General features: G+C 41.8%; 6 protein-coding genes and 1 long non-coding RNA gene across 7 annotated transcripts; 1 reads left to right on the forward strand and 6 right to left on the reverse strand.

The window, feature by feature from the left end:
- Nucleotides 1-17,957: 17,957 nt before the first annotated feature.
- LOC134290534 (uncharacterized) lies at nucleotides 17,958-20,615 on the reverse strand. Its single transcript, XM_062857692.1, has one exon. It carries the CDS (start codon nucleotides 20,613-20,615, stop codon nucleotides 17,958-17,960), a length of 2,658 nt encoding a protein of 885 aa, XP_062713676.1.
- A 104-nt stretch (nucleotides 20,616-20,719) lies between these two features.
- LOC134290535 (uncharacterized) lies at nucleotides 20,720-23,312 on the reverse strand. Its single transcript, XM_062857693.1, has 2 exons — nucleotides 20,818-23,312; nucleotides 20,720-20,762 (listed from the first exon to the last, which is right to left on the reverse strand). The coding sequence occupies exons 1-2, from the start codon at nucleotides 23,310-23,312 to the stop codon at nucleotides 20,720-20,722; spliced, it is 2,538 nt and encodes an 845-aa protein (XP_062713677.1).
- Nucleotides 23,313-30,529: 7,217 nt separating this feature from the next.
- LOC109404499 (mitochondrial outer membrane protein SLC25A46) lies at nucleotides 30,530-32,777 on the reverse strand. The gene is made up of 6 exons (XM_019677393.3): nucleotides 32,594-32,777; nucleotides 32,359-32,528; nucleotides 32,020-32,302; nucleotides 31,467-31,523; nucleotides 31,181-31,396; nucleotides 30,530-31,120 (listed from the first exon to the last, which is right to left on the reverse strand). The coding sequence occupies exons 1-6, from the start codon at nucleotides 32,629-32,631 to the stop codon at nucleotides 30,583-30,585; spliced, it is 1,302 nt and encodes a 433-aa protein (XP_019532938.1). The 5' UTR covers nucleotides 32,632-32,777; the 3' UTR covers nucleotides 30,530-30,582.
- Nucleotides 32,778-33,145: 368 nt separating this feature from the next.
- LOC109404483 (probable small nuclear ribonucleoprotein G) lies at nucleotides 33,146-61,082 on the forward strand. Its single transcript, XM_019677371.3, has 3 exons — nucleotides 33,146-33,336; nucleotides 33,427-33,574; nucleotides 60,932-61,082. Exons 1-3 carry the CDS (start codon nucleotides 33,305-33,307, stop codon nucleotides 60,980-60,982), a joined length of 231 nt encoding a protein of 76 aa, XP_019532916.1. The 5' UTR covers nucleotides 33,146-33,304; the 3' UTR covers nucleotides 60,983-61,082.
- On the reverse strand, nucleotides 54,483-60,925 carry LOC134291140 (uncharacterized). The gene is made up of 2 exons (XR_009998929.1): nucleotides 57,008-60,925; nucleotides 54,483-56,714 (listed from the first exon to the last, which is right to left on the reverse strand). It is a non-coding gene; the product is annotated as an uncharacterized LOC134291140 (long non-coding RNA).
- LOC115261495 (zinc finger protein 423) lies at nucleotides 61,072-75,440 on the reverse strand. The gene is made up of 12 exons (XM_062857694.1): nucleotides 75,189-75,440; nucleotides 74,777-75,120; nucleotides 74,177-74,633; nucleotides 73,731-74,111; nucleotides 71,806-72,315; nucleotides 71,498-71,712; nucleotides 66,279-66,444; nucleotides 65,870-66,213; nucleotides 62,951-63,407; nucleotides 62,502-62,885; nucleotides 61,462-61,864; nucleotides 61,072-61,380 (listed from the first exon to the last, which is right to left on the reverse strand). The coding sequence occupies exons 1-11, from the start codon at nucleotides 75,321-75,323 to the stop codon at nucleotides 61,490-61,492; spliced, it is 3,768 nt and encodes a 1,255-aa protein (XP_062713678.1). The 5' UTR covers nucleotides 75,324-75,440; the 3' UTR covers nucleotides 61,072-61,380; nucleotides 61,462-61,489.
- A 7,559-nt stretch (nucleotides 75,441-82,999) lies between these two features.
- LOC109404496 (uncharacterized) lies at nucleotides 83,000-92,762 on the reverse strand. The gene is made up of 4 exons (XM_019677389.3): nucleotides 92,030-92,762; nucleotides 91,738-91,974; nucleotides 84,095-84,352; nucleotides 83,000-83,778 (listed from the first exon to the last, which is right to left on the reverse strand). The coding sequence occupies exons 1-4, from the start codon at nucleotides 92,670-92,672 to the stop codon at nucleotides 83,120-83,122; spliced, it is 1,797 nt and encodes a 598-aa protein (XP_019532934.3). The 5' UTR covers nucleotides 92,673-92,762; the 3' UTR covers nucleotides 83,000-83,119.
- Between the last annotated feature and the right edge of the window lie 51,417 nt (nucleotides 92,763-144,179).

The raw sequence follows: 144,179 nt of genomic DNA on the forward strand, positions 1-144,179 counted from the left end.
GACGACTCTACATAGGGTAACGGAGGCCCCATCGACCAAAAATCCATCCGGGATTCACGCGGAGGTTTCGGAACGACTCCCCCAGGGGAATTTCCATTTCCAAGCAAGTTCCGTGGTGAAACGGATCCTTCAGCGGCTACCTGGTCATTTGATGACGAAGCTGGACGGTCCTCGTTTAAAATCGATAAATGCTCATCCGGACGGAATCGAACATTACGGAATGGCAACAGATTTCCTTCAGCGGACATTCTGCCTAACGAAGCCTGCTGCATTTCCATCTGCAAGTTTCCCGGAGCTGGAAAACGGCTATCCAAGGAATACCGATTTCCGGACATAAACGGATTCAACACCCTCTCTGGCTCACGGCGCTGCTCTTCAGTCTCATCTGCACCAGAATCGCCCCCGACAGCTCCACCTTCTCGAAGGCCTTCAGAGTCAGCAAGTGGTGAGATCACTGGTGTCCTTTGTCCTGTAACTGTAGCAGCCGAATTTCTAACTTCCGTATTCACTTCCAGAACAGGCGGAGCTCCTTCCGCAGAAACAGCTCCCAGCCGGGTCAAATCGAGTTGGAAATAGCGTCCAGCCATCCCGAAAACGAATTTCATCAGAGCCTGTCGGGTTTGCTCTCCCGACGTGGTAGTCGCGTGGCACCTACGGAGACGACGGTAGTGGTGGATCAGCCTAGATCGGCACCCGATTGGTCTACCCGACAACAAGGCGTCTTCAATCTCCTTCACGGCCGCCGCAACGGTCACATATTCGTCGTTGATGGTATTCGACGTCGGATAATCCTGCTGCTCTTCCCGACGGATCAGGTAGCGAAGCACCCGGCGGTTATCAGCACTACTACCGACGGCCGAATTCCGTAGTTTTAACTCATAAACAACTTCTTCTTCACTCAAATCATCAGCATTCATATAATAATTATCCATTTTGATCAAATTCACTCTTTATTCAATTCAATCACTTCAATTCACTTATTAAAAACTATTGAAAAGATAAACTTTGTTGGAATTCACTATTCTCAAACTCAAAAAGATTTTGACAGTTGTAAGAATATACTAATTTACTATTAAAAAACCGCGATATTCAAAAATGTAACCGAAAAATACCGATTTCAAACAAAAATGACCGAATTCATATAACCGAACCGAAATTCAACAATTTGTAAAACTAAACCGATAGACGATTGCCTTTGCAATCCAAAAAAATAAAATTTGTTATTCTAAGCTCAATTCAGATCCAAAAACCAATTAAATTCAAAAATATTCTAATAAATTTTCCAATTGCCAACTTCCAAAGATTCTAATCAGCAATGCCAAGCTTTTAAAGCCAGGCCCCACGTTGGGCGCCAAAATGTAACGTTCCGTCCCGTTACGCTTAGCAAACGGCTTAAGCGCCACCTTCCGAACAGAAGGACCGTTTACTCTTCTAAATTACCCGGCATGAAACCTCCCTCTCAGGGCAGGTTGTAAAGTTCATAAGAACGCAAGTTTCACTTTTCAACCCAAACGTCTCCGACCAACTAACCAGAACCTAATTCAAATTTTGTCAAAAACTTACCGAAACCGAAAAAAACACTCATAAATTAGCCAATGGGGGAAATGCTTATCAATAAAAGAACCCAAAACCAATCTTAAACCTAGAATAATAACAACTTGTGACGTATTTAAAACAAATGGAGTACCCTAACTAATCTAGAAGTAAGTTTATTAAAAAATGCAATTCAAACGACGTTAATTCTACAAAACAACTGAAATTTAAATTTATCGAGTTCCAACAATTGCCTTATTTAAATTTATTCAAATCCAAATTCAAGAAAACCTAATCCTAACTGTGACGTCACGTGATCTGATTGTATCGTTCGGATATCCAAATTGCGCTAGAAAAAACTATCTCTTCAGGCAGATCTGACCTTGACTATCGATCCCTCGTCGGTTTTCCCACGCAGAAAAATACTCCCAGCAGTTGGTTCGACTTACTCACCAGAAACAGGCCAAACTTACGTCAGCGACCGGTAAACCACCCGTTGACTCGTGCGTCGGCGTCGGTTACGGGGTAGATGCGTCCCCTCGCAGTGGAGTGATGAGCTTCCTATTGGACTTGAGCTCACGCCGTACGACTTATTGGCGGACGAGTCGTCACTCAAACGTCACCGGAATGGTAGCTAATGTTGCACGTCGGTGGATAGTCAGGTTGGTTACGCGTCAACTCACAGCCTGCTGATGATGGTTGGTGGTAGTCTTCGCTGCGTCTGTGGGATGATTTTCACCCCAGACTAGCCGCCCACGTTGGGCAAGGAGGGCCTGTTCAACGTGGATCTTCACTAAATTTGATCACTTTTCCTATTAATTAGGCTTACCTGAATTTAGAATTAGCCGAAACACTCTACAAATCAGGCACAGTCTCAACAAGACTTTGTCTCACTCGACAAATTCAAATAATCTGCACAAAGACACAAATTTCACAATAAATTTCATTAAAAGACTAAAAACTCCCGAAACTTACTTCGAGTTTAGTTCAAATCAGCTCAGCAAAACCAAAAATTTGTTTAAAAATCTCAAACTGATCTTTTTAATCACTCCGACAACTTGCGATGTTAACTGTTCGAAGCACTCCACTATTCTGAACGAACAATCGCGAGCTAGATTTAAACTTGGTTGGGCTAGTTTAAATGATTACAATTCCCACCTATTGTTCCTTTTGTTTTAGTTGGCTGATTTAGGAGTTTTCTTATGCAACTACGGCGCATTTAGTTGGAGTATCGAGAGCAGTTCTGGTTAATTCTCTACGACGCAATAGATTTGAAATGTGGCAATTAACGTGATTCTTTACTTAAGTTATAGATGGCGTATCGCCAGGTTTGCGTCCTTGCTAAGCTTAATAATGCTGTCAGTTTAGTTAAATTCATAACGAACACTAGTATCACATATACATGAAACGTATCAATGGAACGAAAAACACAAATAGGGTTCTAAACGACGTTACAACTTATTAGAAAATCATACCGCATTTGGTGCTCCCGCATTTGATCTTTGCGTTTTGAGTGAACGCAGCAATAATACTAGCCGCATGGCCACCCACCCAAGTAACCATTACAACCATATTTCGCCTTCTTGGGCTTTTAGGGCTATTACTCGGCCAATATAGAGCACTTCTGTTCTGCGACAGCACTACATTAACACGCAAGGCGAATAATAGTGCCTAGTGGTTACTTGGGCACAATGCCAAAAAAAGGCAATTCACCGTACGGACGACGAACTTGGCCTTATAACTTTTTACAAACTCATTCGTTATCTGTGATTGACGACGGAAGATAATGTGGGACAACACTTTATAGGCACCTTTTCCAAGACACTACACCGTCTTCAACCACTGAACGAACTTAAAACCCCAATAAAACTACTAAAAGTCAATTTAACAAACAGCGTAAACAACCAGTAAACCAGTGATGGATTTCTTATTTGACGAAAAGTTTCCCTGACTGGAACGAGAATTGAACCCTCACACCGGGGTCCGCACAATACTGACACCGTTAGTCATACGGCCACGAAGCCAACACTTTTGGAATAGCCTTTCTTGTAGATAGGATCCATTGCTCGTTCCATTCATACCTTGTTACTGCTAATGATGTCCTCTACACACGTCTGTACATCGGGTGTCCTAAACTACCTCAAAATAAAGAGAACGCTGTCGAGATGTTGCAGAAGATCGTGGAAACGCTGTTCTCACACCGCGATACAAGATCATGGGTCCCCGTTCCCTATGGCTAAACCGGCCATAGCGAGGTTGCCCTGATAACGAACGACGAACTCATTGCAATAGCTAAGTTGCTTATGTTGAACAAGGCTTCAGGTCCAGACGGTTTCCCGAGCCATCAAGACGGCCATCGAGGCTAGCCCTGACTTGTTCAGAATGGCTATGCAGATGTGCCTAGACAGAGGCGAATATCCGGAGGGGTGAAGAAGGCAAAGATTGGTTCTACTGCCCAATCCCGCGAAGCCACCGGGAAGCGACCCATCGGCATAAGTCCTATCTGCCTTCTAGACACCGCCGGAAAACTGTTGGAACGGATCATTCTGCCGAGACTGATGCTGTATACCGAGAAACCCGATGACACCGAGGAAGGCGAGAGGAGCTACAAGGCCACTGCGGGAGTACCTCAGGTGTCCATTCTAGGCCCGGTACTATGGAACGCAGCGTGTGATGTGATGACGTATTGAGGCTCAACATAACATCCGGCGTGAAGCTGGTCGGCTTTGCCGATGATATTACCCTCGTGGTCGAATACGGCGAGTCGATAGAGTCAGTGTAACTGACAGCAACGCACGCAATTAGCGCTGTGGAGGACTGGATGAGGTAGAGACAGTTGGCACTCGCGCACCACAAAACGGAGGTGGTGGTGGTAAATAACCGCAAGCCCGAACAACAGGCAGTGGTCAGTCTATTATCCATTGTCAAAGATAATGTCCAATAGCTCGGCAATAGTGTCGAGTAAGCGTAAGCTGCTCGCTACAGTAGCGGTCTCCAGGCAGTGGTCACTACATGCGGTTGCAGGATCAACTCTAAATGCTCAATGAAGCAATTGGGGGTCATGATCGACGATAAGCTTTAATTCGGAAGCCACCTAAGAATATGCCTGCAAAAGGGCATTGTCAAGGATAATGTCGAATAGCTCGGCAATAGTCTCGAGTAAGCGTAAGCTGCTCGCTACAGTAGCGGTCTCCTAATGACTTCGCTGCATGATCGAATGCGCTAGTGCTCAATCGAAACGTGAAGCGACTCGAGAGTACCCACAGGCTGATGTGCCTTAAGGTGGTCAGCGCATACCACACTGTCTCAAAGCACGCGGTATGTGTGCTAGCGGGCTTGATGCCTATAGCAGTAGTGGTGGCAGAGGATGAAGAGTGCTTCAAGCGACGCGGCATAAGAGGCGCGAGGCTGATCGCTAGACCATCGTCTATGCTGAAGTGGCAGAGGGAATAGGATTCCTCCATCAAGGGATCAAGGGATGGACACACAGGCTGATACCGAGCGCTTCTGAATGGACGAACAAGGCCCCATGGCGAGGTGAATTTTCACTTGACACAATTTCTAGCGGTTAAGGATAATCACCGTGGACCTTTACTATTGTTTGGTTCGATTGGCTTTTATCGTTGTTCTTTTAACGCGTTTCGGCTTACTACGCTTCAGCATTGACGTAGCTAACTTTTTCTTGTTTCTCACTCACTCTCCTAATCAAACACGAGAATGAGCGGGATGCAGGAGGAGGCCTGTGCCCCATCTTTCATCCTAACAATTTCCATCAGGCTTGGGTGATATCTGCACAGATTCGGCCATGCAGGCTCCTCCGCATGTCCGGAATGCGCAGACTGCCATGAGACTGCGGACCATTTGCTTTTTGAATGCCCACGCTTCGTAGATCAAAGGTCGAGTAGGCCGGAGATATACGGTTGAAATATCAATCCGGAAAACATAGTTAAAAGAATGTGTACGGGGGCAGATAAGAGGCATTCCGTTACTTTCACGGTCTCCCGAATCATACTTGAACTACAGAAAAATGGAGGGTCGACCAACAGCAGTTGGTCCCCTTTCCTATCCGGGAGCTTGAGTTCAACGGGTAGTCTACAATACCTTCTAGCCAGGCCTCAAGCTTCAAGGGAAGGTAGGACAACTTAACTACCGCTTACCACTAGAGAGGTCTCATGCACGTCCCCTTCCCTTCTCGAAGTCATCCCTAATGGGCGTACCGCGAAGGTAAGGAAAAGAGAAAATGAGGTTTTAGTGGGTCGATCCCCACATATCCCAAGGAACCACCTTTTGGGTATCTGATTAGCAGATTTTCTCATTCTATATAAAAAAAAACTAACTCAACTCTTGGTTTTATTTAAACATGGTCGGCTTCATCTGCTTAGAGGACACGAACTAAATGGTGGCACAAAGGGATAATTTGTGGTGGTCGATAGCTAAGAATTGGTGCGTCCTTTACCAGAACAAAAAGCTGAAAGATTTATCTCCATGGCTATCGTGGTAGAACGGCTGATATCGGGCAGTTCCTGCCGGCTCGTTGTTCCGTTGCAATTATTTCCTTGACTTTAAGCACGAACTGGTGTCCGTTTTGGCAATAGGAGAAGATCTTGCATCAAAAATTGGCTCTTGCAATGATGAAGTAAGGTCACCGATTTCACGTGGCTATACGGCTCGGCCTTGAAGCTTCAGCATCCGTAAAAGACGCCCAGGTTGGACTTCTGCACAATACGGGCTCTGGCAGAGTAAGGGATGAGTTCACTGCTCCCGCGGTTCCGACATTAGTGCCTGTGAGCCACATTTCGTACGAGGCTACACGTTACTAATCTCTATTTTGGATGGTACACAAATAGCTCCTGGCTTGGGTTCGAATCAAAAGGACCCCGGGCGATTATGAAGACCAATCCAATACTAACTGCTGAAGAAGATGCATACTTGGGAATTGCACATGGCAATCCTCATATTTGGTGGTTGTCAGACACTGAACTAGGGTGACATTGGGTATTGTCGGCAGGTTTGTTCTCTTCGTCATGGGGGGTTTTTGTCAGTCAAACTGCCTGAAACTTGGCCATATAATTCAGCTTAGTTGGGAAGGATTTTAGGCCAACTCCTAGTTCAATAGGTTTCGAAAAACCCCCCAAGACGAAGAGAACAAAACGGCCCAGAATAGGTAATTTCCCCTAAATCCCGCTTCTTAATTATTTCCTCTTCTATCTTCCATAACTCTTGACTTTGTAACGTAGTCGATGGTGGATCAACAAGTACTGCACGGAAGTTGACTCTCATATTTCAGTTTATTTTTAAAAAACTTCCCTTGTTACACCTATGTCTTCATGCTGGAGAAAGCGAAAGCGAATCAATACCCTGGAGATGCTCCACCGTCGTGTTGTAGGTATAGATGGGTAGCTATAGCGAAAGCAATGACCATCTCCTTCCCCCGCCGCGGCCATGTGTGGTGGCCGGTTGGACTTGTGTTCCTGTGCTCGTCGTACGGAAATGGAAAATATTTTTAATAAAAATAAATAAAACGAAGGGTGAGACCCGTTAGAGCACGGCGGTGGCGCGGCGGCCGGTATGAGGATGAACGGCCCACAGCATGTGAGAAAAACTTCCCCGAGAAAGCAGCCCTCATCTGAAGCCGGATAGCGGCTCGGCCCGTTAGTATGCTGTACCCGGTTTCTGTAATCTATGGACATTACTTGCACACGCCAATTTCCCTGTAGGATACTTTCGATTGGATAAGCAGCATTTAAAGTTATGAGTTTGATGTTCAGCAATGCTAATATGGCAATTTAAAAAAAAAGATAGAAACATAGTTTGGAGCTGGAATATTTCACTGAGCAATGATGAAGGAATCGTTTGCTAGATACCTGCATCATTTACATACCCATTTCGGTGAAAATAAGATTTTTACGTGTTTGGAAGTCTTGTTTAAAAATGCATGTTTGTGCAAAAATGAAAACTAATAAAATCAAAGAATACCCTAATGCAGGGGAACCTCGATCATTTTATTTATGTTATAGCAATAATTGTGTACAAGCAGAAGTTTCACGTTTTGAATTAGTAAAACATGCCCTGTTTGAATTCTTATTTGCTTATAAGGACAAACGTCTTACCGCATTAACAGTGCATCAGCACTCCAGACGCTCAAACCTCAAGAAGCAAGCTTTAAACAACAGTGCATTTCATTATTCTATTCTTGCTCACTTGTTCATTTCATTTATTTAGTTCAACATCAAATTCATGATAACACTGAATCAAGAATTAGCTGCCATAATACTCGATTTACAGCTGCAGCTCTCCAACGTCGGTCACGCCAATAGAGTTAATAAACTATAGAGGACGAATGTCGCTGGCGTCGCTGCCGAAACGTCTCTTACTGGCGGAGATAGGCCGGGCTATAAGTGTCAAAGCGAAAAAGTATACAGTTTGACAGATAGATACCCGACATGTTTCCGAACGAGAACAAAGGGAACATCAGCGACATTCGTCCTCTAGGGGACTTGATCCATTTTTCTTAATTTTCCTGAAACTTTGAGAAAAAACACAAAACTAGATTCGATTTCCGTACAAAATGGCAGGTAAACATCTATTGCAAGTTTATACACAACAGAAGGCCTTTAAATTATTGTTAAAGTTTTCAAAACTGTGTTTTTATCGAGGCATGTCTTATGATGTATTTTTCAAAAATGGGTGACACTTGATCCCCCTTCGAGCACATGGTTTATTTAAAAAGAAAATAATTCCAGAGTCTTCCTATTCATTTTCTTTTTGTGTTTTCTTGTGTTTCCGATGAATATGGAGTGCTTGAAATTGTAAGATTTCCTTAAATTTTTAATGATATGCCGGATTTTAAAAATGGGGACACTTGATCCCCCTTTTCTTGGTTTGTACTCTAGTTACAATTATCTGACACATTTTATCGTTGAATAGACTAGAATTCCGAGTAAATAGAGGCTTCCGAATAGAATTTGATTTTTCACATGTATAATGTGTGTCCCAAGTAACATTTTCAGTTTTATTAAACTCTAGAAGATTATCATAAACCTACCTCAATAAAACTCTTGTCAAGGCAACATTATCCGCATTGCTTCTACCATAACCTCAGGAAGATTAAAATCGTGCTAGTTGGCCCATCCTGGTGAAGGTTTTGAAGTGTATTCAGCAAAAGTAATCCAGCATTTGTAGTAACTATCTCTAGAGTACTCTACCTAGGTAAATGCTATCCCCACTAATAATGACATTCATCGTAACTATTCTGCATTCATAAATTATATTTCGTCTTGATAAATTTATCATGGAAGAAAAACAAAACTGACAGAGAAATGATGCAAATAATACGTTTCAAATTTGCAAATTTTGCACGGTGATTATTTATAGTATTAAGCCACCAAACCAATTGCCGGATGAAATTTCATGTGGAATATGCTATAAAAGATGCGAAAAAATAAGCGCCCCCTTCGAAACCGTTAATATAACATACAAATGTCACCTTAAAATATGATTAAAAATCATCATCGAGGAAGAATAATTCAACAATCCAATATGTCGGCGCTGAAAATATCTATTTTTCTGTCATTTCCACTTTGCTTTCATAAAAGCATCATTTAACGCAAAATGCCTTGTGATTGCATTTGTAATGACAACCTGCATGCTAAATGGTTACGATAAAAGCTGATCTAAAGCCGTTTCGTTATTTTTTTACTTATATGAAGACTGAACAGCAACCTGTTAAAAATTTGACAGCTGGAATGTGATGTTTACATTTGACCCATCCATTCGAGTGAAATTATTTCATTGTAACTTTTTAAAAAGATTTTATGTATTCTTATCAAAGTGGTTATAAAGTTCAGCAGTTACCTTCGAACGATGGCTTTTTACCATCGGCAACTGAGTGGTAAGTAATCGAGTATTTAGACACGAGCGTGAGAGATGTTTGTGCAGTTGAAAATCGAAGTTCTTGACAGGAGAAAATCGAATTTTCTCTCAAACCGTGCGTCGGGCAAAGTGCGCTAGATAGAGGGCCAGATCCGCTACCCAGTGCAATACGTCCGACGTTAGGTTTCACGTATTGGAAGCTTGATTGTCGCGTTTGGGGAAACTTCGGTTTTCAACCGCGACTACAATTTTTTGGTTCGATACATTGATTCTTGCTGGCCACGGCAAGATTGCCTATACGGAATGTGGATTATGGGGCTAAAAGCAATGATGGCGCTCGGTCAACAGGCAGCCGCTGATCAGCTGGTTAAATGCCGTTTGATCTCATATAAAACCATTTGGCTTACTCGCGTCTTTTATAATAACAAAGTACATTTATAGAATAATATATCACAACATTCATAAGTCCATGTGTATAGTTTTAAATGAACGGTTCTCAAGAGGAACAGAATGCTATGTTAAACCTATTTTAAAAACCATGTCATAATTGGTTTTAAATTTTGGCTACAGAAGGTTGTGAAAACAATTAAAAGTTATTTTTTTTATCTGTGGTTATTTTGTATATTTAAATGCTTTCTGTAGACAACGCGGCATGTTTGGTGCTATAATAAAACCTTTATAAATTACCACGAAAGCTGAAAGGTTGTCAATTTGTTACTTGGGGTGTAATCCTCGAGGGATCAAGTCTCCCCATGTCACTGTTGTCTATACTAAGCTGAATTAATTAAAATATGTTAACAACAGCCTTATTTGGATAAATAAGTTTGAAAGTATTTCATTTAAACTATGTGCTGTGAAATTTTGACACCATTTGGTTCAATTTTCACAAAGTTATTGAGATTTTCGGAATCGCCTAAAAGATTTCTGAAGAACTGAAAACAAATCATCAGCCATTAAAAAATAATGAAATGTACAATCGAAACCACTTGTAGCCAAAACATAGTCGTTTGTCCAGGAGTGGTTTTGGAAAAAATATGCTAGAAGAAAACTGTTTTTGATTCCAAGAAAATATAGGGGGAACAAGTCTCCCCAGGGATCAAGTCTCCTCGGTCTCCCCTATAGTTTTTTAACTCTATTGTCACGCCCAATGCTCGCCAGATCACGCTCCACCTGGTCCGCCTATCGTGCTCTCTGCGCTCCACGCCTTCTTGTGCCAACCGTATCAGTAGCAAACACTATCTTTGGAATGTTGTTGCCCAGATTTTTTGCAGCAAGCCCTGCTCACCGTATCCGTCCAGCTTTAGCCACTTTCAGGATGTCGGGTTCACCGTAGAGTGAAGCGAGCTCGTGGTTCATCCTTTTCTGCCACTGTTGAGCCCGGCTCGTCGCATAACACCTTCCAGGACGATGTTGAATAGTAGGCTGGAAGGCCTTCACCTTGTCGTAGTCCCCGTCGAGGTTTGAATAAACTGGATAGTTCACTGCGGTCGATACTGTCGTGGTGCGTTGGGATCTGGTATTCACGGCATTTCTGGAGACCGTTGATGAAACCGGCTTGGTAACTTCCTACGAACTCATTTACTTTAGGTGAAAGACGACGGAAGATGATCTGGGATAGCACTTTGTAGGTGGCATTCAAAATGGCGATCGCTCGAAAGTTACTTACCTTACCTTACCTTACCGATCAGGCTAAGGCCGGGGTGGCCTCTACTGTACATAGTAGCCGTCTCCATTCCACTCGATCCATGGCTGTTTGTCTCCAGTTCCGCGCTCTGCGTAGGGTCCGCAGATCGTCCTCCACTTGGTCGACCCACCTAGCTCGCTGCGCTCCACGTCTTCTTGTACCGGTCGGATGACTCTCAAGAACCATTTTAGTCGGGTTGCTATCCGACATCCTGATGACGTGACCCGTCCACCGTAGCCTACCGATTTTCGCGGTTTGGACGATGGTTGGTTCTCTCAGCAGCTGATGCAGCTCGTGGTTCATTCGCCTTCTCCAAGTCCCGTCTACCATCTGCACTCCGCCGTAAATGGTACGCAACACCTTCCGTTTTAAAACTTCAAGGGCGCGTTGGTTCTCTGCACGTAGGGTCCATGTTTCGTGACCATAGAGGACTACCGGTCTAATCAGCGTTTTGTAGATGGTTAACTTCTTGTTACGGCGAACTTTATTCGATGATAGAGATCTGCGGAGTCCAAAGTAAGCACGATTTCCTGTCACAATGCGCCTCTGAATTTGTCTGCTGGTGTCGTTGTCGGCGGTCACCAGTGAGCCCAAGTTCACGAATTTTTCATCCGCCTCGATTTCATCACCGTCGATATAAATTCGGGGTGGCGGACGCGGTGATTCCTCCCTGGAGCCCTTTGCCATCATGTACTTTGTCTTCGACACATTAATGACTAATCCGATTCGCCTGGCTTCACTCTTTAGTCGGATGTATGTTTCCGCCATCGTCTTAAATTTACGAACTATAATATCCATATCATCAGCGAAACCAAGCAGCTGAACGGACTTCGTGAAAATCGTCCCACTCGTGTTTATTCCCGCTCTCCTAATTACACCTTCTAACGCAATGTTGAACAGCAAGCACGAAAGACAATAACCTTGCTGTAAACCTCTGCGAGATTCCAAGGGACTCGAGAGTGTCCCTGTTACTCGAACAACGCACATCACTCGATCCATCGTCGCCTTGGTTATTCGTATCAGTTTATCCGGGAATCCGTATTCGTGCATAATCTGCCATAGCTGTTTTCGATCGATTGTATCATACGCCGATTTGAAATTCATAAACATGTGATGTTCGCATCGCTTGAAAGTGTTCTCACACATTAACCTTTCGCCTTTCTTGTGGATGGGACAGATTATCCCTTTCTTCCACTCCTCCGGTAGCTGTTCGGTTTCCCAGCTCTTGACTACTAACTGGTGCAGACAGGTGGCCAACTCTGGCGGGCCCATTTTAATGAGTTCTGCTGCGATACCCTCCTTACCAGCCGCTTTGTTGTTTTTGAGCTTGTGGATGGCATCCTTAACTTCTCTCAGCGTTGGAGTTGGTTCGTTCCCGTTCTCTTAAGCACCAACATAGTCATTTCCTCCGCTGCCTTGATCTCCCGTGTCTACATTATCTTCGCCATTCAGGTGCGATCAACGAATATACGCCACAATGTTGATGTCGAAATATTCAACTTTCCAAACTTCCAAGCTCTATTATGTGCGTTACTACGTGTGCTTAACTTTATTATCTATAGCAGTTGAATAATGATGTTTTTCCGCAAATTATGGTCAGCAAATATTAGAGCAGAGCATGAACATTAAGTTCCGCTAAGCTCAAATTCCCTTGTGTTGATGAAGTGATGGTGATAAATTAGGAATGGTTACGGATGAAATTTTAGTATCATCAACGTTATTGAAACGTTAATATAACATGTTTTACCATCGAGTAAAAATTTGGGTTGAATGATGTTTCACGATACATGTCATTAGAAACGAAAACGATAATACTCCTAACATGTGTTTTTCAAGTATTTTAAACGTAAAATTAACTTCCAAAAATGATGATGGCATCATGCATAAGTTTGTTGTCGCTATACTTAGTTAGAACATATTTTCAACTAAAGATGTTTTTATTCTCGCTTATAATCCATTTATAATACATCTTTTTTGAATCCATTTTTAAAAGATGTTTTCTGTGTTACTTGGGGTGCTCGTCGAAGTGATGTTTCCACCTTTCGATCACCTCACGTTTGTTCGTCAGCAAGCTTCCGTCCTTATCCCTGCAGATTTCGGCTTGCGGCACGAAGCATTTGCGGTATGCGTTGAGCTTTTGGTAGAACTTACGTGTTTCTTGTGAACGACACAGCAATTCCATTTCCTCGCGCTCCGCTTCTTCCAGGCGGCGCTTTTTCTTCCGGAAGAGACGGGTCTGCTGCTTCCGTTTCTGTCTACAGGGTGCGGCAGGAAAAAATGCGAAAAGTTCAAGGCACTATTACACGCTAAATATGGGACATATATGACTATTTTTTCATGACAGTGTATCAGTCAATATCTATATTCTAGCACTGAAAAATAAAAATTAACATATTTGATTTTTAACATGTGATAATGTAGGCCTAATAAGCGGATATCAATAAACTGCGCGCCCAATGGTCATTAAACAAAATGACTATAACAGTAATGAAAGTAGCTTTAATTAGATGAAAAACCAGACCACACTGATCCAAAGCCATGTAGTTTCACATACCAGATGAAATAAGTACATATATTTGATGATATTGTAGAGAAAATCAAAAAATTTGTTTTATCAGATGCGAAATTTAGCGACCTGTGCGATTTTCTGCGGTTTGAAAATTCTGGTTGTCTTCATCTTCAGGCGCCGCCCTGTAAAGGTTAGTGACCAAAAAGGAAAATGTTTTAATTACCTTTTCAGAAAACTAGCCTATTATAGATCATGGAACGTTGAAACATAGATTGGTTAATGTCAAATGGACGAAAATGAGGTTTGAAGTTGAAAAACACTTTCGCATTTTTTCCTGCCGCATACTGTATATCACTCCACATTCTGTCGGGTTCCATGCTGCAGCATTACCGCTCGCGCTGTGTCCTCCTCCAGAACCGCTCTGCACTCCTCGTCGAGCCAATCGTTTCGTCGACTACGTTCTACGTACACGATAGTGCTCTCGGTTGCGTTGTTGATGACTGCTTTGACTATACTCCAGCAGTCCTCTAGAGGGGCCACATCGAGCACACCCTCATCCGGCAACGCTGCCTCGAGATTCTGCGCGTATGCGGTGGCGACATCCGGTTGATTCAGTCGCTTCAGGCGGCCGGTACTCTACATTTTTAATAACGGAGTTTTGGGCGCAGTTTAACCATCACCAGGTAGTGATCAGAGTCGATATTAGCACCGCGATAGGTCCTTTCGATAATGTCGGAGAAGTGTCGTCCATCAATCAGAACATGGTCGATCTGCGATTCCGTTTGTTGTGGTGATCTCCAGGTGTAACGATACGGGAGCCGGTGCTGGAAGAAGGTGCTATATGAATGGCCATGTTCTTGGAGGCGGCGAAATCGATGAAGCGTAGGCCATTTTCGTTCGTCAGCTGGTGGGCACTGAACTTTCCAATCGTCGGTCTGAATTCCTCCTCCTGACCTACCTGAGCGTTTAAATCTCATATGATGATCTTGACTGCGTGGCTTGGGCAGCGGTCGTACTTGCGTTCGAGCTGCGCGTAAAATGCGTCTTTGCGTCATCATCAATGCTTCCGGAGTGAGTGCTGTGCACGTTTATTAAGCTGATGTTGAAGAATCGGCCCTTGATCCTCAACCTGCATATTCTTTCGTCGATCGGCCACCAACCGATCACGCGCCTCTGCATGTCGCCCTTCACTATAAAAGCTGTTCCCAGCTCACGTGTGTTGCCGCAACTGTGGTAGATGGTATGATTGATTACCTCTAAACGTTCGCACCATGGATCCTGTCCAACACACCCCTTCACTATAAAAGCTGTTCCCAGCTCACGTGTGTTGCCGCAATTGTGGTAGATGGTATGATTACCTCTAAACGTTCGCACCATGGATCCTGTCCAACACACCTCCTGCAGCGCTACGATTCCGACCCCACGGTTCTTTAGTAGATCGGAGAGTATGCGGGTGCTACCGATGAAGTTGAGAGATCTGCAGTTCCACGTACCGAGCTTCCAATCGCAAGTCCCTTTTCGTTGCCACTGGTATCTGTTCGCATTCTTCTCTTGTTGATTTTTCGGTGCTAGCCTTTTTGAGGCTGGCTCGCAGAACTGGACACCAACCCACTAACCCAGGGAGCTGGGCTTACCTTCTCGGCAGCTACGAGTTCTGCATTTGCATTTCCTCCAACTACAGTGCTAAATAGCTAGGCTCAAGCGCCAGTCTTCACCAAGGGTGGTACTTTTAATGGGTGCCCAGGAGATACTATTTTACCTGAGTTTCCACTTGCTCACTTGTAATAAGCTTAAATAAGAAGATCAGGTGCGTTGATTTTGTTTACAAAGAGATTTATGCACTTGAAACCGTGAGTAGGTGCCAAAGTCAGCCATTGTGTCGGCCATTTTGGGATTCTAACAAGTCTGTCCTTTCTAATATACAGATCTATTGACCTCATTTAATTGATTGACTGTTATATCATAGTTATAATTGAGGGCCCAGAATCAAAGGGATGTAAGTGACCATTTTGTCCATTTTGAGCTGAGCATATCATAAAATTATTCAGATTTCAAGATTTCTGGAACTTTTTTAAGATTGTTTCTACGATGGATTGTTTCTACGAATTCCTCGCTGTCCTCCATCCTCGGTTCCACATTTGCCACATTGTTCTGCACCCGGTCCGCCCACCCTACACGCTGCCCTCCAGGCCTTGAAGTGCCAACCGGATGTCTTATTATCCAGCATTCTCACAACATGCCTTGCCCATTGTATCCTTTCAGTTTTTGTCACCTTCCGGATGCTAGGTTTCGCCGTACATAGCCAAATTATATTGTTCACCCATCGTGTGTATTTTTTATTTTTTTAAACGCACTGTGACATTCAAAGTTTGTGGATTCGTACTTCTTTCCTGTGATCATATAGAGTTTCAGAAGAATAGACTTTTCGAGTGTAACCGCATCATGACAGCCAGCCATGTCGAACCAGTTACATAGGTCACATGAACATTTATGAATCGTTATTTTTTCACGTCTCTCATAAGTCCGTCGTCTCGCCAAGTACCTACCGTATATGTAATGTTTTACGAATGTTGGCTGCTGCACATTCCACTCAGAAATATTTTTGCTTTATCTTCGTTTTATGAGATTGTTATTATCCATTACACAATTATATTGAGTATTTGCCAAATGGTTGTCCACTTACTGTAACACACATTCCTATAGTGTCGGGTATCATTGATAGTGGTGTCGGAGAATGGCGGTTGACTTTGATAGCCGTATAAGAAAAAAGGGTCAACCTCTATCCGTGGTGAAATAAATTCTTGTCCATAAACATGTTCTACTCATGCTGATAGGTCATAACGTATCCTCAAGGAATGTAGATACCTGCTTCTGTCTAACGCTACGTTCAGCTCATTTTGGCAATCAGGTATCAGAAGGCCGGCTCCAGAGGCACGTTATCCTCCATTTGGGACATTTGTGCCATCGCCATACATATGAGCCTATTTCATCATTTACCTGAGGGAGAATGGGACAAGGGATGGGAATTGGGAAAGGGAAAGGTGATGAAATAGGAAGGGGTGCCCTAGAAGAGGGAATGAGCGCATAAGCGCAACGAGAGCTCATAGCTCATACTACAACGGGGTTAATCAGTGCCCTGAAAAGGACACTGTAAGACGCGTAAGCGTAAAAAGAGCCTATAGCTCATTGGAGGTAGCTTGCGACGTCATGCGACTTTCAATATGACATAGAAAGGCACGTCATCAAAAGCATCCTCAATATTCAAGAAATCACCCAAGCAAAAACTACGTTTGAGCGAGTGCTTTCTTGAAAACGTATACAACTTTATGTAAAAAAGTCACTGTGGACATCCCAAATTGGGAGACATGTGAGTTCACATGAACAGGCATGTTAGCCAGACGAACATCACAGATGTGATAATCGGCAATGCGTTTCGAGCATTTCAGAAAGAACGACGTAACCAGATAAATCTGGAACTTATTCGTTCTTTTTACAACACACGCACCCTTTCGGGATAAAACTACAGAGTAATTTCATGCCATGAAAATACCCAATAGAAAACTACAAGAGTTCAAAACATGTTTGAAAAACTCAAATCCCTCTGGAGAAAAATAGGATAAAGCCCCATTTGCTCCAGGAGATTTGAAGTAAGCAGAGCTTTTTAGTGCTCACTAAATCGATTCTATAGCTACAATCCTCGGGGTAGAAGCTAAAGATTCGTAGCTATACAAAAGACTGGTTGTTGCGGCGTGTTGCAGTGGACTGTAAAACTGCTTTTCTTCTCCAGGCTGCCTTGATTGCAGCGCGCCCGCCGGTCTCACCGATTCCCCAAGTGGATTCGGTGTATGGAAACTGCCATGCAGCGACCGACGGACCAGCGGCGAATTCCATAGGGTGGGAAAACTATCTCCAAATAACTCTAGCCCTGAAAAGGACTCAACCGGACACGCAGGCGATTGGCGGACCAAGGGAATTTCCGGCTCAGAGACAAACGACACACACACTGGTTTTGATTTAGTTCATTTTAATTTCCTAATTACACTATGTACATAACTTTTACTATGGCCGTCATCGGCCCACACTTTTCCTTTGCCGGGCTCGGCTCGCCGGCTTGGCTTCTCTTTTGCTTCGGTTGCTGCGATCCAATCACTTCGAGATGCGTATTGAAACTGATGTTCACCAAGTAGCGCTTCTTCTGCTCTCGTCCTCGACGGCCGTCGTCGACGACGACGATGGTTTTTTCCTCCTTCTCAGCGTGGCGATTGGCTCCTTTTTGGGGGGTTTCCTTCATGCGAAGATTGCGTGCTGCTACCTCGATTTGCTTGCGCTTCCTTCACGTGAAAGATACGTGCTCCTTCTTCAGTTCGCAGCGTTGCGGACTGAACATGCTGCCACCCGGGAAAAGAGAGACACTGGTGGCTCCTTGGAATCTTCGTCCTGATGTGTTGAACGTACTGGTTCTTCTTCGAGGATGGGCAGGGGTGCCAACTTGTGGATTGGCCGCTTGAAAACGCTGGTGCCCACACGAACGTCGACGACACGAGTGAGATCATCGGGACCTGGATAGGTTTTGACGATTCTACCCATTTTCCACTGTTGAGGTGGTACGTTATCTTCCTTCAACAGGACGATCATGTTAGGGACTACATTGACGTGCTTCTTCGTCCACTTCGAACGACATTGAAGCTCTAACAAATATTCTTTCGACCAGCGTTGCCGAAAATGCTGTCGAAGAAGCTGAATGTGCTGCCATTTTGACAGGCGGTTGATGGGGATGTCATCAAGACTAGGCTCAGGGATAGCAGTTAAAGGTCTATTGATCATTAAATGGCCAGGGGTTAAAACGGTTGGGTCATTGGGGTCAGAGGAATGTGCAAAAAGAGGTCTAAAGTTTAGAATAGCCTCGATTTGACACAGCAAGGTCGCAAATTCCATTATTGTCAGAGAGGCGGACTGATAGACTTTCTTCAGAACAGACTTCACGCTTTTAACACCCGCCTCCCATAGCCCGCCAAAGTGAGGCGCATTTGGGGGAATCGTGGTCCACTTAATCTCCTTGACTTGACAGAACTGTGATAGCTTACCGTTGGTTAGGTCGGACTTGAAGAGCTCGTACAACTCACGAAGCTCTGATCGCGCGCCGATGAAATTCGTTCCGTTGTCGCTATACACTTCCTCGGGTACTCCTCTTCTGGATACGAATCTTTGTAATGCTGCCAAAAACGCTTCAGTGGATAGGTTCTCCACCACTTCCAAGTGCATTGCCTTCGAAACCATACAGACAAATACGCATATGTAGCCTTTTACTGGAGCTGCTTTCCTGGTGGTTTGCTTTATGTAGATAGGTCCAGCGAAGTCTACTCCAACTTTCAAAAACGTTGGTGCAGCGGTGATGCGATACGATGGTAAGTCTCCCATGAACTGCTCAGCAAGCTTCGGGCTTGATTTGAAGCAAGTGATGCAACTTCTCGTCACCTTTCGTACCGTCGATCTGGCGTTCAGTATCCAGTAGCGCTCTCTTAGGGCTGTGATCACGCTACTCGGACCAGCATGCAGGTTTTCTCTATGTACCGCTGCGATGAGTCTTCTCGTTACGGGATGCTTGTCCGGAACGATCCATTGATGCTTTACCTCGTATGCTAGTTTGCTGTGACGAATTCTACCTCCAACTCGTAGTAATCCGTCGTCCAAGAAAGGATTCAGATTGCCGATTCTCTTGCATGGCTCCCCCGCTTGCAGGCGATCGATTTCATCCTGAAGTTCGCTCCTCTGGATCGCTTGGATGATCCGCTTGTTTGCCTCCTTCAGTTCAGAAATCGTGGGCGTCGTTGCAGTGCTTCGTTCACCAATCTTACGGCAGTTTTTGATGAACCTTAAAACGTAGGCGATGATCCTTTGTGTCTTCCGAAATGACTCAAACTTTGTCAATATCGGAAGCTCCTCGTATACAGTTGCCACGTTGACAGATACTGCCGCCTTCAGTTCAGGAATCTCTCCATCTTCCAGAGCTGCAGGAACCACTTCGTCATATGCTGCACTGCACAGGAAAAACGGTCCATTCCACCATAGGTTGCTCGTCGCGAGCGCTTTCGCTGGCATGCCTCGGGATACAATATCTGCTGGGTTGTCTGCAGAGCGAACGTACTTCCAAACATGTTCACTTTCGCTTGTAATCTCGGCTACACGATTCCTCACGAATACTTGCAGGCAGTCCAACGGCTTGTTTAGCCACGCAATAACCACCTGGCTGTCGGACCAGAGAGTAACCGAGATGTGCTCCAATTCCATCGCCTCAACCACTTTCTTAACCAATCGATGCAGGAGTAGAGCTGCCATCAGCTCCTTGCGCGGGATGGACATAGGCGTTAGGGAACAGACTTTTGACTTGCTTGTAACTAAGCTCGAACTCGCAGTACCATCGGAATGCACCGACCGAAGGTACACGCATGCTCCGTAGGCTGTATTTGACGCGTCTGCAAATCCATGGATTTCGATCCTTGCCGCTTCCTCCAAAATTACCCGCCGAGGAACTCGGAAGTCCTCTGCAAGTGGCAGCGCGTTCAAAAAATATCTCCAGTCGTCGAGTAGCTCTTCATCCAGCCGATCGTCCCAATCCATTTTGTTCTTCCACAGCTTCTGCATCAAAACCTTTGCGAGAACGATTACTGGTGACAACAAGCCGAGGGGATCGAAAAGCCTTGCTATAACTGACAGAACTTGCCGTTTTGTCGGTGCTGGATTGTTGCAGTCAGATTGTGCCCGGAGCAGAAAATCATCTCCGACCGGATCCCACATAACCCCAAGGGTCTTAATTACCTTATTGGCACTAGATTCTTCAATCTTCACCAGTTTATCACGATCCTCCTCAGGAATAGAGTCCAGGAGTCGTTCATCGTTTGCAGCCCACTTGTGTAGATGAAAACCTCCGCGTTGCAGTAGCGAAATCAACTCTCGTTGGAGGTCTCTCACTTCTACCAAATTGTTTCCACCAAAAAGTACGTTGTCCACGTAGAACATCTTCTTCACCAACTCCGCTGCCAAAGGATATTCTGCTTCCTCGTCGATTGCCAGTTGATACAGCGCACGAATGGCCAGAAATGGTGCTGCAGCTGTACCGTACGTCACAGTTTGAAGCTCCAAGACTCGCAGTGGCTCGTTGGGCTTCTTCCTGTAGAAAATGCGTTGTAGCGGAGTATGACACTTGTCCTTCAACACTTGCCGATACATCTTAGCGATGTCAGCGCTTAGCACATACCGATACATGCGAAACTTCAAAATGATCGTCAGCAAATCAGGTTGAATTGTAGGGCCAACCATCATCACGTCATTCAATGCCATTCCACCAACCTTTGCCGATGCATCAAACACGACGCGACACTTGGTAGTCGTATTCGACGGCTTGAGTACCGCGTGGTGCGGTAGATACCATCTCTGCAAACCAACAGGATCTTCCGCTTCATGCACTTCCTTGCAATGTCCAAGCTGCTCGTATTCATCCATGAATTCGTCGTACTGCTTCTTAATGTCCGGGTTCTTCTGCAATTTTGCCTCCAGTGCGTAGAATCTCCTCAGCGCCATTGGTCTCGAATCTCCAAGCTGGCTGATTGATTCCCGAAGTGGAAACTGTACTACGTATCGACCATCTTCATTTCGACGAACCGTAGACTGGAAATGCTGCTCACACTGTTCAGCTTCAGTCTTCACGCACTGCTCACTGGAAACACTTTCCACTTCCCAAAACTTTTGCATCAGTTCGTTCAAAGAGTCACTTGATGGTGTCGCCACATTAGAGTTCACAATTGTTCCACAAAAAGCACTAGCATATTTTCCACCAATCAACCAGCCAAATTGCGAATCTCGGAGCGTAGGCAGATCTTCTGATAGCTTCAGACGACCGGCCTTGAGTATATCGTCGTACCATTCCATTCCAATCAGCAAATCCACTTGTCCTGGTCGGAAGAACGTAGGGTCTGCCAACTGGATTCCAGCGGGGATGTTCCATGTAGCAGCGTCAACCTCAAAGGTGGGCAGGTTTCCTGTTACCTTCGGCGAGACCAAGCAATCCAACTCCATCTTGAAACCATTCTGCATCGAACAAACCTCCACCCTCGCACGTTGTCGAACGCTGGATCTGACGCTGTTGATTCCGGTGATGGGAATGTCGATTTCTTCTCGATCCACTTGCAGCTTTTCCAACATCGCCTCCGAGATGAAGTTGACCTGGGACCCACTATCCAAAAGAGCGCGACATGATTGCGGGTTCCCATGCTTGTCCAAAACGTTGACCATTGCAGTTAGCAACAGCACTTGCGAAATTGGCTTCTCGACCACATTCGAAGCCACGGTGTTAGGTGTACTGCTACCCGGAACATTTGCGTTGTCTGGCTGCGCCGCTTGCTTTGGAATCTGCTGCTGATCTGTCCCACTGGAATTGCTGGAACTTGAATTTTGCACTGAACCACCTTCTGTATGGATCAGCGTATGATGCTTCCGTTTGCACTTCGAACACGTCTTGTTCGATTTACATTCTCCGCTTCGGTGACCACGTCGCAAGCAATTGAAGCACACCTGTTTATCACGCACCATCTTCAATCGATTTTCCGCCGACAATCCGTTGAACGTAGAGCACTTGAACGCCAGATGGTCTCCTGCACAGAACTCACAGCTGCTTGATGACACCACGTTCACCTTCACGTTCGACGACTGCTTGCCGGACACGAGTCCTTTGACTGCACCACGCGCGGATTGTTTGACCTTACTATCACTAGTGGACTTTTGACAACGTTCAAGTACGGAAATGCGACCTTTCAGAAATTTGACAGTGTCCTCATATTCAGGCAACTCCCCATGGGCGACCGAGGATTCCCACAACTTCTTTGTCTCATCGTCCAACGCATTGGATAGGATGTGCGTTACGATTGTATCTGATACCCCAGTAAAATCTAGACCCAAATGTTTCAAATTTTCGACATGACCAACACATGAATCGACCAACTCTCTCAACTCAGAGTGGCTTTCTTGCGACATTTTCCTCATATTGAGTAGCCCAGAGATGTGATGATCAACCATTCGTCGCTTGTCTTCAAACCTTTCTGCTAAAATTTCCCATGCATGGTCATAATTGCCATCAGCGATGGTTTTTGCATCAATTATGCCAGCTGCGTCCCCAATTAGAGCCTTTTCCAAATGGTAGAGCTTAATCCGTGGCGGATCATTCGATCTGTCGACCACGTCCCTAAACATGACTTTGAATTTTTCCCACTGCTCGTATTTGCCATCGAAATGCGGAATGGCACGAGGAAGCGACGGTTGAACCACAATCGGTTGTTGGTTACGATTCGTTTGACTCAGCATCTCGATCCATGTTTCGAGAGCGAGGGAAATGTCGTCGTACAATGTTTCAAATTCAACGTACTTACAGTCTTGATCCTGTCTCTTACTCGGTGGGCAGACCGCCATGATGCGTTCATGGTAGTCCGAAAACTCCTTGTAGGCAGCTTCCACTTTCTTCTGGTGCACCTTGACCTGCGGCAGCGTGATCTCCTCCTCTACGATGTGATCCATCATGTGCTTCACGCGTGTCAGCTTCGCCTTTGCTGAGCCACGCATGTGCACCAGCGCGTCGAACTCTTCCACTGCGTCGTCGTTGCTGGCGGCGGCGGAATTGCTACCACCACCTTCCATATTTTTCACGGGTGTGCGCTTCGGCGGCATGATTCTTAATTAATCACTTGCACTTGCACTTTAGTCCAATGTCCAATAGCAGTTAATCACTTCACTCATTCGATTGTCCAGCCTTCGCTTTGCTTCACTTTTTCCAACTTTTGTGCGGTGTGTGTTTTTGTCTCCAAGCCAGCCACTCCACTCAATCACGCCCAGTCGCGATGCGTTCCAGCCAGCAGCGATGATGAACCAAACCATCCGGTTCGATCGGACCAAAACATGTTGCGGCGTGTTGCAGTGGACTGTAAAACTGCTTTTCTTCTCCAGGCTGCCTTGATTGCAGCGCGCCCGCCGGTCTCACCGATTCCCCAAGTGGATTCGGTGTATGGAAACTGCCATGCAGCGACCGACGGACCAGCGGCGAACTCCATAGGGTGGGAAAACTATCTCCAAATAACTCTAGCCCTGAAAAGGACTCAACCGGACACGCAGGCGACTGGCGGACCAAGGGAATTTCCGGCTCAGAGACAAACGACACACACACACTGGTTTTTACTCTAATTCATTTTAATTTCCTAATTACACTATGTACATAACTTTTACTATGGCCGTCATCGGCCCACACTTTTCCTTTGCCGGGCTCGGCTCGCCGGCTTGGCTTCTCTTTTGCTTCGGTTGCTGCGATCCAATCACTTCGAGATGCGTATTGAAACTGATGTTCACCAAGTAGCGCTTCTTCTGCTCTCGTCCTCGACGGCCGTCGTCGACGACGACGATGGTTTTTTCCTCCTTCTCAGCGTGGCGATTGGCTCCTTTTTGGGGGGTTTCCTTCATGCGAAGATTGCGTGCTGCTACCTCGATTTGCTTGCGCTTCCTTCACGTGAAAGATACGTGCTCCTTCTTCAGTTCGCAGCGTTGCGGACTGAACACTGGTTTATCCGAAGATATTTAGAACTTGAACAGGTCCGAGTTCCATTCAGGAATACCTCTTGAGGTCCGCACAGACCGCAGAGGACAAGCTTCTTTCAAAGCAGTAGCTATGGTATACCACAATGAAGGGCGTTGTAATAACAAAACCATAATGAAACTCTCTTGGAGTAGCAATGGAAGCGAGTTATCCATAAAATGTGATCGCAACCAGTTATTACAGGTTCCCTAGCATGTTGAGCAGGGACGCCTGAATACGCAAAGTTTGCGTAGGAACACTCCAAAGTGCAAAAAGGTCAAATGGAGAGTCCTTATTTGACACATGCCAATCAGTCAACTCATGACAAATTCTGCTCATGCAGAGTTGGGTTAGGTGCAATTCTATGTTAAGTTAGCCATGAACTGTACTACCTAAGTATTCCATCAAACTGAAGCATCTCAAATCAATGTTTAAGCTACTTCAGATGCCAAATATCAGCGAAAAGATGCTGAAAACAAGAGCTTGCTTGAAGGCATCCATAAGAAAAGGTTGAAACATACTGTTAACGTTATTCTAAAATAGAGCATGCTCGAGGCACGACAGTTCATCTATAATGAAAAAAGCAAAGCTGGGTTCACAAGGTAACCTAAACAGAAGTTACCCTACGAAAATGAACACTTGGGCTACATACGCTTTTTACGCTGAAAATTGATCTGAGGTTTCCTTGCCGTAGCCACTACCCAAACTAGACAGGATTACACTCTTCACAATCACAGCACAAAAAGGAAACATCAACGACGAACCAAATCAATTGAAAAACGCCAATGGCGAAAACGCATTAAGCGAACCCATATAGGCAGTAATGTAAGCTAATTAACAACATTTGAATAACCCCGCCCTTATTTAGCCTCAAATTTGAGACTTAAGAAGGGCAACTGATTATCTCGGAGAAACACAAGGTCCACTGCACCATTGCTCCGGTTAGCGCAGTAAGGGCGTAATACTGTGGGGGACGCCCTAATTCTCCACAGGCTCCGTTTGTGGTTAGGTTTTTATTAGACCCCCCTAACCATTCATTCTTTGGCACGGTAAGCATAAAGCCGCATAACACCATGAATTAGGGGTCACCTGTTTAGTGGATTCTTACCACTGGATCAGGCGGTCCGTAGTGTTATTCTTAGCCAATTGAGACAACCGCTACCGACACTACACAGCTATCTAGGCTGATCGGGAAAAGAAGTTAACATTGATGGTCAACTTCCAAACGAACCCGAAGAGCCGGTAATTATTACAGTCTAGGTTGTATGAAATGATTATTATCGAAATAAAATGTCACTTCATGATAGCCAGTACACTTGTAATAATATAAGCAAAATATAGCGCATTTAGTTCACCATTTGCCTTTTCGCACTCTTGAAAACTAGTGCGATAGTCCGCACTAGTTTCCAAGAGTGCGAAAAGGCAAATAAAAGTGCGCGATTGCATCCAATCGACTCGGTGTCTTCAGAGCACTTATTCAACAGAGGTAATAAACTATAGAGGAAGAATGTCGCTGGCGTCGCTGCCGAAACATCTCTTGCTGGCGGAGATAGGCTGGGCTATAAGTGTCAAAGCGAAAAAGTATGCAGTTTGACAGATAGATACCCGACATGTTTGCGAGCGAGAACAAAGGGAACAGCAGCGACATTCGTCCTCTATAGTTTATTAACTCTATTACTTATTCAGCATAGGTACATCGAAGAACTAGTGCGCCGAAGACATCAATTTGATTTGATGCAATCGCGCAGTTTTATTTATGTTTTCGCACTTATGAAGACACAGTGCGCAGTCCAGTGGTGAACTAAATGCGGTATATCATATTTCAAAACATAAAAAATGAAGGACCACTGTGCAAATTAATGCTGAATCTGAATTGGAATTGCGTAAACACGTCACAATTTTGAGATAGAGTGTATTTGATAGATGCTGAGGACAACAAATACCGAAAAGTCACTAATACGCAGTGACGGATTTAGGAGGGGGCCAGAGGCCATGCTGAATTTGTTAGTTTTTTTCTGTCTAGAGTGTTTGAAAATATTTCGAAGAATTTTCTATAGAGTTCTTGGAAGAATTGGCTTCTTTAGCGGTATCCGGATTATTTTATAATCGGATTTTCCACTTAAAAATTAGTCGAAATCCAAAATTTCATAATGTTTGGAGTGTGGGAACTATTTTTAAAATGCATTCAAAGTTTTTATGGGATTTTTTTTTGTTCGGGTCGAACTGTCATTTTATCGATTGAACTGTCATTCTATCCACGAAAATAAAAACTGTTTTGTTATTTTAACCGCAGATTATAACCATCAAAACAAAGCTATTCGGAATCCAATAAAATCACGTTATACTCATAAAAATGAGCTCTATCGATTAGGCTATAGAAAATTGCAATATTTTATTCACTAAACAACCCAATTAAAAGAAATTTTTTTCGACATTTAAAAGTTTTTTTTAACTCTTGACTTTGATTTTACTTATGAGTTACTCAAATCGGGGAACACCGAAATCGTTGAAACATTTTGTCAAAGGAAATCATACATGAATATAAGGCGTATTTTGAAGAGTTTCAGTTCGAATGTTTTGAGTAGAGAAATTTGCTTACTGAAATAATGGTGATGAATTGATGAACTGATAATGAATGATGATGAATTTTATCAGGAATTGCGGAGGTATCGGTATGAAAATTTGACTCAGAATTCTTAAGAACCCATACTTTAAGGTAAAAGAATAAGAAATAAATCGATTTTGTGCTCGACCTCAACATAGGGTATTGTACCATTTGGGCAGGTGTATGTACCTATTTTAGGCACTTGCCGCTATAACTAAGGCAATTTCAAACCGATTGATTTGAATTTTCGTACAGAGTTAGATACTGTACGTGACTAATTCTATACAAAATTTCAAATCAATCGGTTTGAAATTGACTTCGTTATAGTGCCAAATGCCCAAAGTAGGTACAACTGCCCAAATGGTACAAGACCCTATGTGTATAGAGATCCAAGCAGTACAAGCGTAGTGCAAACTTGAAACGCGATTATCTCGGAATTATGTTTTCCAAAAACGTCGATGCGATGACTACGATTGCAAAAACAATAACTGTTCTCTACCGATTTCAACCATTTTTTTTTTTTGAGTGTTCGATATCCATGTGTCGTGTCCTTGGCCGATCAACATTTTTCGAAAAAAAAACAGTACAAGTATCAGTGTTATGATTTTTTTTCATACATTTTTTTCATGAAAAAAGTGATTTTTTGGAACAAATTGTCCTCGTTTGAAAACTAAAAACATTTTTTAATATTCTGGTCGTTCAAGGACACCACAAGGACCTCTAGTAACGGTTTTCTTTTGGGTTTGTGCTTTCAGTAGAGCCGTTAGACTGTAATTATAGTCACGGCAAACCTCTTTGAAGAAAACACGTTTGACAGAAAATATTATAACTTTGGTAATTAGAACTATTTTTTTCCTTTTCTCAAGTTGATTTTACACAATACATATTGTACTATGTATGACGTAAAACAAGAATTTGAAAAAAAAAAAGGTTGCATATTTTTACAAAAGTTCAAACTTTTCTTTAGTTTCACCAAATATATTATATAAATTAATATAGTATATTTGGTTTCACGCAGCCCAACATATAGGGTGACAATGGGTATTATCGGCAGGTTTGTTCTCTTCGTCATGGGGGGTTTTTGTCAGCCAAATTGCCTGAAACTTGGCCATATAATTCAGCTAAGTTGGGAAGGATTTGAGACTAACTTTGAATTCAATAGGTTTAAAAAAACCCAAAGACTTGCCCCGCGACCCATCTTGCCCCGCCCCACCCTACATATCTAACTCGTTGCAAAATTCGTTTTTTTTCCAGCACTCTTCGAATTTATCCAACGAGGCTTGCCGATGTGGTGTACACATTTGCGAACGTGCGAATTGCCGAACACTCCGTTTAACGAACACGATGTGATCATCGGTCGGGTGGTCGGTTTATGATGCTATAGCTGCAAATAAAGCGAGGCAGATCAGTCTCAGTTAGAACTTCAACAAGGGTGCTACCTTATTATCTAGAAGTGAACGTTCCCCAAACATCCGAATTAATCCCCCTGGGAAAACATAAAAGCCGAGTCGTACGCGAACGTACGACTCGTGCTGAAAAAATCAACTTTTTGCAACTCGTTACAGAAATATCTATCTTGATTGGACAAAAAGGTCACTTACAACTGTAATGTCAGGAATATTGTAAACGGGGACATTCTTTCACGCGCATGATAAAGGGACCGAGTATGTCCGTAGTCAAATCTAAACTGATCCTTTATTTCTATTATTACCGTCATCTTCACTCAACTCAGCTTGAGAACCTTTTCAGAGGGTTCGGCACTTTTACCGAGTGGACTAGCCACTACAACAACAAGCAAAGACTTCTCAGTTGTTTATTTGATTCGGTAAATTTGCGGCACGAGAACCAAAAATTTACGTTTCTTGAACAAAATAGTAAACTATCCTCCAAAATATAAGACACTCATGAAATAGATTAAAATCTTATTTTAGTTAGATGACCACGTTTACTTAACCCTTTGAAGACGGATGGGTATATATGCAGCCAAGCAAATCGACCATCACAAACGTGTTCTAGACCAGCGAGGTTGGATCCAGAAAGGTAAAAATTCCGTCTCCAAAGGGGTAAAAATGGTACATTTTGCCTCACTTTCTCCTACCTCACTACACTGAAATAAATTTTGTTGTGGAAACTACCGATTCCATAGTAAAATAATAACCGTACCTATGATTCTCAACCGACAACAAAATCTGTGAAGTTAACGGAAGTATGATTGAAGTTACAATGCACTGCAGTAAATTTGACTGAAAGCGTAGTCACCTCAACAACACAACATTGTCAATTTTTCCTGGACGCGCATCTTACAACACATTATGGTTAAAAATACATTGCCCTGCTGTTGAATTAAGATTATTTTTGGTATTTTTAACTCCTCTGCTAAATTGACAGTGTTTAGTGGAATTAACTGAAAATTGTTGTTGGTTGAGAATCATAGGTACGGTTATTAATTTTACCATGAATCGGTAGTTTCTACGACAAAATTTATTTCAGTGTAAGATCAATTTCACCTCACTCGTTATCTCTAAAGTGTCTCGAGTATTTAGTTATCTCCACACCCGATTTCAGTACCAAAACGGGAGGGGCGAAAACTGAAACACGCAATACAAATATGCCTACAAATAGAACGGGACAAGGGATTTCGCCAGGGGTGAAAATTGGAAACATGTGCTTTAATTTTCGCCACCTATTAAAAAAGCTCAAAATTGATAAGTTGTATAAGACTTGGAGACTGGAATTATTCATAAACCTCGTAGACTTTGAGGGGGAGGGGGGGGGGGTCTTACCGAAGTCTACGCTCCATACAAATTTCAAAATTTTAGTATGGACGAAAGTCTACGAGGGGGGAGGGGGGTGGGTGGTCTGAGATGACCAAAATTTGGTCTACGTTGTTTATGAGCAGCCCCTAGTTTTTACAGCATTTTTGAACTCGGTAAGCTTATAATCATTTTTAGTGTAGAATCATGCCCTAAGTTCAAAAATGTGGAGGAAAAAATTACTGTAGAGCGCAATTTTTTTCGACTTTCCATACAAGGCTGTCGATTTGAAATCGATTTTTGTTCTATTTTTATGCAGAACTGCTCCCTTTATATATCTCTGTTTTTCGTAATAAATGCTCCGATTGAGCTGGAATTTTTGCTGTAGCTAGGTAACATCTAATACTTCAAATGTACCTACTAAACTAATATAATCAGGGACGAATTTTGCCAGAAACAGAGTTGAGTTCTGACTTCACAATCACGTTTGAAAGTCAATGGCAAAATCACATTGGAGTGCTGAGTATATCAAAATCATGTTGGAAAACACGTTTACATTTCAAACAAACATCAAATTTCATATTTTTGAACTTTGGAAAAGAGCACCGCACAGCAATTCATTTCCAAAAAGTGCACCGCGACACAAAATGTCTGGAAACCCCTGGTCTATGACCTCTACATTTGGTCAAATTTTCACAAAACTGACACCCGGCCCAAATATATATAACTGACGAAAGGAAAGCTATTCAATCGAAAGTACTGCCGTATGTACCATAGTTGTCCCATATTATATGGTAAACCCTATTAACATATGGGACAACACAACTATGCTGCACACGGTGGAGTAGAGAGTTGAAAAGACATGAGAACTTGCATTGCTGGCCGCCCCGAGAAGACCGTTGCGAGATCATGAAAGGGTAGTATGGTGATATTTGCAATAAATATACGTAGTAACATTTTGGTATCGTGGATAAGGAAACAACTTTAATAATCCCGTGTGTCGCTATTGATTTTGACTTAAGACAGTTCTTCGCTAAGCGAACTGATCCCACTGATGCTTCTAGACATACTGGCCGAGCCGCCGGAGTTTTTCGCATCCAGATTATAGTATTCGGCTACCTTCGGCGGAGGTTTGTTGGACATGATTTCCGAGATTTGTGTGATGATCCACTTACCCAACCTTATCACAGCAACGTGAGCCGCAAACTGGAGGAGCATTGCTCCAAAGCCTTTGTACAGACCGGACACACCCTCGGTGGCAATTGTTTGGCGGTAGCAGTCAACAACGCCTTCGTAACTGGTCAGGATCGGAACCACCGAATAACCGGAATCCAAATTGTCGATGATAGTTCGGGTACCTTGCAGCTGAATTCGGTGCAGGATCGTTTCAAACGGGTAGAAAATGATCTCGGTGGTCATGAGCGAAATCATCGTTGAGTACACTTCGATGACCTGACTTTGAGCGGTGAAGTCACGAGTACGGGCACCTCGCTTTTCCTCGAAGAACGTCACCCGGCGACACATGATCCGCGTAGAAATTCCTCTCACAAACAACCTGTAGGTCGGGAATTTTATCACGAAAACGCTTCTCACTAGCGAATGAAATGATACTTACTGGCAAATATATTTGGATATTCCTAGCGATATGCTGGGTCCGACCAGCGCCCATATTGGTAGCATTCGTCCCTTCTGGGGTACGCTCCACGAAACCAAGCGGCTGGCACCTTCGCGGAACACATCGAAGATTCCGGGTTTCTCACTGGCGATGTCACTTTGAACCGTTTCCACCAAGGACGCCGAGTAGAATGGAACAATTGTGGCTAAGCTTATGCTGCATGGAGCGGGAAAAGCAAATGTTTTATAAAATGGACTTATCAAATCAACAAAATCTAATTGCTTACCATTTAAGTAATAAATGTTGACCAAACTGCTTCAGCGTAGTTTTTGAATTTACTTCCCTAGAATGCAAAACAAAAAAAAAACATTCGTGGATGATTTAAACATGATTTTAGGTCCACGGCGCTCATTAGGTCCACAACTATATTTTGAGTAGCTAATATACGCATTTGAATATGAACTAAACTTGAGAATAGAGTGCCGTAGAATTCGAAGTTGTTACTCATCAATCCATTGAATATTCCTTGGCGGGAGGGATTACGTTTGCTATAAATAGCGCGGAAGTGTCATAAAATGTACAATTTTATTCGTGTTTATGTAAGCGTAGAGAGAAAACTATCCGGTCTCCAGTCGCAATTAAACGTAACGTAACAGAAAACTTGAAATTTATATGTTTGGAGAATTTTGAATGTGCTTTATCTCTTCTATCCGCTTATTGGGTAAAAACTACTAATGTTGCACGTAGTTACTCTTTATGGATTCCGTGTTATTAAAACGAGAATGAATCAAAGAACAAATAACATAAAAAGTTACGATTTCAACCTAGATAATACTCACTTTGGCCACGGAGTAAATTTGGAAACGACATCCTCTACAGCCAAGGTCAGTCCCCGCACCAGAAGCACACTCCCTATTCCCTTCCACAGAGTGGTGACTCCTTGCCGCTGATGGAGATGCACTATGACCGGCACCAGCGTCAGTGGGACAATGTGGTACTTCTTCGAATTGTGATGCACCTGACACTGGCGCCGAAGCACCATGAACGGATGGCACAGCAGATTCTCCGTAATCAGGCTAATCAGGTTAACGCTGGCACCCAGATACTTTCTGAGCGAAATTTCTGAAATGTAAGAGCTGATGTAAATGCACTGACATGATATGAAACTGTTGGCTTACCATCATCCGGGCTCTCGTAGAGCGGCTGCACATTTTTGTGCTTTTGCAGCGGAAGCGTCAAGTCTCGCTCAGAGTTTATAAACTGATAATGCGTCGCCTCATGCGGAGATTTGAAGGTTGGTTGAAACCGAGGTATATTATCTAACTGATCTTCATCGTCTTCCAGATACCTACCAAACAAAAACAAAAGCCCATTGCACAAAATTTTCAGACCCGGAAAATTCCACCGACTTACCTCTCGTACTCCTCCAGACCTGCCATATCCCTAGACATTAATTATGAAACTATAAAATACACATAGAACCGGACTTTTGCAGCAAAATTTGCTAAAATTCTAACTTTTTCCTATCAGCTGCCAAAAATTTGCGTTCCACTTCGGAAAGAGGAGAAAAATATGTCAAAATTTGCATCGGTTCGCCGCAGTGTCGGCCTGACCGGCGATGTCAGCTGGGTGGGCATTGCGGATGTTACGCCTACCCATGACTAACAATTTAAAACAGATTAAAGAAAGATACAGATGATCTGCAGCAGGAGGAGCCTTTTTCCCATCCAAATAAATTGCACCAGAGCCGCGCATTTAGGCATGCATCTCTGAGCAATAAGCATATTTGTGCATAGTCAATGAGGAATCCTGAAACGGAACTAAATTCATTGCTCGTTTCTCTAATTACAATTTTGCTGGCGTGTTTTGGGTGCGTGCTTCACTGCATTCCCCCGTGTCTTTTGTCGGTATAACGCTATTTCGATATTTCTGCCTACACCTAATTCAAGTCAGATTTTGTTTGACATTCAACTTTGCATCTTCTCCGGCTTCGCGCACAGTTTTGGCTCGGCCTATTTTCTCAGGGCTCGGCGGGTTGATTGCTTTGAAAAGTTTATCGCTTCTCGGTGATTTCTGTGGAAATTATATTAGTAATCGAACGTTTTTTGGTTTTAATTCGCAAAAATGTCAAAGGCCCATCCCCCAGAGTTGAAAAAGTAAGTGTTTTTGGTTAAGCTATCTAGCTCTTGGAAACTGCATGAACTAGGTTATGTTATGATTCGGCGTCTCAATATGCCTTATTTTAGGTACATGGACAAACGTTTGTCTCTGAAGTTGAACGGCGGACGAGTGGTTTCCGGTATTCTGCGTGGATTCGATCCGTTTATGAACGTTGTCTTGGACGAATCCATCGAAGAGTGCAAGGACAGCACACGAAACAACATTGGGATGGTGGTGAGTATTCCGGGAAGGGTTCGTTTGTGTTGGGCTTAATTGCACGCACAATGGTCCAGAATACCTATGTTTTGAATTAGGATGATAAGGATACAATTCTAAAAATCTCCCAGATTTCGATCCTCTGCTTTACTGGGTGCTCAGAAATGAGAGTAGTAGGTTAACTTATTTTCACATTTCGTATAGAGAAACCTGCCGCAGCTTAACTGTCCATATTGGGATTAAGTCATTTGGTATAAGGTCGTTTGGCATAATGGACATTTGGCATAACCGAAATGCACCGTTCTTTATTATGCCAAGTGTCCTTCATGCCAAATGACCGTTATGCCTAATGGCTTTATGCCAAATGACCTTATGCCAAACGGCCTTATGCCAATTGACACAGACCCGTCCATATTCGCATAGTTGACGTGAGTGCAACTGTAGTTTTCAACAAACTTGAAATTTTAACAATAGGTTATACATATAATGGATAGTTTAAGATTTTTACGTTGTTATCCAGCTAGTGATTAAACCTTGTGCTCTATTGATTGAAACTGATCACAATTACGCACATATTATAGATATTAACACGTGAATGCTGACATTGTCAATGGTGGTTACGTCGACTAGGCAATCATGGGCAGTTAAGCCATAAAAGGTACACCGGGGCAAATTAAAACGGGTGGAGCAAGATGGAACACGATAAAATTTTGAAATTTATCTAATATCAAAAGATTGTTTCATTCAAGAATTATGTGTTATGACATTTAAATTATTCATAATGAATAGATTACATCATGTTAACTTGTTGTTTCGTCTTACTCCACCCGGTAAACTCGTTAAAATACAAATACGACCGTCAAGATGCTCCCGCCCTTATCCCTGCACATTTCGGCTCGTAGCAAGAAGCTTCTGCGTGATGCGTTGAGCTTTTGGTAGAACTTCCATGTTTCTTGTAGTTCCATTTGTTTTTTCTTCCGGAACATCCGGGCCTGCTGTTTCCGCGTTCTTTTATATCGTTCCATGTTTTGCCGAGTCCATGCTGCAGCATGATCACCCTAGCTACGGATATATAGCTTTCCAAATGTTCTGGCAATAATGTCCATGTCGTCCGAAGAGCAGTGATGGAAACAGCGAGGAAAGCAGCTGAGCAGACACAAACGCAAAGCTATCCTACTCGTGAACAACAGAAGCCAGAATATATTCGCACTTCCTTCACTCGCGAGCTAACAAAGCTGGCCGCACTCGTGATTGATTCGCGAAGCAGCTCTAAACATTTTTCAATTTTGTGAAAAAAGGCATTTACACGGCCGACAAATTTACTTTTCAGGAACAATAAAGCACAAAACACTACTATCTCAGTTAATGTGTGGCAACACTGCTGTGCAAACCGCGTGCGCGAACACACCAACTATATATCTAATTTTTTCGTTATCGTAAAATCGTAGAAATCACGTTTTTCGAGTTATTGGCTTGTTGATCGACGTATCCAAGCATATCGGTTAAAATCGGGCCGTTAGATACAGTATTTTTGTCGTATTTTTCGTAAATATTCTCGGTCGCGATTGTCGGTTCCACTTGCCTTTGCTGAGCAAGTGTACGACGAGACGCACTCGAGTCTCACGAGTGATAAAGTGTCAAAGTATCTCTCGACTCACTTCTCGCATCGTTCACGTTCAACAGTGTGTGTATCACAGAACGTAAACAAGCATATCGTGAAATTGATCAAATCTGGGGTAGGTAGCAGGTGACTGCTACCCTACGAACAATCAATTTAGCTCTCGGCTACTAGTTATGAACCTCACATAACTGACTGAAGCCGAAGCTTCATCATGGCCACCTCTGGTGGTCCCATAGGACCACGATATCCGGCCTTCCTGGACCCTGGAAATGAATTCGGCAAACTGATTATTCTTGAAATGCGAGCAAAGGAAAATCGTCCTCTTCCAAATCCATTCATCATTGGAGAGAGTGTTGAAGCTGTTATTGGAGGGTCTGTTGAATCAGCACGCAGCGATGTACAAAGAACGCAATGCACGATCGAAGTACGCAATCCGGTTCACGCTGAAAAACTCATCGGTCTCACTGAACTATCCGACGGAACGCCAATCTGCATCACGCTGCATCCCAAATTGAATTTGAGCAAGTGTATCTTATCAACAACAGAATTGTTGCATATGACAGAACAGGATATTCAAGATGCTCTGACGCCTCAGGGAGTAATTGGGGTAAAGCGCATCACTCGAATCGTTGATAGGAAGAAAGCGAATACTCCAGCGTTAATCCTGTCGTTCAACAGCACGACGTATCCTGAGCATGTGAAAGTTGGACTAACTCGCGTCGCCACGAAACCGTTCTACCCAAACCCTCTACAATGTTATGGATGCTACCGATTCGGGCATTTGAGTGTACGCTGCCCCGGACCAAAAAGATGTTATAACTGCTCTGGAGAACATGTAGTGGAAAAATGCGATGAACCAGCTCAATGTGTGAATTGTGAAGCCGACCATCGTTCCACCTTCAGACGGTGCCCAGCGTATCAGCATGAAATGAAAGTCGTGAAAGTGAAGGTCGATTATCAGTTGTCATATCCAGAAGCTCGTAGAAGACTTCAAAACGGCAACAGTTATGCAGAAGCTGCAGCTCAACCCTCAATGAGTGCATCCAGATATAACGCATTGATGGAATCCATTGAGAAAAAGAACAGGCAGATTGAAGAGCTGATTGCCAGCGTTAATGAAAAATCACAAGAGATCCAAAACATGTCGAAGAAGATGGACAGCATGAAAACATACATAGCAATGCTCGCTGAAAAGGTTCGCAACCAACCCGAATCACTTCAGAAGACGAAACAACCGAAACAAACAGATCCAATTGAGATGGACCAGACAACAGAAACAGGAAAGCACAAAGGTTATCCCAAACGGCGGAATCACGGCAACAACTCTAAACAAACAGCTCCTGAAATCCAAAGAATGTGTTCAGCAGATCTGGAGGATAAAAGCCCACCACCGAAACGATTGACGTTGAGCAACGTTGAGCAAAACGATCCCATGGATTTCCTTATTACTCCCATGTACGTCTCGGACACCGAAGGTCCAGTAATGAGTAGCTCGTCCACAAAACCTCATCGTCATGGAAAATAGAACCCCATCAAAAAACAGTACTAGCAGCACACCCGATTACGACGAACATTTCACCAATATTGACGCTTCAACCAACCTGGACAATGGCAGACTTGAGGGAGGGGAATGTGTAGTACCCCCCTCACTCTCTTACGAGGGAGCGCAGCTGGGTGGAGGATTCATCCGGGACGTCATACCCCAGCCCGTTGATGGAGAATCCCCCAGTGCGGTTTGCCATAGCCGAAGAAACCTAACTGAAATCAGGCCTTGCCTGTCGCTGACCCTGACCGAAGATGATCCAGTTTCGGCTGACGTTCCTTCGGCGGCAGTCGGCGACGGGCGCCTGTGCGTTACACAGGCAAGTACATTTTCACTTAACAATACAGAACAGTCAAATGATGCACACTACGTTACAGCAATCTCCACGAACGTACCTCTTGGACAATGTGACGGTCGTACATGCAACAGTCGACAAAACAACAACGCAGGTATCTTACAATGGAATGTGAATGGTGTACACGAACGATATCCTGAGCTACAGTTAATTGTCAACGAGCATCAACCAACAATAATAGCTGTACAGGAAACTCGAGTATCTCGAACAACAGTCTTCCAGAAGTTTCACCATGGAGAGTACGACTGGTCCATACGGCTCGGTCCGCGATCATCTTCGCAAAATGGAGTGGGACTTGCGGTACATAAGAACTCATCGTACAAATTCTTAAGCCTTAGAACTTCGCTACAGGTAGTAGCAGCGCAAGTCATGTATCCCGTTGCAGCTACCTATGCTAGCATATATATTCCGTGCCACACCCCCCCGCAAATGCTGCAAGAAGAACTGCAAAAACTAATAGAGGAACTGCCACGACCAATAATGTTGTTAGGAGACTTCAACTGCCATAGTCCAATGTGGGGAAGTTCGAAAAGGGATGCGAACGGAGCCATTATAGAAGACCTTATAACACACAACCGATTAGTGCTCATGAATACTGGAGAACACACCAGATTGGACCCCCGCTCTGGAGCAACGTCTGTTTTAGACCTATCAATAGCATCACCGGAAATTGCCAGTAAATATAAATGGCAAGTAGACGATGACACCAGGACGAGCGACCACTACCCTATATTAATAAATTCAGATGCAAGTCTACCACCATTACGCCAGCGCCAAAAATGGAAACACAACATCGCCAACTGGACAGAGTTTGAAGACGTTATTTTGGAACGAATACCAAGAAATAGTGCTTTAACCGTGGAAGAATTCAGCAGTTCAATAATTGACGCAGCCGAGGCCAGTATTCCAAAATCATCCGGCAACGTAGGAAAGAAAGTAACCCCCTGGTGGAACAGCGAAGTCGAAGCAGCGATTAAGGAGCGTAGGCGAAAATTGCGGAAACTAAGACGCTTGAAGAATGATGATCCACGAAAAGCAGCAGCTTTAACAGACTTCAAACTAGCCCGAAACGAATCAAGAAAAATAGTTGAATGCGCGAAAAAGACCTCATGGGAATCGTTTGCAGCTAGTTTTAACCCCCAAACATCCAGCAACGAAATGTGGCAACGCTTTAATGCCTTCTGCGGTAAACGACGAAGCCAGAACCGCGTTTTGAAAATCGGTGATGAAACAGTCACTGAACCAGGGAGTATTGCAGAACAACTAGCCAACTTCTTTCAACAAGTTTCCAGCTCATCCGAGGAAACAATCGAAAGTCAATCGAATCATTCAGGCGACGGAACAACGATTGATGGCTTCAACGAAGACTTCACAATTGACGAGTTATTATGGGCGTTAGATAAAGCTGGTAGTAAATCTGTAGGAATTGACAACATTAGCTATCCAATGCTATGTCATCTACCTATACGAATCAAAATGCAACTACTCGACACGATCAACTGTATTTGGAGAACAGGTGAAATACCACAGATTTGGAAAGAAGGAATTGTTATACCGATTCCCAAGTTAGGCAAGGACCCAAAAGTCCTGGGAAATCAGCGTCCAATAACTTTGCTCAGTTGCTTAGGCAAGACTGTCGAACGCATGGTAAATAGACGGCTCGTAGAAGCTCTGGAAAAACACCAACGGTTGAATAAACACCAATTCGCCTTCCGTAAGGGTCGAGGGGTCGATCTATATTTGGCAGCATTAGAAGAATCGATCCGAAACGTAGTGGATAGCAAGGATCACTGCGAAATTCTCATGATCGATATCACAAAGGCGTATGATACAGCTAATAGGAATAAAATTATATCAATATTGGATGGCTGGGGAATCCGAGGAAGAATGCTAAATTTCGTACGAAGCTTTTTGACTGACCGGTGCTTTCGTGTTGCGGTTGGGGACACCTTGTCATCTAAGCGTGTTCAACAGACAGGAGTGCCGCAGGGATCTACATTATCAGTGACACTATTTCTCGTATTAATGGAGACGATTTTCAATGACGCACCCAAAGAAATTGAAATGTTTGTATATGCTGACGATGTTATAGTAGTCGTAAAAGGACATACACCTAGAGCAGTTAGGAAAAGACTGCAAAAAGCTGCCAAAGCGCTTGAAAAATGGAGCGCACGAATCGGATTAACCATATCCAGCGAAAAAACCAGATTCATGCATATCTGCAAAAAACGAAAACACCCGGAAACACCTGATTTGATCATGAATCATGAATCCATCCCTGAAGTAAAATATGCTAGAATTCTTGGAGTATTTTTTGACAGTCGCTTGAATTTTAAGAGACATGTAGCTGAAGTACGAAACAAATGTCAGACAACAATAAATTTTCTCAAAGCAATAGGAAACCGTATGGGTGGAGGAGCCAGGAAAACACTATTACAAATCAACAACACTGTCCTTCTTCCAAAGCTACTATTTGGAATAGCATTGGTTAATGGGGGCAGTTCTACCAATATGAAAATGCTACAACCTCTATATAACGCCGGAGTACGTGAAGCATGTGGGGTATTTCGCTCAAGTCCAATCGAATCGATAATGGCAGAATCTGGACAATTACCTTTTTCTTATTTAGTAATCCAGCAGACTGCATCGAAATCTATTCGTTTACTAGAAAAGGAGAATCTTCTATGTGATAGACAAGAATCTAACCAACTAGAAGATGATGATGCCGCACACATCATGCGCAACTACCCTTCAATACGAAGGGCTAGACTTGCCTATGAAAACCTTACTGGCAATCAAATTCCCTGTATCGCCCGTCTACCTTGCATAACTGGAAGATCTTGGTACGATAGAAAACCTAATATCGATTGGACTGTTAAACATAGTTATAAGGTTGGGCAACCACCAATCAAAGCAAACCAGATTTACCGGCATTTGCTCAACAATTCATACCAACAGTACCGAAAATTTTTCACCGATGGCTCTGTAGACTCTGGAAACGTTGGTTTTGGAATAGCTTCAGATAATATCAATATCTCGATCGGACTACCCAAGGAGTGCTCAGTTTTTTCCGCTGAAGCAATGGCTGTTCTCTACACTGTACAAAATCTCGTCAATGAAAACGAACAAACGGTTATCTTTTCGGATTCAGCAAGCACACTGGAAGCGCTTCAAAAAGGACAATCTAGACATCCTTGGATTCAACAGTTGGAGAAGGAACTATTAACAAAACGAGTTGTACTATGCTGGATACCAGGACATGTCGGAATTACAGGAAACGTTAGAGCAGACAACCTAGCAAAGCAAGGAACAACAGCGGAAATAATGGAAATTCCCATCCCGGGAGAAGATGCCATACGAAGTTGTAAAGCAGCTATCCGTTATAAATGGGAAAATGAATGGTACCGATGCTCCAACTTTCTTCGGCAAGTGAAAGTCTCCACTTTTCCATGGATAGATCGGTCGTCTGCAGCGGAACAGAGAGCATTAAGTAGATTAAGGATAGGGCACACGAACATAACCCATAGACATCTATTTAGTAGAGACTCAAATATATGTGAAACGTGTAATGAAGTATTGACAGTGCGGCATATACTTGTGGATTGCAGAAAGTATGAATTACAAAGAAGTCAATGCAATCTTAAAGACAATTTATGTGAAATCCTTAGCTTTGAAAAAGAAGAAGAAGACAAACTTGTAAAATTTCTTAGACGTTCTGATTTATTATCAAAAATTTGATACTTTTTCTCTAACATAGTAATAGGATGAATGACTGTATAGTTAAATCCTGAATCAAATAAAAAAAAAAAAAAAAAAAAAAAAAACTACTATCTGATGGATAATTACTTGTTTTGCTATTAAAACCGCACTAAAATGCAATTCCCGCATCTCCACTTGTTCTTCGCGAATAAAAATTCATGAGTGTTTTTGTTTTTGTTTTGCTTCATACTCGTGAAGCAAGCGGGTGCGAATAAACTCACACACGGCTTACTCTCGGCACCGTGAGTAAACCGTTTGTTGGTTTTACACTCGCGAGTTGATTCACGATGAGAGTGTTTCCATCTCTGCCGAAGAGCATACAAATTGACAAGATTTTGTGAAAATCGTTCCCCGGATGTTGAGCCTGGCTCATCGCATCACACCTTCCAGAGCAATGTTGAAGAGTAGGCATGAGATTCCATCACCTTGTCGCAGTCCCCGGCGAGATTCGAATGAAATGGATAGTTCAGCCGAAACCCTAACGCCGTTTTGCACACCGTCCATCGTTGCTTTAATCAGTGTAGTCAGCTTCCCAGGGAAGCCGTTTTCGTCCATGATTCTCCATAGCTCTGCGCGGTCGATACTGTCGTATGCCGCTTTGAAATCGATGAACAGGTGATTCATTGGGAACTGGTATTCACGGCATTTCTGGAGGATTTACCGTACGGTGAAGATCTGGTCCATTGTCGACTGGCCGTCGATGAAGTCAGCTTGATAACTTCCCACGAACTCATTCGGTTTTGGTGATAGACGACGGAAGATGATCTGGGATAGCACTTTGTAAGCAGCATTTATTGAATACTGATCGCTCTGAAGTTGTCACATTCCAAATGGTCGCCTTTCTTGTGAATGGGAGATTGCCCCTTCCTTCCACTCCTCCGGTAGCTGTTCGGTTTCCCAGATCCTGACTATCAACCGGTGCAGATAAGTGGCCAACTTTTTGGGCCCATCTTGATGAGTTCAGCTGCGATACCATACTTATCAACTGCATTGTTGGTTTGGAGCTGATGAATGGCATCTTTAACTGCCCTCAGCATGGAAGTTGGTTCTAGAGGTGTGCGCCGCCGCGCCGACGAGAAATCAGCGTGTGGCTCCCCAAGTCATCATGAACCTAATATGCTATATTTTTTAAACGGGGATTGGTAAAGGAGTGTTATGCCCATGCAATGGTGGAAAAAGTTTATGGTTATGATGTTTGAAGCCGATCCAGGAAGCAACGGCGCGTCGGCGTGGCGATCGGCGGCGGCGTGAAAACCGCACGCCGATCGGCGTATCGCTCCTCAGAACGGCTACAACCTTCAAAACCAGAAAATTTCTGCAGCAGCACATAGCTAGATGTTCCTTTGTTGTAATCCAATCATTAGAAAGTAGTTAACTTTGTTCATAATTGTTTAAGAAGCCTTACGCCGACGCACACCGAGTTCACGCCGAAAGTTCGGCGCACACGTCTAGTTGGTTCATTTCCGTTCTCCGATGCACTGGCGTAGTCGTTTCCTCCGTTGCCGTGGACTCCCGTGCCTACGTTTTCCGCGTCATATAGGTGCTGATCCACCTTTCGATCATCTCACGTCCGTCCGTCAAGACAAGCTTCCGTCCTTATCCCAGCATATTACGGATCGCGGCACGAAGCCATTGCGGGATGCGTTGAGCTTCCGGTACAACTTCCATGTTTCTTGGGAACGGCACAGCAGTTCCATATCTTCGCACTCCGCTTCTTCCAGGCGGCGCTTTTTCTCCTGAAAGAGGCGGGTCTGTTGTTTCCGCTTCTATTTGTAACGTTCCACGTTCTGTTGGGTCTCTTGTTGCAGCATCATCGCCCGCGCTGCGTTCTTCGTCTCTAAAATCGTTCTGCACTCTTCGTCGAACCATTCGCTCCGTCGATTCCGTTCCACGTACCCGATGGTGCTTTCGGCTGCGTCGTTGATGGCTGCTTTCACTGCACTGTACTCACTGTACTCCAGCAGCCCTCGTCTGGCAACGCGGTCTCGAGATTCTGCGCGTATGCTGAGGTGACATCCGGTTGTTTCAGTCGCTCTAGGCTGTACCGTGGCGGTCGCCTGTACCGTACTTTGTTGATGACGGAGAGTTTTGGACGCAGTTTGACCATTACTAGGTAGTGGTCGGAGTCGATGTTGGCGCCACGATAAGTCCTGACGTCGATAATGTCGGAAAAAGGCCGTCTATCAAACAGAAGTCAGAACGTGGTCAATTTGCGATTCCGTCTGCTGTGGTGGTAACGATAAGAGAGACTGTGTTGGAAAAAGGTATGGTCATATTTTTGGGGGGCGGCGAAATCAATAAGTCGTAGGCCGTTATCGTTCGTCTGCTGGTGGGCGCTGAACTTTCCGATCGTCGGTCATAATTCCTCCTTCTGGCCTATCTGAGCGTTTAGATCGATGTCAATTTGTCAATTATCACAGGTCCGGTTGAACGCATATGTTTGTCTGTATTTGTCGCATATGCAAACAAACCGATCAGCTTTTTTTTCCTCCCCTGTTTTTTTTTCCTCCCATGTCCCGTTTTGATATTCGCATCTAGCCAGCTAATTACCATGTGTCAAGTAATCAGCTACTGCCACGACGCGTCGTCTCCCAGTCAGGTGCAATGGAATTGATAAACTCCAAGACCTTCCCAGGTTTTGCAGACCAGATCTCACTGGGTTGCAAGCAACCACTATTTAGAAATCTTTGCCTGCGCGTGTATAAAGCACCACAACTGCAAAGCAGATGTTCCGAGGTTTCACGTTCCGTATTACAGAAACGACAGATATCACTCTGAATATGGCCAATACTTTTCAAGTGATACCTGCTCGGGCAGTGTCCAGTTACTAGGCCAGTGTATGTACATAGAGCTCTCTTGTTGAGCTCTAAGAGCTTTTTGGTTTTATAAGCATTTGGTGTTATAAATCGTTTTGACTGATTGCAATTTTTGACATCCATCCAATTGGATATCACCCTCTGCTCAGCCCAGCGTTTCAGATCCATTTTAATTGTACAGTTTGATATACCACAGAATGGTTCTGGGCCAGCAAACTGTAAATTGGAACCACTTTTAGCAAGCTCGTCTGCCATTACATTCCCTTCAATGCCACAGTGACCTGGAACCCAGTATAAGTTTACTGAATTCCCTTGGCACAGCCTGCGCAGTGAAAGAATGCATTCCCAGACAAGCTTTGAAGCACATTTGTAAGCGCACAATGCTTTTAGTGCAGCTTGACTATCTGAGAAAATACAAATATTTGCATATCTGTAATTTCTCTCAAGACAGACATTTGCGCATTTCAAAATAGCAAGAATCTCTGCTTGAAACACCGTAGGATAGTGTCCCATCGCCACTGAAATTTGTATTCCAGGGCCGTAGATTCCTGCTCCCGTTTTTATTCCAACTTTTGAGCCATCTGTATAGAATTTGATTGACCCTTGACCAGGGGTTCCCAACCTTTTTGAGGTGGCGACCCCCTTTAAGAATTGTCAAAACATCCGCGGCCCAATGAAAATTTTTAGAAAAAAAAATATGAATTAGGGTGACAATGGGTATTATCGGCAGGTTTGTTCTCTTCGTCATGTGGGGTTTTTGTCAGCCGAATTGCCCGAAACTTGGTCATATAATTCAGCTTAGTTGGGAATGATTTGAGACCAACTCTGAGTTCAATAGGTTTCAAAAAAAAAACCCCAAAGACGAAGAGAACAAAACGGCCGAGAATAGGTAATTTTCCCAATATGACCGAAACCGAGTTTTTTGGGTACAGTGACTTAGCCAGAAATTTACTGTGGGAGGGATTTTCGACGATCAATGACACTCACATTTTGTAAAAATGGTGTCATGAACATTCAATTTGAATCATAGCTGACAAATAGCGGCGCAGCCGAAAATTTTTTCTTCTGAAGGCGTTTTATACTGAAAATTGTTCCTCAAATTGTGGCTTTTGGGGGTGGTTGTATACAAAATTAAAAATTGATATAATTTGCACAAAATAGAATAAAAATTTAACAATTTTTTTGGTAATATCGCGGCCCCCCAGACTGGCTTTACGGCCCCCCAGGGGGCCGCGGACCACCGGTTGGGAACCCGTGCCCTTGACGAACAGTGGGACCTCCGACTTCCCAATCTGCACGAGTTGTTTCGTGCAACTTGTAAGGAACATCATGGTTCTCCGCAGGTTTCATCCAGTCTTTAATCATTTTCATTACTGGCCTATTTTGGAAGTATTGTGAAATGCTCAGGTGACCTACAAGATCACCTGGCAAAAACTTTTCAACTTGTTCAAGTCTCAGCAATTCCTTTTCTGCTTTTAATTGCACGTACTCGTGCAAAGGTAGCAGATTAAGAATCGCATCTAAAGCTTTTGATGGTGTGCTTCGCATCGCTCCTGTAACAGCAATGGACGCAAGACGTTGAATTTTCGCAAGCTTTGATTGCGTGGTAGTCTCTTTTGTTTTTGGCCACCAGACAAACGAAGCATACGTCACTTTTGGGCGGATTATGGCAGTATAAATCCACATTATCATTTTTGGTTTCAAGCCCCACTTCCTGCCAATAGTTTTGGAGCATAACCAGAACGCACTTGTTGCCTTACCGATCACGGACTCAATTTGAGCATTCCAGTTCAGTTTAGCATCCAGTATCAAACCTAAGTATTTGACTCGATCACTAGGATGAATTTGTATCCCTCCAAGCCGAAAAGCTTTTAGGTTGATCTTCCTTCTCCTAGTGAAAGGGACAATTACGACTTATGGCGGGTTGATGCTAAGGCCCTCCTTAATACACCATGAATGTGTATAGTCTAGAGCCCTTTGCATTCTTTCCGAAACAGTTTCGTCATACTTTCCTCTCACTATTATGACTATATCGTCTGCAAAGCCCACAACTTCGAAACCTTTTTCCTTCAAGCTTTTTAGAAGATCGTCTACAACCAACCAAGGACCACATTAGTGGTGAGAGGACTCCTCCTTGAGGGCAACCTTTCGTTGCCCTTACTGTTATAGAAGAACTTCCCAGCTCAGAGGTGATTTCTCTTTTTGCAAGCACAGTATAAATCCAATGTATGATACATTGGTCGAAGTTTTTGTTCTCCATGGCACGCTTCATAGATGAATAGGAGGCATTATCAAATGCTCCTTCTATGTCTAAAAAGGCGCATAGAGCTATTTCTTTTTCTGAAAACGTTTTTTCCACCTTTGTTACTAGCGAATGAAGTGCCGTAACCGTTGACTTACCAGATTGATAAGCAAACTGGAAGTCAGATAAGGGTCTGGTCTTTTATGTAAGAAGAATTGATAAAATCCTTCAAAACCTTTTCCATAGTCTTCAACAAAACTGAAGAAAGACTAATTGGCCTGTATGCTTTGGGATGCGTCTTGTCTCGCTTCCCCTTTTTTGGTATAAAGATAATTTTTACAAGTCTCCATTTTGATGGAACGTAATTCAATCTTAAACTAGCCTTGAACATCTCAATTAGTGGTGGAACCAACACCGCTTCTCCATTTTGAATCAGTGCTGGAAATATTCCATCAACTCCTGCAGATTTAAAAGGCTGAAAAGATCTAATTGCATTTTCCACTCTGGCCTTCGTGAAGATTTCATCAGCAAAAATCTGAGGCGGTGTTTATTGTACTAGTTGACTCCGTTGAGTTTATACTAGGACATCCTTCACCTTCCAGAGATATAGTATCAGTGGAATCCACACTTAGAACCGAACCTGGAAAATGGGTTTCCATCATTAAATCCAAAGTTTCGCGAGGAGTTTTGGTAAAAGCTCCATCGTCGCGCTTCAGGTTTCCCAATTCATTTGAATGATCTTTTGCAAGCGTTTTCTGTAGTCTTGCAACTACAGGAGTGCTGTTTATGTTTTCACATGTCAGCATCCAAGATTTTCTTTTCGATTTTCGTATTTCGTTGTTGTAATCAGTCAGGGCTTTCCTGTACTGAGTCCAATCTCCCGTTTGTTTCGCTCTATTGAACATTTTATGAGAAAATTTTCTAAGGCGATCCAGTTCAAAGTTCCACCATGGCACGTCTCTAGTAGAAGACAATTGTATGGTGGGACAACTTCTGTTAAAGGAATTGATGATACTTTCATTTACCCTTTGAGAAAATGATTCTAACTTTTGGGTTGAATCAATAGTTTCTCCCATTGTAAATGAATGTGTATTCAACAATTCTACATATTGATCCCAGTTTGTCCTCCTGGGATTTCTAAATGCGGTTCTAGAATAATCTCCACCACTCCAACTGAAGATTATGTGTTTATGATCAGATGAAGAAATCTCATCTGACACGTGCCAGTTTGTGATCTTGTCAAAGATTGCAGCATTGCACAGTGTTAGATCCAAGACCTCTTGTCTGATTACATTTGAGAAAGTAGGTTTATCACCATTATTGTAAATGTCTATATTGTTCGAAGACAGATACTCTAATAGAGGCTCACCTCGACTGTTAATATCCGTACTACCCCAAACCGTGTGATGCGCATTGGCGTCACAGCCAATGATAAAAGATTTGTTGTTTTCTTCACAGAATTTGACAAATGATGCGATCTCAGGAGGAGGTGCCTCAGGAACCTCACCAGGAAAGTAAGCTGAAGCCACAGCGATCTCAGTTTTACCCCTGGTGGTTGGTTCCTCTACCATGACCGCAACAATGTCGTTTCTGATAAACTCTGTAATAGGATAGCATTTTAACGTTTTGAGTACTAAGACAGCGGTTCTGGGTGAATCTTGTTGCTCATCATAAAATAGTTTACTATTTTGTGTCAGAACTCCAAGAATCTTTCGTTTATTGGACCATGGCTCTTGAATAAGCGCCACTTCCAGTCCTTCTTTTTTAAACCTTCGACTCAACACAGCAGAAGCACCTTTTGCGTGATGAAGGTTTACCTGTACGAACTTAGGGGAAGATTCAAATATTACGTCCATCATTTTTTGGGATTTCTAGACCCCCCCTCCCCCCTCTGTCACGCTATTTTCCTATACCCAATACACGTACTGTCACACTTTTGTAGACCCCCCCTCCCCCAAATGTTGGACGTAATTTTTGAACGTTCCCTTAATTCCTGTCATAAAAAAAAATCATTTACCCACTTTTATTAAGCCTCGGAATTGAGACGTAAGAAAAGTGGCCGATTATCTCGAAGACAAATAAGGTCCACTGCGTCATTGCTCCGTTTAACACAGTAGGGTAACATACTGTGGAGGGTGCCCTGGTACTCCACAGGCTCCGTTCACGGCTAAGTTTTTATAAGACCCCCCTAACCATTCATTCCTAGGCACGGTACGCTTAACACCATGAATTAGGGGTCGCTTGTTTGGTGGACTTTTACCACCGGATTAGGCAATCCGTAGTGATATTCTTAGCCAGTTGAGGGAACTGCTACCGCCACTACACGGCTATCTAGGCTGGTCGGGAATAGAAATTAACATTGATGATCAACTTTTTTAGAACCGATCAGCTGATCGCGACGTCATGTTCGCCAGAAAATTTGTGCGCAGCTTCTGAATCGGATTTAATCGGATGGTCCAAACCTGTGAAATGGAGAATATTGCGTTTATCTCCTATGATGTTCTTGACGTCGTGGCTTGGGCAGCGTTCGTACTCGCGTTCCAGCTTCGCGTAAAATGCGTCCTTGTCATCATCAGTGCTTCCGGAGTGTGGGCTGTGCACGTTTATTATGCTGAAGTTGAAGAATCGGCCCTTGCTCCTCAACCTGCACATTCTTTCGTCGATCGGCCACCAACCGATCACGCGCCTCTACATATCACCCAGCACGATGAAAGCTGTTCCCAGCTCGCGTGTGTTGCCGCAGCTCTGTTAGATGGTGTCCAAACGTTCGCACCATGTATCCTGTCCAATACACCTCTTGCAGTGCAACGATGCTGAAGACGCGGCCCTTAAAAGCGAACGCGCAGACACAAAAGACTTTACGACCGAAAGACCGAAGGGAGGAATAAAGAGAAAACACTTGTTGTTCGTAGAAAAACGCACTTTGGAATGATTTATTCAATAACAGCTTTTGACAGTTACAGTGTTGCCGCCCTATCGCGGAAATAGTTCATGGTATGTCTCTCTTGTGTAGTATTGATCGATGGGCATATGCGAGGGTGTGCGGTTGTATTCTAACACCCCCCGTCAAACGAATAGCCCGAGCAATTCCCGTAGCTTAACAAACTGAGTCTTATTGAGTCCTTTTGTCATCACATCAGCGATCTGACTGTCTGTTGGAACATACACTAAGCGAATCACTCCTTTTTGAATCTCGTCCCTAACAAAATGGTATCTCACATCAACATGTTTTAACCTCTTCATCTTCTTATCATCTTCAGCCACTCTAATACACGCTTGGTTGTCTTCGAAGATCACTGTAGGTTCATCGATTTTCACGCCCAAGTCCACCAGCAACCGTCGTAGCCACAGAACCTCCGTCACGGCTACGCTGAGCGCCATGTACTCAGCTTCAGCTGAAGACAGCGCTACCGATGTCTGCCTTCGCGTTGTCCAAGACACTGTCGCCGAGTAGACCTTGAAAATGTAACCGGAGACGGATTTTCTATCGGTGACGTTCCCCGCCCAGTCGGATTCAGCATATCCGGTCATAACTCCGTCCACGTCATCCCGTTTGAACACTAGCTTCAGATCCACAGTCCCGCGTATGTAACGCAAGACTCGCTTGAGGTGGCTCCAATGTACGTCGGTGACACAGCTTTGAAAGCCGCTGAAATAGTTCACTGCTGCGCTTATGTCGGGGCGGGATGTCACTGTCACGTACATAAGGCAACCGACGAGTTCCCTATACGGTTGCGTAGTAAACTTCGACGGATCTGTGGCCTTTTCCAGCTTCAGTCCAGCTTCCATTGGTGTAGGCGCAGCTTTGCATTCTCCCATACCAAAACGATTCAAAAGACTTAGCAAATACTGCTTCTGGTTGATCTGGAGCACGCCCTTCTCTCTATCACGCTCAATCGCCAGGCCGAGAAACATTTTGACATCGTTTAGGTCGGTCATTTCGAACTCCAGGCTCAACTTCTTCTTCAAAGCATCAACGACGGAAATGGAACGACTGGCTATTATGATATCGTCGACGTAAATAATCAGGAACACTGCTTCTCCGTCTTTCCAAGCGATGTAGAGACAGCTATCCGCCTGACTTTGCCTGAAGCCGAGGTTCACGATGAAGTCATGGAATCGCCTGTTCCACTCACGTGAGGCCTGCTTAAGGCCATACAAAGACTTCTGCAGTTTGGCCACCAAGTCCCCTGCACCGAACTCGTCTGGAAGCCGCATGTAGATATCCTGTTTCAACGTTCCATTTAAAAATGCGGTCTTGACATCGAGCTGATGCAAGTGCATGTCTCCGAAGTTCGCAACAGCTAATACGGCACGCAAAGTAGTTAGCTTTGCTACCGGAGAGTACGTGTCCTCGTAGTCGAAGCCTCTACGCTGGGTGAACCCCCTGGCAACAAGCCGCGCTTTGTAACGATCGACGGCACCGACTTCGTTGCGCTTGATTTTAAACACCCATTTGCTGTCAATCACGGTCCGTCCAGTCGGCAACGAAGTGAGGATCCAGGTCTTGTTCTTCTCCAGTGACTCGATCTCTTCCGTAATCGCCTGCTTCCAACGTTCCCAGTCGTCTCGTTTCTTGAGTCCAGCGACGGTGTTAGGCAAATCCTCAACGAAATTTTCTGCACTCAACGCCAGGCATGGAAATGAGACTTTTTTCTGTTTACCGTTCATCGATACTGGCAGTAAGATAAAAACAAAACAACGGCAGCACCAATACCATCAGACGCCGCGCCGACGGCAGTCGAGCAGACGCTTGACGGTTTTCGCTTCCCCACGAAAATTTTTATGAGCAGTCATGCTGAGGCGGGTGATGGCGAAAAATGTCAAATATTTTCAACTGCTAATAACTCACTTGTTTTAATTAATAACTTAATTCGATTTGCACAAATAGCTAGAGCACACTCCTAGCTTTGTGATGCATGTAAAGAAGTTTGTCTAGAAGCGGTTTGAAACGCAGAAAAATGCGAAAATGGGAGAGACAGAAATTTCTGTCGTCGTTGTGCACGAGTACTGGCGCTCTCGCGCTTGGAAACCGTTTCGAGGAAAAAGGCTGCAGGAAAAAAAATGTTATGACATTTATTTTTCGAACAGTTTGAGTTTGGCTGGGCCTGTGATGTTCGTGTGGAAAAATGTCAAATGTACAGCCGGTAACCGTTTTTTCCAGTACATTTCTCATCCCTGCTCAACGCCAATCCGCACGACATCTCATAGCAGTCGAACCATACTGGATTTTTCCTCGCTCGTCCACTTCTCCGTACTACTGCTTCTTGCACTTCGTTTTCTGGAACATCATCTTCTGAAGACACCTCTTCCGGTTCCGGTTCTGCAACAGCACGCTTCTTGCAAGACAGCTCAACCTCCTTCATTGGTGCTTCCTGAACTTCTTGCTTGCCGCCGAACAGCGAACACTCATCGAACACTATATCTCTCGCCACAATAACCTTGCGCTTCTCTGCATCCCACAAACGATAGCCGTTTACTGTGTATCCCACCATATACAGCTTCCTTCCTTTGGGGTCCAGTTTGGTTCTCAGCTCCTTCGGAATGTGGGTGTACGCCGCGCAGCCGAAAATTCGCAGCTTGCTGACATCCGGCTTGCGGCCAGTCCACAGCTCGTATGGTGTCTTGTGTACATCAACAGCAGCAGTTGGACAACGGTTGGTAACATATGTGGCCGTGTACACAGCCTCGCCCCACATCTCCTTTTCGAAACCGCTCTCCGCTAGAATGGCCCTGGCGCGCTCCATGAGGGTCCGATTCATCCTTTCGGACACGCCATTCTGTTGCGGCGTATAGGGGATGGTCGTTTCCATTGCTATACCTTTGCTCCGACAGAATCGCCGCATTTCACCCCCAACATACTCTCCTCCGTTATCGGTCCGGAGCCGAGAGATTCTCGATCCGAAGTGAGCGGTTACAAGAGCTTCGTATTCACGGAAACATTGCAGCACTTGATCTTTCGACGACATCAGGTAGATTATTGTAAAATGAGAGTAATCGTCGATGAAGGAGACGTAAAACCTGTTCCCATCCCAAGTCTGCGGGGTCATTGGACCGCAAACGTCGCTATGAACAAGCTCCAGAGGGCGCGACGATCGCCTTTCCTCGCTGGGTTCAAATGGTAATCTAACAATCTTACCTGATAGACACGCCTCACACACAACGGTTTCGTCGTCGAAGTCTGCAATGTTGAATCCGTCCACCATTCTGTGCCGGGTAAGCTGCTTCAGGTTGTCGTTACCAACGTGTCCAGTCCATAACGCTGATGCCACTGCAACACGTTCTGCGACACTTTTCCGGAAACTAGCGCACTCCCCATTTCACTTTCTTTGCAGTACACATCCAGCTCGTAAAGTTTGTCCTTGAGCCACCCTACCGCCCAAATCACACCGTCCTTCGAGATTTCCGCTTTTTCTTTGTCGAAACTCACTTTAAATCCCAACCGTGCAATTCGTTTGACGGAAAACAGGTTGCAGCTCAAACCAGGCAGGTATAAAACGTCTTTGGCTTCGACCTTCGTGGTTTTCCCGTTCACACGCACGTACATCATTACATGGCCACTGTATTCCACTACTAGTTTCTGTCCATTCGCAACCAGAATCTCGATCGGTTTCGGTAACCGCCGCATCGACACGAAGAAGCTAGAGTCGTTGACCATATGGTCTGTCGCGCCCGAATCGAGAAACCATCCGATCTTCACGAAATCCTCCATATCGGTTGCTACGAAAGCCACTTCTGGTTTTTCTTCACGCACACCAACGTTTGCCTTCTGTGTACTGCCCACGTCGCTCTTCTGTTTCTTCTCAATCACTTTTCCCTTCACCGGCGAACGGCATTCGGCCTTCTTGTGGCCCACTTTTTCACACTGATAACACTTCATCTTCTTCTTATGTTTGCTCGCCATAGCCACACCATCACTACCCCCTTCTTGAGCAGCACCGTCGAAATTTCGACGCTTCATGTCCACATCCATTAGACGCTTTTTAACGAAGTCCATTTCCACGCCCCCCGGGAGTGTTTCAATTGCCGTGACGACAGAGTCAAAAGACGACGGCAACGTCAGCAAAAGGTGACAAATTGCGTCAGAATCCTCCACGTTGGCACCACTCCCCTTGAGCTCTCGGATCAGTCGATCAAAACGCATCAGATGTTCCGACATCGTCGAACCGGCACTTTCTGTGTACTTGAGCGTGAGCAGCTGCTTACGAATGTAGAGCTGCCCCGCAACACCACGCTTTTCGAAGATGTTCCGCAGCGTATTCCAAATCACTTTCGGCGATTTACAGTCTTTGATCAGTTCCAATTGACTGTCAGCCACCGCCTGCACAATGAGTGACTTGCACTTTTTCTCCTGCGCTTTTCTCTCCAACACTTTCTTCTTCTTCTCTGCCTTCACCGCTGCCGTATCACCATCTTCTTCCCGAAACTCTTCAATTTCGTCCACCTCACGCTCGAGGCAATCCAACAAATCGAAGGTGTCCAGGACCGTTTCCATCCGGAAACGCCAATTATGGAAACCGGAGCCGTCAAACGGTGTGATTTTCGCCTTTTCATCCATGTCCGGGACCATAACCTAAAAGCGAACGCGCAGACACAAAAGACTTTACGACCGAAAGACCGAAGGGAGGAATAAAGAGAAAACACTTGTTGTTCGTAGAAAAACGCACTTTGGAATGATTTATTCAATAACAGCTTTTGACAGTTACAGTGTTGCCGCCCTATCGCGGAAATAGTTCATGGTATGTCTCTCTTGTGTAGTATTGATCGATGGGCATATGCGAGGGTGTGCGGTTGTATTCTAACAGCCCTTCAGTGGAGTATATGCGGGTGCTCCCACTGAAGTTGATTGGCAGCTCCGCGTACCGAGTTTGAAATCGCAAGTCCTTTTTGTTTGCTGGGTCGTTGCCGTTGGTCTAATTTCGTATTATTCTGTTGCCGATTTTCCGCTACAATGGTTTTTTTACGGCTGGCTCGTAGGGCCTGATACTAATTCCCTCATGAATTCCCTACTTTCCATAGTGCGCAGTTGAGCTTGGAGTCCTTTCCTGGCACTCGGACGTTGTTCAGCCGCCTCTAAAATGGGGATCAGACGCTGTTATGAGTCGCTCCTCCTGGAGAACAGACGCTTAGGTTTGCAGAAGCAAATACTGCCTTCCCTGTCAGACTACGACCAAAGTTCCCACTGGGGTTGATTACCCGATCTTCCCTAAGGTTGCTCGTAGTTTCCAGCCGGTATCACGCGAAGGTAGAGATATGAATTGCTGGGCAGAAGCTAGTGGATCACAATGGGATCTTAATTGCATAACATACCCACCCTAATAAAAATGTATTGTACACTGGTGATTGGGTGAATGATTGTATCATTCAGTGTATGATCAAGATGATAGCCCGAAAGGGTTGTTAATCACGTTGTATCATATTTTTCTATTAGGGCAGCCTTCACCGTAGGGCGATTCAACCGTGCTAAGATGACTCGTTCTACCCAACGTACTCATAAGGCTGGTTGGACGGTAACTCACCGGTTTAGTAATGCCTTTCCCAACTAACATTTTCAGCGCTATAAGCTTCAGTCATTTGCTTTCTGTTGTGTAACCATAGAATAAAAGCAGTCAACGCTGAATAAAAGAGAAGCTAGTCAAATATAAATCATAAGCTAATACACGACTGTAAAACAAGCACCATACAGCTACCAAACTCGGTTTTCAGAAATCCATTGCTTGTTACTGGGGCTGCCTTTACTCCACTCTATTCCAACTCTGGGAGATTTCCCGGAAGATGTGAAAACTTGAACAAATTGAATAGGAGTCCCCACTAACAAAACAGCTGCTACTATACAGTACAATTCGTTATACTGACAAATCCCCAAACCAGCAGCGCTTTAAAGGCCATTATGCGATTTCATTGCAGCTAGAAGCTGTAATAAAGAAACTGTTAGTTTACCAACACGGCTTGTCGAATGTAAACATTATTGTCAAAACAAACTTCAAGCGGGATATATAGCTACTACACAAATTCTTTACAGCTATCCATTTCTGTGCTGTGAAATTATTTGAGTTGCGTCTTCGGGGTTGGCAGCACCCCCTCAGAATGTTATGAAATTTTGTAGGTTTCAAGACTTTACCTTTTCAAGCAACTTTGCGTATTTTGTTTTTTCAAAATTAACCTAGACTAACATTTAAAAGGAGTCAAAGTTCTTTAACCGTTTTTTTTCACAAAAAATAACTCGAATATGATAAGATGTACAAAAAAGTGATGTATGGGTGACATTTAGAGAATTGTCCACGCTTTCATGAAAAAATATTTTAAAAATACTAAATACATTTTTACACGCTAAAAAATATATTTTTAAAACTAAAAGTCAATTTACAGAAAATGCCCACTTTTTTATGTTTTGAAATTTTTTTCCAAGAAAGTCAATATTGTTGCCTAACTTTCCTCCATACATCACAAGATGGGCACTTTTAAGGAAAAAAAGTTTTTCTAACAAAAACTTTTTCATGTTAGTTTTTTTAGCGTGTTGCACATTAGCCGTTTTTTTCACAAAAAATATAACTCGAATATGATAAGTTGTACAAAAAAGCGATGTATGGGGGACTTTTAGGGAATTGTCCAAGCTTTCAAGAAAACATATTTAAAAAATATAAAAAAATGTTTTACACGCTAAAAAATATCTTTTCAAAATTAAAAGTCATTTTACAGAAAAAGTCCACTTTTTTATGTTTTGAATTTTTTTTCCCAAGAAAGACAATATAGTTGCCTAACTTTCCTCCATACATCACAAGATGGGCACTTTTAAGGAAAAAAAAATTTCTAAAAAAAACTTTTTCATTTTATTTTTTTTTGCGTGTTGTGCATTAACTCGTACAGTAATGTATCCAGAATCCTAATGACAATCCATTAAAACTTAATGGGCTCAAATACTTTTTTAATATCTTAACGTGCTTGACATTGAAAACGTGCTTGATATTGGAAAGGGCTCAAGACAAATTTGCTTTTAGGGTTTTATATCAATGAAAACGCTTGTGTATTGATGAAATATGTACATATGTATATGTGTATTCAATTATTTTCTTTTGTACAATCTATTGCAACGTTTTTTGAATATTAGATCTTTGGTCTATCTGAAACAAAGTAAACTTTTTTGGATTATCTTTTGAATTCGAAAACTTCTTCGCTTCAATTTGATTTTCAGAAATTGGCACAAATGAATGAAATTTTTGTGTACCAGGTATTGTTTTTACGTGACTGTATGTGTATAGTTCTTCAAGTTCATCCGTCATTTTTGCATATTTTTCATTTGAAATAAAGCAGAAATTTAATTTTGTTATATGTATATCTGACTGTTTAACTGCCCAGTCATACAGTTCTCGAGGAGTTGTGATTGTGTTTCCATAATCTCGAGCAAGACTTGCTCTTTTTGCCATTCGTTTGAGAGTACCTTCAACAGCGTCACATGGACCTTTGCCATGTGAATTTGCGAAGAAGTGCCATTCTGCTTCCAATCCATAATTGGACCGAAAACTGCACAAACTGGCAATTTTTTTTTGTTCTTATAATGAGCTGCTGCTTCCATCTGACATGAAAGTAATTTTTGAGAAATCAATCGATTGTTTTATGAAATCCAGCAGTTTTGATATAAATAACTGAACTGCTGTTGTATCGTGTGTAAGTACTTCAGATATTATTATAAAGCTCAAGTTTTCCAACTTATTTTCTTTTCTGTAGTACACTTCAAAGGGGTGAATGGTAGCTTGAGAATTATTCCAATGGTAACCTTGAGCTGAATTTTGAATGATAAATTAATAATTTTCTGAAAAGTCTTCTTCTTCTTCTTCTTGGCGTAACGTCCTCACTGGGACAAAGCCTGCTTCTCAGCTAGTGTTCAATGAGCACTTCCACAGTTATTAACTGAGAGCTTCCTCTGCCAATGACCATTTTGCATGTGTATATCGTGTGGCAGGCACGAAGATACTCTATGCCCAAGGAAGTCAAGGAAATTTCCTTTACGAAAAGATCCTGGACCGACCGGGAATCGAACCCGTCACCCTCAGCATGGTCATGCTGAATACCCGTGCGTTTACCGCCTCGGCTATATGGGCCCTCGTGAAAAGTCACAAATTGTTAATACTTCACCCTGTTTAAGAGATTCTTTTTTATCCCGCAAAAATGAGGATTGTTCTTTATAAACGAAATCATGAGTTATAAGCTTATCAACTTTTTCTACAAAATACGGAATAAACTCGTCTATAGTCTTAGTAATAGTTTCCAAATTGCACCGATCAGTGGTTAGCCATTGTTGAAATAAAACCGATTCTTTATCATTCGCTTCTAATAATGATGTTAGTTCACTGGTTCTAGGCACACAATAATACAATTTCAGCAAACAGAATGCTGTTTTAAGCATTCAGATATCAAAACAAGCTGAGAAACAGGTTCTATTCCAGTTGGGATACAACGCCAAGAAAAAGAAGGCACCCAATCAAACAAAGTTGTAATGCCCATTAAGTGTTACTAAATGGGTATAAGGATTCTTGATACATCCTGTACGAGTTAATGCGCAACACGCTAAAAAAAATAACATGAAAAAGTTTTTGTTAGAAAAACTTTTTTTCCTTAAAAGTGCCCATCTTGTGATGTACGGAGGAAAGTTAGGCAACAATATTGACTTTCTTGGAAAAAAATTTCAAAACATAAAAAAGTGGGCATTTTCTGTAAATTGACTTTTAATTTTAAAAATATATTTTTTAGCGTGTAAAAATGTATTTAGAATTTTTAAAATATTTTTTCATGAAAGCTTGGACAATTCTCTAAAAGTCCCCCATACAACACTTTTCTATAGGTCTTGTCATTTTTGAGTTACATCGATTTTAAAAAATTCTTCGAAAAAAAATTAGGCCCTCTTCAAATGTTACTCTTGAAAATTTTCGAAAATTTAAGTATGCAAAGTTGCTTATAAAAACCTAGTCTTTATGCCCACCAAGTTTCATTCGATTCTGAGAGGGTGTTGCCAACCACTGGTCGAGTTGGCGCGAAATTCGTCTATAGCAGTGTGGCAGCGAGGACATAATCGGGACCAGTGGATACGAAGATCGGACGTTCAATTCCAAGTAGCGGCAAGTACTTTAATTATTCAATTTTAAAATCGATAACTCCAGTTTCACTTGTATTGCGTCACGGTATCCATAACCTAATTATATTTAATCGATTAATTTGGGGATGCCGTATAACTATTATAAACCAACCGCGAAAAGGCTGAGAAAGCGCCTTCTCAAGATGTTATTCAGTTAGTGGTTACATAGGAGCAGAGAAAAGAGCTATGTCTTGGTGGCATAGAAGCTTCTCGCACAGCATGTCCAAGCTGATTAAGTTCGCCAGATTCATTGGTATAGGGCTTGCATAGAAGCTTCCGTCCATATGTACAACACAGTAACTCAGCATCAAGCCGTATTAAGGACGCTTTGTTGACGTTTACATTCACAATAAATGTTAGTTGGGTTGTTTAGCTTCGCTATGGGTATTACTCGAGCATGTTTCCATAGTTTGAGGAACGCATTGTAGATTTTAGAGAGTTAAACTAGCCCCTTCCGTGATAAATGTTCCAGGATAATGTTTTTCAATTCATCGATGCCAAGATTTTTTTTTTTAACTTTACGACGATGGATAACAGCTTTGATCTCCTGTTGTTTGGAATACATTAGAGAGTGTCGTTACAGTCTCCCCAACTTGCATGATTGTGATAGGATCTTCTTCTTCTTCTTGGCGTAACGTCCTCACTGTGACAAAGCCTGCTTCTCAGCCTAGTGTTCTATGAGCACTTCCACAGTTATTAACTGAGAGCTTCCTCTACCAATGACCATTTTGCATGTGTATATCGTGTGGCAGGCACGATGATACTCTATGCCCAAGGAAGTCAAGGAGATTTCCTTTACGTAAAGATCCTGGATCGACCGGGAATCGAACCCGCCACCCTCAGCATGGTCATGCTGAATACCCGTGCGTTTGCCGCCTCGGCTATATGGGTCCTGTGATAGGATCTCCAGGCATTGTGTTGTTATGGGCTGTAGAAGAACTATCTGTTAGAACTCCAACTTTTTTTCCATGGGAGAAATCAGCAGGTTTCTATCGACTTCAACTTAACTCCTGAATTGCTCAAGCGTCTCGAGATTTTTCAGAAGTTATACCTCCTTTGGCCAGTTCCAGTATAGTGACATCAAAGTTCTTGTACGAAATTTGTGCACATTCTTGTTGAATCCTCTTGTTCAGTAATATTGACGTCTTCTGCAATTTCCGCGTACGCATCGGTGCAGCGGTGCTGAACTAAAACTCTGTTTGACACTAATGAAAATGTTTGAGCATTGGTTTCTTTTTGGACAACGTAATGACTGAAGTTCATTGGCACAAATTGTGTTGAAAAGTGGAGTGTGGATTCGATTCCCGCTCCAGTCGGTGGAAACTTTTCGTCAAACGAAAAATTTACCACTGGGCCACTGGGTGTTCTGTGTTGTCCGTTGTCTAGTGCAGGGTTGGTAACCATCTGTTTCGTCACCGACCAACGACGAAAAACTAAAAAAGTTCGTCGCCAAATAAAACTCCGTCACTTTCATCATCATCAGCGACCGACAAAGAAACCAAGACGAGGATGAACCGAAAATAAAACAGGGAACTATAGTTTTCGTCATTCTCTTTTGTCTCCTTTTGCAACGACGAAAAACGAACATGCATCCATCACATGGCATCTGACTGCAGACGAAAGGCGAACCAGTCGAGCTTTTATTGATGATTTAGCCTCGGTCCTTCCGAGCTGTTGAATTAGCTCTGTTGGTATGATTGTCGTGCTGCCAATCCGAAGGTTTTTTGTTCGATTCCGGTGGGAAGCGCGTTTCATTTTTGCATTTTTTTTTTCTGATCGGCCGTTCCCGTGAGTCTGATTATTCGTTCGTTCTAACAGGGCGATGCAAGCAGTTCAACGAAAATGCCAATAAAGAGAAACGGTAAAACTTTTTCGTCGCGACCAGCAAACTGACTGACGGTGTTTGAAGAAAAATATTCAAGAGCTGCTGACCAGGGATGAGAAATGTACTGGAAAAAACGGTTACCGGCTGTACATTTGACATTTTTCCACACGAACATCATAGGCCCAGCCAAACTCAAACTGTTCGAAAAATAAATGTCATAACATTTTTCTTCCTGCAGCCTTCTTCCTCGAAACGGTTTCCAAGCGCGAGAGCGCCAGTACTCGAGCACAACGACGACAAAAATTTCTGTCTCTTCCGTTTTCGCATTTTTCTGCGTTTCAAACCGCTTCTAGACAAACTTCTTCACATGCACACAAAGCTAGGAGTGTGCTCTAGCTATTCATGCAAATAGATTTAAATTATTTATTAAAACAAGTGAGTTATTAGCAGTTGAAAATATTTGACATTTTTCGCAATCACCCGCCTCAGCATGACTGCTCATAAATATTTTCGTGGGGAAGCGAAAACCATCAAGCGTCTGCTTGACTGCCGTCGGCGCGGCGTCTGATAGTATTGGTGCTGCCGTTGTTTTGTTTTTATTTTACTGCCAGTATCGATGAACGGAAAAGAGAAAAAAGTATGTTTGCCATCCCTGCTGCTGACTCAGTGACGCTAACTTTTTATTAGCCGTTGTTGTCAGTGATTATGCTTCAGCTCCGATGACTATTAACAACCCTGGTCTAGTGTAAGTAATGTGTTCAGTCTGTGCAGCCTCTGGCTGAAGACGGTGTGAATTGTCTTTTTTAAATTGAACGGAAAATCCACATAGTTCTGGTTGGGTTCGCTAGACAGAGCCAGTTATCCAACCACGCCACAAAACAGGTAACGATTTTGTGAAGTAGAAAGCCAACATGAATCCAAATTTAATTGGTGATGATAATTTAATTTAATTGTTTATACGGGGTAATGCTTGCTTTATCTACACCGTATTTGTGCATGCATTACAGCTAGTAAAGCAGTATGGTTTCTTGTGTATTGATTCGGCTCAACATAAACAAATATTTTTGATTTCTCATCTCAACAGGTCATCCGCGGCAACAGTATCATCATGGTGGAAGCTTTGGACAGGATATAACTTACCGTTGGCTCTCTGTTTGTGGGAGTCAACTCAAACTTCTCGATAGCATTAAGGACATGTGTGAATTGGTAAAATAAAACAATAACTCAACATTAGAGCAATAGCGTTCTATTTTTCATTGGATGACATGATGAATGTTTTTCTCTTTGCAATCGAATCAATTTAGGTTTATTAGTTTCCAATTAAATTTTATGTCTTTGTTTGGAACCCTTTAACGGAATGTCATTGCATCACTGCATATTTAAATACGTTTTAAAGGAGCGAAACTGTTAATCATGAATAGACGATCTTTTGGGTTTACTGTTTTCTTCCCTTAGGAAACCATTTTCTGCTAGCTCGTACTGTTGTTCTCACTTCCGGTTCTTCCTGTATAGACGGATGTTAATATCAGCAAACTGTAAAAATACAATTTAAACGGAACGGCGTTCTGTTAAATGGGGAAATCAAACTCAATTAAAAATCTAGAAGTATACTACCTGACGTTCTATTTGTTGAATCTGATTTTTAGCTTCTCGGATCTTTTTGTTTTTGAATGATAACCTGCTGCTCCTGTGCCGACGGTGTTAGATATTTCGTCACTTGACGAGTATTGCCCTCCGTGTCGATGTTATGAACGGTGCGCTTATGATTGGTCAGTTGGTATCCCTGGATAAATCCCTCATTGCACAGCTCACATCGGTAGCGCTCTCCGGTATGCCGCCGGACATGAGCCTTGAGATCATTTCCTTGGGCAAAGTTTTTGGGACAATGTGGACATTGGTAGGGTTTTACGCCATTGTGCGTTCGGCTGTGTACTACGAGATTGTAATGCCGATGGAAACCCTTGCCGCAGATAGTACAAAGGTGAGGCTTTTCGTCAGTATGGTATTTCTCGTGAGCCTTAAAAATGAGGACATTCGTTCAATTTGTTGATTTGTTTTCAAAATTTCGGTTAAAAATGGTTTCTGTAAAACTGAAAAACATTTTCAACAGAAAAAAATGGAAGATAGGTACCGATTTTAAAAATATTACTCTATTATTACAAAAACCACAAATGATAAGATGTATTTAGTTCCGTCTGAATTGATAGTTTTTCATGATTGTATGTTTGTGGAAACCTGAAGAGTGTTGTACCACCGACGAACCGACGTGACAGTGGTGATTCAAAACTGTCCCCCCCCCCCAAATTTAACGGTCAACCAGCGAAGCGAGCGAACGCTTCTGTCAAATCATCGCAGACGCGAACCTCTTCCTATGTGAATACACGGGGGTTTGGAGTCAAGCTATCAAAACAACGCGAACCATTATAGAGGAGGCGGTAGTGTTCGGCTATTTTTCATCATGGCGTCGGGGACAACAAATTTGAATTTATTTGTTCTAGCTGTCACGTCGGTTCGTCGGTGGTTGTACTACGGCAGCTATGTTTGGGGCTTCACTGTTATTTCTTCTTACTAACTACAGTGACTGATAGTACAAACTTTTGATTGTGCCAAACGGCTTATACCTATCTTCCATTCCATTCCTTGCAACAACTTACGTTTAAATCCGTCGTCCGCGGAAACGCCTTCGGACAGAATTTGCATTTGTACGGTTTGATTCCCTTGTGCCGTCGCAGATGAACTGTAAGGTAATACTTTCTGGAAAACTTCTGGCCACACTCGGAACACAGGAACGTTTTACCTTTTTGGTGCATTGTTTGAAGATGCACCCGATGATTTGATTTGTTGGAAAATTCTTCCCCGCAAAAAGCGCATTTGTAAGTCTTCGGTTCCGTGTGTGTTTTTTTCAGGTGAGTCTCCAAATTTTGAACTGATATGAATCCCTTTTTGCAGATTTTACAAAATTCTTGCTTCTTTGATTTGACTGTTGGATTGTGCTTTGATTCCACGTGGTTCCGAAGATCTTCCGACCGTTGGAACGACTGCAAGTAGAAAGCATCTATGAAATAGGTTCGATGAGTCAAAAAATGTGTTGAATCGGGCTAACCGTTTCACAAAGTTGGCAACCAAACGACTGCACTTGGGAATAGCATGTTGACTCATGGATCGTTACATGATCTCTCCTGGCAAAAGCTTTACCGCAGATTTTGCATTTGAAGTGCTTTTCCTGCGTATGTACCAGAAGATGGCGCCGCAGATGCGTTCCCCTTCCAAATACTTTGCCACAATATTCGCAAGTGTGGGCTCCCGACGATGTACTGATAGATTTCTTCAGCTTCACCAATTCAACTGGATTAGGATGCTCCTCTTCGATGTTATACTCAACCTTTAGGTAATCAACTTGATCGCTATTGAAGTCTACATCATGGTTTGAAATCTCTTCTTCCTCATCTGGTTCAGTCTTGATTTGCTGAGCAGCTTCCTCGAAGGCCTCGGATAAGTATCTAGCATTTTCGAATGCTTCCGGCTGACATGCACTCTCCTCCAATGTAGTGTTGAGATCTCTGTGAAAATACTTTATTAGTCATACATATACTTTCATATCCACTTGAATTTTATAATATTTTTTTTTAGCAACTTTTACTTTTCTTATAAGGATTTTTTTCAATCTTGCATATATTTTTTTAGCTAGGTTTCTAGCTGCACTCTGAATAGAGTTGAAACCTCTACACTAGACCCAAAGATAGAAATGAATACATAATCTTTCAGAAGACACTGTTGCAAACTGACTCAGAAAGTTACGGTAGAAGATTGGAAAGTTTTCAATTGGTCAGTCAGTCAGGATTTGCCTATGTAGTGTTATAGTCACACGGTTTGTATTTGTCTTCTTATTTGGTTTTGTGGTAAAGTTCAATATGTTTTCCTCGTTAAGTTAAGTCAGTTGTAGTATGTTTTCTTTTATCGAATCAGTCGAACCTCGTATGTTAAAATACAGTCGATCCTGTGTCAAATTGTTTTCTTGGTTTCGCTAATCGTTTTCTACTTCTCTGTGTTCATCTCTTGTGTCCTTAAATTGTCATCGGTCCAAAAACCACAGAAACATGTAACTGAACTTCTGATATTTTTTTCTGTTGGTGTCATAATAGCATCTAAGATAAACAAAAATACGCCAGGTTAGTCAGCGCCAAATTTTAAAATAATAAAGATTGCTTGTTAACTACTATGCATTCTTCCCCCTAAAAATACTATGAAAAATATTCAACAATGCGTTTAAGTGTTCGCACGTTAGTTTCGAATCTATCAGCACAATTAAGTGCTGCAAATCTCCTTCCCACTATTAATTCTGGAGCTCGATTTGAATAGGTCGTATGTGCTTTCGTCGATATAAAAATCGATCATTTGGATTCGCTTCGTATAGCGGAAAATGTTGAATTTTCCGGCTTTCGGTTTTATCATTAAAAGCCATCGAAATATCATCCATATTGCTACTATTGCTAAAATAAACTGATCGATTTTTATATCGACGAAAGCACATACGACCTATTCAAATCGAGCTCCAGAATTCTTCGATTGATTTTAATTGCTTTATTTAAAGAAAATATGACCAAGTAACATTGTAAAAATTCGAAGAAGTGACTATGACATTAATAAATTACTAATCAAAATCAACCGAGAAACGTGGGAAAGAAAGCCTAAACAACATTTTGAAGTCAGCTGGCTGTAAAAGGTTAAAAAACCTGTCCCAAATCCTATAATATTTTCATTAGGATTTGTAACGATCATCAAACCCTTCTCAAATACAACCGACTTGGAACTATTGCTTGAGAATAGACACTAATGAGCCCCGGCGATTCCTCCGTGTTTATCGAGCATGTCTGATGCATATGATCAGCCATACTCCATCTGCAGCAGCCGGTTCGTGATGAACCGTTGGAGGCGCATTGAAGTGTTAAGAAGGTGATATGCTTCACTAAAGAACACTACACTACAATAATCAAAATGAAACTCCTTCACTTTAATACCGTCAACCCCTGCGAACTTGGCCAGGGTTTTAGTTTTGCATGTAAAATTGCATATAAATTCAATTAAATTGAAAATGATGATTTACTTAGCACGAGCCGTATATTTTAGTTGTTGCTAAGTTGAAAGAATATCAAATGTTTGCTTCAATGCGAATGAAAATGGTCGACCTCTCTTAACGGATTGGGTTTTTAAATTTTGAAAAATATATTCATTTTTGATTTCATACAAAAGAGCACCTTTTTCTGAGCCACTATGATTTTTTTTTCAGATTTTTAGAACTTTATTTTGATACCTAAAATCAATTTCAAAAAGATTTTTCGAAATCACCTTTCGACAGCTGGGCAACTGTTTGATAGCTTCACCCAGTACAAAATGCAACGAGGGGTGATTCGACAAATCACTCCCATACAAACTTTAAACTTATTTTTAAATAGGTGGGAACCAAAATTCATGAAAATTTGGATTTCGGCTCAGTTTGGCATGCAGATTCAGAATATGGAATTATCTCAACACCGCTAAAGAAACTGATTACACTCATTCGAAGAGGGTATTCTGCTTAGAGGGTTCGAAAAATCGGTACAAGACCGCTAAAGAAGCAAAATAACAATTGAATAAAAAGCAGGTATTTCTTGCATTAATCCTTTTGGGACCAAAATACGCAGTTTCACTGATATAATAACGAACGTAAGGTAAAATGGCCGATCCATTAGAAGTTAGGCGAAGACTACTTTATCATGCAACTCTGTTATTTTCCCATACTAACGACAAGCGTCACCGACGACACCGCCGCCTGGTGAGCTAAGGTGGTACCTTTGTGTAAAAGTGTAAGTCTATTGGTGCGAGTATGAAAATTTACACACACTATCATGAATATTGTCACCTTCATCCGGGGTGGCGCTGCTAGCAGTGAGTTCCGATTTTTAGCAGTGCTGCAAGTCTTCTTGATAATGTGGTCTTCGAGTTAGGGTACTGAACTGCATATAGTAATTGATGTTAAGCCTACCTTTCGACACAATCGGGCACTTCCGACGTGCACTTCACCTCAACGACCATTTCCGACTCTTCATCCATGCATTCGGGCTCTCTCGGCTCACCACGAATGCCCTCAGCAGCATTTGATCTGTCGCCACAGCATTGGTCGCACCAAACCACCCCTTCTGTCTGAGTACCTCTACAGGTGTCTTCCGGGTCACCATCTGATTTTGCCACATTCAAATTGTAATGCACGGCGAGCGACCGGAGAGTTCGGTAAGCAATGTCACACTGTTCCCTGAACGCAAAAGAATTCCGTGCCAACTGGAGACACTTTTCGCAAATCTTGTCCGGAAGGCCATCGTTTTGCCTGATCTGAAAACAAGGGATTATGAAAGAAACTTCAGCTTCCAACGGAAATAGTAAAATTAGGTTCTTACCTTTATGTTGCTACAAGCGGAAATTATCGCCGAAATGCTGTTTTCTTGATCGTCGTCCTCGAACATGGAGATGAGACTTTGGGTTTCACTGAGACAAGTTCGGCATATACGATCCATATTCAATGATACTTCCATCGTATCAGTTACTTTAATAGCACGTACGATATTTTATGTTAATTAGTTATTAAATATTTAATTTTATTGTACTGTTTTTTTTTCTTGTGGTGTCAATATAGTCTTGACTTGGGTAAAAGTTATGTAACTGACAGGTTTACGTTGAATAATAAATTACAAATTACAAAATATAGACTGATTTCTATTTTATGGTCCACTGCACGAATTTCTGCTGGCCTGCTTACTCTCACGCGAAATTTGACGTTTGAGCGGTGCCGACACCGCTCAAACGTCAAATTTCGTGTGAGAGTAAGCAGGCCAGCATAAATTCGTGCAGTGGACCATATGAGGATCAATATTATTTGTAAACAACGTAAACGTCAAATATATCGAATTTTTAAAAGAGATCGATGGGTTCTCTCAGTTTGTTCGAAAATGCATTGTATCAACAAAATGGCTGCGTACCAAGTTGAACTGCACCCAGCACGGAAAAATATTTTTTGCAGAGAAAATAGGTAGAGAAGCGAAGAGTGTGAAGCCAAAAATACCTTATCGAACCGTCAAACTGGTATCCTATCGGACAAAATCAACAAACCTTAACGATTGCCACATAATTCAAGATAAGTATTGCGATCATTTGAAACATTTTTTTAACAATATTTTCAAATATCAATGATTTTATTGTAAATAACAATGATTCCTTAAATTGATGAACATTGATCCTTTTTGGAATACAATTTAGATGATTTCTTGTTAATAAATCAACTGCATAAATAATTTTCTATCGCAGTACACGAGAAAGACGCTACTCTCGATAGGTGGATTAATCTGTTTTTCGGCAGTTGCCAGCATCCTAGTAATGAAATCAAAACAGAAAAAGTGTTGCCATTCAGACGGCTGTTCACTCTTCGCTTCTCTACCTATTTTCTCTGATTTTTTGCAATTTCTCATCGTAATAGAGTTTTGCATCGGAATTTAACCTCAATTTTCTCTCCGAGAGAGAAAAGAACGGCAACGAATGGGAATCGAAACAAACCACCGGAAAATGTCAAAATTCGCGTGAGAAGGAAAAGGAAGGGACGAACGAGAATGAACCGAACGTTCATTCGTGACGTCACCTTGCAGAATTCTATAGGCTGTTTTACCTCACGCAAATCTGACAGGAAAAGGCCTACTTTCCCACACCAAATTAACAGTGCTGTAATGGTTCATTTACAGCACTGATTTGCGTTGCGTAATGAACCATTACAGCACTATTTTCAGTTTTGGTCAACTTCTTGATGCTTTCTGGGCGCAGTTATGGAAAATTGAGACAACTGCACAGTATAACCTGTTATGATCAGATTTTCATCAGTGTGCAGTTTGATGAAAAAGTTTTGTTAAAAACTATCCTCAAGGGTAATTTATGAAATTGCAAAAAACGTTGTACGCAACTCGGTGCAGAACTCGATTTTTCCAGCACTCGTCGTAATAGGCTCCTAACGGCCTATCTCAATTTCTGCATAATTCGATCAAGCATTGATTAAAACGACATGTTTACTCATTTTTTAAGTATTCCTATTAGGTAAAGCCCATAAAATATATTTTCAAAAATTTTAATAATTTTTGCAACACTCCTTGTTTAGCACTAAATTTTGTTTACCGTGTATGTCAAACAGGAACATTTATTGTCAAAAGTGAGCCAATGTGGTGTCTTTTGCAACCCGCCGTTTCACTTTCGTTACGTCAAGGTTGCCCTCGAATGTCAAACAAGACCTGCTCATCATTATTTTATTTTCAAGTTTATTAACTATTCTGTTATTGTTTAAGTTCGGAAAAATTACCATTGAGATCAGAAAAGCATGCTCTTTCGTGTTATGCAGCAAAACCGGGGAAATATTTTTCATTTTAGGACCCTTTTATCCAACTCGGCAAGCCTCGTTGGATAAATGTACGACTCGTGCTGTAAAAATCGTCATTCTGCACCTTGTTGCGTAAACTACTATTTTAACCCATAGCAAATTTTTACGGATGAAAGTAAATTTAACCTTCCGGCAGTGTCGCACGGTTGACCGTTACCGTCAGCATCACGCCAATACGGAGTACAATAAGCGAGATTTTTTCAACGTGTTGTACAAAATACAACAGCGCGATTGCTCGGGGTTAACATTTTTGGAACTGATTAGAGTAGGTTAGAGCGTGGCGCCAACCAAAGATCCAAAGAATCTGCGGCTGACAGTTAGGCAAGCATGGTGGCGATAATGTTATGGTTTGAGGTGCATTCAGTGCAAACGGTACCGGAAACTTGGCGTTTATCTTTATCTTATTCTGTTAAAGTTGGGACAAATATATTTATGTCGCATCGGGTAAATTGTTGCAACAAATTCAGGTTGCGACATTGTCATTATTGTTGCGTGACGGTTGAATTTTGTTTCAGTGTCCGGGAACATACGATTCAGAACAAGAATTAGCTGAAAAAGGTACTCATTGAAGAATGGCAGAAAATCCCAACCGAAACTACCCGGAAACTGGCTTTATCGATGAAAACGCGTCTGCAGAGTGTGATTGCAGCAAAAAGTGGTCACACAAAATATTGACAAAGTTTCTTGAGTCTGACTTCCTGAAGTTATTGCGTTGTACGGACAATTTTCATGCATTTTTTTCCTTTATATATATAGACACTGTTCATGTTTTTTATATGAATTCGAATGTTGTATATAAAAGACCAAATGTTTGTCTGATTACTGAAATAAATAAGGTATTGTTATTGACTGTTTAAATGTGTTTTATTAATGCGTCTGCTGTACGAACAATTTTTTGACACACTATGATTTCTCATCTCGACAGGTCATTCGCGGCAACCACCATCATCATGGTGGAAGTCTTAAAATATTTATAACTTGTCCTAACTTGGTTCTCTCTTTGTGGGGATCAACGCATACTTATCTTTAGCATTTAGGACATGCGAGAATCTTATACATGTTAAACAGTAGAAGATTGGATGATAACTAAGACCAACTATGATGTTCCCTTCAAAGTGGTGAAACCATGTCGCTATGTTTGGGATGCTGGTGGGCCAAGTTTACGTCCAGGTTCTATTGTATTTTATACTGATGGGTCCAAGTTGGGAGAAAATACTGGAGGTGGTGTTTTTGGCCCTGGTATCAGTAAGGCTATACCAATGGGATGCAGTCTCACTGTATTGCAAACGGAAGTTCAAGCCATTCTAGAGTGTGCCAAGATTTGTCTGAAAAGAAATTTTAGGTTTGCCAAAATCTGCATTTTTTTCGGACATTCAGGCGGCTATGCGCGACATTCGGACATTCAGGCGGCTATAAATGCGCGAAAGCTTTATGCTTGTCAATCAAAGCTAGTGTGGGAATGCATTGTTTCTCTGAAGCAATTGGCCAGTAGGAACGAGGTAACTTTATTTATACTGGGTGGAATTCTGGGAAATGAAAACGCCGACAATTTAGCCAGACAGGGTACGGCATTAAGCTTTGTAGGCCCTGAATCTTTCTGTGGAGTTCCTGAGTGTGCTCTTCGGATGAAACTAACAACTTGGGAAACATCTACGGTAGAATCTAATTGAAAAAAAATGGACCAACGAGATCTCAGGGTAATTACTGGTCTGATGACTGGCCACTGCCCGAGTGAATATCATCTAAGTAAGATTGGAAAAATCTAATCCTCCAAGTGTCGTTTTCGTCAAACAGAAAACGAAACTGCCGAGAATTTACTCTGCAACTGCGGAATGCTGTCCCATCAAAGATTGCCGATATTTGGTAAAGGGTTTCTAGAGCCCTTAGAAATTTGGAGAAGTAATCCCAACAGGGTAATAAACTTTATAAAACGAGTTGTGCCTAGATGGGATCAGGTGTTACATCAACCATTGTCCATCTCATCCAAGGGGTTGGTCACTCGGCACATTGTGCCCGGCACACATGCCGGCACATCTCGGCACACATGCCGGCACAATCCGGCACACATGGACACAACATAGAAATCCAACTTTGCGGTATGGAATCAAACTGTCATTATACTTACGATTGCAAAAAATCCCTTCATACAGATTCTAGACAAGTGTTCTGGGTGGAATTTTGTCGGTAAACACCGACTAGACCAATAACATTCGCCAAACATAGACAGGATTATAATTAGCGCAAAAACATTATAAGAAAATATTCCACTGGGCACATTCGGCACACCTCCGGCACGTTCGGCACACACTGAAAAACAACCGGCACAGTTTAGGCACATATTGGCACACGCTCAAAAATCACGGCACAAATGAAGTGTGCTGAATGACCAACCCCTTGATCTCATCTCAATTGTGACAGGATATTTGACTAGCACCAAATTAAAAAATGGGCCATACCACAATATTCCTAAATAATGGACGCAGTTATAAAAAGGCTCTACAGATGAGGAAAAAAATGAGACCTCCAACATTTTTGTATGAGTCGTCACTTTCCCTCACATTACACATTACCCCCTCGCCCTTTAAAACCGGGACGTAATTTATAGACGTTCCCTAATCGCTTATCCCAATTTACTGCTCCATTGTCCCAGGATACTACGTGAGCGATTGCAACTGACAGCGGCACTGACTTACACTTTGAACAGCGTCTAAACAGATACTATTCTACTATATCGAACTGGTTGCCTTTGTACTGTTTTCTGTCTGTGTCCGTAGCGGAATAACGAACACGATGATGTTGATGTGTGGCCTAGTGTGTGGCTGTATGTCCTTTTCCAGTTTGACGATAAGTTACTGTTCGCCCTCAGAAGACGGTCAATATCAGCCGCTTTCGGAAGCAACTGACGAAATATTGCAAGGGCCGAGGCTGGGAATCGAACCCACGACCGGGCTTATGACTGAAGCAAACGTTGTGACCACTGCACCACGGGCCCGACAAGAACGAAAATGTTAGTCATGATTAGCAAATGAAGCGCAAAAGCAAGAAGTAAGAAAGTTTTAAAGCCATAAACTGAACCTGCAATTTTTGCTTTTACATACAATGTTACCCTGTGTTACAGTATTCTCTGGTTACTAGCACACGCCGAAACTAGTTCCATTTTATAACTCTTGCAACGTTTTGTTATCCAATGAAACATCACATTACTGGATGGAACTACTTTCATTCTTCATGGTTTCTGTTGAAGTAGATTGCTGTTCACTAGTGGAGTCGTTTAAAAAATCCTGCCCAAATGAAGCATTTGCCGATCTGTTGGGTTCACTGTTCTCTTCCCTTATGTAACCATCTTCTGCATGCTCGTACTGTTGTTCTCGCTGGTGGCGTTCCAGTTCTTCCTGTAGACGGCTGTTTATATCAGCCAACTGCAAACATTCAATACAAACGGAACGGCGTTATGTGAAATGAGGTATTCAATTAGACAACTTAACTCAATTGAAAATGAAGAAGTACATTACCTGACGTTCAATCTGCTGGATTTGATTTTTAGTTTCTTGGATCTTTTTCTCCACGTCTGGATCGTGTTCCTCGCGTGCAATGTCCCAACCGGCTTGTTGCTGCTGCAGCTCCAGTGCTTTTTGATCTTCCAACAATTGTTCCAATTGTTGGTGTTGTTTCTGAAGGAAAACCTGCTGTTCCTGTGCCGATGGTGTTAGGTATTTAGTAACTCGACGAGTATTGCCCGCCGTATCGATGTTATGAACAGTGCGCTTATGATTGGTCAGCTGGTATCCCTGGATGAATCCCTCATTGCAAAGCTCACATCGGTAGCGCTCTCCGGTATGCCGCCGGACATGGGCCTTGAGATCATTTCCTTGGGCAAAACTTTTGGGACAGTGCGGGCATTGATAGGGTTTTACGCCGTTGTGAGTTCGGCTATGCACTACGAGATTGTAATGCCGATGGAAACCCTTGCCGCAGATAGTACAAAGGTGAGGCTTTTCGTTAGTGTGGTATTTCTCATGAACCTTCAATACGAGAAAAACATTTGTTCAATTAGTCGGTGATTGACGAATCTTATTTAGAAGTTGTAAGTAGGGTAAGAAATCAAACTTTGAACTAGTCAAATTGTAATCTTAATTTGAACCATTTCGAAATTCATTAAAACGACGTACTTTTTAGGCAAATATTGTCCCGAAAAAGATGTCAAACTGCTTTCCGTAATGTAACCTGATAACATGGACTTTAAAAGCATTGAAAAAAGCGTTTTTGTCATGGAAAACAGGCAATTGAAAAATCACTGTGACTTCACCCATTTCCCCCCCCCCAGAGAAAGCATATTTTCGGTGCACTCGTGCAGCTCATGCATTGTATCATACGCAATATGTGAACACGTCAAATGAAAGCTTATTTATCGTAGAATCGACCAACCGAATAATATTCCGCATTATTTTTCATAAAATTATCAAATTTAAGTAATTCTTACTTGGAGAATGTTATCTTAAGTTGAACCATTTGTAATCTAAATTTGAACTAAGTAAACGGGGGAGAGCTTCCAGTGTTGGCCAGCAGATTGCGCTAGTGGTTGTTTTGTTTACTCTCGGGGGATGAAAAATTCCAAATTTAGTTTCCAAATTCCTAAAGAATTTCGAACATTCTGAGTTGAAATTCCACTGCCTAATGATAAATAGGTATGAGAATTAGCAGATTCATGTGATTTTTAATTGTTTAGCATGGAATTGGCTGTTTTGTGAGTTGCTCGAGCTGCTGCCGCCAGTAGTTCAAATTAAGATTAAAATTGGTTCAAATTATGATTACGATGGTTCAAATTAAGATTAAAACCATTGTTGATGAAAAATCGAATATTTCAATGAAATTCGGTGCAAATACAAACTTTTTACCATTTAACAGAAAGCTTATACCCCTGGCTTTCATGTACATAAGATTTTGCCGTAGTAAATAATTTCCATGTGGGAGAAAAAATCACTTAAAATTGACACTGCTTCAGAAAGCCGCAATTTGGTTCAAATTTTGATTACCTACCCTATACAGAATCATTTGTTTTCCTCGAAACACATTTTAATCATTACCTATCAACGGTTAGATTGATTTTTGAAGCACGTTAGCAGTTTAATTATCTTAAGAAACTTTCAATGGAGAGTCAGGGACAATAATGGATACAAAATCACCGTCCCTTTTCATCAAGGACGGAAGTTGAAAAGCCATTCAAGGTATTTCTGAGGGGCCTTGGCGACATGGACAACACCTAGCTCGTAAAAGAGCTGAAGGAAGACAGCATTTGGCAGCAGAAAATCTTTAAGATCAACCGACACAACACTAGCAAGGAGTATTGGAAACAGCTGAACTTGCTTGCTTGCTTACTAACTTTGGATTGTACCAAACGACTCACCATACTCCACTTCCATTGCTTGCAGTATCTTACCTTCAAATCCGTAGCCCGCGGGAAAGCCTTCGGGCAGAATTTACATTTGTACGGTTTGATTCCCTTGTGGCGTCGCATGTGAACCATAAGGTAATCGTTTCTGAGAAAGCTCTGGCCACACTCGGAACACAGGAACGTTTTGCCTTCAAGGTGCACTGTTTGAAGATGCACCCGATGATTTGATTTGTTGGAAAATTCTTCCCCGCAGAAAGCGCATTTGTAAGTCTTTGGTTCCGTGTGCGTCTTTAGATGGGACTCCAAATTTTTTACTGATGTGAATCCCTTTTTGCAGATTTTGCAAAATTCTTGTTTCTTTGATTTAATCGTTCCGCTGTGCTTGGATTCCATGTGGTTCCGAAGATGCTCCGACCGCTTGAACGACTGCAAATAGAAAGCATGCATGAGATGGGTTGGATGAGCCAAAAAGTACGTATTGAATAGGGAACCTTTTCACAAAGTTGGCAACCAAACGGTCGCTCTTTGGAGTGGAATGTTGTTTCGTGGATCGTTAAATGATCACTCCTGGAAAATGCTTTACCGCAAATTTTGCACTTGAAGTGCTTTTCTTGAGTGTGTATTAGCAGATGTCGCCGCAGATGCGTTCCCCTTCCAAAATCTTTGCCACAATATTCACAGGTGTGGCTTCCGGACGAAGCTCTGATAGATTTTTTCAGCTTAAGCAATTTAACGGGTTCAGGCTTCTCGTCTTCGAGTTCGTACTCAAGCTCCAGATAATCAACTTGATCGTTATTGAAGTCTGTATCAAGGTTTGAAATCTCTTCTTCCACATTCGGTTCATTCTTGATTTGCTGGGCGGCTTCGTCGAAGGCTTCGGACAAGTATTCCACACTTTCGAATGCTTCCGACTTGCATGCACTCTCCTCCAACGTGGTGTTGAAGTCTCTGTAAAGATATTGGATTAGTCTAAATGTAAGACTCTTACATACTATTTAATATTCATTTGAGCTTTACAGTAAATGTTTTAGCTTTTGTTCTCTTCCGTTTACATAGAAACCTGCAAGAATCCGACGGCAGACTGAACCTACCTCTCGACAGAACTTGGCACTTCTGGCGTGCACTCCACCTCAACGACCATTTCCGGCTCTTCATCCATGCGTTCGGGTTCTCTTGGCTTACTATCAATGACCTCTGCAACAGTTGGTCTCTCAGCACAACGGTGGTCACACCAATCCACCCCTTCTGTCTGCGTACCTCTGGAGGTGTCTTCCGGATCGCCTTCCGATGTCGCCACTTTCAAATTGTACTGCTCGGCGAGCGACCGGAGAGTTCGGTACGCAATGTCGCATTGCTGCTTGAACGCGAAAGAATTCCGTGCCAACTGGAGACACTTTTTGCAAACTTTGTCCGGAAGGCCATCGTTTCGTTTGATCTGAAAATAAGAAATTATGAAACAAGAAACTTTAGCTTCCAGCAGAAATTGTAAAATCAAATTCTTACCTTCATATTGCTACAAGCGGAAATTATCGCCGATATGCTGTTTTGTTGATCGTCGTCCTCGAACATGGAGATAAGACTTTCGGTTTCACTGAGACAAGTTCGACAGATACGATCTATATTCAACGGCACTTCCATTGTATCTGTTATTTGATAGCACGGTCAGAATTTTATGTATTTTTAGTTTTTAAAAATAAGTTAAAATCTACAGACGAATTGAAATTAAATTTTTAGGCAACAATCAAAAATATTTGTAAATAACATAAACGTCAAATATATCGAAATACTGTCACGGGTTATCACGGTAGGTCGAAAATTCATTGTACCGACAGTAATGGCTGCGTATTAAGTTTGATTACGATTAGGGAACGTTCAAAAATTACGTCCAACATTTGGGGGAGGGGGGGGGGTCTAGAAAAGTGTGACAGTACGTGTATGGAGTATAGGGAAATTGCGTGACAGAGGGGGGAGGGGGGGTCTAGAAATCCCGAAAAACGATGGACGTAATTTTTGAATCTTCCCTTAGGCGCAGAGAACAGACATCCAAGTCCAGTTCCGAAACTGTGTATTGTCTATCCGGTTGGAATCCAGACCGACATTCAATCAAAAATTGCCATTTTCTTGGTCCACAAGTGTCGCAACTGTTTCGCATCTAGTGCGCTGTGTTGCTGACAACAACGGGAAGGATGCGCACTACCTTTGACATGATAAAAAAACGTCGCGAGTTGGGTCGCGTCGCGACTTGATTGTGCGAAGTCCGGTTTGGGAACGTTCAAAAATTACGTCCAACATTTGGGGGAGGGGGGGGGGGGGGGGTCTAGAAAAGTGTGACAGAACGTGTATAGGGTATGGTCCACTGCACGAATTCGTGCTGGCCTGCTTTCTCCCACAGGAAATTTGACGTTTGAGCGGTGCCGACACCGCTCAAACGTCAAATTTCGTGTGGGAGTAAGCAGGCCAGCACAAATTCGTGCAGTGGACCATAGGGAAATTGCGTGACAGAGGGGGGAGGGGGGGTCTAGAAATCCCGAAAAACGATGGACGTAATTTTTGAATCTTCCCTTTGGTGGCGGCCCGACAATAGAAAGTTTTCACATACACGGAAAAATATTATAACCCAAAGAATAAGTTTTAAAAACTCAAATTTGACTAAACTGCTTAAAGTTTTAACTCAAAGTTGGGTTGTTTTCTCCCTCGCCCCACCGCAATGTTTTCGAAAACAAAGAGAGAAGCACCGACGCATCCGCTGCTCTTCCGTGGAAGAAGCCAAATTTGGGTTTTCTTGAGTTAACCCAAATTTGCGTCAATTGAGGCCTCCATTGGGTGAAAATAACTTACCACTGGGTTAATTTTTTTGCCGCTCTCAAACGAGAACTACTTACTCGCCACTATCGCTGTTTGACGCAAATTTGAGTAATTCCACGGAAGACCGGGATTGCGTCAAAACAACTTAAATTTGGGTTCATTCGTAGTTCCGTGTAGGGTACTGCAAGAGGACGTCACGAAGCCGTGCACTGACAGTTCAGCGAGCTTGTTTACATGGACTTAGTCTCTGGCGGAGATCCGGCAAAACTGTTTTTCGATAAAATTTCAGTAAAACGGTAATTATACGATTGGTTTTGTACTAGTAGAGTTGAATATAATCGATATTTCCGTATCATATTTAATGGTTTCGGGACGGAAAACGTGAATTTAATTTTCGCCGCTCGTTTAAAATTCTAACACCTTGTAAACAAGCTCGCTGAACTGTCAGACAAAGTGAGGTTAGATCAAGTGCTTGCAGTACCCTATTGTTTTCATCTGATTTTCACATGGACTGTTTTTATACGCGTGTCCATTAAATTATATGGGAATATCACATAGATTTTGCGAAGTTATATGATTTTCCAATAGAAGCTATGTGATTTTCTAATGTTTTTCATGTACCGTATTGATTTCATGTGATATTTCCGAAGAAATTTTCATCGGAAAATCGAATAACAGTAGCCAGACTAATAGAAATTTTCCATTGGATATGTGATTTATTTTTTCAGTGAAGGAATTTAACGACCATTTGAAATCGGCAACACAAGTGGCAATAGCGTGGCGCTGCAATCGGTTAAGTTCCCATACTAATTTAATTCACCATTTGAAATGCTTCAATTGGGTTCATTAGGGGTATCCGGATTATGTCATAATCGGATTCCCCGCCCTAAAATTAGTCTAAATCCAAAATTTCATAATTTTTGGAGTCCGGGAACTATTTTTAAAATGCATTTAAAGTTTGTATGGGGAACATTTTTTGTTCGGGTCGAACTGTCATTTTATCGATTGAACTGTCATTCTATCCACGAAAATTAAAACTGTTTTATTAATTTGACCATCAAAACAAAGGTATTGGAATCCAATAAAATCACGTAACATTCAGAAAAATGAGCTCTTTCGATTAGGCTAAAAAAATTTGCAATATTTTATTCATTTAACAACCCAATTCACCACTGACTGTGGCAATATGGTGTTTGGTGGCGTTAGTTTTGTCATCGTGTACATATTGAAAATCAATCGAATCAATTAGTCACTAATAAAGCTAATGTTCACTTATTGTACGAACTAGGGTCTTATACCATTTGGGCAGGTGTACCTATTTTGGGCACTTGCTGCTATAACTAAGTCAATTTGAAACCGATTGATTTGAAATTTTGTATAGTTAGGCACGTACAGTATCTAACTCTGTACAAAAATTCAAATCAATCGGTTTGAAATTGACTTAGTTATAGCGGCAAGTGCCCAAAATAGGTACACCTGCCCAAATGGTACAAGACCCTATATGGGCTTGATTTCTATTGTAAAAAGTAACAATATATCTACTATGTGTTTTATTGTGAACAATAAAACCAGTTAATAATATTTACCAAGTAATGAACGGTAACTTTTTATCCGGGATATGGGATGATACTTTTTCATATACAAATACAGTCCGGATTCGCTGGTTGGGTCACGACTGCGCCCCGATTGGTGATTTGATGTTGCATGAAGAAGAAGAAGAAGAGCGATGATGTTTTGAAAAATCCCTATCCCTAACACAGGGGAAAATTTTAAAATGCCTCAATAAAATCTAAAACAAAATCTAATTAAAAACGGCTTGATGTACGGTGTTAGACTTTGGATGGACTACAAAATAAGTACCTTATCAAGAAAAAAAAATGTTAAATTTAAATTAATACGTTCAATATGTAGTCCATTAAACCGTTTTTAATTAGATTTTCTTTTAGATTTTATATAGGCATTTTAAAATCTTCCCCTGTGTCATAGGGATAGGGATTTTTCAAAACATCATCGGTCTTCTTCTTCTTCTTCTTCATGCAACATCAAATCACCGATTAGCGAATCGTGTTCGTTCGTTGGGGCAACTGACAACTGATCAAAATGTTCCAAACGAATCGTCACTGTATGCGCTTTAGTAATTTAAATTTAGAAAAAAAAAAACAATGATTTTATATTTATAAACGAAAGAGCACCTTTTTCTAAGCCTATATGATTTTTTTTCAGATTTTTAAAACTTTGTTTTGATACCTAAAATCAATTTCAAAAAGATTTATACAGCATCCGCTCAATAACTGACTGCTCTTTAACTGGACTGCTTTTTAACTGGGCGCTCGATAACTGGGGCAAAGTCGAGTTAAAAAGCAGTTATCTGTCAAAAATAAGCGAAATATAACCTCACATTTTACAAATCGGTAAACATAGGCTGACCATACGTCCCGTATTCAACGGGACAGTACCGTTTTTATGCCCTTTTAGAGTTGTCCCGTCGTATTGTGGAAAAAGGCCAAAATGTCCCGTATTTTTCGGAAAACGAGCATCTTAGTGTTTTCAAAAAAAAAAAGCTAAGTTTAACTTGTTAAGATAATATATCGACATATTTCCTATCTTCACTCTTTTCAATGAAACAGATATTTTTTACTCTTTTCAATGAAACAGATATTTTTTGATTAAGAAATAAAGGTTCATCCTGTTAAAATTTCGAGTTGAATATTGATGATTTGAAGTATCAGAAATATTTCCAAAGAGCTTACTGAAATTCACAGTTCAATAGGTTTTTCGTGCTTTTATTAAAATTCTCAACAAGTTTAAAATTTAGTTTGTGAAGGGTTGAGCTATAATTTTGTATTACTTTAGTATACATAAGTGACCCGATTTTGTCAGCCCCTTTCCAAAACACATATTTTGCTCTCCTAAAAAACTTGAACTGTTTTTCACGATTTTTATCCCTCTATGCTTTGCATTTAAGCCTGTAGTTTAATGATAAACATAAATTAATTGGTTAAAGTTTGACCGTAAGATAACGAGAACAAAAAGTTTGTCACAAAATGGGACTGACAAAATCGGGTCCTTACTGTATACCCTTTAGATTCTTCAGCAATTCTACGGGAACTTACTAGAATAAAATGCTAATTTTTCTATTTTTTCTAAGTCAACGGATATTTTTTAATGGAAATTATTAAGTCATGCATAAAGGAGTTGAAGTTAAACAACATAAATATTCCAAAAAAGTGATTTTTTCGGGAGCTTTTATGACATCAACACTTTTTACATGATTAGAGATTTCAGACTTAAAATACGCAAAATGTAAATATCTGTTGAAAGAATCTCATTCATGTCTACTAAAATAGTTGCCCATAAATATAAAGAAAAAATAAAAATAGAACAAACTACGACTATTATAAAATAATTACATTCAAAAATAAACATACAGAATGTTTAGCATTTTCAGTCATTCTTCAATTGCAAAAAAAAAAACTTAGCCATAAATAATAGAATAAAGAGGCGATGAATTGCGGAAAAACATCTACTATCTTTGTCTTTTTTTTTGTTTTATAATTATTTAACTTTTGCACGCTTTAGCTTTCGAAAATTTCGATTGATTCCTTATCAAGTAACAATAACAGCTGGATAACAGCTTATTCAGCCATTTTTTTAATCAAGTTTAAGAGCGGCTTATTCGTCTGTTGTACAGCAATAATGTTTGTTACGTTTTATTTTAACATAATTTCAAAGATAACTTTAGTCGTCTCAAAACTTTATTTAGGTTTTTTTCTTATATATTTTGCTTTCATAAGAGTGCACAAATTTGTATATCTGAGATCTTTTGAAACATTTTGTATGTCCCGTATTTTATGCTTATATGTCCCGTTTTTATCTTGTTAATATCTGGTCAGCCTAGGTAAACAAAACAAAATATCGATATGGACCAGTAGGTCTGTGCCAATAAGGGAGAAAAAAAAACAAAATATAATAATAGCCTCCGGCTCCGGAAGCTCAGTCCTGTTATCGAGCGGCGCTCGCTTACTGGACTGTCGACAAAGCCCAGTTATCGAGCGGAAGCTGTATCACCTTTTGACAGCTCCGCCCAGTACAAAATCCGACGAGGGGTGACAAATCGCTCCCATAAAAAAAAGACACGGACAACGAACACGGACAAACTCCAAATTGATTTTCAAATAGGTATTATGTTTCCAGTTCAAAACCGAATTAGCGACATTTTTTCTTTGACTTCCGCTGCTTTTGCCTTGCGTTAAACACAATGTCGGAAGTGGGGCGCTGTATTGTACACCTGGTGCTCTATACAGCGCCCCACTTCCGACATTGTGTTTAACGCAAGGCAAAAGCAGCGGAAGTCAAAGAAAAAATGTCGCTAATTCGGTTTTGAACTGGAAACATAATAGGTTCCCGGGCACCAAAATTCATGAAAATTTGGATTTCGGCTCAGTTTGGCGTGCAGATTCAGAATATGTCATTATCTCAACATCACTTAAAAAGCCAATTGAGTTTTATCACTCTGAAATTTCGAGCTAGATTTCAGTGATGCTGATGACGCACTACGCATCCTTAACTGTATACTGATTAGTTGTCGGCATCGGTGGTGTAGTGGTAAGCGCAAGGGTAAGCGTGGTTGCCTCTCACCCCAGTCGACGCCGATGGGATTTTCTGAGACAGAGAAAGTGAAGCCGGTAGGTCCCGGCCCATGTGTTGATGGGTTCGATATGTAGGGTCCCTGGTGTGGCTAGGACCACACTGTCAGGCTGTCCCTGGGCGTCGGAATATTTAAGGCTTAGCTCCTAGACCCGCTGACGTAAAACATAATTGGCGCTGAACGGTGCTAGTTGGCCAGGAAAAAGAAGTAGTGATTAGTTCTGGATGGAGGCCAATGCACTCGAGGTTAGGGCACCGACGTGACAGCTAGAACTAATAAATTCAAATTTGTTGTCCCCGACGCCATGATGAAAAATAGCCGAACACTATAGTACACCTCGTCCTTTTTTACGTCCATGCTTGGCTAAGCGACAAAAAATTCTACCGCTAAGACAATGAGAAAACTCAGCAGTTTTATATTTTTTAAAACATCTTCGTGATTAGGAAAAGTGTACAAAAATATAAAAATGTGTATTTTGATCATTATTTTGGCAGTAGAAATTTTTTGCGCTGAGCCAATAGTGGACGTAAAATAAGGTTTGGGTGTATACCGGTATACTGCCTCCTCAATGTTGGTCGCGCTCGCTTCGTTGGTCGACCGTTAAATTTGGGGAGGACAGTTTTGAAACACCACTGTCACGTCGGTGGTTAGGGGGTCACAGGATGAACAGGGTGAGGATTAGGTAACGGGTTTCTCTGGAACTGAAGATAAATTTAAGACGTCCTTCGTTTTTCGAGATTTCTGATACACGGAGTTTTACAATAATTATAATCACTGAAAAAAGTTTTCACATTATTTCCATCTGAGTTTCAGATGGACTGTTTTCATATGAATGTCAATTGAATTATATGGGAATATCACCAGTACGACTGCAGCGACCAACACGTTTGGTCGTGTTTCGCGGCGTGCTCGCCAGAAAGTAAACTCCATTGGAGTATAAACGAAAACTCGTTGGCAATATAGCGCTAGTTCGCTGCGCCATTTTTCGCTCTTTGGTAATCCAAGAGCAAACAGAATTAAGAAGAAGAAGAAGAAGGGAATATCACATAGATGTTGCGAAGTTATCTGATTTTTAAATAGAAACTATGTGATTTCCTAATATTTTCCATGTACCGTATTGATTTCATGCGATATTTCCGAAGAAGTTTTCATTGGAAAATCCAATAACAGTTCAATCAAACTAATGGAAATTTTCCATTGGATATGTGATTTTTTTTTCAGTGATGAGATGTTTATTATTGATGACGTTTTTCTTGGTAATAATTTGACTAACAAAATATTCAGATTGCAGTGGAGGGAAGTTTTTGACAAACGAAAAACTTTTTTTTTCAATTCGTACGTCGGACAAGGTTTCAAAACTGACTAAAAGTTAAACTATTTCAAAACTTTGTAATATAAATACCTATAATAATAAATATTGAGCTAATTTAAAAATAATTGTATGAGTTGATACGTAAACCACAAGTATATCCAAGATACTTGGTGGGCTTCAGTGTGATCCGTTGAATCTACGTCAAATGAACAATCATCTACAGGACCTGGCCTTGGGCCAATCCTTTCTAGTCCCTCTGGGTGTATAGTGCTCTTAGGTGCTCTATTTTATGTTTGTTAAAATATTGTTATCAAAATTCTCCGGAAATGTGAACTCGGTACTCATAGTGCATTTGCCTATGAAAAGATGAAGATTCTCGGGACTAGGGACGTTCAAATTCAAATCAATTACACTCTTTGGTTTTGGAGACATGCGATTTGAGCTTTATATAGAAAATCTTACTGAAACTGCTGCAGTAACTAAAAGAGACTGTTTGCATAACAAATTTTATAACATTATCTCACATAGACGGTATAGAAAAGAAGAAAGTAAACGACAAAAATGTTTATTCAGAAGGAAAACTTAATGGCTAAATGAGTTAAACCTCGTAAAATGTCTCACAACTAACTACAGCACATACGCATCTCGATCTACACGCGTCGCAATCTTCTATGAGCTACCCTTCAGCGTGGAGGATAGCGTCGGTGACTGAAGTTGCGATATTTCTAGTAATTCGGACGAATCGAGAGCATTGAACGACGCTTCGGTGATGGTACTATCGAATCGTACGGATTTCCGTGCCGTCGTTTTACCCGTTTTTCTCTTCGCTGGTGACGAGGCAGGATTGTTCTTCTTCGGTTCGCTCTCCTCCGCCAGAGCAGCACACTTAAGGATGGAATACATGATCGAAGCCTCGAAATCGTCCTCTCTGCTGACTTTGGTTTTCTTCTTCTTTTTCTTGGGAGATTTTTCTGGCTCTTTTTGCGTTTCTACCGGTTCAGCAGGATGCGAATCCTGCTCGCTATATTCAGCCGCCAGTTTCAGTAACAATTCCTTCTCCAATGAATCGATGGTTGATTTTTTCTTTTTCTTTTTACTTGGAGACGGTTTGGCAAACGGTACTTCCGTGGTATCATTTAGTCTGGAAGTGCCACGATCAGAATCTGTTGCGTCGCTCATCTCTTTTTCGATGCCACTCAGAATGGCTTGGATTGAGTCTTCCATGTCTTCATGCTGGCCGGCGGCATTCCCGGAACTGTGCCCGTTCATTTTGGCGTGTTTCCGCTTGTTTGCTTTCTTGGATGAACTGGGTTCGTCTACCTTTTTAGCTGTAAATAAGTAAAGCATGCGTATCACTCAGAGTACTTTGCCATATTTTAGAATGAGCATGGAAATGGTCATATTTTAGAATAGTGAAAATAGAAAAAAATGTGAAATAGATATGTACGTCATAAATAATGTTAATGTATTTTCGCTATGACTTTACTCTATTTGACATTAAACCGTTTGGCATAAGAATAGTTTTACACTTTATTTCCATACAGGCGATTCCTAATGTAATGATAAACCAATACCAATACCAAATGACCATTATGTCAAACGGCATCATATCACGGAGTAGGAAATCTATTCTATGATTCTTACGTTTTTGTTTCTTGCTGGTACTCTCAGCCTTGCCGCGTGACGGCGTTGTCACTTTCGAATCATCCTGTTTAGAGGAACTGTAATCCGAATCTGTGATATCGCTCATTTCCTTTTCGATCCCGCTCAAAATGGCGTTGATGGAATATTCTATGCTATCACTGGGGTTGCCTCCATTGACCTTAGATGTATGTCCATTCTGTTTGGTCTGTTTTGACTTTTTCTCTTTCTTGACCACAGTAGAATCATCACCTTTCTTTCCTGTGAATGATAGGAAATATGTAGATAGGAGAGTTCAATACAAACATTACCGCTAACGAAGCCTGTGGAGTATCAGGGAGCCCTCCACAGTATTGTACCCACACTTCTTAATTGTTACACTATATAGGTACAGAGAAACAGATGTCACACTCTGATCGTTCCCTATCGATCACAGTTCTACTGGTTGGTTCAAATATTTGGCAATTGGTCGATTGGCCCCTCGCGGCGCTCACACCGTGTTTGCTCTTGTTTGACGTTTGCTCACTAAGTACCAACATATATTGGTCACTCGGCCAAACATAGCATGATCAGCATTGGCCGGTGACGATCTTTTTTACTGTAATTTGTTCTAAGAGTTACATCTGTTTCCTGTGCTACAACAGGCTTGATAAGTTTGGGATTATTAGCACATACAAAGCATGATACTCATCAGCTATAATGATCACGTAGGGCAAAGTACCTAAAGAATTTGACAAGAAGTTGCGATTTTTTTACATCATTTGGGTTTCAAAATAGGATACTGCTCGTTGATTGAAATCACCATTTTAGCTCCCTTGCTTCATGGGTTGCCATTATTGAAAAAAAAAAAAATACAAGTCAAAACAAACTTACCAGCTGTCATTCCGAATTTCAGTATGGTGGACTGTAAGATCTATCATATTGGATTACCTTCCTTTTACTTACCTTGACCTAGAGTACCGAACCACTTGGGCAGTGGCTACCATTTTGGGCACTTTTCCGATATATATAACTTAGTCAATTTCAAACCAACTGATATGATTTTTTGTACACGGCTAAATACTATCTGCATCTCATCGCGTACAAAATCAGTCAATTGTTTAAAAATTGACTGAGTTATAGCGGAATTAGGTGTTTTTTTTTTGTTTATATTAACGTGTATTTTAACTTAAATGCTAATTCTACACTTAGTATTAAGTGTTTTACATCTGTGTATTTTCTCCTCTCGCGTTTTCAATCGATGCCAATTTGGTTTTATCATTGCTGTTCTTTTTTCCGTGCTCTTGTGATTGCAAAGTCTAATCCTGCCCAGTTTGAAGAAGTGGCTTTAGTTCAACAACCTGAGAAGAATTTCAGTCTAGGAGAAATTGTGAACCCGGTGTTTGCTACTTTAGGCAAAAACAAAGGGCAAACTCGCGTGTCGTGCCTCAAATATATCGTTGCTATACTCGTATCTGAACTTACTACCAAAGATGTATGTGCTGCAACTATTGAATGAATTTCACAGAAAATACAACTTTTTCGCGAATTATTTATCGCACCCCACTGCAGTTTAAAAGGCCTTCCACTAAGCATCGGCTGTTCGGGCCCGTATGAAGTTGATCATCAATATTAACGTCTTTTCTCGATCAGCCTAGATAGCTGTGTAGTGTCGGTAGCGATTGTCTCAATTGGCTAAGAATAACACTACGGACCGCCTGTTCCGGTGATAAGAATCCACCAACAGGTGACCCCTAATTCATGGTGTGATGCGGCTTTATGCTTACCGTGCCTAGGAATGAATGGCTAGGGGGGTCTAATAAAAACCTAACCGTTAACGGAGTCTGAGGAGTACCAGGGCGCCCTCCACAGTATGTTGCCCTTACTGCGCTAACCGGAGCAATGGTGCAGTGGACCTTGTGTTTCTCCGAGACAATCGGCTGCCCTTCTTTAGTCTCACTTGAGGCTAAATAAGGGCGGGATTATGAAGATGTTGTTAATTAGTTTAAATTTTCACCTATATTGTTTCGCATTATGCGATTTACACAGTGTATTCTGTGTATCCTCGCCTTTGGCGTTTTCCAATCGATGCCGATCTGGTTTTGTTGCTGCTGTTCTTTGTTGTGCTGTTGTTGCGAGGAGTTTAGTCTTGCCTAGTTTGGGTAGTGGCTAAGGTTAGGATAGCTCAGTTCAATCTTCAGCATAAAAGAACAGCAACAATCAATCTTTGCACACTTATGCAAAATGGTTCAGCCCAAGTGGCCTTGGTCCAAGAACCTTACTTCCGTAAGGGGAATTTCTATCTAGGAAACCTTGTGAACCCGGTGTTTGCTACTTTCAGTAAACATGAAATGGCAAACTCGCGTGTCATGCCTCGAGCCTGTGTGCTTGTCAACAACGCAATCATCTCTGAACAACCACCAGAGATGTATGTGCTATCACAATTGATGTATCTGTTGGAAACCTCAACAGGAAATACGTCTATTGTTCGGTTCATTCATCGCATGATGAACCACCCCCTACGGATGCTTTCAAACAAGTCATCGCATACTGTACTTCAAAAGGCCTTCCGCTAATTCTTGGCAAGGATGCTAATGCTCACCATATCATCTGGGGCAGCTCAGACATTAACTTGAGAGGCTCCAGTTTGATAGTGTACTTAAGTAGTACAGATCTTGCATTACTTAACATAGGCAACCGCCCAACCTTCATGGTATCTGTTAGAGAGGAAGTGTTAGACATAACGCTTTGCTCTAGTAGAATTAGTCACGAGCTGACCAATTGGCATGTGTCAGATGAAGAATCTTTATCTGACCATCGCTACATCTTTTTTGAACATTTAAATGTTACTTCGCAAACATTGCGTTTCAGGAATCCCCGGTCAACAAACTGGGATCTTTTTACTGATTTGGTTGCGGCCAAATTTCATGGATACTTACCATCCATTGACACTCCAAGTGATTTAGATGATGCCGTTGATACTACAACGACCGTCATCATGGAAGCTTTTGAAGAAGCATGCCCTCTACGGTCTGTGAAGATCACAAAAGAAACCCCTTGGTGGAACTCTGATCTGGCGAAACTCAGGAAACAATGTAGAAAGAGTAGGAACAGACGACGTTCGGCTGGTTCGGAGGCTTTCAGGTCGGCTCGCAAGGCCTACAGGAAAGCTCTCCGGTCTGCTGAACGATCCGGCTGTAAAAACCTTTGTACAAATGTTTCCAGTTTGAGTGAAGTCAGTCGGTTAAATAAAATCCTTGCGAAATCTAAGGATTTCCGAGTGAACGAACTTCGTTTGCCAAATGGCGATCTGACGATCTGATGTGGAAGTTCTGGAATGCTTATTCAGCACACACTTCCCTGGATGTGTGGATATTACATCTTCGGATGAACCTGATGTCTTTTCTTGTAGTTACGATTCCCTGGCTTCGGCTCGGAGCATTGTAACTATAGAATCGATTGAGTGGGCCCTTAATAGCTTTGCTCCTTTCAAATCTCCTGGGGTAGATGGGATTTATCCTATTTTGCTTCAGAAGGGATTTGATCATTTATTTATTTATTTATTGATGCCAAATACTTGTAGCGTAAGAGTTTACCCTTATAAAATTACTACAATCGGTTGTATAATGTTGTTCGACCACTTTCATATAATCAAGTTTAATTTTTATTATTACAAAAAAAAAACAATTCAAACTATACACTACTTTGTTGACTACCTAGTTGCCCCGTTCACTTCAGTTCCCCTCATTGAGCCAGCTCAAACACTCACGACGAAAACTTGCTGCAGATCGCAAAACTTTAATTTCGTTCGGAAGTTGATTCCATAGAATGATGGCACGCACAAAAAAGGTATTACCATAGTGTGACGAGTTGTGATGCAAAAGAACGTAATGTCTTACGCGGTTGCTCCTAAAAGGTTGCAGCTTTTCAGCAAGATATTCAGGTCCATGATGAATTATTCTAAACAAAGAAGTATAGCAGCGTACTTTGAAAAAAATGTAGAAAGAGCAGCCCAGAAGATGGCGCTGTAAATGTGTTACACTTGCATATCTGTTAAGATTAAAAATCCAGCGTACGCATTGATTCAGAGCAACTCTAAGGCGATCATAGCTAAATACTGAAACATTTAAAATCAATTCAAGACCATACGAGAAATGGGGCAATATCAATGACTTGAACAACATCAACTTGGTAGTAACCGGGAGCATTGAAGCAGTGAGTTTCAGGTGGCGAAGGCCAGCATATATTTTCCCGCATTGTGAATTAACTTGAAGGTTCCATTCAAGATTACTTTGAAAAATAATTCCTAGATTTGTAGCTCGATCTACGTATTCAATAATTTCATCATTGATAAGTAAAACAGGCAAACATGGACGTGCTTGTAGTCTAGAGATAAACATAGCCTTTGTTTTGGAAGAATTTACGGGTAGAAGATTATGCTCAGACCACCCCCAAGGGGGAGTCTTGTCACCGCTTTTGTGGAATCTCGTAGCAGATACGCTATTGAGGCAACTCAATAATAGCGGTTTTCCTACTTATGGTTTCGCCGACGACTACCTAGAATTGTTAGTTGGTGTGTGTATCACCACCCTTTTCGACCTGATGCAAAGCGCCCTTCAGGTAGTTGAGGGTTGGTGTCGCCAATATGGCCTTTCGGTTAATCCGAGTAAAACATCTATTGTTCTTTTCACGGAAAGGCGAAACCGTAATGACGTTCGACCTTTGCGTCTCTTTGATTCTGAAATCGATGTGACTGAACAGGTAAAGTACGTTGGAGTCATTCTTGATTCCAAGCTTTCCTGGACACCTCACATTGAGTTCAGAATCAAGAAAGTTTGTATGGCCTTCAGGCAATGCCGGCGAACCTTTGATACAACTTGGGGTCTAAAACCCAAGTATATCAAATGGATCTACACAACTGTTGTTCGGCCAATATTGGCTTATGGATGTCTTGTGTGGTGGCAAAAGGGCGGAATGAGAACGGTCGAATCAAAGTTAGGCCATCTCCAAAGGATGTGCTTAATGGCGATGTCTGGAGCGTTCTCTTCAACTCCCACGGCAGCACTCGAAGTTCTCTTTGACGTTGCTCCACTACACATTCATCTCAAACAAGAAGCACTTTCTTGCACTTACCGTCTACGGGTACTCGGTCTACTAGAGGAAACTCCTGTGAACCGCACATCAACACACACCTCGTTGTTTCCACTTTTGGTGAATTGGGACAAAATTGTCCTTGCTCCAAGTGATATTCCAATTGCTTGTAATTTTCCATATAGGACATTTTCCACGAAATTCCCTTCCCGGGAAGAGTGGACATCTGGATATCTGGAAAGAAGTATTTCAGATGGCATCGTATGTTACACTGATGGCTCTCTTCTCGAAGGTCGAGCAGGTGCTGGTGTTTATTCTCGTGAGCTAAGGCTGCATCAGTCTTACTCACTTGGTAGACACTGCACCGTTTTTCAGGCCGAAATCTTTACTCTTATGTGCGGAGTGCAATCAGCACTTCAGCAGCATGTAATGAGCAAAGTAATATACTTCTGTTCAGATAGCCAGGCTGCTATTAAAGCACTTGCTTCGGCCAACTCCAGGTCGAAGATAGTTATCGCTTGTCGAACTCAAATCGAGGAGCTGAGCCAGCTATTCCGATATCGAAGTGTTGGGTACAGCTTCAGATTCACACCTGGGCTGCTACTCAACACAGACAATACTGGAATAGTTTGGAGTCATGTCGTCAAACCAAATTGTATTGTACTGAGCCATCTCCAAGGGTGGTGAAGTATCTTACAAATCTGTCAAAGCATAATTGCAGCATTCTGGTCAAAGCATTGACTGGCCACTGCCGACTCAGTTATCACATGGCGAATATTCAGCAAGCTGATTCATTTGCATGTGATAGCTGTGAATGCGATTATGGAACTTCGTATCACTTGATATGTAACTGTCTAGTTTTTGCGCAACTGCGTTTCCGAGTATTCGGTAAACACTTATTAAGTAAACTGACTTCAGACACCTGAATATTCAGGATATTCTGTTGTTCTTAACCCGCTGTGGTAAAGAGTTATAGGCTCTCTTTCGCTTTATGCGTTATTACAGTGCCCTTTTCAGGGCGCTGTTTGAACCCATTGTGGTACGCTCATGCGTTAGTATCCTCTTCCAGGGTACTTTTCCTATTTCCCTACCTGTCCTCACACCATCCCTATCATTATTGCCTTCCTTTTCCCTCAGGTAGATGATGAAATAGGCTATTATTTTGGCGATGGCACAAATGTCCCAAATGGAGGATAACGTGCCTCTGGAGCCGGCCATCTGATACCTGATACTGCAGTTTAAAAGGCCTTCCACTAAGCATAAGGAATCCTTATGCTTAGTGGAAGGCCTTTTAAACTGCAGTATCAGGTATCAGGTATCAGAAGGAGTGTTGCTAATGTTAACACATAATCTGGGAGAGCTCAGACGATAACTTGACAGACTCCAGTTTGATCAATACTTAGGTGGTATCGATCATGGAATACCTACTTAACATAGGCAACCGCCCAACCTTTGTTATAGCAGAAACAATCACGAGTTAACCAATTGGCATGTGTGAAATGAAGAATCTTTATCTGACCATCGCTACATCGAGCATTTTAATGTTGCATCGCAAGCTTTGTGCTAGCTTCAGGAATCTCCAGTCAATCAGCTGGGATTTCTTTTTTTGTTGCGGCCAAATTTCATGACGCCATTTATTGACAATCCAAATGATTTAGATGATATCGTTTATACTACAACGTCCTTGATCATGGAAGCTTGTGAGGGAAGCTTTGCGGTCTGTGAAGACCACAAAGGGGATTCCTTGGTAGAACTTTGATCTGACTGATCTCAGGAAATAAAGTAAAGCGGCTAACATGCCTCTCTTCATGTAAATCAACATGCATACCAATCTGGAAAGTTCACTGTAACTGTTTTACACATCGATAACGAGAAAACATTCACTCAAAAGCAAATCTTGTCACCACTCTTGTGGAATCTCGTAGCAGTCTACCTACGGTCAGATGTAAGAACACTCACTTACTATTTTCTCAGCACAGAAGCATGCTATCATATGAATGACTACCTAGGGTGACGAAGGTTATTATTGACAGGTTTGTTCTCTTCGTCATGGGGGGTTTTTGTGGGCCGAACTGCCTGAAATTTGGGCATATAACTCAGCTTGGATGGGAAGGATTTGGGACCAGCTCTGAGACCAACATATTTAAAAAAAACCATGTCGAAGAGAACAAAACTGCCGGGAGTACCTAAGTTCCCCTACCTAGTTTTATCTAAGTTTTCCAAATAAAGTAAGGGTTGCACACGCATACCAAAGCCGTGACAGATCTATGAAAGCGACTCTTCACATAGTGAGTGTGATCTCGAGGAGAGTTGCCTATCTCGAACGATGACGCGCGACACGAGCTCAACGCAAACCCTATACATACGAATGTTTCAAATGAAGAATAATGTACCTCTGAAGCCGGTCTTTTGATGCCCGTTCTCCTGTTGGTTACTATTCGTAAGACAGTTTACGTTGAATAATAAATTACAATTACAATTACAATTACAGTATAATTTGACCACATCAACCCAATAGTTAACGCCGTTGCCTACAATTTTTCCCTTACCCTGGCAAAAATAACCACCAGACTTACGTTTCGTCTTTTTGTTCGCATCCTGTTCCTTTGCCGGCGATATCTCCGACTTTTCGATACTTTCCGAGGCAGAATCCACGGCGTCGCTCATTTCCTTTTGAAGATTATCTAGAATAGCTTTCATTGATTGTTTGACATCATCGGCATCTTCATCACCATCATCCGATTCGGACTCTTCGGTTGCCGGTTCCGTTTTGCTCCGAATCCGATGCGGAATCGAAATAGTTTCTGTGTTGGCTAAAAGTATAAGAAAGATGATAAAGAAATTCAAAATTTAAACAGATATACATACTCTTCACTTCGGTAACTTCTTCCTGAACATCCATTGGCTCTGCCTTAATTCCCGTTTGCCTCTTCGAAGATTTTTCCTTTTTCACGATATGTTCTTCAAATTCCGGCAGTTGTTCGTCTGGTGCCGTAATCAGTTCTCCCTCAATATACGGCAGGTCACTCTTCATATCGTACGATTTGACAATGAAGCTGATCACCCGGCCCTGTTTGATCTCATGCAGCTTTTGCCGTTGCAACCGAATCGTAACGTTAAACACCCGATAGATGACCGCGCTGAGGTAATTCTTCGATACATATTTAATAGTTCCCTCGATAGTGGCGCCACTCACCGGACGAAACACGTAGAAATCGGTCGAAACCTTTACGTGGCTCCGGACACTATTCGGGCGGATGGCCGACAAATGATTCAGGATTTTGGTGTTCTTGAACGCCAGAATGATTCCATCGACCGACCGGTCGTACTTTCCGATCTTTTGCGTCAGACAAGCCCTCACCCCGTCGCAGATGTTGCCCAGATACTTCGGCAGTACGGAAACCAGGTTTGTCCACTCCAGCTTTTGCACACACGAATTGGGATCCGCGACGTACGACTCTAGCTCTTCTACCGTATATTTGGCGTATTTTGTGAACGTATTCGTAACCATTTTAGCGAAATATTCCGTTTTACGCACATCAAACGCGTGTTTTTAAAATGTGTTTCGGACCGTGCGCGAATGCAAATGTCACCATCAGATGTGAAAGTGAAACATTTTTTTTTTGATTCGGTCAAAACAGAGTTCGTTTCGATATACCGACACGCTTGATACCGACAGGTGGGCTGCGTACTTGTTGCAACTGGGGGTGCCCAAAAAAATAAAAATGATTAAAGGTCAGACTCGATTATCCGGGGACTGGAAAAAGATTCATCCCGGATAATCGAGCCAATCTTTTTTCGGTTTTCCTTTAGGGTCTGTGTCAATTGGCGAATTAAAATTAATTTTCACTTAAACTTGACAGTTCGATAATTATTTCCTTAGGAAAACTGTCAAGTATTAGAATGCTATAGCTCTATAGAGCCTATAGGCTATTGGTATGGTTTCCATCGGGTGTCGCTTCAAATTGTTTATTAATCATGCTGCTCAAAGTCAGTCGAGTCCCTCAGCCGCATAGCTATTGCTTCGTTACGCTGATAAACATTGCCGCTCTGCTCTACGTTTATAATCGCGGGCCCTATTATATTGTGGTACGTGATGATTGTTCGAATTTATTTGGGGTTTTATGATGCGGCTCGCTTGGTTAGTTGTAGGGAATGGTTGGAAAGGAATTCGTTCCGAATTGTGTGGATTCAAATGTACTTCACGCTTCGCGTTCGTAACATCTCCTATAAGAAACTCCTAAAAAATCCCAGAAGGAATTCATGGCAGATTTTCAGTAGAAATTTTTGGAGGAATTCCAGTAAAAATCTGTGGAAAATTCCTAAGATTATTTTGAAGGGAATCCAACAGAAGCCCATGGATAAATTACTTTGGAAATCCCAAGGGAATGACATATCCTTTACTAACCGGAAAATTCACATTTATCCGTTCCTAATCGTCGCTGACCGCTGCTAACTGATCAGCAGTTAGACGTGGTTAACGACGGTTAGCAACGGATAAATGCGGTTTTTTTCCGGTTAGCAAAGGAAGTGAAATTCCCCCTGGGAAATCCCCAGGATGAACTTCAGGAGAAATTCCATGACACATTTCAGAGGGGTTTCCTGTAGGAATACGAGGGAAGAATATTTCAGGTGAATTCTTAAAAAAAAAACTCCTGAAAGATTCCCATAAGTAAGTTCAAAAAGAACTCCTGGGCGTTAAACAACTCCTGCAGGATTATCAGAAGAAGTTCATAGAGGAAACCCAGTAAAAAAATTTGGGAGAAATTCCAAAGAAGATTCTTGGGGGAATCCAGAAGAAACCCATGGATAATTCCCAGATAGAATCTCAGAATAAATTCCAGTAAGAATTACAGAAAGGATTGCAGGAAAAGTTCATGGGCAGATTCCAAAAGGATTTCCCGGAAGAATATCTGAAAAACCTCAGGAGGAACTACTAATGGAATCCCAAAACAAAAAAAAAAACTTTTGGGGGAATCCAAAAAAAATTCAAAGGAGTTAGGAGAGAGATCTACTAAAATAATTCCAATCTTAGAAAATAACTTTTACTGGAACAAAACAAGGAATTCCTGTAAGTGTTCACGATGGAATTCCCGTAGTAACTAACTATTCGAGGAGTTTAAGAATAAACCATGTTGTTGAATTGTTGGAAGAACCTTTGCGGAATCTCAATGGAAACTCTGGAATCTTAAGAGAAATCTAAAAAATAAAAGCACAGACAAACAGACGTTTCACTCTAGTCACTCCCAATCGATTCTCTTTTTAACGGATTATTCAAATATTCTGTAGTTTGCAATACGCTCGCTCACGGCGCTTTCAGCGTTTTCACTCCTGTTTGACGTTTGCTCACAACCGCCATCTTCTCAGTAGGTTTGCGAACCACAGCGTAATAAGCATTGGGCGATTATGTTTTCGTGACGATGATTTTTTTTATCTGTATTAACGAGATTTTTAGCCCTAGGCTAGTACATCTCGGGACCCACGCTTTACTTCCCTTCCGAAGGAAGAACTCACATTTTGCGAGTTTGTTGGGAGTGGGGTTCGATCCCAGGTCCTCGGCGTGATAGTCAAGTGCTCCAACCATCACACCAGATCCGCTCCACCAAAGACGATAATTTTTATCGCATTTTTTCCAAGTGATACGTCTGTTTGTCTGTGATAAAAGGTTCTCAATATGTTCCGAAAAGAAACCAAATGGAATCGCATAAGATTACCTGGAGGGATCCCATCATTCTTGAAGTAATCTTAGAAGATATTTACTCATTCGAGGAATTCTATGAGATTACTTTAAAGGAACCCCATCATCAACTCCTTGGAAAATCCCATCAAAAATACTTCTGAACGAATTAATCCCATTGAGTTGTCCAAAAAATGTCTCACGAAACCTACTGCAAGCCTATCCATATACGTAAGAACAAAAGATGTTTACAAAGTTCTTACAGATAGATTAACACGGGAAATCTGAACACAAACCACTACCACACAGGCATTTGGATTGTTGGGTTGACAACCACTGCACTCGTTGCGCCCCCACTCCTTAGCTACGGCACTGTGCAGAGCAAAGCTGTCGTTTGGCAGTCATCATGATTTTTCTCATTCCAAATGTAAACATTAAACCGAATACACGTTTTTCTTTTCTTTGTTAAATTCAAACGGCGTGTTATATTTTCTTCCTGGCTAATCCGAAAACCTTTCAGGTTATTGGCCCAGGCAACGTAGTGCGGAAGTAGTTATCGGGAGTGATTCGCGAAATGCTGGAAGAAAGTTCGGACCGTGTGTTGTTGCCACTCTTTGATGGCTCCAACTTCGCTGCATGGAAATTCCGCATGCAGGTGCTTCTCGAAGAGCGAGAATTGTCCGAGTGCGTGCTGAATGATGTGGCGGATGTGCAGGAGTTGAAGGAGGAACCGGCTGACACGGAAGCGGTGAAGACCCAGAAGAAGAAAGCAAGGGAGGACCGAATGAAAATGGACCGGCGTTGCAAATCACTGCTGATCTCGCGAATCCACGACTCGCAGCTGGAATACATCCAGGAAAAGAAGTCTCCGAAGGACATTTGGGATGCCCTCCACCGGGTGTTTGAGCGTCGGAGCATCGCCAGCAGGATGCATCTCAAACGCGAGATGCTATCGATGCGATTCGAGGGCGGATCACTGCAGCAGCACTTTTTGAGGTTCGACAAGTTGGTGCGAGAATATCGAGCGACCGGCGCCCAGCTGGAGGATTTGGATGTGGTGTGTCACCTTCTTCTGACGCTCGGCTCGTCGTATGCCGGTGTGGTGACTGCGCTGGAAACCATGCCCGAGGAAAACTTGTCGATCGAATTCGTCAAGTGCAGACTCCTGGACGAAGAGACAAAACGGAAGGGCTCCGAATCGTCGTCCGCATCAACCAGTGACGCTGCGTTTTTCGGTGGGAAGAAGAAGCCTCTGAAGTGTTTCGGTTGCCACAAGGAGGGGCACAAGTTGGTGGACTGCCCGGATAAAAAGAAGAAGAAATCCGACCAGAAGCAACGAAGTTCGAAGGCCAACGTCGCGGAATCAAGTGACCGAGGAGGCGTTTGTTTTGTGGGCGTGAGCGATGGGATCGAAACGCAGGAATCTAACCGGACGAGATGGTTCATCGACTCCGGAGCAACAGATCATCTTGTGCGTGACCGGAATCTGTTCAGCGAGCTGCGCCGCTTAGAGAAGCCTATCGAAATAGCGGTTGCGAAGGACGGCGAGACGATCGTTGCGGAACACTCCGGTACGATACAGGTGGTATCCGTAGTGAATGGTAAGTCGATTGATTGTACTATCCGGGATGCACTGTACGTGCCCACTTTGCGCTGCAACCTGTTCTCAGTGCTGAAGGTAGAGCAGGCCGGGATGCGCGTTGTTTTTGAGTGCGGGAAAGCAGAGATCTATCGTGGATCCGAAATCGTCGCGAGTGGTGTGTTGCGTAACAAACTTTATGAACTGGATTTCTACTCTGTGAAAAAGAGTGCGGAAGATTCTTCGATGATGACGTGCGGTCGGATCCAAAAGAATATGGAACTTTGGCATCGGCGTTACGGACATTTGAACGAGAAGAGCTTGAAGTGTTTGATGAGAAACCAGATGGTTTCGGGACTATCAGTGAGCGCAGATGGGGACAAAGATGTGATTTCGTGTGAATCGTGCCTCGTCGGAAAACAAACGAGGAAACCGTTTTCGTCGCGTGAAGGTAAGCGTACGTCGCGAGTGCTCGAACTGGTGCACACCGATGTGTGCGGCCCTGTGACGCCGGAAGGGCTATTCGGGAAGAAGTACTTTGTCACGTTTACGGACGATTGGAGCCATTTCGCCATGGTCTATCTGATCTCTTCCAAGGACGAGGTGATGCAGTGCTTCGAGGAGTATGAGGCCCTTGTTACAGCGAAGTTTGGTCGGAAGATTTCACGCCTCCGGTGCGATAACGGGGGTGAGTACTCTAGCAAACGTTTCAAGAGATTTTGCAAGGCCAAAGGAATCCAGGTTGAGTGGACAGTACCCTATACTCCGGAACAGAACGGGGTAAGTGAGCGTCTGAACCGGACGCTCGTGGAGAAGGCCAGATCGATGTTGGCAGATTCTGGCATTGACAAGCATTTCTGGGGACAGGCTGTGGAGACGGCTGCCTATCTGACGAACAGAAGCCCAACTGCTGCGATCGAATCAAATCAGACACCGTATGAGTTGTGGGAGTCGCGGAAGCCGGACGTGTCAAACATCCGCATCTTTGGGAGCAAAGTTTTTGTTCATGTACCGCAGGAGCTGAGAAGGAAGCTTGACAACAAGGCGTGGAACGGTATCTTTATAGGATATTCGCACAATGGGTACCGTATCTGGCATCCGAAGAAGAAGATGATCGTCACGGCGCGAGATGTGGATTTCATCGAGACTGGCGGTGTGGCGAAGAATTCACTGGACCAGTTTGTGAAAGTGCCAAGAGTGAAGGCGGGTGATGTCGCGAATGAAGACGAAGCTGCTCCGGAAGAATATCCGTCAGATGATGAATACGCTAGTCCGGAAGAGGATGTATCAGACAAGGCGGATGAGGCTTCCGACCCGGAAGGATACGACAGTCCAGCAGAGGATGTTGAACCGACAAAAGCGAAGGTGCCGGATGCAAATGGGGCGAGAAAGGAGCGACCAAACAGGACGAAGACGACACCGGTTTGGCACCGTGATTTTGACATGGAGTACGCTGGATTCGCCCTTAGCGCGATGAATTTCGTTGAGAACGTGCCAAGTTCGATCGACGAATTGAAGAAGCGCGACGACTGGGAGATGTGGAAGGCAGCCATCGATGACGAGATGAGCTCGTTGACGCGCAATGCTACGTGGTCTCTGGTGAAGCTCCCAGAAGGACGATCGGCCGTGACCTGCAAATGGGTGTTCAAAATAAAGCCTGGTGGACCGGGCAAGGCCGACAAGTACAAGGTTCTCACAGAAGCTGGGGTTTGATTATACGGAGACCTATTCGCCGGTGGCGAAACTCGACACCCTGCGAGCGGTGCTGGCGCTGGCGAACCGAGAGCGGTTGTTAGTCCATCAGATGGACGTTAAAACCGCGTTTCTGAACGGAGAGTTGGCCGACGAAGTCTACATGACCCAGCCGGATGGGTTCAACCAAGGAAACGGTTTGGTATGTCGATTAAACCGGTCGATATATGGACTGAAGCAGGCGTCCCGCACCTGGAACGAGCGATTCCATGCTTTCGTGGAGAAACTTGGTTTTGTTCGAAGCGAAAACGATCAATGCCTCTACACGCGTGGCACAGGCAAGGATATGGTGATTTTAGTACTCTACGTCGACGATATTTTGTTGGTCGCATCATCGCTGAAGTTTTTGAAGGCTGTAAAGAGAAGACTTGCGGCTGAATTCGAAATGACCGATGAAGGTGAAGTCCGACAGTTTTTGGGTATGAACATCAACCGTGATCTGGAGGCAGGTGTGCTGAAAATAAACCAACGTGGATATTTCGAAAGGCTGCTGGAACGTTTCGGGATGACGGAATGCAAAGCAGTTTCTACACCGATGGAGAACCGTTTGCGGCTGAAAAAGGGTGAGGAACAGCAGAGAACGACGAAGCCGTACCGGGAGTTGGTTGGCTGTCTGATGTACGCATCCCTTACGACCAGACCAGACTTGTCAGCAGCGACGAACTATTTCAGCCAATTTCAGTCGTGCCCAACTGATGAGCATTGGGTCCATCTAAAGAGGATTTTGCGGTACATCAAGGGTACGTTGGACATAGGCCTAGTGTATCAGCTAAACAACGATGCACCGCTGTTGGAGGTCTTCTGCGATGCCGATTGGGCAAATGATCTGGTGGACCGAAGATCAGTCACTGGAGGTGTCTTCAAAGTCTACGGTTCTACGGTGAGTTGGGTTACTAGGAAGCAGCAGACGGTGGCGCTCTCTTCAACTGAAGCCGAGCTCTCGGCGTTGTGTACAACTACCTGTCATGCAATGTGGCTGGTTCGTGTACTCCAAGACTTGGGACGAACTACGGATGGACCAATTCCGGTCCATGAAGACAACCAATCCACGATCAGGATCGCTGAGGATGAACGGGATTGCAAGAGGCTGAAACACGTGGATACGAAGTTCCACTTCCTGCGTGATTTGGTACTGCAAGGAAAGATCCATATCAGCTTCGTTCGTTCGTCCGAGCAACAGGCCGATGTGATGACTAAGGGTCTCCCAGCGGCCACCTTCAAGGGATTACGCTCCATGATAGGATTGGAGACCTGCTGTGGTTGAGCAGGGGTGTTGGGTTGACAACCACTGCACTCGTTGCGCCCCCACTCCTTAGCTACGGCACTGTGCAGAGCAAAGCTGTCGTTTGGCAGTCATCATGATTTTTCTCATTCCAAATGTAAACATTAAACCGAATACACGTTTTTCTTTTCTTTGTTAAATTCAAACGGCGTGTTATATTTTCTTCCTGGCTAATCCGAAAACCTTTCATGGATTGGTCAATGAACAATCCCAAAACAATTTCTGCCATTGGAATCTTTGACATTAACTTATAAAGGATTACCTGGACAAATCTGAACAACGGATTTCAAACATAGAAGAAGTTCAGACGCACAGACTATTTTGACACTTGTCTACTAACTGTCTAGTGGATAAAGGTTTTGTCTCGCTAATTCGGAGATGACAGGTTTGATTGTTTTGAAGACTTCCAGGACACAACATACGAATTCACGCAGTGACAGACAAAGAAAGTCCCGCAATCAATAAAGATGGAAACATTGGAAGAACAGATGGAAATTGAAGAGAGGCGTGCTAAGTTCCAGCTCCAGGAGAACGTAGATCAAGAAAGAAAGAAAAATGAAGAGTTATTTTGATTTGACTCACCGCGCAACTTGTTGGATAATATGAGATTATGTTGAGATCACCAGGATCCAAGGATGTTTTCGATCACCTGGCAATCATTTGACTTGACTCATTTGTCCATAACTCAGTTCAGAAGCAAATTATTCAAATGTGTTGTTCGGCAAACTTGTAGATTAGTGTTTTTCCTGCAATTATCACCAAGGGCGCCATATTCTATCTTTATGACGGCGGTTTATGCCGTCATAAACCGCGTCAACTGTTGCTCAGTTAGCAGCGGTTCGCGACGGTTAGGAACAAATAAAATGCGGATTTTTCGGTTAGAAAAGGATATGTCATTCTTCCTGGGATAATCGAGCCCCCGGATAATTGTGCCTCCGGATATTCGAGTCCGAACTGTATTGTGCTTTTCGCCGTTGATTATCGTACAGAGATTTACAAATCGCTCACAGGATCGCCAGTACATCATATCAGCGGTGCCATCTTGGGTACCACGGTCGCGATTTTTTTTTTCGAGGAAGGGAGAAGGCTCGTCAAACTCGAACAAGCTACGCCTGCCCATCGTGCGTGCTTCGAGAGGGCCGATCCAACTAGCCAATTGCGATTTCACGGGTCAACCTCATCGGCAACACAAACCAATTTCCAATCAGGATTCGACAAGGACAGGTCGCGTTACCAACTGCCTAATTTTTTTTTTGTTTTTATTAATGTGTACATATTTTAACATAAAGTTAATTCTACACTTGCCAGCTGCCTTAATGTTTTTGAGTTGTTGATGGCATCTTCAACTTCACTCAGCGAGTGCACCATTGTTTGTCGAAATGCTGCTCCCATATTTCTATCACTACATATTGAAAATAAAAAGAAAATCGGGTTAAGTACTGTTCCTTTGAATTGCACTAAGAATCCTTTGACAGATACGTATTTCGACCTCAACTGTAAGGTCGTCTTCAGTGTCTTGTACTTGACTCGACTGAAGACGACCTTACAGTTGAGGTCGAAATACGTATCTGTCAAAGGATGCAAATTCTTAGTGGAATTCAAAGGAACAGTACTTAACCCGATTTTCTTTTTATTTACAGATATTCCCCTAACAAGCCCAGGTTAATCATCAACTACACATTGGTTTATCAAGAGGCCCCCGTCCTTATCATGGCAATTCTTGAGATAGCACAGCAGCTCCATGTCCTCGCACTCCGCTTCTTCCAGGTGTTATTTCTCCTCTCGAAAGAGGCAGCAGACTTCCGCTTCCGTTTGTAATGTTCCACGTTCGGCCCGGTTCAATGCTGCAGCATTGCCACCCACGCTGTATTCTTCTTCAAAATCATCTGCACTTCTCGTCGAACCAATCGTACCTTCGACTTCGTTTCATGTAATCGACGGTGCTCTCGACTGAGTCGTAGATGGTTGCTTTCACTGTACTCTAGCAGTTCACTAGAGAGGTCTCATGGAGCTCGCCCTTGTCCGGCTACGGAGAATTTTGAGCGCAGTTTGACGGTTTGACCATCTAACGGTAGTTGGCTGGCAGAGAGGATCCTGATGTAGACAATGTCGGAGAAGTACCGTCCATTGATCAGAACGTGGTCTATTAGAGAATCCGTCTGCTGTGGTTATCTCCAAGTGTAGCTTTTAGGGTGTAACAGTAAGGAAGGTTGTGTTGGAAGCAGATGCTACGAATGGTCATGGTCCGCTGGTGGCAGCGGAAACGATGAGCCACAGACCGTTTACGCTGGTCAGCTAATGGTCGTTGAACTTTCCAAACATGCTGGTTTGAAATCCTCCTCCTGGTCTAACTGAGCATTTATAAATATATGTGTGTTGCCGGTGTTGCCACATAGCTGGTATGATTACCTCCTAAAGTCCAAGGATCCTGTCCAACACACCTCCAGCAGATTCACGGTACCGAATCCATGTTCCTGCAGTACATTGGCTAGTATGGGTTGGGTACGATGAAATTAACCCTTCAGGACGCGTGCATGCAGTGTTACCTATAAAATAGCTCACAATACCTGCTTTTCTTTGTTGTATTCTTTTCCGTATTTTGTATCATTTTTCTTAAAAAAAATGTGTAAATAACTATGCTCTAATAATAAGATAAAACTACACAAATTGTAAATATGTATATACTTTTTCCTATTGCCTACCCTAATCTCCCTTGTAAATAAATAAAATCACCTAAAAGAAAAATTTAAAATAGCTATCCAATAAAAATAAATTAATTTGAATACAAATAATCCCATTCCATTTCCTATACCCCCTGATATCGCCTAAATCTATCCCCTCCAAAATAAATGCATTTCAATCATGGCGCACGGTACCAACTATACCGAAACAAATCGCTCCCGGGAAATGTTCCAGCTAGGAGGATCATGCCTAGTCATGGGATGCTATAAAAGCCAATGTTGGAGAAGGTTTCGGCCTCTTTTGGGTAACAGAAATCCAAGCTTTAAAGTGGTTCGCGTTTTAAATCGAAGTTTCCATATTCCTTATAGGAACAGAAATCAGCCTTGTGCTGTGTTACCGTGCTGAAGTGAACCGTTGCCCGAGAGTTGTTCCCGATCGCTTTGTGCCGCTAATCCAATCGACGGGAACGAGACAACCTTGTGTGTAAAGCCTAAGGGCCTACACCGACGCGAAGTGATACACACCGTTACATCGTGTACCCGTGTCTGCCCGAAGCCATCCTGGGCCACCTGAAGTACGTCGACCAGCATCAGACGAGAGAACGAACGTCCCAGAGGTCGAGAAGTGTTCCTGGCCGAAAATCATTGGTCGCCGCCACCAGGTGATGTAAAGTGCAAACCCTTCAATCCTTCACCCTTCTCATTCCTCCATGTAAATATTAAAATAAATCTAACCAGTGAATTAAATTATGAATTTTGTTAGAGTGTAATTATTAGCACGCAAATCCCTTTTCTCTATCTTTGATTGTGTAGGAATTGAATTCGCGAAGCAAGTGTGGGAAGTGAGTCCACTTAGAAACGATTCTCCCGGATAGACCCTGAGAGGGAGCTTAAATGCAAATAGTTCTTAAATTTTCTTGTAAATAATTTATAGTGTTTTAAATGAATTAGCCTTTTCCTATTATAGTTTCCCATTGAATTCCATTAAATATGCTAGTGTTAAGTTACAAAATGCCGCCCAACGTAAATTAGTGATAGAAAAAGTTTCTACTTTCTTAACAAAATTAGAATCTTTTTCAAATGTGCTCCGGGAGAAATCGAAATTTGGTGAATTTCTATTCTATTCAATTATTTTTTAATTAGATACAACAAAGTGCGAGTGAAGTAACAAAATCTACGAAAAAGTGAAATTAAAATTCTTTCTTTCTATTAAATTGCCATTCTGGATTTCCATTGTGGACTGTATTGAATTGTTTCCATTGAATTTATTGTTTAGTGAATTGAATTGTTTCCATTGAATTGATTGTAAATAATAGTGAATTGAATTGCTTCCATTGAATTTATTGTGTATACTAGTGAATTGCATTGTTTCTATTGAATCAATTGCACATAATAGTTAATGAAATTTATTTTATGAATAGTTTGTGAATAATAGTAATCCTCAAGTGAACAGTTTTGAATTGAATTAGCTTTTGATAATTGATTTTTTTGTGAACTGTTCTTTTTTTTGCATATCTAGTGAACGGCATACATTCAACATGGATATTGTTCGCTTAGATCATTCTCAAGCCACAGAAAAGATTTTAGAGTGGTACCATGACATGAGAGTGGACCATATAGAAAATGATGAGCTGGTGTGGGAAGTGACCCTGCGAAACATTGTGATTCGTGATGACCCATCATTTTCACGAAGACGAAGGAGCCTACGGGAACACCTTAAAGTTGAAAAACAACTAAAAACGACTTTGGATGGAGTGATTGAAACAAACAAAGTAGAAGAGATTACAATATGTGAAAATAAATTTTTAGAAATCAGTAATACGGTGAAACAAAATGATCGAATCGCTAAGACTAAGTGTAAAGCCAGGCTTTTACATTACGGTCATAGGGTTCACCAATTATTGAAAGCGGAAGGCATTAGCCCAGAAGAAAGTAGTTTTTTAAAATCCCTTCTCATAGATATCGTAGAAAGTTTACAAAAAGAAATTTACACTGAAAATCCCAATCCAGCAAATGTGCAACATGAAATAGACAATGAACAAGCTTTGATCAATTTGTTCAATGTCAACCCGGATTCTTCACAAAATAACAACTTAAACCAAAACGTTCAAGGAATCCTTTCGAATAATCAACAACCGGTGCCTTCTCATGAGTCTGCACAAAAATCAAATGGAGCTTCGAGTCAAAATCCGGAAAATCGGACCTCTACTGTATCATTACAGAATCGTATTACAGAACTGGAAAATGAACTCGCGAATTTGCGCATTTTAGCCACCCAGGTTTCAGATGCAAATTCGGCCAGACCGATGGACTGCCCACCACAACCACTCAATCCGAGCCCTATTATCAATCCGACAATTCAAAATTCGGTTGGGTTTACTAATCCTTTGTACCAATTCCAATCGAATCCGTTCCAAAATTTACCACATGGCCAACCAACATCTCAGCCCATACCTCAGGTTTGTTCACTTCTCGACCTCTGGGACGTTCGTTCTCTCGTCTGATGCTGGTCGACGTACTTCAGGTGGCCCAGGATGGCTTCGGGCAGACACGGGTACACGATGTAACGGTGTGTATCACTTCGCGTCGGTGTAGGCCCTTAGGCTTTACACACAAGGTTGTCTCGTTCCCGTCGATTGGATTAGCGGCACAAAGCGATCGGGAACAACTCTCGGGCAACGGTTCACTTCAGCACGGTAACACGGCACAAGGCTGATTTCTGTTCCTATAAGGAATATGGAAACTTCGATTTAAAACGCGAACCACTTTAAAGCTTGGATTTCTGTTACCCAAAAGAGGCCGAAACCTTCTCCAACATCGGCTTTTATAGCATCCCATGACTAGGCATGATCCTCCTAGCTGGAACATTTCCCGGGAGCGATTTGTTTCGGTATAGTTGGTACCGTGCGCCATGATTGAAATGCATTTATTTTGGAGGGGATAGATTTAGGCGATATCAGGGGGTATAGGAAATGGAATGGGATTACCGTCAAGGCGCCATTCACCGTGGGGGCTCCATTCACCGTGTGCCTTCGAATATTTTTTCATTATTTCCATATTATGATTGAATGATATGACAATTTCCCTTCAATTTCACCAATACAACACTAATGTATTGTTACCATGTCAAAACGCTCATTAGAAACATTTAAAAGTATCAATTTGACACTAAAGTGTGTTTACATGTAGCGGGTTTCTGCTCGTTTACTGCATTCATAGTGAAAAAACGAAAACTGCGCTAAGGTGATTTAAGCGATAAACTAAATGTAGTAACGTTTTTATTCCACCAAGAAGCAATTAAATTCACATATCAGGTATGTATTTTGCATTACCGAAGTAAGTTTAACAAGAAAGTACGATTACTCGTACTTTTTAATTGAAACAAAAAGGCACGGTAAATGGGTACCCTAAAAATCAATGGTCTCCATTCACCGTGCCCCATATTGTCCCATATATCTAGAAAAAAATGAAAATTTCAACATTCGTTTTTCTAATAAAATCTTGCAAGTTATTACTTGGAATGAATTTAAACGAAGAAAATTCCCTTGGCTGGGTTGTTTTGATCATTTTTAAACAAAGTAGAATAAAATTTCTCATACACGGTGAATGGGTCCCTACTACCACGATGAATGGTGACCTACCACGGAATTAGGCGACCCTACTACCCTTTACTAATTGTACTATATCACCAAATTTTGTGAAAAATTTTCTACTTCTGTGGATATTGCTTTAATTTTAACCTATAATGAAGGCAATTAAAAGCGGCACCAACAATGTTTATAAGACTGGTGGCAAATTACAGCACTTGTTTGCCCCAAATCCTCTTAGATCCACGGTGAATGGTGCCTTGACGGTATTTGAATTCAAATTAATTTATTTTTATTGGATAGCTATTTTAAATTTTTCTTTTAGGTGATTTTATTTATTTACAAGGGAGATTAGGGTAGGCAATAGGAAAAAGTATATACATATTTACAATTTGTGTAGTTTTATCTTATTATTAGAGCATAGTTATTTACACATTTTTTTTTTAAGAATACAACAAAGAAAAGCAGGTATTGTGAGCTATTTTATAGGTAACGGCAGTTTTAGGCCCACACAGGCGCGCGTCCTGAAAGGTTAAGAGATCTGCAGTTCCACGTAACGGGCTTCAAATCGCAAGTCTTTTACCGTCGCGTAGATTGTTGCCACTGGATCTGGTTTGTATTAGGGTATATGTACCATTCCTTGGCCTAATTTGCAAGCCGCCTTGACAATTTTGACTGTAACTCATGAATTAACAGCCCTAGAAATAATATGTTGATCCTATTACACACTCTAGGCAATGCATGTTTCACCAATTGTAAGTAAACTAACGAAAATATTCAAGAATTTACTTAATTAAGTTGAAAAGATTCGATGCGATGGTATGCAACGTTGGTCTACGGTACAAAAATTGGCCTATTACTGGATACAACGTTGGCCTATTAATTCCCATGCACTAGAACCACTAATTATCTCATTTTTCAAAATTTCTGCTGAAGTATTATCTCTGTTTGTTCACTAATCTTACCTTTAAATTACATTTTCGGAGCCAAGTATTCAAAAAACTATAAATAAATCATTCAAACTAAGGTTCTCTCTTAATTTAGTAATGAAAACAAAGAAACCCCATTATTGTGTTATATTTTTACAGTCACCGCACAAAAAATCTTTCTTCCTGTTCGTTCTTTCTGGTTCTTATGCAAGCAATGTTGTTGACATCACTTTATCGGTGTTTTTGACGTCACTTTACTGATGGGCCAAGATTTGGGTACATAGTCAAAAAAATGTCCTCAATATTCGGCCCACATTCAATTTGTAAAATAGTTATTATTCATTGAAAATAAGTATACAAGTTCAAAATAGCGTCTTTGACCGTCGCATCAAATGTTCAGTTATCGAAAAGTCAATTCGAAATGTTCCAGAATCATGCCATTTATGATCATGTGTATAGACTACCCACTTAGCCGAAGAATTATGGCGTCTACAAAAGCTAAACAAAGTGACATTTTTATTCGATTTTAATGCTCCAAAGTGCTAAAATTGAAACGAAATGTTACAGTTGTTTGGCGCATAGCTTTTCCGATATCCAGTTATGCGTGTTTGTTGGAGTTTTTGGTTTACGTTGAGATAGGCCGAACGAGGGAACTATGCCAACGAAGCATCCCGATACCCTACGAAGCCGGAGTTATACCAGTATCAGTATGAGAAGTCAAGTTCCACATTCCCAATATGTTTATATCAATCACATGCAATTTGACGGAAGAAACTAAAAATTACCTTACGTTACCGGTCAGACTAAGGCCTGACTGTCCCCTGCTGTACGGAGGATTTTTTTTATCTGTATTAACGAGATTTTTAGCCCTAGGCTAGTTTCATCTCGGGACCCACGCTTTACTTCCCTTCCGAAGGAAGAACCCACATCTTGTGAGTTTGTCGGGAGTGGGATTCGATCCCAGGTCCTCGGCGTGATAGTCAAGTGTTCTAACCATCACACCAAGTCCGTAGGAGTCGTATCCATTTCACTTGGTCCATGGCACAATGTGAAGGGTTCACAAATCATCCTACACTTGATCGACCCACCTAGCTCGTCGCCACCACGTCTTCTTGTACCGGTCGGATTGCTTTCGAGAGCTATTTCAATGCGTCTCTGAATTTCTCTGCCGGTCATTATCGGCGGTCACTAGTGAGCCCAATTATGTACACGATTTCATCACTGTCGATAGAGATTCGGGGTAGTGGTGGGCGGATGGGTTTTCTTTTTAGAACCTTCTACAGAAATTTAACTAGAAGAAACTAAAAAAATGTTTTTTTAGAAACCAAAATATGAAGCAATTATATAACATTGTCATTTAAGAGTGGTTCCAATGTAGATTCTTCAACAGCCAGGTGTAAAAACAATGTCACATAACTAATTAAACCGAGTCGATTAAAAATATTAACGATTTCCAGCACATCCAGGGTACCTAAAGAATTTTTATTAGCATAAACTGAACTAGATTATCTTTGCCATTGCGACGAGTTCATCTCGTTTTCACGCTCAGCTATTTCAATTTTCTAATCGAAAAGCATGATCATCGCAAACAAAATTAGAAGAGGGGTTGTTCAGAAGTTACGCCCCACATTAAAGAAGACGAAAATGAAAACCGCCATGTATGAATTGTCCCTTTCGCCACATGTTATTATTGTGCAGGTCAGGAGGTATAGGCTAGGTACGTGACGGCTCACATAGTTTACCACAGGTGAAATTATCTTTCAAAGCCCATTATAGGATTTTGCAGTGGCGTTGTCATGTGCACCTGCATCTCGTTGGCCTAATGGAGCAAACGAATCACTTTTGGGATAATATGATAACGACTGGTAGGCAGTGACAGTATACAAATAGCCATCGTAGTACTGATAGGACTAAATTAATATTCATAGTTTATTAAACTCGTGTTATGGCAGATCGTTTGTTGCCTCAGTTGAATTGGTGTTTTGCATTTCATATTTCGAATCATACAACCGGAAATACGAGTAACATTAATTTATGTGAATATGTGGGGTTCGTGAGAGTTTGAGTGCGATAACGAAAAACGATATATAAATTTGTAAAATTCCTACGAAATATTTTAAGACGTTGAAGTTTTCAGTACGTAATAGCAAATATTTGATAGATGGATACTTAACAGTTCAAGATTACATAGTGCAACACGCAAACAATATACTTTAGGGAGTTTGCCTGTTCACTTCGAACTAACTAACTAACTAAGACACCTTTGGAACCCCCTGGTTAAGGACAGACTTGTTAGAATCCCAAAATGGCCGCCACAGTGGCCGACTTTGGCACCTACTCACGATTTCAAGTACACAAATATCTTCGTAAACAAAACCAGCGCACATGTCCTTCTTATTTTAAGTTTATTACGAGTGAGCAAGAACAGAATAATGAAATGCACTGTTGTTTGAAGCCTGCTTCTTGAGATTTGTGCGTTTGAAGCTCTGATGCACTGTTGAAGCGGGATTTCAAGATGTTTGTCCTTAAGCCAATTTAATGTGGAGACGCATGGTTGCTAATTTTGTTAATTGCTAATTTTTATTTCTCAAGTAGGTAGGTACCGTTGCTGTCGTGCGGGGCTTCTTTTTCTACTTCTTTATGATTTTATAACATTATAACATTATAACTCTCAGAGTAGTGAACAGATCTCTACATTTTTTACAACTAAAGTACCAAGGTGTTTAAGTTAGATGAATGCACAATTTGAATAAAATCCAACAATAAATATTTTTTTTTAAATATACACCAACCGGAAATCTTAGTCTTGTTTCTGGTACCTAGCTGATGCGGTTCTAAATAATGTTACTGCAGATTAAATCAATGAAATCACTTCTTTTCCATTATTTTGTGCAAAAGCAAAAAAGCCCAAATTTCACCAGAAAATATTTTGGCCAAATTTGGGTACTATGCTAAAGTTGATTACAAATTAAAACATAGCTTCTATTTGATTACTGTTTCCTCGAAAGCAAAGCAAATACTTGCCGTTACATTAGTCCCGACTGGATGAATATTGCAGTCGCTAGCTGGTAGCGTGCAACATTCTTGAAGCAAAGATGTAAAGATTCCAAATTACCATCGCCACGGAATTGGCCTGGCAGCCTAACCAACGCTGCCATTATCTATTCAGCTAGAACTAATTACGCTGGCTAATGAGTGGAAAATTGCGTCTCTCTGGCAGCAGGAATGAAGCCAATGTTGCGCTTTAGGTACTTCAAATGGAACCGAGGGATTCTGGTGGTGTGTTCGGTGATTGAAGCATCCCAAAGAGCATCTTGAACGTTTACATTAAATTTCCCATTTCAATCAGCAAGGGACGTGATTTGGACAAAACTGGGAGCATATGTGTTCAATTTCAGGATTTGTGACGTGCAAATAGGGATCAGAGAAAGGGGACACAATTTCATTACGATACAAGAGTGTGGGTGAAAATCTATCGAAGATCAAGAAATCAACCAGGACGGTGTTTGCTTTGCGGTCTTGTTTGTGCCCATGGACGTAGCATAAAGCAGGAAGATAGGTTATTGAAATTTCGTCTAGAACAAATTTGTCGGTACGTTGGGCAGTTTTCTCACTATTTTTCACGTGAGAGCATTTTCTCTAGTTTTATATTTTAATAAGAAATACCTACATACATTGTAAGTTGCAAATTACAATTCAAAATAAATACAATATGTATTGGCTTTGGGAATTACTCATTTTTTTTTTAAATTATAGGTGTAACTTTGATTTTGATTTCTGAATTTCCGAGTCGAAATGCTCAGAAGAACACTAAGTGGAATAGTTAAGTTCCAATGAGAACGTTGAAACCAAGAAAAAAATGCACACAAAACCTGGGAGAAATATGCGTTAAACCTCTTGCATTACTTTACCATTATAGTTACATTCCAATTGTCAGAAAGTGTCACAGATGATTGTGTGAAACGAGTTGTCAATTCAAAATGATTCGTAATGAATGCCCATGATGAACGATTTCGTTTCATAAACTTTTAATCACATCATTCCGCACTAGCATTCAATCAGTGCAATGTTGAAAGCGGTAACATATGACAAGTCCATTTCTGAGAGTGGCAAAATCTGGTGTGACATCCTTTCCATTTTGTACTTTCATTCACACACTCAACTCAGTATCAGTATTATGTATGTAGCCTACGAATGCATAAATCAAAGCCCGACTTCTTCCACCAACCAACCAGCCAGGCGTCATCATTATCAACATCAACATGTTGGAACGGAAGGAACAACGGCCAAAGTAGTAAGGAATCCATAAATCAACCAGCAATTTAGGGCATGTAGAGAACCACCAGAAAGTGGGTGGAAAGTAGTGTCTTGTTCTTGTTCTCTGCCTGTTCTTCTGCCGTCGTCGTCCTCATGATCCGATTCGCTGTAGGGGATGTGGTGAAAGGTTTAGTCACTGTGATGAGTATTAAAGCATGTGACAGCGACAAGATGTGATGTTGTTTTAAACATTCGTATACATGGAGGCATGGCGTAACGTGGGCGTGTCGAATCAGCTAATCATGTTTAATTTCGACTTATCAATTTTAGAGAACTTTAATGATCTCGAGGCTGTTTCAAGGTTTAGAAAAGTAAATGTGGATGCGGCACGTTTACAATCAATCCTGTGTTTGCTGCTTTTCGTGTCAGACGATTTCTGAGATAATTGAGTAATTGTTACATTTTGCAGGCTAAATATATCATGCAATTGATATTATTCATGCAATCCATGAAGCAGACAAAAACTGGATCTGACGTTGTTTGTACATTGGATATTCAAGGCTACTAGTCGCATTACTTTTCCAAGAGCAACATAGCGATCATAACCCATTAAACCCTATAGTCTCGGTGGGATATCAATGTGCCGGAGTGTTTGTCCATAAACCATTCGCAATATTATTACCGTCCATCGTTGCTTTCATCACTCTAGCTACTATCTAGAAATGTATTTATCCATCAGCACCGCCATAGTATTACATCCCGATTCGCATAGTGTGGATCCCACATTGTGTGTCTCCTGCCCTTCCAAAATTTTTGGTTGCCTAGGTAGATGCTTAAGAAAATTACTTCATCTCGGGCGTACTTTAAAAACACCATCACAGTGAAGATTGTCGCTTATACCTAGCTGAGTTTAGAGGAAATTTAGGTTGCAAAATGGTAAGTCGACAAGCTGGAGCGAGTCAATCGAAGACAAAGACCGCCAGCTAAGAGATGTGTGCTTAGTTGATAGTGAAACCTGTGCGTGCACTGTTGTCCTTCTGACTTCAGCTAACTGGAGAAGAACGTCCCGAGTGTCTGTCCACCAAGGAGGTAAGGCTCAAACAGCGCCTGTCCAGGCATTCAGCGTATCAGCTAGAAAAACTGCATCGCGTCAGCTATACCTAATGTGGCAGTCCCATCAACGCCATATAGGCAGCGTTACCCCGGTAAGGTAGGCGCTGCTCAAAGACGACCTAGGAACGGGTGGTTCGACGAGGAGCACTTACTTACTTTCAGTCCTGAGCATCCATGGTGGTACAGAGGGCCGAATTAAAAGATCTCCATCCTGGGCGATTGTCAGCCCTTGCCTTCTTGATCAGTGCTCCTATGTGGGTCTTGGCAGAGCGTTAATGATTAATCATAAATTTAATCATGATTAATGATTAATGATTAAGATTAATCAAAAATCATTAATCATAATCACAAAAATTTCTCGTTTAATCATTAATCATTAATCTTAATCACACTTCTTCCACTATTTAATCATTAATCAGTAATCATAATCATAAGATAAACTTTTAATCAATCATTAATCATTAATCATCGAAAATAATTCATCATATAAAATGTATCATCTAGTTTGAATTCATTCAAATAATGTTCTAAATAATAAAATTAATAATTCTTCTTTCACAAATCTCCAATACAGAGTTAGCTTTTTACTTTTGAAACTTCAAATATATTTTAACGAACTCAGATGTATTTAATCACCATTATTTTCCAGTTTTTTATGATTGATTAAATCATGATTAATCATGATTTTTAATCAATGAGCCACTTTTAATCATTAATCATAATCATTAATCACAGGTAAAACCAAATTTAATCATTAATCATAATCATTAATCATGCCAAAAATAAAATTAATCATTAATCTTAATCATTAATCACAAAAATTGAAATTTTAATCATCAATGATTAATCATGATTAAATTTTTCGTTAATCATGAACGCTCTGGGTCTTGGTGCCACGATCGGCCGCCTTTTGACTTCCAAGATATTGAAAGCTTTCAACATTCTCCACTGCTTGCCCGCCCAGCTACAGTGAAACTGGAAGGGTTGATCGTGTTTACATTCAACGATTTGGTCTTGTTGACGTTGATGGTGAGACTTGCCGCCGAGGAGCGATCGGCAAGATCATCAAGCTTACTCTGCATATCAGAGCGCTGTTGAGCTAAGAGAGCAATATCATCAGCCAATTCGAAGTCATTTAGGTGCTCCATAGTAATGGGCTGCCACAACAACCCACGATTTGGTCCACGATCAATTGCACCTACCGGAATCCCATCGATTACGATGAGGAACAGTAACGATGATAGGATACATCCTTGCCTCACTCCAGCAATGATTCGGATGGGATCGGACAAAACACCGTTGTATAGTACTCTACATGAAAATGCCCTGTACTCAGCTTAAACGAGGCCAGGCCATGATTTTCTCAGAAACACTCTTGCGCCTAAGGTCTCCCCACATGCTTTCGTGTTTGAGACGTTCAAAAACTTTTCGTTAACAATGAAAACAAGGTAGAGAGATTTTTTGAATTCATTGATTTGCTCCAGCATGATACGGGGCGTGCCAATATGGTGCACACAGGATCGTCCGGCATGGAAGCCTGCCTCCTACCACCGGAGAGTTGCGTCAATCTTCTCCTGTATCCGGTTAAGGATCACTTTGCAGAGGACTTTGAGAACGATGCACAGCAACGTCACCCTTTTTGGGCACCTTTATTAAGCCGCCTTGCATCCAGTCGACTGGAAATGTAGTGGTTTCCCATGAAGCGCCCTGTACCGTCCAGAGGCTGCATTAAACACTACACGGAATGTGATATCTTTCATTTCATTACAGTCCGACGATCTTTTTAATAAACTATATTGAAGTATCACAAACCATCACTTATCTTATATTACAACGATTCACTTTTTCTTACATCACCTTGACATTTTCTGTATTTCTTCATCGAACTACTAAATTTAATAATCTAGAGACACTTCTAGCTTCTTCTTGACCAACTACTAAGTCCTACCTACAGCCTTAGGACAGTATCTAGAGGTGTCCCACATGGGAGCTCAAGACTTATCCGATGTGCTGCCTGCGTTAACGTTGTCACCGAACTCCCCGACTACTGGCCCCGACTGAAGCCAAAGCCTCCGTATTTATAGCCTAAATTTGCTAGCAATACCCGAACCAGCTTGGGCGTGTCTAAAATTCCTACGATCATTCTCGTCTTGCCGAAGATGTCATGATAATTCCTAACAATGCCCGAACCAACTTGGGCGTATCCAAAACCCTACCAAATGAAAATACTAATAAGTCCAAAACCTAGACCTCTACCTATCCTACTTGTCCTCATCGTGATTAAAATCCTTCTCTTCTTGAAAACATCACGACTCTTCTATTTTGGGCGTATCCCAAGCCCTACCAAGAATATTAATGCCAACGGAAAACTTAAATCTCCTAACCACGCCTGACTTGGGCGTGTTCGCACAAAACCTACTGAGAATCTTTACACCAAGGCCTACATCTTCTAGCCCCGCCTCACTTGAGCGTATACAAGGCTTGGGTGTGTGAAAGAATTGAACCCCACCATCGACGTCATTATCATTCTCCCCATCATCATCATCGTCACCATCATCATCCTCATCGTCTTTGGAATTTGGCACCAAAGTCTCCAAAACAAAGCACCCGCTTTGTTATTGAAGTGTACCTTACTTGGGCACAGTGAACCCTAGCCGAGCCCCGCCTCGGATGTTCGTTGAAATTATACCCCACATTCTTTTACTCGAAGTCAAAACAAAATCGAGTACAAAACAATTCCGGCGCCCCTATGCCGCCAATACGGTTTCGATTTTCAACATTCCTTTTACGGTTCACCAGGGTTCAAAAAATCGAACCAAGTGAAAACAATCTTTGTTCCAGCGCGATCAATAGGATGTCGCGGTTCCATATCATTCTTTCGGGTTCATTACCCATCGTTGTCCCAAGCGTAATTGAAATTGCATCACACCGACCGGACCTAACGTGTTCGAACACGATCGCACCCGGCCACCAGCGGTCGGTGATGACTCATATAAGCTAGGGGCGATTTTCTTTGCTTCCAATATTCCCCGCTTGAAGTGGGTAGACCGTATGATGAAAATTGAAATTAAACCCCCCCCCCCGGGCAGCTGTTCCAGTGGGAGTGTGGGGCGAAAATGCATGTTTTTTTTTCAGTTGAATTACTTTTGAATGTTTTTGGAGTGTGCGGGAGTATTTAGGTCTATGCACCCATGTGTCACAAAATAAGCAACAGTTGTGCAGATACTATGGGGTCAGCTTTGAGAATCTCGGCTGATATGCGATCGACCCCTGGGGCTCTGTTCGATTTCATGCTACGGATGGCTGTTTCTATCTCCTGTACTGATGGAGCTTCGATGTTGACACGGATAATGCGTCGAATCCTTGGCAGATCATACTGAGGTGTTGGTAGCGTGACCGACAATTGAAAAAGGTTTCCAAAGTGTTCGAGCCAACGTTTCAGCTGGTCAGCCGAGTCGGTCAATAGCTGTCCATACACTCCCGATCAAAAGTTTGGGGTCACATGTCATTTTTTAGGCACTTATCTCCGCCAATTTGCGTCCGATTTCAAATCCCTAGATTTCATTCAAAAGATAATAAGTCAAAGAAACTTTGAACATGATTTAAAAGAAACTTTTTCAAAAAATTTTGTATATAAACTTAACCCAAAGTTGTCAAATTTTCCAAAAAATGAATATAAACTTACGGCAGTGTCGCTAGAAATTGGGTCGACCAAATTTTAAGATGAGAGTGGTAATATAACCCATTTTGTAGAAGCTTTCAACTGATTTTTACAGAACTTAACTAAAAAATCTAGAAAAAAAAAGTTATTAAGTAAATAAACTCTTCATGTCATAGATCAAAAGTTTGGGGTCACCCCTCAACATGATGTATCAGCCAAAAGTTTGGGGTCACTTTCGTAAAACATGGTTATCTATGGTTCAATTTTAATTCTTTTTGGCTCATATCAAAGATATTTAACTACATTTACCTTTGATTTTTGTGTATAAAAATGTTATGTAAAGTTAACACATTTCACCACATTTCAAAAAATGAGGCAACTTTACGTTAAGTTTTAGTATGTAAATTTCAACAAATATGTGTTTTATTTTCCTTCTAAACCATAGGGGGATAATCTGCTCAACAGACACCCTAACAGAAGGTTAGGGTAGTGTAGGTCTGACAGGCCGTCTTCTACAACAAAAGTAAAATCCAGGACTACTCTCTCCTCGTACCCACTAAACCATTCCTATGGTCGCCAAACCCTACGTCTCTAAGGAACCACCAAGAAGGTATTGCTTCAGAGAGGGTGGTTCAATCTCTATGCAGTAAGTATCATTCATTAAGTTTCAAATAAGTCAAGAAGAATTAAAATTGAATGAAAGATGACAAAGATATCAACAAATCACTTTTCCATGTTTTACGATAGTGAGCCCAAACTTTTGGCCAATACATCATTTTGAGGGGTGATCCCAAATTTTTGGTCGATGACATCAAGGATTAATTTACTTAATACTTTTTTTTCTAGATTTTTAGCTAAGTTATGTAAAAAGCAGTTGAAAGCTAATAGAAAATGGATTATATTACCGCTCTCATCTTAAAATTTAGTCGACTCAATTTCCAGCGACACTGCCGTAAGTTTATATTCATTTTTTAGAAAATTTGGCAACTTTGGGTTAAGTTTACATACAAATTTGTTTTGAAAATGTTTCTTTTAAATCATGTTCAAAGTTTCTTTAACTTATTATCTTTTGAATAAGACCTATGGTTTTTAAATCGGACGCAAATTGGCGAAGATATGGGCCTAAAAATGACATGTTTTTGAGGGGGTGACCCCAAACTTTTGATCGGGAGTGTATGTGTCTTTCACGGGCATCGTAGCATTCATGTTAGTCCCTAAGGCGATGTGAGACATCGTAGAGGAGACGAATATCGTCGACATTTGCACCTTTCTCTCCTTCGTCGGCTAGGGAGTCCGCTCACGCTCTTTGTCCCTTCTACATGAGCGTTTCACTTCCTTTTGCTCGTTCTATCGCGGATTTGGCGTTCCTTCGCTCCTCTATACTCCTCCAGGTGCCATCTGTTATCCCCTGCTTTCGCTGGATGCGTAGCTCACCCAAATATTTTTCGCCGGTGGCGATGGAGGCGTTCCTAATGGCGCTCCATTGATCTTCTACGCTTCCACATTCCGGAATATCCGCAGCACGGTTCTCCAGCTCCTCGACGAAGGACCTTTTCACCGCAGCGTCTTCCAGTCGGCGTGGAATCTGAAGTCGGCGATGAATCCTCGCAATGCGCCGTCGGATCTCGCCGATTAAGTGATGATGGTCGGACGCAATGTCGGTGCCACGTTTGTTCCGCACATCAAGAAGGCTCCGTCTCCATTTCCGGCTGATGCAGATGTGGTCAATTTGATTTTCCGTGACGCCATCACGGGAAACCCATGTCACTTCGTGTACTGGTCGAAGGGAAAAAAGCGATCCTCCAATCACCATGTCATTGTTGCCACAAAACTTCATGAGGGTGATATCACCTTTTGGAATTTTATCCATAACAGCATTCAGTTGACTGTAAAAGTTCTCTTTGTCTTGGCAAAGACTTCAGCAGCATCGGTTGCCGCGTAACATTGGATCATAGTAAGGTTTCATACCTGGGTTCTAAATCTGGCTTCAATAATCCTCTCATTAATACGTTCCCACTTTATGAGCGCAGCATAAGCGTGAGCGCTGAGCAGGAAACCAACTCCACGGTGGCGAGTAGCGTGTTCACCTGGTAGGCCAGAGTATAGCAGAATTTGGCCCGTAGCTCTATAGTTCGGCCAACGGACTTCGCTCAGTCCTAGGATCTCATGCTTCATGTAGGTTGTTGGCCTAAGGTCCCCTATCCATCGTGGTGGGGCCGCCACCTCAAGGATAGTTTCCGGTGTAGGAGCATTTCATACTCAGCCGCTGGACGTCAGAACAGATGGTTTTGAGCCGCACCTCCTTAATGAACAGACGCTCGGGACGTACCCCCTTAATGTAGCTGAAGTCACATGTACAACAGTGTCCAGGCTGCACTATCAGCTAAGCTAACTTTTAGCTGGCCGTCTTTGTCTTCGATTGACCCGTGAAAGCAAGAGGTAGGTTCTTGTGAGGACCAGAGCTATGTAGGACGCTCTCCTTATCGACTCACCGTTTTGCAGCCCTCGACGAGGAGTGCCAGAGGGTAACGTACGAGAAGAATGCTGCCAGAAACCGGATGCTTCTATACGAATGTGGATATAGAGAAGTAAGTAAGTAGCTAAAAACGAATAGACCGTAAAAAGAAAAAAAGAGCATGAGGAAAACGTAATTGCGCAAGCGCAAGAGAATATAGAACAAAATTATATGCGGAGCTTTTACGATACTATCAATGATGTGCCGAGAAAAACTGCGTCTTCCCCCGTGATGTGCAACAACCGTGATAGAATCTTTGCTTGCAGATAAAACAATGGTTGTTGCCAGGTGGAAAGAGCTATGAAACCTTCAGCCATTAGAGGACTGAAGTCTCGACCAAGCTTACACTTTATTATATTGAAGATATGGGAAGAGGAATAATTTTGTTCGGAGTCCTTCGTTGGCGAATATAAGGCAGGTTTTCATGAAGGCCGATCAACCGCTGATCACCCTATGGCACTCTTGATAAATTTCGGGAGTAAAACTTGAAGTCCCATAATCTATTTGTTTTTTTTTTTATTATTTGAAGGCGGCGTACAGATCCCTCAACTTCATCAAGAGCAGCTCCAAAATCGCCAATGTTCTACTGAAGAGCAGTGTAACGTTTTGAGGCAATTATACTCATTATACCATATATCAATGCAGCGGTGATATGCAGTGGCGCGTGATCGACGGATTGCCCGCCGATTGTCAAACTTCAGCACAATCTACGTGTGTCACTCTGTAAGTACTGATGATGACAAAGACGTATTGATTGTTATCATAACTAAAGTAATGAATGCCTAACGCTACGGTTGGACAGAAGGAGGAATTCAAACCGATGAATGAAAAGGTCAGTGCCCACCATCTTCAAACTCGTTCTTTCTGGCGTTATACATGGAGATCATCACAACACACCGTTATGCAGTGGCAGGTGAGCCCAGCCGAAGGAGGCGCACGATACTTGACGCCGTTTGTCTCGTCGGGTTGGTGGATGCTCTAATCGGCGATGCACGCACTGATTCAAACTCGGACTCGCAACTCACGTGTCGTCGGATGTGATTTCATGCCGATCTTTCAGAGTTCGTATGTCAATAAGCATGCAGCATGCTTTGTAAGATAACAGTGGCAATAAGGGAAATAACGTCCAGCCTAACAGTACAGCAGCACACTTCATGACTTTCCTGTTGGTCGATTTTGCTATCATCGTACGTACAGTAGGCTGCGGCCTATTTTTCAAAAGTTGTTGAAACCTGGAATTCGTAAGCTCTTCTGTGTTCGATGGCACAAAAAGAGGAACCTCTGAGTTTGAGCCAAAAATATTGTGAATAAGAGGTGGCGCAATCGCCTCAAAGTTGAATTTTCGAGTAATAAAAAGGTGTTTTCACTTCAAGTGCCATACCTTTCTCAATTTTCAACCGATTTTCAATCTTTTTTTTTTAACTAAAATATCTACAATATCTTTATATTCCTAAATAATGGACGCAGTGATTAAAAGGCTCAACAGATGAGGAAAAAAATATCTACAAAAGCAAGCTAAAAAAATTGAAATTGGTCAAACGGTTAAAAAGTTATAGGACTCTAAAGTTAATTTTTTTTGTAAAATGATGAAAAAAATAAATTAGATCTTTAAAAACTCATATTTTGCGTGACTATGGATATATTGGATTTTCTACGCATCTATTTGAAATTTAATTTGTGAGAGATTCATGAAAAAGATTGAAATTCGGTTGAAAATTGAAAAAGTTATGGTACTTGAAGTGAAAACACCTTTTTATTACTCGAAAATTCAACTTCGAGGCCATTGATCCACCTCTAAATTCTAATATGTATTTTTGGCGCAAACTCAGAGGTTTCTCTATTTATGTCATTTGAATCCAGAAAAGCTTAATAAGCTTTTGAAAAATGAGCCGCAGTCTAACGTACAGGCATGCTAATGGAGAAACTATGATATTACTAGATAATGCAGAAGTGCCTACTTCATGTCAGTAGAGAGGGGGCTAGTGCGAAGGGTAACTACTCCTAAAAACTTGCGTCAAGTCTAGAAAGCGAAGCCTAAAATATCACAACTCGAGGATCTTCGTACGGCGCTGCGATCGACCTGGAAGCACCGACGAACCGACGTGACAGTGGTGTTTCAAAACTGAAACCTACACCAAGTGCTCATTGAGTTCTGAACTGTGGGGCATGTTACATCAAGAACTAGAGGAATAAGAACTTTTGCAACTCGGCACTATAAAATTATAGTTTATACTTGCCGTTTCGGTAAGGTAACGACCTACTTTTCCGCTCGATACCAAACAATTGCATTATGGTTCATAATGCAATTGTTTGATTGACAATCTCAGCTGGACCTGTGACGGTTACAGCACGTCTTGCTTGATCTAAATTTTGTGTCTAGCAGGATGGAGCACGTGGTCGTTCCCATTCAATCAACGAGAAGCACGATGATATTGATGGGAACGATATCATTCTAGTGAAATTTTGTCTTTCATTGCAAAAAACTTTGTATGCAACTCGTTGCAAAACTCGATTTTTACAGCACTCGTCGTATTTATCCAACTCGGCAAGCCTCGTTGGATAAATGTACAACTCGTGCTGTAAAAATCATCATTTTGCAACTCGTTACATATTTTTTTTAACGATCAAACGATCAAATCTGACTATACATGTCAATGGTTGCTACTCCGTGATTGATCTGAGCTGGTACCAATTGCACTGAGATCCAAATGAATAAGGGCTGGGATATTCCACTTATTCTCAAAGTGCAATTCTAGCAGCTCATACATTTTGGATCAATAACGGCGCCGGCCACGTCCTTATAGTCAGTTGGGAAGGGAAAGGAATGTTAGAGTGTGCTGGTTGTTGCTACTAAAGACCGAGATCACCTCTGCATCCCCACAACCAGCACGGACTGGGGTATTTGTTAGACGGAAAGGATGGGAGATCTGGGAGTCACCGTTGGGTCGGTGATGCGATCCATGGATAGGGGGTTATTTATAGTGTTCGTAAGGCGATAGATTGTGTGGTGAATGAGGTGAATAAGGTCAAGCGGCACAGCACGCTTTGGGTGCATAACTTGTAGGCGTTATATACACTGTGCTGTGAGTGGAAATTGGAAGGGAGGGAAACGACTTTATTCCAATTCGTTTCTGGTTCTAGCGATGGCTATGAACATATGAATATCAGAAGGCCGGCTCCAGAGGCACGTTATCCTCCATTTGGGACATTTGTGCCATTATGAATCAGAAGTGGTAGCCATTAGACCACCAAGCCCGTCTTTTTTTGCAACTCGTTACATAAATAACTATAAACGCACCCTTTGTACAATAGGGTAATTTTCCAATTGTTGCACAGCTAAAAACCCGCCTATTGTTGCACACTCCATGTTATTCTTATGAGGTGTGCAACAATTGGCGAATTTTCAGCCGAGCAACAATTGACAAATTACCCTATCAATATTTCGTGCCAATACGCTACCGGTTATACATAGTTTAAACTCAATCTGACTTAATCCACCTTGATTTTTTTTTATCTGTATTAACGAGGTTTTCAGCCCTAGGCTAGTTCATCTCGGGACCCACGTTTTACTTCCCTTCCGAAGGAAGAACTCACATTTTGGTTTGTCGGGAGTGGGATTCGATCCCAGGTCTTCGGTGTAATAGTCAGATAGTTAAATCATCACACCAGGTCCATTCCCCCCACCTTGATTGTAGTTCAAATCGAAGTATTATTATTTATTGCAGATTAACCGTGAACTATATGTGTTTATTTTTATATAATGTATTGATTTTGCAAGGATTCCACTTGTGCACTCTTGTTCAAATAAGCAGACATATCTATAAGAGCGTTTATGTTTGTTCGGTTTAATTCATGATTTTGAGATATTGTCAGATGTAACAAAAACGCATGGCGTAATTTATTTCCAACAACCATTTTTATAACGAGTGCATTACACATTGTATTGGCGTGGTTGTAGAGAACTGCGAATCATATTTGTGACGCGGGCAGCTGCATAAAACCGCTCACGAAGTTGGCATAAACTGATGAGAACAATTTATTTATTTCACTGGGTGTGATACCACCACGCTTGCGAAAACGGTATATTAGCCAGAGGCGCAAAATAAATTTTCTCGGGAACGAGATATTGTTCGAAACGGTTTATGACGCGTAGTTGCATATATTTTTTCCTTTATCGTGAAACACATTGTACTGAAAGGAAATATTATTTCCCCAAATGCAGGAGTTCAGAGGAATACGAAGTTAAATTCTGCTCAACGAAATTAAACCGGAATGTTGCGTGCACACGTATTCAGCATTTATGGCTTCGCTAGTTTTTTTTTTTATTACTCGGCTGTAAACTGCAAAAAGGCTACAGTAAAAAAAAATATCACTGGATTCCCTGCTGTTTAAAACTCTACTTTATTTTTCGGAGAATTTATCCGACATTTCCAATTCTTTAAGTTGAATTGGTTCAAATTCACGCAAAAGAAAACGAAACCACTTTGTCGTTCTTTGATCCACGCTTTCGTGACTCACGAGGGAACAATTTGTTGGACGCTGATGATGATCTCATCAAGGCTAATGGATGTCAGCTTTTACGCAATGCTGTCAGGTGATTTTCTGTACTACCTAGGTACTCCTGAAGCCTACCGGCACTTTGGCATCAATTGTCGTTCGCATCGCATCTTATGAAGCGAGACATAATAATGTGCGACTATTATAGGTACTACCACTTGATTATCAAGGAAGTTGTTTCATGTGGAGTAGAGCGCTCTCTTAAAAGCTCACCAAAGCTAACGATAACAGGGCTGATGGCAGGTAGTTATGAGAAAAGTAGCATTACAAGGAGGAGGTACCTATTGTTATCGGCTTTATGCTGGAAGGTGTTGGCATTATGTTGTTCCTCTTAGATGAAAGTGCTAATCTGAGATGAGTGGGTTGAACCGCAATCGTAAATCGAGACCATGCTGGAGGCAACAAAGTGCGGATACATTCCATTCATACCGGGAAATCAATACTTGACTTCCTTCGACACAGAGTATATTTATGCTTGCCATGGAATATACTTGATACTTGTTGAACAATTTCTAATGTTTATATTATGATATGTGAGGCGATAAAGGAAAGGAATGTTTGTAATTATAGCAATTGTATACTATATGCTAAGGGGACCAATTTACAAAGTGAAATTGATTGGGAGCAAAAGTTTTATTCATCACTATTACATAGCATATGCCTGTCGTTCCATTGTATTCCTTTGTGTGCCGCAATACACTTCGACATTATTTTACGTTCCGTTTCTTTTACGTGAAAACTTTAGATTATAGTTTATTTCAAACATTGTACTAAAACTAATTTCTAAAACAGTTTTCTAAATATACAGATGTAATGTTCGTGCTCGTGTAGCTGCCGGCTTAGAATAGCGCTATGGATCCCCTGTTCCGAAAGTAAAAGTCCACCAAACAGGAAACAGGGAACCGCAATCCAAGGTGTCAGGCGACCCGTGCTGATGGATGAATGGTTGAGGAGGTTTAAAAAATGCTTGTTTGTTAACGGAGCCTGTCTCGTGGGTAGATCTCCTGTTTGGGTTGCGTTACGGAGTTAGATCTACCAAACCGAAATCTAGTGTTATGCTATTTTTCAATTTTTGAATATGTGTTCTGGTAATTCAAGTATCATAGTATTTAGTCCTTGCTACTGGTATCATGCTGACTTTCAGTTTATGAATAAAACTAAGTTAACCAACTTTACTTTGCATACAGTTAAAACCTCACCATCCGAGACTAAACTCAATGCAGAGGTAACAAATTGGGTTAGGGATCCATGCATGTACCAACTCTTCAAAGACTGGTAAGTGCTGGTATGCCTTTGTTACTGAACACATGTTCCATTATTAGAATGGTATTGCTGCTAATGTTAAAACCCGAGTTCTAAACTTTTTACTGGGGAGAATTTAAAGCTTGAGTAATTTAATATCTTATTTATGCCACAAAAGTTCAGCTTATTGGACGCAGTGGCTAAATTTCCCCAACAGGGGAGAAAAAAAAATTTAATATCTGGACGCATAAAATCGGATCTGTTTTGGAAATATGTTATTGAAATAAACAATATTTTGTACTTAAAATCAAGGATATTTATAAAACTTTCTAGGAAAAATAGCCTTAACATTATGGCTCTACCCCATTTGGCATAATGCTATTTTGCATAACGCCATTTGGCATAATGCCATTTGGCATAAAGGTCATTTGGCATAATGGCCATTTGGCATAATGCCGTTTGGCATAACACGAAGAACAGCCTTCTTGGTAAGAATGTGCATATTATTTGTTATGCCAAATGACCATTATGCCAAATGGCTTTTATGCCAAATGGCATTATGCCAAATGGCACTATGCCAAATGGGGTAGAGCCAACATTATTCCGATTTGGTTTTTATGAAATTTCGAACTTTTATCCGAATACCTCTCATCATATCTTGGACAATCTGTTGAATCACCTGAGCAACTATTTTGTTCCACAATCTTTGCATCTGCGTTGAATCCCGAACCACCTTTCCACTCTTCTTCAACTTCTGCTTGACAATTGCCCAATATTTCTCGATTGGGCCGAACTGAGGGCAATTTGGTGGATTGATTTATTTTTTGATAAAATCTACCCCGTTGTCTTGATACCAGTCACAATGGTCCACGAACCAGATTTACGAGGAAGATGCATTCAGCGCCTTAAAATGATTTTTTTTGACAAATATGGTATTCTACAAAGTAGTTCCTAAAAGTAAGGCCTTCTTTTCAATGTACATGAAAATTAGGATGGTACATATTTTCAAAGAAATTGGAGACCTAACTTTTTTATTTGCAAGAATAACTCACGCAAAACAAGAAAAGCTACCAAAAATTCAGAAATGCTTTACTACCAATTTATGTATTAAAAACGTACAGAAAATGTGATAAATCAAAATCCATTCGTTGTATTAAGATGCACTACAGGGTTCCACAGGTTCTATACCACTACACACAAACATCTCTATTCAAACCCGAGAAGTTGAACCGGGTTGCGTCTAAAAATAACTTTCGCTTCGCTGCTGATGAATGCCATCATGGCCCGTTTACACATGTGATAATAATGCGTGACAATATTCTGTCGGACAATTTATTCCACGCTAGTATCGTTTACATTGCCGCTAAAAATTTAGCTGCTAAATCTGGGACAATAAATTGTCCGACTGTGTTGGTACCAAACTATCGTAATGTAAACACTTCCCTATCTGCCAATAAAATTGGCATGATGGCATAATTAGCTGACAATTCGTCTAGCAGACCGTTTACATGATGCTAATTGTGTCGGACAATCTAATAACCTCATTATTGTCCACTAATTTTAGCACCGAATTCAGAAGCTTCTGTTTTTGTCATGCTAATTTTATTGTCTGCTAAAAAGTGTTTACATTGCGCTAGATTGACGCCAATACTGCTCGAAAATGAACTGTCGCGTAGAATTAGCAAATATGTAAACGGGCCATGAGCTTCGCGTCCTATTGTCTACTAGGAATTTTCTACTTGCAAACAGCACACTGCCGGATGCGGGCTTTTCAGTGCGCAATGGGTCTAGAGTCGTATTTACGAAGACAAAAATGTTTCTGCTGAGTTCCGTCATTTTTTTTTGCGTTATTGTGCGTCACTCTAGTGTGGCTTATCCAAAAATCTGCTGATTAATTATTCTCTATACAATTTCAAAATGTTCTAAAAAATTGTAGCAAATTTGCAAAAAATCATTCAAATGATTTGAAAGTCTCTTTAATAAAGACAAATCAATCAATCAATTCAAATGATTAGAACTTTTCGAAAAGTTTTCAATAAATAGCAACATCTTTCCCCTTTGGACATATTTAAGTCGAGTCCAACGGTACATGAAGACCAATACATTAGTCATAAACTTTCAAAATTTAATTTAATTCGGTTCGTTTAATCCTAAGGTAGGTACAATAATTTGATAAACGGAAGTCAAGTAATCAAGCCCAGTAGTACCAATAATATTCAACTCATTGAGAAACAAGTAATCAAAATTTGAATAGTTTCGGTGGACATTATAAAAGGTTATAACTCGCTAAAACTGTTTTAGGAAATTTATAAAACTTAAACATGTTTTGCTAATTGATGCCGCCGCTGCTGCCATGACTAGTCTAAAAATAGAACAAATAATGAGAAACCAGTGCGACAGAGCACACGTACACATGCGAAATTTTCATTTTCCAGATTCTAGGAAGCCAATACAATTTTTGTTATACTGCCACCTACCATTTTTTTTTGTATTTGCAAAGCTTTAATACAATATTTGTATATGTTTCATACCGCATTGTATTAGAATCTGCCAATCTCCGGTTGCGTGTATATACATTCTTCGGAAAAGTTGTAGATCTATCAATTTTGGGCAAGTTTGCTGAAGACAGTTTTTATGTAGCTTTAAAATTGTCCGATCTAAAGATATTTTTTGAATAGGCTTAGGGTTCAAGAAAAATCGGCTTTCTGGCATTAACTTTTTCAGTTTTGATTTTTCATCAAAGTCGCCCGAGAAACATTTGTAGAGCATTTGAAGACGCGTTGGTTCGTGCGCTGAGATGGTCGTTATCTCTTTTAATTTAATAGTTACAGGAGTTTTTCTTGAAAAAAAAAAGTTTTTTGAATAGGTGAAATGATGGGTTGGGGCAAGCGTGAAGAAATATCTTTTGCCCGCATTCAAAAGAAGAAATGTTGTTATCAAACATATCAAAAAAATAGAGGGGTGTTATTTTTGTAACTCAAGTAAAAATACTTGAAAAGTGCCTATTTTTTTTCTAGAAAATCATCAATATCTTTGGAACGGAATGACGTAGCAACATTGTCAGAGCACAAAAATGTGCGTTTTTGGAAGCTCTAAAAGTGGTTCTTTGACTACTTTGACGAGAAATTTGAAACAAAAAATATAAAGCAATAAAACGATTTGTTCTAGCGTCATCCTATGAAAACTTTGGAAAAATGCTCCAAATTTGGTCAAAACAGTTTAAATGCTTTATCTCTTTTGTTTCGAATTTCTCATCAAAGTTGTCTATGAACCACTTTTAGAGCTCAGGAAAACGCACATTTTCGTGCGCTAAAAATGTTGCTACGTCATTCCGTTCAAAAGATATTAAAGATTTTCTAGAAAAAAATAGGCACTTTTCCAGTATTTTTTACTTGAGTTACAAAAATAACAACCTTCTAATTTTTTGATATGTTTTATAACAACATTTCTTCTTTTGAATGCGAGCAAAAGATATTTTTTATGCTTGCCCCAACCCATCATATCATCTTTCCAAAAAACTATGATTTTTTAAGAAAAAACACCTGTAACTATTGAACCAAAAGAGATAACGACCATCTCAGCACACGAAACGACGCGTCTTCAAATGCTCTACAAGTGTTTCTCGGGCGACTTTGATGTAAAATCAAAACTGAAAAAGGTAATGCCAGAAAACCGATTTTTCTTTAACCACCCTAAGCTTATTCAGAAAAATATCTCTAGATCGGTCAATTTTAAAGCTACATAAAAACTGTCTTCAGCAAACTTGCCCAAAATTGATAGATCTACAACTTTTCCGAAGAATGTATATACACTACCCGTCATAAGTACGGACTCACAAAATATTGCATCACCCTGACTCACCTCGATATCTCTAAAACCAGAACACCTACAAAAATGCCGCCTTCATAAAAGTTTTTGCTTTTGGTCTTCTGAATAACTTTCCTGAAGACAGCATCTTTGTAAGTCTTCAGGTTTTGGAGATATCGAGGTGAGTCAGGGTGATGCAATATTGTTGCAATACTTTTTGTGAGTCCATACTTATGACGGGTAGTGTAGTTATTCTTGCAAATAAAAAAGTTTGGTTTCCAATTTCTTTGAAAATATGAACCACCCTAATTTTCATGTACATTGAAAAGAAGGCCTTATTTTTAGGAACAATTTTGTAGAAGACCATATTTGTATAAAAAAATCATTTGAAGGCGCTGAATGCATCTTTCCTCATAAATCTGGTCCGTGAACCACTTAACATGTCCATTGTGAGCTGTACAGAACGGAAGAACAAGTGTTTCCAGGCACTCCTGCTTGTACACTTTGGAATTCATGGTCCTGTTTGTCACGAAAACCTTTGTTTTTTGGCCGCAGCTACAAATACACCTTGCCTGATCATCAACTTTCTTATTGGCAAAACAAACTTGAACTTACTGGGGACATCACCCCGATCTGAGGCTTTATAAAAAAATTGTCCGGAATGACCCCCAATTGTAGAGGTGTTAAGTGAGATCAAAAATGCAATTTTTCGTCTTCAAAATTAACTAATATTTTGCCTTGTTAGTTGCTATTTTCCATTGGTAATGGCACCCATTATCGTCATTCTTGATGCCCATGCCGACAGACACCGGATTGGTTTGCTAACAAAAAATCCGGAAGATCGCCCGCCGGAGGCATAGCAAGAGATCCTCAAATTTATCACATAAAATGTTCGTAAGTACCTACCGGCAGTGTTGGGAATACTCACTTGGGAAAAGTTATTCTCACTTGCTTCTATATCAGTCCAGAAGCATGCTATCAAAAAATGATGTTTGAAGGGCTTGTAGATTGTAGTTTAATCTGAATGTTTGCCGAATAAAGTAAAGGTCGCTGACGCTTACCAAAACCGTGAGAGAGCTGTGAGCACAACGTGAGTATAAATCACATGAATTTTACTCACCTCGTCCTCACAGCTCTTTCAAAACTTTGGTATGCGTCTGCGACTTTTACTTTATTCGGCAAACTTTTAGATTAAACTACAAACTAAAAGCTCTTCAAACATCATTTTTTGATAGCATGCTTCTGGATTGAGATAGATGCAAGTGAGTATCACTCTAGCAAGTGAGTATTCCCAACATTGCTTACCGGATCTAAGCGCGTCTGAAAGAGAATTAAATCTTCTGTCCAAAAAGTGCTCGTTTGTTTCTCTACGATGCGAAACTCGATATGAAAAAGGTGCACTTTGCCTATGCTGCGCCATGGCAAACTTTGGCGGAGTCACTCTATTCATAAGGTTCTCATTCCTGCCACCAGAGAAAAGAGTGATCGTTAGCTTCCGTCAAATTCGCCTATCGTGACAAAATTTTCATCACTGAAAGAGGCAACATTCTAAAACAAACTGCTGTCTTTTTTATTCGGATCCGACCCCCAGGGGCACTGCAGTAAATTGAACAGTGCGCCCAGATATTAAATGACTCAAGCTTTAGCAGTAAAATGAGGGTGATGCACGGTTTCCGATGCATGGCTAATTTATCAGTGCTCTTGTTTTGAAAAATGAAAAATGAAAAAAAAAGCAAAACTGGTTTCACAAACTAATCTATACAGAAGTTACCTACGAAAATGATCTTTTTGAAGTAGAGCCACTTGGACTACACACGCTTGTTACGCTGAAAATTGATCTGAGGTTTCCTAGCCGTAGCCACTACCCAAACTAGACAGGATTACACTCTTCACAATCACAGCACAAAAAGGAAAGAAACATCAACGACAAACCTAATCGGGGTCAATTGAAAAACGCCAATGGCGAAAACGCTTTAAGCGAACCCATATAGGTACTAATGTTAGCTAATTAACAACATTTGAATAATCCCGCCCTTATTTAGCCTCAAATTTGAGACTTAAGAAGGGCAACTGATTGTCTCGGAGAAAGGCAAGGTCCACTACACCATTGCACCGGTTAGCGTTACCGGTTAGGTTACGCCCTTAATACTGTGGAGGGCGCCCTAATTCTCCACAGGCTCTGTTTGTGGTTAGGTTTTTATCAGACCCCCCCCCCCCCACTAACCATTCATTCCTTGGCACGGTAAGCATAATGCCGCATAACACCATGAATTAGGGGTCATCTGTTTAATAGACTCTTACCACTGGATCAGGCGATCCGTAGTGTTATTCTTAGCCAATTGAGACAACCGCTACCGACACTACACAGCTATCTAGGCTGATCGGGAAAAGAAGTTAACATTGACTTCCAAATGAGCCCGAACAGCTTTAGCAGTAAAGCAAGGATGATGCACGGTTTCCGATGCATGGCTAATTTATCAGTGCTCTTGTTTTGTTGTCAATAAGAAAGGATTAATGTCTAAGAAAACGAAACAAAAACTGTATCAACATCGATGAAGAGCCATAACTTCAATTTCATTTGAGTAATGCGACATGCGCTACACTAAGGATACGGGTAATGTCACAATAGATCTAAAAACTAGGCAACTTTCTATGTTTACCTATGTTCAATTGTATGCTGATCAATTTCGCCCTAAAATGGGATTTTCAATTGCTTGATTTTAGTTGAGCAAAATTCTGTCGCGTAGTTTAATAGAGATCCACTCGGTACTGGATTTTCAAAAAATATTTTGCCAATATTTGAATTGCTATAAATGTTATCTGCAAAAGTTGTTTTAAAGTGGTCTTTATCCACTTATCCGCGAGCGGTAATGGCGGCGGCGGGCACAAATAACCGATTCGAATTTTGACGTTTCTTGGGGATCGCAATCGGTTGGCGCCACCAAACGGTGGGTGAAGGGGTGAGGAGGAGAATGAAACTGTTTTGACTTTCCCCCACGAAACGTCAAAATCCGAACCGGTTGGATATGCCCGCCGCCGCCATTACCGCTCGCGGATAAGTGGATTCTGTTGCTGACTTCCCGTTTCAATTATTTTTTTATGGCAGGCTCGCAGGATCAAACACCAACCCTCCAAGTTTCCGGAGAACCATGGTGTACAACAGTTGAGCTGAGTACTCGGACGTTGATCAGCCACCCCTAACTTGGAGAGCAAACGATAGGCTTGCAGAAACACTCCCCCCTTTCTGTAAGTCTATCGCCAAAGCGCCTTCCGGGATTACCCGATCCTCACTAACGTTAATCTCAACCACGTCGATGCAACGGGGAGCTAGAGATAGGAGTTTATGGGAGAGGGCTAATGATCTCAATGGGGTCTGTGTTACGCGTCACAGGCACCCCAAATAAATTTTGCCGAATTTATCCAAGCTGAAGGTTTTAGCAAACATTTCGCTGAAATCCAACATAATTTTCTAATTGCTACAGAAAACTCTGCTGATTATCAGCAACGTGTTGCTGAAATTCATAAAATTTTGCTAGAAGTTCAGCAACAGGTTTTGCTGGGTCCTTCAGCTCGGCTAAATTCTGAAAAATAATGATGAAAGCGTTTTTTGTGTAACATTTTCCGTGCCAAGCGATTGAAAATAAAGCGGTCAATTAAGGGCGGACGGGACGGTCGGGGAAATATCCGCCATTGCTCTGTTGCTACTAAGATGGTAATCTCAGATTCTACTTCATATTTTGCAACAAAAACCTATCACTGTGTATGTTCACTTGCAGTGCATATGCTGATTGTTTTTGAGCATCTTCAGTGCGATAGAACTCGAGATTACCATCTTCAAAATCGCGAGGCAAATTGTTAGAAAGAGAGGCAAGATAGGAAAAATAACACGGCGTCCCGTTTCACCTTAAAGAAAATAGCATATGCATTTGACAGGTTCGTGTATGCTAGAGACTGCTTATAAAGAGACATGCAAAGACGACTTCTTTTGACTGTTGTTTTTGTTCTTCGCCAGACTTGCTAGCGTGCTCGATAGGTAGCCGATTTGACAGTTCAATAGATAGATTTGGTTCCACTCTTTGCGCGTTTCGGTTATAAACAGTCTCTAGTGTATGTCATTGTCTCCAACTGCAGAACAAAAGTGCAAGTGCAAGTCTGTCAATTTCCTGGAAGAATTATCAAAGACTCAAAATTTGTTGCTTTAAAAGGTCTTGTAAAAAAGTCAATTGACCCAATATCGGATGTTTAACCGATATAAAGTAGCAACAACATTATTCTAAGCAATCTATCCTCTTGTTTTGAAAGTACTTTTTGGCACCACCACAATCTTCTTTTGTTGTGATACGCCTTTCATTGTGAAATATTAGGAATAACTAAACATTTATTTGAAACATAAGAAATCACGCTTTTTTATTACATTTTTTTGAAACGGAAAGTCACAATAGGTCGTGATTATTATATACATCCTCAGTTGTCATCACCCTCATAATAGAAGGGGGACGTGGGCTGAAAAGCGTCCATCAGCAAATGATGGCAAGTGTGTAGCTACAAAAATTATCTACAAAATAAAAAAATCTTTGCTTTTTTGCAGTCCAATTTTCGCTCGTCGCACTAAGCTCTCAGCCCAGTTAGTGAAAGACTTTCAATAGGTGGGCTGAGTTTGCAGCTGTCTTATCTCTAACAGTAGAGATTCAGGGCTACCAACCAGGACAAATCGCGCTTCACGACAAAAATCGACGTTTGACTTCGTTTTAACTGGACTATATCCCACCTAACGGGAGCCCAGTTGAAACGAAGCCCACCTAAACGTAGCCCAACGAACGAAAGTTGACTGTACTTAATCATGCGCTTCGATATAAAGTCAAGGAGACGCTTGGTGGTTGGTTCTTTCAACCTAAGCGACGGATGCATTTTCGAAGGGGTTTTGTTTTATTTTATAATAAGATGTGGCCGTGAGAAGAGCACAGTAAATGTTTAATGCTTCATTTCATACCACCACCCCATATGCCAAGAGTTTTGTAAACATCCGCTGGGAGACGTGTCGGAAAAGGTAAACTTCACATCCTGAATTATTCATGAGCTTATTCCGAACCGCCCCCTGTTTGTCTCAGCGAACCACTGGTTGGCAGGCGCTGGCTCTGGATGCTGGGCGCTGTTTGGCTGCTTCCGAATCCATTCATGGGAGTTAGTTTGGAGACAGATTCCAGAATGTTAGAAATGCAAAAACCTGGCGGTCGGAATAAATCATAGCTTACACTGACTGTCAACGAAGGACAATTGTTGCTCTTATTCTTACCTCCGGACAAAGTATAGACTGATTTGCAAATGTATTCATGCATACACAATGTTAGCATTGTTAGCTTGTTTGCATACTGGAATAGTTACAATTTACAGTGTCATGCTGAGGTTGTGCATTGCAAACAAAGAGTGGATAAGTGAGTCGCTACCGGAATTGCTGACTGATAATAATTTTACCTGGACGTTGAGAATCATCTAAAAAAATTCAATAGGTAACATTTCGTTTCGTTACGAGTCGCTGTTTTGTAGGCATAAAATATGCATTTTATGTGCGTGTAAATTGGCCAAAACACACTTAAGACTATTTCGTGTCTGACCAAAAGAAGGGAGTTCTTTAGTATGGACGAAGCAAAGCGTGTCTGTCATTCAAATAAAAATAAATGGCGGAGTTATAGAATGTGTTGTTGATGTGGTAACAAAACCACTCAGCTATACCATAATGCCCGTGGGACAGTCATTGGCTCTGATTGATAATTATGAGTACGCAAATGGCTCTGTTTAGTGTGGTTCGTTGATAGCAAAATAAAATCAGTGATGCAAATTTAATGTTCTAGGTCTGGATTTTTGCGCGAGATTTTTGCGCTCAATTGTACAATTTTATCAACCTGACTTCTTTAACCTTAGCAGGATGTTGCACAGTGGTCCAGATTTGAAAATACGTGGCAAAAAATGCCAAATCATAGTAGTTTGCTAGTTTTAGCCCAAATGAATTTATTAAAACATTATTAACCTCTCAATTTCATATCAATGGCATTTTCATTATTTGTCGATTTCTTCGAACGAACTCCGAACAAAATTGCTGTTTTTCATACAATTTGGCTATACACATATCATTATGGCGCTAATGTTTTGGCAGTTCTTGGCAGCTGCAATTTTCTTTAAACAATTCAGCATACTCAGACGAGCGTTTGAACCGAGTATCTGCGCGGGGAGTTACTTACCTTACCAATCAGGCTAAGGCCGGGGTGGCCTCTGCTGTACATAGTAGCCTCCTCCATTCCACTCGGTCCATGGCAGTTTGTCTCCAGTTCCGCACTCTGCGTAGGGTCTGCAGATCGTCCTCCACTTGGTCGACCCACCTAGCTCGCTGCGTTCCACGTCTTCTTGTACCGGTCGGATGACTCTCGAGAACCATTTTAGTCGGGTTGCTATCCGACATCCTGATGACGTGACCCGCCCACCATAGCCTCCCGATTTTCGCGGTATGGACGATAGTTGGTTCTCTCAGCAGCTGATGCAGCTCGTGGTTCATTCGCCTTCTCCAAGTCCCGTCTTCCATCTGCACTCCGCCGTAGATGGTACGCAACACCTTTAGTTCGAAAACTCCAAGGGCGCGTTGGTTCTCTGCGCGTAGGGTCCATGTTTCGTGCTCATAGAGGACGACCGGTCTAATCAGCGTTTTGTAGATAGTTAACTTCGTGTTACGGCGAACTTTATTCGATCGTAGAGTTTTGCGGAGTCCAAAGTTGGCACGATTTCCTGCCACAATGCGCCTCTGAATTTCTCTGCTGGTGTCGTTGTCGGCGGTCACCAGTGAGCCCAAGTACACGAATTCTTCAACCGCCTCGATTTCATCACCGTCGATATGAATTCGGGGTGGCGGGCGCGGTGATTCCTCCCTGGAGCCCTTTGCCATCATGTACTTTGTCTTCGACACATTAATGACTAATCCGATTCGCCTGGCTTCACTCTTTAGTCGGATGTACGTTTCTGCCATCGTCTCATATTTACGAGCAATAATATCAATATCATCAGCGAAACCAAGCAGCTGAACGGAATTCGTGAAAATCGTACCACTCGTGTTAATCCCCGCTCTCCTTATTACACCTTCTAACGCAATGTTGAACAGCAAGCACGAAAGACCATCACCTTGCCGTAACCCTCTACGAGATTCGAAGGGACTCGAGAGTGTCCCTGATACTCGAACTACGCACATCACTCTTTCCATCGTCGCCTTGATCAATCGTATCAGTTTATCCGGGAATCCGTATTCGTGCATAATCTGCCATAGCTGTTCTCGATCGATTGTATCATACGCCGATTTGAAATCGATGAACAGGTGGTGTGTGGGCCTGGGCACGTTGTATTCGCGGCATTTCTGCAACACCTGGCGGATGGCGAACATCTGATCCGTTGTAGCGCGTTCACCCATGAATCCAGCCTGGTATTGCCCCACGAACTCTCTTGCAATCGGTGATAGACGGCGGCATAAAATTTGGGAGAGTACCTTGTAGGCAGCGCTCAGTAGTGTGATCGCGCGATAGTTCCCACAATCCAACTTGTCGCCCTTTTTGTAGATGGGACACACGATACCTTCCATCCATTCCTCCGGTAATACTTCCTCCTCCCAAATCTTGGTAATGACCCAGTGTAGTGCTCTCACCAGTGCTTCTCCACCGTATTTTAGAAGCTCGCTTGGTAGTTGATCTGCTCCAGCGGCTTTGTTGTTTTTCAACCGGCCAACCTCCTCCTCAATCTCTTGGAGGTCAGGGGCCGGAAGTCTTGCATCCTGTGCACATACTCCTAAATCTGTTACCACGCCACCTTCGGTACTTGCAACGTTGCCATTGAGGTGCTCATCGTAATGCTGCCGCCACCTGTCGACCACCTCACGCTCGCTCGTGAGAATATTCCCGTGATTATCTCGGCACATGTCGGCTTGTGGCACGAAGCCTCTGCGCGAGCGGTTCAGCTTCTCGTAGAACTTTCGTGTGTCCTTAGCGCGGTACAGCTCTTCCATCGCTGCGCGATCTCGTTATTCCTGCTGGCGCTTCTTCATCCGGAAGACTGAGTTCTGCCTGTTCCGCGCCTGTTTGTAACGTGCCTCATTCGCTCTCGTACGGTGTTGCAGCATTCTCGCCCATGCTGCATTCTTCTCGTTTTTCAACTGTTCACATTCGCCGTCGTACCAGTCGTTTCTGCGATTCGGAGTCGCGAAACCTAGTGCTGTAGCCGAGGTACTACCTATGGCGGATCGGATGTCCCTCCAGCCATCTTCAAGTGTAGCTGCGCCAAGCTGCTCTTCCGTTGGTAGGGCCACTGCTAACTGCTGCGCGTAGTCTTGCGCGGGGAGTTGCTGGGAGTGATTTGTAAGACACTTTGAAGTTGGTAGGTTTACATAAGTTTTACATAAAAGTCAACGGTTTCGGCAAAAACAGGGGTGTCCATTTCGCCCCGGGTGTCCATTATGCCCCTAATCCCCCTATAAGAATTTCTCATACTAATATGTGATGTTAGTTTTGAAGAACTTGCGAATAAACTTCTGGAAGTAATTAAATTACTTATATTATCAAACTTTTGAAGTGGTTGAACTTGCTTGTGTCCGGGATAAAAAAATGGCAATTTTTCCATCAGCAGTTAGCGCTTCTGATATTGTAGATGAATGATCTATATATTGAAACCCATTTGAAAGATGTTCAAAAATTGGGTTTCTGCCAGCTTTACTCAAAATTGGACCATTGTTTGTTGGGGTAAATTTGACCCAAACCGGCATGCTGGACGTGGCTTACGCCAGCATGGTCTGTCAACCCTAACATCCTTAGAGGGTTCAATTTGTCCACAAAATGGTGTGATTGTGATTTTCTCCGCAACGCAAATCGTACGGAATGGTTTACTTTTTAATATTAAACGATTAGAAATACTTCACAATTTCCTCACTATTGAAACATTTTGACAATATTATTTTTCATTTGGGCCTAACTGACTTGATCGATTTCTCCTCGTAGATTTTTTCTTTCGTTAATAACTTGATCAGAACAAACTAAATTATTATTCTTCTTTTTTATAGCAAGATGTAGTCGTCCCCTACGCATTCCTACCCAATACACATTCTGTAATGACACAAAGAGAGGTTCGATGAAGTGAAATCGACAATATCAGTTAAGCCCTAGTGAAAAATCAGTGTCGAATCACCTTGATTCGAAAGTCGATGGTTGTCTGGAAAAAGGTAAAGAGAGAGAATAGAAATGAACTGTTTTGTTTAAATTTAAAATTGTTTTAGACGTAGGCGTTTCCCACCTCTATTTAAAAATTCATCTAAATAAATCTTCTAGCAAAACTCCTGTACCTAATTAGATTGGAAATGAAACAATCAGTGTAAACATCCACGATGGGCGGGTAGAAGCCTTATCGCATCCGTCCGGATCCAATTAGCCCGCAAATGCTAAGCCTCACTTAATGAAAAGCCATTTGACTCCTATGGTTGCGATATCCTGGCGGCATAATGCCCGAAAAAGTTTCCCACCGACCGCAGAACAAAACAGAGTCTCGACCCAAACCGAACCCGATCACGCTATTCCGGGCATCGCCGACGATGCCGCCGCAAGGTTTCTATTCCTTCGATGGCATCTACCAATAGGTACCTACTTTCTCTGTTTGTGTTTTCCAACTTCCTTTGGCATACTTTGCCCATAACGGATGAGCGATTCTTAAATGGTTTCTTGATTTGAGTTTTCCGCTTTTTGTTGTAACTTCCAACTCCACGGGATACTTTTACTTCTCTCTGTGGTGGCTGCGAGAAACAGTACGAAAATCGAGGTCGAGCGCAAAAAGCTATATTTATGTGATGGAAATATTTATAGAGGATTGCACGAAACTTTCCGTCTCTCTGCCGTTCGATTTTCTTATTCTCCGGGAACCACATGACGTGGAGATAAAAAGGATTAAACAAGCTTTAGACTTTCACGTGGTGGTACCTACCGCTCGTTACGATGTGGTGCCGTATTGGTTCGAGAGGCAGCTCAAAACTTTTGGTCGCAGCTTTACGGATGAAGTTTGTGGCTGGCAAGCAAAAAACAAGCTAATTGACTGTTCAACATGTTGGAATTTTGGTGAGATAAAAATAGAATCTCTATCCCTAAAGACTCAATTTGTATGGATTGAAAAATGTGGGGTGGTTCTGACTTGATATCTGGAGCCGCTTATGGTGTTGAAAATTTCCAAGGATCCTATGTTTTAACTGAAAATAAAATTATCTTTATTTTCAATTTTTGATTTTGTTAAATTTTTTGTTGTAACTTGAAAAGCTTTCTCTGGATTACTATAGCGATAGATTTTGTACAGTTCTTGGGTATTTAAGAACGGTAATGAATCTACTGATACTTCTTGACTCTTTTTACGCACATCATAGGAAAATGGTAAAAAGTATATATAATATAAGCACAGACAAACAGACGTAACACTTCGAACATTTTTCGATTCAAATCATAGTCACGGAAACATATTCGCCCAATGCTAAAAGGACTAAGTTTGGCCGACCACCAACTAGGTGGCGGTAGTGAGCAAACGTCAAACTCGAACAAAAACTATGCGAGCGCCACGGTTGGGCAGTTGGCCAACTATCAAATTTTGAAAAAGACCGTTAAATCGGTGTACGATGAGAATTATCAGAGTGTTACGTCTGTTTGTCTGTGATATAAGCTACATAGGCACAAACGTAAACGTATGGCGTGCTATCTTGATTATATTGTCTATGTGAATGGAATTAAGACAGATATTGAATCAAAAATTGCCATTTCCTTGGACCATAAGTAACGCAACTTGATAGATGCGCACTACAACAAAAAATGAAAACGCGGGAAACCCGAAATTGATTTGATGCACCTCTTGATTTCAAAGAATTCCGCTGAAATTTCGACCAGTGATTTCTTTATGGGGGTGGACATGAGAATCAATGAACTTTTTTGAAAAAGAGGACAGCCCTTCTGCTCAAACATGACAAGCAATGCTAAGCTAATTAGATATAAAACAGAATTTAGGAATTTAGGGGAAGCTACAATATAAAAATGTCACAGTCGAGAAGGGGGCTTTCCTTTCAATTGGAGAATCCCTATTTAAAAGCCACTGAAATTTCATTTCTATATGTTTTGTTTCAAGTTTGCTAATGGACTATCGGTATCTAGCAACATAATGGTTTCTACTTTGTAGACCAAGATGCCACAACCCTATGTTATCAGTGGGTTCACTCAGCTTAAAGAAGAATCGAACGTTTCCTTTGCTGACAACGAGCATTCCAACAATATTGTCACCTCCCAAAAGCAATAACAATAAGCAGCATCAGCGCTCACAAAGACTCGGCGGCAACTATCTCCAAGTTCACTCCGAAGAAAAAAGCAAACTTTTACTCTTGAACTGTTGTTTCGAACCAGAACCATGTCATCCCGCAGGGCAGACCGAACTTTTGAAGAAAAACAAATCGAATTTCGCAAACTGCTGGCTGGTGGAAAGCGTGGAAGCGCACCAAACACAGTTACAGAAGAGTATTTAAAGCAGCTCAACCGTGTTGTAGCGAGATAAGCGTTTGATGAAAGCAGAATGGTATAGGGCAATTCTGCGGGAAATGAACTGCACAAGCGATGGAAATTGTTTGCATCTGTTTAGGGACTGGAAGCCGACGGTTTTGAATTAGCATAGTTATACTAGATGTGTTTCAGAATCAATATTTAAAATTAATGAACTAAAGAACGTTGAGGTGTGGCTTAGAAATGATTTCAAAATGAACATTGTGTTTACATTTTCCAGTTCATCATTGTAGAATTCGATGAAAATTTATGATACAAAAAGGGCAGCAAATGCTTTTCTAGGCCGTTCACCACCAGTCCGACCATTGCTGAAATTTCCCCTTCTACTCCTCCAGTAGTTGTTTCGTTTTCAAGATCTTGGCAATTAAATCAAATGACCAACTTTTCTGGACCCATCTTGATGAATTTGGCTCAAATAGGCGTTGCATTCTTACCAGCTCGTGAAATATTGTCAATAAGTTAAAATTCGCTAAAATCCTTACCAATCCTTGCACTACAAAATCCTTACCAACTACCTTATGATTCTTGAGCCAATGAATGTCATCCTTATGGCGAAACTGGAAGCATTTTTTTTTGGTTTTTGATTTTTTATTAAATAACGAAGCAATATTTTCAAAATCGGTTTTCGTACACATGTAGAGTATGAATCAGGGTACCTTCTGTATTTTTTTTTGAGGTGGAAAATATTCTCCATTTTTGCAGAAACCATTTTTTTTGTGAAATTTTGTTCAAAAATGATTTCTGCTAAAACAAAAAACATTTTCCACAAAAAAAAAAATCAGCGGATACCCTGATACATACTCTACATGTGTACGAAAACCGATTTTGAAAATATTGCTTCGTTATTATATAAAAAATCACAAACCAAAAAGTGAGGAAATGCTTCCAGTTTCGCCTTAACTTCACTCAGCGAGAGAGTTGGTTGGTTTCCATCATACACCGTACTGACGTAGCAATTGCTTCCGCTTCCTAGACCTCAGTGCCTGCTTTCTCTGCACCATTCAGATGTTCATCGAAGTGCTGCCTCTACCTTTCAATTACCTGACGTTGGTCCGCTAAGAAGTCCCGTCCTTATCCTTGCTCATTTCGGCTCGCAGCGAGAAACCGTTGTATGATGCGGTAGAATTTTTATATACACAGCTAATCGCATTCGGTAATTTTTACCGAAATGCCAGCGGCTAAGCGTTCGGCAATGGTTTTTTTTTAAACGAAATTCTGTAAAAAAATACCAAATTTCGGTAAAATGTTATCGTTTATCTGTCTATCTCTAACGAATTTCGGAAAATATTGCTACCTTTACCGAATTTTTCTTGTAAAACAAACTTAACGGTTGCGATTTCGGTAAAACATTACCAAATTCGGTGATTTTTTCTAACTGTTTATGTAGGGAATGGCACATCAGTTTCCTTTCCTCGCTCTCTGCTTTTTTGAGGCGGCATTTCTTCATTCGCTTCTGTTTTTATAGTTCCAAGTTCTGTCGGGATCCATGCTGCAGCATTACCGCCCACGCTGCGTTCTTTTCCTCGAAAATCCCTTCACACTTGTTACCGTTGCGATGATCTGCGTTTGTTTATTTGTATTTTTTTTTAGAATATTGTTAGATTTTATGTTAGTAGTTGTTAGTTAAAATTATAATAAAGTATATAACTATTGGTTAGTTGTTCTTGTTAATTGCTAGAAAAAATGTTAGTTGTGCGTTAAAAATTGTTAAACATTGTTAGTACTGTATAATCACTCCGATAGAGCTAGGGACAAAAAGGTTAATACACGAAAACACCTTGAACACGCCCAACAATCTAAAAGCACGGAGGGCTCGAAAAAGGGGGATAAGAGAGTCGCCAGATGGATGCCACGTCCAAAAGAGAATAAGTAAAGGTTGATGTGGGAAAAGGAAGGAAAACGGGGAGCAGGCTACTGGGTCAAATAGCGCTAGAGCTAAGGTCAATTTTGATCTAGAACTCACAGCAGACACGGAAAATTATCGAATTTGAAGTTTAAGTTGACCGTTAGTAGTACGTTTTTGAGTACCAAGATTTTTAGTTAACAGTGCGCGATTACCGAAATTGGAATCAGGTATGGTAACTGGAAGAGACCCGATTTACGAAGTTCCAACAGCACCCAGTAGCCCCTCGAACGTAAAATGCTTTCCTAACTTCATTACTAGGACCCATTACCGTTGGCCTGCTAAAGGTGTAGCACAAGCTGCCAAATTCCGTGGTGAATCCTTGAAAGCAGCCTAAAAGGTCCGCTTTGGAGCCTTCGCCTTCAGGAAGCCTCGCCCGAAGATTAGTTTGAGAGTCTACAGCTTACTAGGACCTTGGTGCAGCCCCGGAAGACCCCGGTACCCCGCAAACCTTGGCCTCGTTCGTCAAACCACCTTAACGACGACCATTTCTGGAGCTCGATTTAAATAGGTCGTATGTGCTTTTGTCGATATAAAATTCGATCAGTTTATTTTAGTCATTGTAGCAATATGGCAGATATTTTGCAAACTTTTAATGATGGAACAGAAAGCCTGTTTTGTGAGGATTCTGCTATATGTATCAACTTTGCTCAATTTGAACGGTTTTCGCTATAATAAGCGAATCCAACTGACCGAATTTTTAATCGACAAAAGCACATACGACCTATTCAAATCGAGCTCCAGATTTGATACCCTCCGAAGCCTTTCGGGGCCTGCGAGGACGTCCTAGGCCCGTGGACAGCCGAAAGCCCCGCTAGAACATCCAGAATCCTCCATCTGCTGCCCTTCCGCCGGCCGGCCTCATCGAGACGAGTTACACGCCACACCTCCCAAACTCTCACACCTCGTAAATTCTAATAAAATAACACGAAGATAGAAAAGTGCGCTTTCTTGAACTCTTGACGAGCCCACGCCGATCCTAAGAGTCTCTCGTGCTAGGGCAGGTTCATCCGTCCCGCCGGGTAACACACTCCTCATCAAACCAATAGTCTCCGATGCATGTTGCATCAGGCACTGAGTTCTGTGCCTCTTAGCCAACTAATACCTGATGTACCCCACGGTGCTCTCGGTTTCGTCACTGATGACTGCTTTAATCTAAGTAACATTTTTATAATTGGTCATTCACTGTTCTTGTAGAGATTTTGAGAGCCGTCATAAAACCAAAATCCTTTTATTTTGGTTTTATGATAGTTTCAACAACCTCTTATACACCCGATTCTTTATTTGCATGGGTCGGTTTTTTGCTATAACTCAGTCAATTTCAAACCGATTCTCATGAAATTTTGTCCACATATAGGCACGATTACTATTATCCGTGTATTGCTGACTGCACCCTAAATTGGATTGACACAATAGTGTGCATACACATTCAAAGTGTGATTGCAACGCAGGGATACGTCGGATCGAGTTGAGGTCTTCGGTGGTATTCCTTATAATTGGAGGAATAAGCGCACCGAAGACGTCGAGACGATCCGATGCAAATGTGCATTTTTATCACACTTTTTAGGCGTACCAAAAAAGTGTGATAGTCCTATTTAGGATGTAGTCTGCAATACAAAAAATCATGTCGATTGGTTCAAAATTGACAAAGTTATAGCTAAAAAACGATACGTGCAAAAATAAAACAATCAAGTGTAGCCTATTTCAGCGTTTCAATGAACAGGCGATGCGGTGGGACCTGGTATTGACGGCATTTATGGAGGATTTGCCGTACGGTGTAGATCTAGTCCGTTGTTAACCGGCCGTCGATGAAGCCGGCTTGATAACTTCCCACGAATTCATTCGTTTTAGGTGACACACGACGGAAGATGATTTGGGATAGCACCTTGTAGGCAGCACCCAAAATAGTGAACACTCTGAAGTTCTCACATTCCTTGTGTGCCTTTCTTGTGAATGGGGCAGATTACCCCTTCCTTTCACTCATCCGGTAGCTGTTTGGTTTCCCAAATCCTGTCCATCAACCGATACAGACAGGTGGCCAACTAATATCGGCAGGATGGATTTTTTTGTAGCCCAAATTATCCGAAACTCGGTCGTAAGATTCAGCTTGGTTGGCAAAGATTTGACGCCAACTTTGAGTTGGCAAAACCTCCACCCATGACGAAAAAAACAAAACTGCCAAGAATACGTAAGTTCTCCTATTTGCTCATATAAAAACGCAATCAATCCAAATCAAGCAAACAAGTGCAGTGCAGACCCTTCCAAAAGGAGAAGCACGCCAGCCATCCGTTTCAATTATTCAATCGTTTCCTGCAACTCCGGGTTTAATGTTTTTATATTCCTCCCAGGATTTGCAATGCAACGCCCTCCGTTGAGCCGTAAATGTATAACAATTTGCAATTCTAGTAGGATTTGTTTGCAATTTATTCGGCCATGCCGTCAAGCGAGTGGCAGTGGTACCGGTTCATGCTGTTGTCGTTCGTTTTTCAAGAATGTTACTCTTTACAGTAGCTATAGTCCTTGCTACTTGAAGCTACGGAAGCACGTGCTCAACTCGACATTTGTATGCAAACGAAACGTGAACAGAGGAGAACGCACATAGTTTACTTTTTGCTTTGCTGAACAAACTAGTTTCTAATTTTCAATCTCCAGTGGACGTACATTTCTAGTGGAAAATGGCAAGAGAACTATGCACAAGGAGTCACTCTATTTGTCCAAGTACTTTTCCGTGTTTCCAAGACCGTTGGGAGTAAGCTTTAAGTTTGCTTACGTAGTTTGTACATATTATTTTGTCGCTCAGATACCAATTCAGATTCAAACATTTCGCGACTTTTAAAAAATATGTTTGCCCTAGAATTAGATTATAGAGTGTTCATAAACCA

The sequence above is a fragment of the Aedes albopictus genome, chromosome 3 (genome assembly GCF_035046485.1).
Source record: "Aedes albopictus strain Foshan chromosome 3, AalbF5, whole genome shotgun sequence".
Lineage (NCBI taxonomy): Eukaryota > Metazoa > Arthropoda > Insecta > Diptera > Culicidae > Aedes > Aedes albopictus.

Bases quoted from the DNA above. Each gene is read 5' to 3' on its own strand.
- LOC134290534 (XM_062857692.1), bottom strand. From the start codon at position 20,615: ATGTTCTACGTGGACAACGTACTTTTTGGTGGAAACAATTTGGTAGAA.
- LOC109404496 (XM_019677389.3), bottom strand. From the start codon at position 92,672: ATGGTTACGAATACGTTCACAAAATACGCCAAATATACGGTAGAAGAG. The intron at 84,353-91,737 runs GTAAGTCTGGTG...TATCATTCACAG, and splicing joins TGCGAACAAAAAGACGAAAC to GAAAGAAAGGTGATGATTCT. The intron at 83,779-84,094 runs GTAAGAATCATA...ACTTATTTACAG, and splicing joins TACCAGCAAGAAACAAAAAC to CTAAAAAGGTAGACGAACCC.
- LOC109404483 (XM_019677371.3), top strand. From the start codon at position 33,305: ATGTCAAAGGCCCATCCCCCAGAGTTGAAAAA. The intron at 33,337-33,426 runs GTAAGTGTTTTT...GCCTTATTTTAG, and splicing joins CATCCCCCAGAGTTGAAAAA to GTACATGGACAAACGTTTGT. The intron at 33,575-60,931 runs GTGAGTATTCCG...TCATCTCAACAG, and splicing joins GAAACAACATTGGGATGGTG to GTCATCCGCGGCAACAGTAT.
- LOC109404499 (XM_019677393.3), bottom strand. From the start codon at position 32,631: ATGTCTAGGGATATGGCAGGTCTGGAGGAGTACGAGAG. The intron at 32,303-32,358 runs GTAAGCCAACAG...CTTACATTTCAG, and splicing joins CTACGAGAGCCCGGATGATG to AAATTTCGCTCAGAAAGTAT. The intron at 31,397-31,466 runs GTAAGCAATTAG...CGCTCCATGCAG, and splicing joins CAACATTTATTACTTAAATG to CATAAGCTTAGCCACAATTG.
- LOC134290535 (XM_062857693.1), bottom strand. From the start codon at position 23,312: ATGCCGCCGAAGCGCACACCCGTGAAAAATATGGAAGGTGGTGGTAGC. The intron at 20,763-20,817 runs GCAAGTGTTGAA...TTCTACAGGAAG, and splicing joins GACATCGCTAAGATGTATCG to AAGCCCAACGAGCCACTGCG.
- LOC115261495 (XM_062857694.1), bottom strand. From the start codon at position 75,323: ATGGAAGTGCCGTTGAATATAGATCGTATCTGTCGAACTTGTCTCAGT. The intron at 74,634-74,776 runs GTAGGTTCAGTC...ATATCTTTACAG, and splicing joins GTGCCAAGTTCTGTCGAGAG to AGACTTCAACACCACGTTGG. The intron at 63,408-65,869 runs GTAGGCTTAACA...GTATTTTCACAG, and splicing joins GTGCCCGATTGTGTCGAAAG to AGATCTCAACACTACATTGG.